Source organism: Barbus barbus (assembly GCF_936440315.1).
Source record: "Barbus barbus genome assembly, chromosome: 32".
Classification (NCBI taxonomy): Eukaryota; Metazoa; Chordata; class Actinopteri; order Cypriniformes; family Cyprinidae; genus Barbus; species Barbus barbus.
In genome coordinates, this window is record NC_136760.1 from 21,962,982 (window position 1) to 22,107,160 (window position 144,179).

A 144,179-nucleotide genomic window follows, 5' to 3' on the forward strand; every position below is an offset into this window, starting at 1 on the left:
AGACACCTAAAGGCGTATCGATGTAACCTAGCGTTTTGGGTTTTGTATGTATTTTAATATTATGGCTACATTAGAATAGCACTATACAGATATTGTTAAAAAAGACAAATGAAAAATACATGAAATTACATAATAAATTCCCTCATTATATAATGAATGCCTCCAGTCATTCTATCAGATCAGTTTTACAATATGTATTGTGTAATCTAAACATGCTAAAAAATATGGTAAATAATAAGATATCATCACTGAAATTTAGCAACAAAGGTCAACAAAGGCTTTCCTTCGATTTGCAAAAAGATTCTTTATAATATGCAGCACACTCACTTCTCTAGAACAGAGGAGCCTAATAAAGCTGCACTGTTGATGGAGAAGATAGAGATTAGGGGTCATAGTCCATAAAAAGGGGGGTAGGGGGTTATATGGTTATTTGATGGAGGGATAGAAAGACTGAAAAACGGGCGAGGAAAGGGGGGTATTCCTGTACCCCATCTGTTCCTCTCAGTCACTACTAAGAAGATACGTGGCCAGGGATGGGGTCAATCAGAGGGCAGGGGCTGGGTAGCTCACTTGCTGCATGTGAAGCCATGAAAGTCATCTAAAAGAGATTCATTAGCAATGTTTGGGGAGCACTGGCTGTACCCCACTAATTCCTCAGCAGCTGTGAGCCACACATCTGGTCTGAGCAATGGGCCTGATTGGCCATGTTTCAGTGAGTGGGGCCGAAGTGGGAAGAGCCACTAAAATTATCTGTGATCTATGCTTTTCTCTTTTAAGGCACTGAGCTGCCACGGTCTCCTCTCTTTTTACCGTGAGGGTTATAATTAGTGAGAAATGCCCAATGCAAATTTCTCAAAGAATTATTGAGAGGCCCGAAAGCAGCACAGAAAGATTTCCAGAAGCATGCGGTGGCCATAGCTTGTGTAAACTGAGGCCAAATCAAAGCATTTATGGCATAATATATCATATTTAGAATAAACTTTCATCAAGCAAACCCTAAATGATCCGTTAGTTTTACAGAAACCCAATCACTCCCCTCTGCCACACAGGAATGAGATGCCGTCTTTCTCCCTGCGGACCCCCCTACCAAGACTGTATATCAAAAAATCAGTCAAGTGTCGGCGTTCGCACATAACCATGTCTCAAAAAAGGATTTTAATTGGAGGAACTCGGTGGGAGCCGACACAGGAGCCCTTTCTGTGCGGGTCGCATGTAACAGGCCCCGCTATTGACCGGACCCTCCGGCCCCCGTGGCTGATATATGGCGAGCTTGTATGAGGATGGCTGTGTGTAATTTTGAGAGGAGAGGCTACATAGATCAGCCCATCAGCACAACTCTTGTCACCCTCCTTTTTTTTAATGAGTCTGAAGTTTTTTTTTCCTGTGTAAAGATTTATGCCGTTTTTTTCTCTCTGCTATTTCATGGCTGTTTGAGTGGGGTTAGTTAAGCCCAATTCAACATGAAGACCTGATTGAGATGTACTAACAGACGCTACTGTAGTTGGCAGTCACGGGGGGAGGGATAGGTCGGGTACAGCAAAAGATGTTAGGAGAGGCAGAGGAATGTTTCAGGCCAGTAAAATAGCCGCCTGTCAAGCCGAGACGCTTGCCATGTTTGGGTGGAGAGCAGCTTTTAATTTGGAAAGACAATTTGGCGCTCTTTCTGAAAGACTGACTTTCACAGGCAACCAGCGTCTGTACACATGTGGTTGGACAACTGATAAATGGACAGGACAACTAATCTGAAAGGAAAACATTCTCACTTTAATTACCCCCTATCTTTAAACTGTGTGAAAACTGAAATTATAGCTGTCAGGCCAAGTAAATACTGAATGCACAGCTTTTCCCTTCACAATTGGCATCTTGTGTGTTTGAGTGTGTGTGTGAAAGAGAGATTCATCGAAAGCCGTAATAGCAGTATCTGTGACATAGAGAGATTTAGTCGTTCTAATGGTGTAAATGTCATTCTGACACTTTTACTGTCCACATGCACATGCCAAGGAGCTGCGCTATGCCTGTGCATGTGTTACTGCGGGAAAAATTCCCAACAACGTTGCTGACCCCCATGCAGTGACGTGTCGATGTGTCTGAGGCCGTGTTCTGCTTATTTAACTAGAAATGTCCATGAAACAATGAACACTGTTTTCAAGCACCAGTTAATATTCTGTGTCATCTCCCAAATGTTCTCCCTAAAGCGAGGCTATAACCACCACACTGGGAGAGACATGTTTTCCCTGATATTAGAGTGTACGATTAATTTAGTGTACAAGTTTTTAAATGATGAATTCTTCAACTTTAACCCTAAATCTTAAAAGTTTGGCATTTGGTTAAAAAAAAATACATTACATATATATTGTACGGTGTTACTGCTTTTTGTCAATTATAATTAATTAAATTATTTTGTCAGCAGGGTTATGCAAATTTCAGAACTGAATAATCCATCCATCCATCCATCCATCCATCCATCCATCTATCTATCTATCTATGCCTATAAGCAAATTAATTTGAAAACATTCTTAATTAAATTCTCAGTCACACATAAACTTGCATATGCAGAATACAGTCTAAAGGGTTTTCTTCTAAAAAAAACTTATCAAAACTTGGTTTTTCTTATCTTTATCACTGAGCCTGCTGTATTTAAAACACACCACCATGAATTAGAAATAGATTTGAAACTCATGATCATTCAAATTAAGAAATGATTTGATTTAGTAAATCACATTATAACAGGTGGCACTGGAAAGAACAAACACCAACAGGACTGTTTAGAGCACTTAAGTAATCGATTAGTGACTAAGCGTTGACAGATTATTGGCACAGGATAAGGTATTCGTTTCTTTTATTGAATTCGGCCCTTACTTTCAACCAGGCTCCCATTATAAATAGGTCCGACCTTTGGTTGAACGGTTGATTGAGGCATTGCACAAAAAACATCTTTTGTTCCTTTTATTCACAATTATCAACATAATGGCCGTTATCTGCAGCCTTTAGTGATGCCGATGGTTAATAGAGAGGGCTTTAATAGATTTTAGGAGGACAAAGGTAGGCAATGTTTAGCTGCACATGTCAGTCTTTTTGTGTGTAGGGAGAGTCTGCATTAAAAACCTCATTCACAAGGCTGGTTGATGTGTAATTAAATGTGATTACTGCTGCAGTCTGTGTGTGTCCTTTCTGAGGTCACTCGCACACACACACACACAAGCGCTGCAACACTCCATCGCCAGGTTTCATCCCCCTTCCTTGGCTTCCTGAGGAGCCTGTGACTTTGGTGGCTGATGGGAAATTTTGTGCATGCTTGAGCTCACAAAGGCGCTCTTTCAGCCGCATGCATGCTTGACCTCTCGCAGTTCATCGCCCTGCTTTGTGCTCCCGTGACCTCGCGCTGACCAGGGGTTTCCCCTGGAGGTCAGCGGTTCAATCGGGTGCCTGTGTCTAATTTCTTCCTGGCTACAGAATCTCTCCCCCCTGCCACCAAATCTGCCCAGCAATCTGCCCACTGTCTCCCCTTCTGCTGCTCGGGCCTAATTCCAATCTTCAGGGATTAGGTGTGGAGTGACAAGACCCTCCGGCCAATGGGCTGACTTGTCAGTTAGGTTCGAAGGCCAGTGGTGCACAATAGCCAGACTTTTCCTGTCTCCTACCTAAAACCAGCCCCCCTAAAACAACACACTAAAATCCCCTCCCAGGAGAGCGCATGCCTGACTGGGGCACGCTGGTCCCAACCTCTCTCCTCCAAACACACCAGTAACAGAACAGAAGCCTCTGTTGCCCGGATTCCGCGGGGCTCCTGTTGCAGATCAACATCCCTTGTTCCTGCTCCCCTTTCCTGCTCCAATCTCTGTCCAAATGAAACAACACCGAGTTTTGTCTGTGTAGGTGCTGCTGACAGACCAAGCCACTGATATGATCTCTGCTTGCATAAATTCTACACCGTGTGTCAAAGTAAAGCTTCACGGGACTCAGAAGATATTACAGGTGTCAGTTACTTTGAAAACAAAACGAACAAACCGTCAACTTCCAATTTGAGCTATATTTGTCAAACGAAAGTGAACCTGACTAACCGTGCAGCGTGCAGTTCCACTCCTGGCCACTAGAGGCAGCAGGGCGCACTAGTGTCTTTGGTAACGCCACACTGGTAGCGCTGCGCATACTTCCTGGTTACAGACTGAGGAAACAAGGATATTTTTGCATAATTCGGGAAATTTCTTTCTAAATATTTGTTGAATCTTCTGTAACTGTATATAGACGGCACGAATATAGCAGGAAGTTTATTTGCAATCGTTTGAACACAGTCATGAACCGATGGTCACTTAGAAATGAATGACTGATGGGAAAAAGTGTGGACGTGGTATGTAAACAAACTTTTTTATAACCTCCTCAGTCTTGATATGAGAAACTTTATAGACAGACAATGTTTACTTATGAGAAATGTTAATTGTTGTATCGAATAGCATGTTAAATTAGCTCAATTAAAAGCAGTATACAATAATTAATATTTCTGGGGTGTATAGAAATATTATACACATTATACATTATATATTACATGTGTAATATTCATCTATGCTGTCACATGCACATTGATATTACTCTGATAAATTAAATGTTTGTTTTCAAGAGCTTTTGAAAAATAAAAACACAGCACATTTTCTGTGCATGCAAACACATGCTGCCGTTTCTGATTTTATTTTAAACTGAGCCCCTCAAAAATCCTCTTCCCACAGTTTACCAATCAATTTGATCTATGAGTTGTGTAAAAGTACTCAAAAGTGCTCCTGACAACACAACTGTTGCCATATGACAGAAAAACCTAAAACACATTTGACAACTAATCAGTGCAGCAATTACAGATACGTCGTTTTTAATGTTTTAAGTGAATCAGGTTAGTTGAATATGTCTGTAAACTAACAATAGATAAATTGTTCAATTGGTTCAGATGTCATTCTGTAATGATCTAGTTTCTTTAGCATGAAAGGAAATCTTCTAGGCCTATATCTATCTAAATCTAGCATATTTTGTGTATTCCATAGTTTGTTTGGTATAGAGTTTACTAGAATAATATGTGTATTATGTAGATTTTATATGCTTTGATTTTCATTGATTATTGTTTTCCAGAAGCTGTTTGCATGTTGTAAAACATACAAAATGAATAAATAAGCTATTTAATTGTTTATTAATGGTTTATACATTGCTGTTTTGTATTAAGTTCATGCATAAAGCATAACACTAGCAAATTAGTACATTTAAAAAAACAAAATCTCTCATTCAGTAGGGTTGAATATGATGCTGGTGTATTTGTTTTCTTCTGCATCTCCACAGAGCGTCATAGTAGCCAGTTGAAGGACAGCTGTATCAAGCCACTTATCTCAATTAAACCTTAGGCCATTGCGGAAGCACCACACACACCCGTCTGGACATTAGAGATCTCAGCTGTCTGAGAGCCAAAATGACTGCATCAAACTGGGGTCTGATCATGAACGTTGTAAACAGCATCGTGGGTGTGAGTGTCTTGACGATGCCCTTCTGCTTCAAACAGGTAAACACATGCTTAGAGCTTATGGGAACATGTGCTGTGTTGTTTTGTATTCTTATAGGAGGATTCCATATGTTGAAATCCACCATACGGACTTGGAGTTGTTTATACATGACCTTTCTGGTTAATAATGTGTTAACCGAGTGAACAAAGTGAATCAGAAATTGATAAGCTGCCATTTTAGTCTGTCCACTTTATTTTGTATAAGAATAAGTAAAAGCCTGTAACATTTACTGGGGCTGGAATTGAAATATATAGGACATTTGTGTTTGTCTCTTAATTTTCATAGCCATTTTTTCATTCTTTTTGCAGTGTGGAATTGTGTTGGGCACATTGTTGTTGTTCTTCTGTTCGTGGATGACCCACCAGTCCTGCATGTTTCTAGTCCACTCGGCCAGTAACACAAAACGCAGGACTTACGCTGGACTAGGTGAGAGTGACTGAAAGCAACAGACACACACAGAGGTTTCATCAATTTCCATCATTATAATAATGTTTAAAGCATCCTCAGTTTGGATTACAGTGGAATAATTTATTATAACTCACCGCTAATGCAGACTAAAAGTAGTATTTGTGATATTAGTGTTATTTTCAAAAATTGTAGTCAAGAGGAAAATTTACAACCCTTTTTGTGAAAGCGGTGAAAAAAGACAATTTCACAAGAAGCCTTTTTAATTTCTCTCTCCCTTCCCAGCTTTTCATGCTTATGGAAAACCAGGCAAGGCACTTGTGGAATTAAGGTAAGATGACTATGGAGATTCATCTTTAGCCTCATGAATTAAATAAGCTCTTTTTACTTGTACTATCTACTTATATTCTCTCTCTGTTTTCAGCATGATTGGCCTCATGTTGGGAACGTGTATTGCTTTCTATGTCGTCATCGCAGATCTGGGTTCCAACTTCTTTGCTCAGCTTCTTGGGCTGGAGGTAAGAAATAAGATTTTATTTTGTCACATGACTAAAATTATGTTAACTCCTGTTGTTACTTCAACACATTTCTTCCAAATCAATTAATGATAAGCATTTCCCAGAACTGATCATTGTCCTTGTTCATTAACCTCCTGAAATGATAAAAATCAAAGGCCGCTATCTTTAAAAAAAATGCTGAGCTGTGTGTCATGTAAACATAAAAAACACTTCATAGACTTTTTATGGCTTTAGTGTAGATGAGATCACAGTTTCTGTGTGAAAATGAATTTTTTATCACACCTGTCAATGACAGGTGATTTGAGAAATTTTACTGGCTGTAAATATTTCTTACTGGCCACAAATCTGTATTTTCATTGTTACATGCAGCATCTTATGCAAGATCTTATCTTACGCCATCTTTTTGAGAAACAGGACCGATCAAAAAAACGTGACAAGTCATAGTAGGGATTTTGTTTCTTGTATTCTTGTTTTGGTTGCATAATCATTTCTGAATATTTGACATGTTTTCTGGAGAAAAAAAAAACTTTAAGCATCTTAGATGAAATGCTGATGGTTAAATAAATAAAAAAATGTCTTGAATAAATAAACAGTTGGGCAATTTTTTACTGTACATTAAATAACCAATGTTTTCTGTTTCGTATAGCTATGTGTTATGTTGCTAGTTATGTGTGTGTGTGTGTGTGTGTGTTACATACATACACACACACAGTTTTGTTGCTCTGAATTGGCCAATAACTGCTTTTCCTTTTGCTCCCTCAGGTGACGCGTAGCTTCCGTATCGTGTTACTGATTGCTGTGTCGCTGTTCATTGTGCTGCCGCTCAGCTTGCAAAGAAACATGATGTCATCAATCCAGTCATTTTCAGCCATGGCGCTTATCTTCTACACACTCTTCATGTTCACGGTGAGTCGTTCCCCTTTCCACAGATCCAAACTCCAACCCTGAAAAATATATTATTAGATTCCATCAGTACACCCTCATTCAGGTGTAGGCAGTTGTAGGAATATATGTGTATGTGTAGACATATTCACTATGCTTGTCATTTGTATGAGAAAGTAATTTGATTTTTTAGCATTTTGAGTATATTAAATGATATAAAAATGTTTTGTGAAGCATAAGAGTGCACTTCAACATGACTTTCAAACACTTCAGATTGCAGTTGTTCGTTATGGTTGCTTAAGGTCATGTTTTTCACTTTCAATGAATTAAGTATGTGTGGAATTCATTTATAGCATAAAAAAAAAATGAAAAGAAATTTGCCAATTTTTTGTCCCTTTTGAAGAGTGTAATGTGACGATTGTCTGTTTTTTTTGTGATTACAATGTGAATATGCATCATCATGGCAGCAGATTTTCAATGTTTCCTGCTCCAAATCTGTAAAAAGCGTAAGAGTAAAGAGCAAGTTCTGAAAGAACTGAAGAGAACCATTACAAAACATTCCGAAACCTTATACTGAGTTAGTGTTGTATGCAGAGCTTTTAAATCAAGTTCGTACTTAAATTCAAGACTCAAGGTTGTTGTTTTTGTCCAGGTTATAAACAATGCATTCAAAATGCTGAGATCATATTGAAAATCTTTTTTTTTTTATTCAATCGTAAAAAAAATTATAATTTTGAAAAATATAAAACGAAGGATGAAGACACATTTTAGGTTCTGCCCTATTTCTAGATCACTTATCATACAGCCAGTCAAGTGTTCCACTGCAGCAAAAGACTACTTAGTGCACAACCTATACAGTTTTCCCAACCCATTTCTTAGTTTAGCATTTTACCATCTAATTATGTTTTCCCTCTGCCCCCATCTGAACCGCTGCCCCACCCCCATTCCTGATGCTGACTTCCGACCGACCATCGCTCTGACTTGGCGGCCTATAGATAGTGTTGTCCTCTCTGCGTTACGGAATAATCAGTGGCTCCTGGGTGGAGCAAGTACATCTGTGGCGCTTCAAGGGTGTCATACAGTGTCTGCCAATTATCGCCACCACCTTCTGCTGCCACCCGTAAGTAATCCTCCCCAGAGAACGGACCACACCACTACCATGGATTCAACTACATTACCCAAAATCCCCTTCCTCCTCTGTCCACCTTCATTCAACCTAAAGCTTTGTTTGTCGGTGCTATCTGGTTCAGGGTTTTTTGTGTGTGAGTGTGTGAGGTTAGTGCCATGGTGGCAGAATTTATATGTGTTGTGTGTCATCAGAGTTGTCTTGACTCTTTGGTAATACCCAGTGTCCTCTGATATACTCCCGCTGGACTTAAACCCTACGACTGGGTAAGCAGATCTGATAGGGTTGGGATTGGTGGTAATTCTGATGGTTACACTTGATTTTGAAGGGAAAGTGGCAAGCTACTGCAAATGTTTTCTGCAAACGTGTGCAGCAATCTGATTTTACCGTTCAAGTTTTTTTTTTGCATGCAACAGGAAAGTTTTGCTGTCCTGTAGAGATGAACTGGCGTTGAATTATGTGTGGAAGCTGATCAGTATGATTTGTTTTTCCTCCATTAGTTGAATAAATTATTTCCTTTCTTTATCCCTTTGAAGGAGTAGTTCACCCAAAAATGAAAATTCTATCATAATTTACTCACTGTAACGTTGTTCTAAACCCATATGGCTTTCAAATCAGGCAGTAATTAAATGTCAGTATGTTTTACTCTAAGTTATCATATATAGTACCAATCAAAAGTCTGGGGTAAGGAAGGTTTTTTTTATTAATACTTTTATTCAGCAAGAATGCATTAAATTGATCAAAAGTGACAGTATCTTCAAATAGAGTAGCTCTGTTTAAAATGCTTTTTATAAACTTTCTATTCATCAAATAATCCTGAAAAATGACAATTAATATAAGGAACTGTTTTCAACATTGATAATAAGAAATATTAACTTGAGAACCAAATCGACATATTTGAATTATTTCTGAAGAATTATGTGAGACTGAAGTGAATGGCTGCTGAAAATTCAGCTTTGTCATCACAGGAATAAATTACATTTCAAAATATTTTAAAATAGAAAAGAATCTTTTTAATTGTCATAATTTTTTTTTCTAATATTATCGTTTTCATTGTATTTTTGATCAAATAAATGCAGCCTGGGTGAACGTTTTTTATAGGAATATCTTGCCGACCCCAAACTTTGGAATGGAAGTATGGGTCACTTTTATTATACTTTAATATCTTTGTCTTTTTATCTGAGCATTTGAAAATAGAGACCAGCACATTGTCCATAATGTGTTCCATGCCACTTTTGGAATGACATGAAGGTGAGGAAAAGGTAAAAGATGACAGAATTTTAATTTTAGGATGAACTATCCCTATAAAAAGATTACAGGATCTCCATGCACTCTTCATTGTCAGTCTAAGGGTCTTATCACAGCATCATCACTGCCCCTCTCGTCATCCTCTTCCTCCCTCCGTCCTGTCTTTATGGGACGATCTGTAACCCTCCTGCTCTCCCCTCCACCACAGATGGTGCTCTCCTCCTTCAAACATGGCCTCATCACTGGCCAGTGGCTGAACAAGGCCATTTACGTTCGGTGGGACGGCGTCTTTCGCTGCATCCCTATCTGTGGCATGGCATTTGCCTGTCAGTCGTAAGTACTCCACAATCATTGCACCGCCTCTCTCCTCCTTTCTGTCGCCTGAATGAGGCCAGTTAGGCTTAATGTAGGGCTCCATTTTCATGGTGCAAAAGGACATCATGGCATTCCTCAAGAGCCAATGCATCTAATACAAGTGCGTTTGCTCTGAGAAAATGGATCCTTGTTGGTAGACTCATATATTCTGAAGGTGCTCAGCTTATGTCATAACTATATTCTTTATCCAGTTGAGTGTGGCACTAACCTGCGTGTAATGTCTAACTTTTTGCCTTCCGTGTGTACTGTTTTTTTTCCTATTCTTAACACTAACTCTGTTTCTTAAAGGCATAGTTGACACAAAAATAAAAAATCTGGGATCATTTAATCACAGTCATGTTATTCGAAACCTGTATGACATTCATTATTTTATGGAGGAAAAGATCGACTTTAAGTTTTTATCAGGCTTTCCTGTAGCTCAAATAGTAGAGCATGGCGCTAGCAACGTCAAGGTCATGGGTTCGTTTCCCAGGGAAAGCAAGAGCTGATAAAATGTAAAAACTGTAACTTGAATGCAATGTAAGTCAATTTGGATAAAAGCGTCTGCTGAATGCATAAATGTAAATGTAAATGTCTTCTGTTGTAGCTTTAAAATCTCTATTGCATATGTGCATATTGAAAACTTGCCATGTCAAAACATGTAGGAAGAAATCCATACAGGTTTGGAATGACAGGTGAGTGAATAATGACAAAATGAGTTTATTTTATAAGGGAACTATTCCTAACCATGAAAGGCCGCTTTCCCTTTTTAACGTGTTTGAATAGCTTGGTTTTTTTTTTTTTTTTGCAATAATAGACTGACCCACAAGGTCGTCTTGATTTATTTCGTCAGTTGGCAGCTTGTCAGATCTGCATACAGTTGAAATATTAGTGCATTCTCACACAAGCATTAATGATTCGTAAACAAGGAATGATGAGTTTTTGCAGTTTATCATAGTTCATAAAGAGCTCACCGTGACCAGAGCTTCCCCTGATGAATTCAACCAATGTACACTGACAGTCTTTATTTGTATTATGTTGAAACTCTGATATGTTGTGGGAGTACCATAGACTAATGTTGAGCTCATAGTTAACATTGTTACAGGTCTTTGATACTGCTGGGAGACATTTGTCCAGTGTTTATCCACTTTGATTAGAATTCACATTCTTTTTCTCCATCTTGACCTAATTTTCTGTTTCTTTTCTTTCCTTTTCGCTAGCTCAAATATACTAACCATGCAAGGGGTTGGTAATCTCAGTGTTTACCTGGTTATGTAATCTCAAATTTTGGCATGGAGAGTCATTGACTCGTTTCTTTCTGTTTCATATCTTTCACAACATTAAAGCCATTTACCAATGTCCATTGATCTTCCACTCCTAGTTCCTTCAGCTGTTCTTTTCCCTTGAAGTTTAATTTCTTATTGTGCAAATCATTTCCACTGTAGTTTTACTATATCCATATATCACATAAAATCTCTACAATACACAAGATTCAAGATTTTTCAAGATTTTTTTATTTGTCACATACACAATTATACAGGGTATAACCAGCAGTGAAATGTAGGGTTATGATATAACATATGGTTATCATAGATTTACTTAGCTGGCATGTCTAATATTATAATTCAAAATCTTGTTTTTGTAAACATTTAAAATAAATATATCCAGATATATTCATATAATCATATAAACACATTCACATATTCCTAGCCTGTCCAGTGAGGCAGCAGAGCGCGCGATCGTCTCCAAAACAAAAATAAAAGTCTTTTGCTATGCCTTTAAATTCGCACAGGCGAGTATTTGTAAAGCGAATTACTTGATCTGAGGTGTCTACAGCGATCTATCACGTCACATTAAAGAGCACCAAAACGGTATTTGTTGCTTGAATTTCCTAATAAAATGGACAGAATTTGAAATCTGAGACTGTATTTCATATCAAAAGTAACAACGCACAAAGCTTAGCCTATTGCCTACTGTGCATTCATCAAATGAAAACAGCATCGATTGGGAGTTAAACGATATTGGTTCATAAAAATAAGAATCTATTAAAACAGAGAAATCGTTTTTTTTTTTTAACCAGCGCTAGGATATTTTGTTGTTTTTAGTGTCGAACTGAACATGAAAAGTGACGCAGTCTGTGTTCATCTGTTGTCTTCATAAATAAATGCCTATATGCTCGTCCTTTAGGTTCGTTATTAAAAAAATTAAAACGTGATCAAAAATAAAAGCAATTAATTGGGTTATTATAATTAAAATATGAAAATTAAAATGATGGGTAATAATGGATTATGACAGAATTTTTATGACCCTGTCCATCAAAATGACGGACAAAATTAAAGTCTAACGCAATATATATATATATTGAGTTTTCAACGGCAACAACATAAACAAAAGTTACTGCGCATGCGCGCTTTTGTGGCCCTAACTTAACTTCTGGTAGACATCCAAATAGAATCATAACAACAGCTATAGTTTATAAGTCCCTCTAGAGTAGATTATTTTTTGAAGCTTGCTGAGCTTACAAACGCTGCTTTATCAGGCATTAATATTACATGCAAGATGCAATGAAAATGACATCGAATATTTTCTAAAGCCATGCAGTCTTCTTTCAGAAATACAGTGATAAAACACCCGCGTTTTGATTTTTAAACGTGCATTACGTGCTCATGTTTATTCAACGAAGCCTTTTGGAAAATCGGTCAGTTTTGATATCGTGGTGGGTCACCACAAATAAATAAATGAATGGGAAACACATCCCACAGCACAAAAGTAAAAAGTAAAGTAAAGTCGTGACGTATTGTCAAGTATGGTGACCCATACTCGAAATTGGTGCTCTGCATTTAACCCATCCAAGTGCACACACACAGCAGTGAGTAGTGAACAAATCCACACACACACACACACACACACACACACACACACACACACACACACACACATCGTGAACACACACCCGGAGCAGTGGGCAGCCAATGCTGCGGCGCCCGGGGAGCAGTTGTGGGTTCGGTGCCTTGCTCAAGGGCACCTCAGTCGTGGTATTGAGGGTGGAGAGAGCGCTGGACATTCACTCCCCCCACCTACAATTCCTGCCGGCCGGAGACTCGAACCCGCAACCTTTCGATTACGAGTCCGACTCTCTAAACATTAGGCCACGACTTCCCACAACAACCTGAGCCCAACTTCATTGCTCTTCGGGGCAGGCGCATACGCCCGATGAAACTGTGTACACACGTGTGTGTTTGTATCTTTGTCAAAGCTACATTTATTTGTTAAAAAAATACAGTGAAAACATTAATATTGTGAATTATTTTCATTTTAGTTAATATTTTTATGTCATTTATTCATGTGATAACAAAGCTAAATTTTCAGCAGCCATGACTCCAGTCTTCCAGTTTTGCATGATCCTTTAGCCATTTAAACATGCTGATTTGAGGTTCAAGGAACATTTCTAATTATTATAAATGTTCATAAAATATTCTCAGACAAAAACATCAATTTGTGACAAAACTGATAACTTGTATCCATGCAATTCTCTCAGATAAATATACATTGAAGGTTCCTTCTATTATTCTTAACATGGTGTCTGTCTGGATATTAATGAGTTTGGAAGTGAATAGAATTGAGGTGTCTGAGTGTGCAGATGTGTGTGTGTGTGTGTGTGTTTGAGAGTGAGGGTGTTGGGGTGGAGGAGGTGTCAGTGTTGGATTCTGGTGTGGATGAGGTAATGCGGCTCTTGAAGCTTACTGTAACTCCCTCTTTTCTCACACACACACACTCACTATCTCTCTCTTTCTCTGAAGGGTGATGAGTGATATTTGGCTGTGGCTTCTTGGCTGGCATTGACATACAATGCCACTTACACCCGATCATTAGAAGAGCGAGACGGCGCAACATGACCTCTGATCCGACCACAAACAGTTTCTGTCAGCGCCTACGTTTACCAATCCATTTACATTTATTACTTTAGTACATTTAGTACGAGCTCTATTTGATGCCAAATTGAATCTTTAAAGAAAAGTTGACCTGCTTGCTCTTTTGACTAATAGAACAGATACTGTTCATTGAAGAGCAGCAATCTGGGTCCATTGGCGCCCTCATACTGCTCCCGCTTAATGTGAAAATTCCACTGTAATGTGTAAACACCATAATGGTGTTATTCCTATCGTAAAATTGTCATGTCAGCTTACACAGCATAAAGTCACAGGTTCACAGCTTTAGGTGTTATGACGGGATCATTTTAGCAGTATTACAAAATAATTATTGTGTCAACACTTGGTAGAGTAGTTGTAGCATCACTGATCTTCCCCCTCCACACACACTGTAATTTCATCAGGAATAGGTTTTTGGGGTCTTTTCTTTCAGTCTTATGACACTGAATTCTATGTAATTATAGTTCTTTGTCGGAATTCTATTTTGTATCCATGTCATGGCTGTAAAAGCTTTTGATTGGCTTTGTGACTTCCATCCACCACCTCTTATTTCTCTCTCTCAGATTCAGATGCCAAAAAGCTTTTGGAAGGACTTGAAAGACTAAAACCTAAACCGATGGCAATTATAAATTCAGATTTGTAGTTTGTGAGGGAATTACTAAGGCTTGCAAGGCAAGTAAAATCAGATTTTAGACTTTGGTTCCGGGTAAATGGTGCCTCAACAAATGACTTGTTTTTGTTAATTGTGTACGAGAATCAACCATTGGGTGGCAAATGGTGTCAGTAAATAAGTGTTTACTTGAACATTTTATTTGATCTGAATCCTACATTATGCCACATTCAGATCATAGACATTTTTGGCATCCTGTAGACAATTGTAGAGACTTGTGCAATACCGTATACAAATAAATGTTAGAATGCCAGCTTCCACTATATTTTGAATGGCAGACATTCTATCAATATGTGCTACTGTTCAAAAGTCAGTAAGATTCTTTAAATGTTTTTGAATCAAAAATATTTGTTCAAAATACAGTAAAAATATGAATATTATAAAATATTATTACAATTTAAAGTATTTTCTAATTTGTTATATTTTAAATATACTTTATTAATTTGATGGAAAAGCTGAATTTTCAGAAGCCATTTTTCCAGTATTTGGTGTCAAATGATCCTTCAGAAATAATTTTAATATGCTGATTTGGTGCTCAAGAAACATTTCTTATTATTATCATTGTTGAAAACAGTTATACCGCTACAAATTTTTGGAAACCGTGATACAGTTTTTTGTAGTTAAGAAAAAAATGGCATTTAAATATTTTCTAATGTTATAAACGTCTGTTACTTTTAAACAATTTAATGCATCCTTGCTGAATAAAAGTATTAATTCTTCAATTTTTTTTACTGACCGTGAACTTTGTAATGCAAGTCAGTGGGAGATGTTCAAACCTCAAACTAAGTTTGAATGGAAAATGAATGCTTGAGCAATATCAAAACTGTGCTGTGTTGCTGTATTTTAATGAATAAGTGAAAAAATAAATACACATAAAATGTAGAAGTCTACATGGACGTCTCTCTCTCTCTCTCTCTCTCTCTCTCTCTCTCTCTCTCTCTCTCTCTCTCTCTCTCTCTGTCTCTGTCTCTCTGTCTCTCTGTCTCTCTGTCTCTCTGTCTCTCTGTCTCTCTCTCTCTCTCTCTCTCTCTCTCTCTCTCTCTCTCTCTCTCTCTCTCTCTCTCTCCACTGCTCTGGTTTTTATTGCGAGTGAGTTCCAGCTACGAGACAGACTGGCCTTTGGTGTGAGATCAGGCGTTGGCTTAAAAAGCCCAGAACGTGGTACTGTATATCCTAATAAAAGCAGGAATGGGCTCCGACTGTGTCTACGAGAGCTATGAGTGGGCTGAGAGCAAGAGAGCCCGAACAATAGCCCATACTGCCAGGAAATTTTATAACATGCTAAAGTCTGACTAGCACTTGTCGCTAATATATAGCCGTTGTAAATTCCCCATTTAATGTTTTGCTGGCGTCTGGTTTTATTGGTTGTCCTGATGACAGACATAGATTTTTTTCTGCTCTTTTTGTAGCTGTTTTTTGTTTCTCAGTGATACTGAACCCTTTATCAGTGCTCGTTTCATCCAATTCGACTCTCCCTCCTTCCCACTCTCCCTCCATTTTGTCTTTTGTGTGTCTGAAATGAGTGATGGCCTTTCTATATTAAATTCCTGCTTCTCTTGCTCTCTTGCATGCTTATGTCTCTTAGAGCTCAAATGCACAGTTCAGTATGTCCCTATGCTAAATAATGATTATACTGTGACTGGTCAGTTTCAGGTAACCCATAAATAAGCATTAATGTGAATTCACATAATGTTATATTTGTTATATTTTGTGATAACGTTACTATAAATCTGACATTGCACAAATTGTGCATATATTATAATAATGTGTCCTTTAGTATTTTGATACTTTAAAGGAATGCTTTAGGTTTAATGCAAGTCTGTAGACTTTATCTGTGACATGCTGTCGATTGTAATATGTTGTCTCTTAGTTGGTAAAAACAGAGAAAAATCATGTTTACTTTAAACATATTGGATCAGTCCATGTAAAATGGTTAGACCTGGTAACATTCACAAGAAATGAACTGTTTACAAAACCAAATGTTCATCCACCTAGAACTGTAGCCCCTCTGTTAAACAATGATTTAGACTTATTTACAGCTCAAATAACAAACATTTTTTAAAGAACTAATATAAATATTTAATCAAAAATATGAGCTGCACAAATATAACTGAACACTACATTTATAGCTGTAGTAATCAAAAGTATGTCATAGTTTTAAGTTGTATTGACCTACTTTAATGTATGAATCTTGAGCCTAATGTATATAAAAAGCTTTGTCTTCCATAGGCAAGTATTGCCCACTTACGACAGCCTGGATGAGCCATCAGTGAAGAGAATGAGCACAATATTCACCTCCTCGCTCAACGTGGTCACAACCTTCTACATCACAGTAAGTGTATGAGACCGTTCATCAACTGCTAACTGATTATCAGCAGCTTGTTAAGGCTGAAACAATAACCATTCCATTTATTTTTGTGTTGTAACCTTTTCAACCGGAGTGACTAGTTAAATAGCTAATTATTTATTTAAAGCTTCCAATCTGACCAGTGCAATCTGACCACCTATATCTGCTGCTTTTTAAAATGCTGACAAAGGAGAAGTGATCTTTCATAATTATTATAATCATATTTTTATAGAGATGTGTAAAAATGTCTTGCACTTCTGGTAGTCATGTCATATGACGATAAAATTGTCTAAATTAGTATATGTATTACCATTAAAATGTTTGGGGTCAGTCTGATTCTTTTATTTATTTTTAATAAATTCATGTTTTATTCAGCAAGGATGCATTAAATTGATCAACAGTAACACTTAAGACAGTTATAATTTAAATGTATAATATAAAGATTACTATTTTAAATAAATGCTGCTCTTTTAAACTTTTATCAAAGAATACTGAAAAATATTTATAACGATTTGCACAAAAATATTATGCTGTTTTCATTGTTTTTTTACATTGATAACAATAATAATAATGGTTCGTGAGGACCAAATCAACATATTTGAATGATTTGTGTGAGCATCATTGTGTCATGATAGGAATACATTTTAATAATATTTGATTAATGCTTGTACATTAATGGTTTACTGAATTTTTGATCAAATAAATGCAGCTTTGGTGAGAATAATTTAAACTTTTAAAATTTGACCCCAAACATTTTATCCAAAGTGATTTTTTTTTTTATAGAAACTGTGAAACTTTTAACACTTGTAGCTGCTCTGTCGTTATTGGCTCCTGGGAGCATGTGCCTCAGACACGGTAAAGAAATGAGGATTCAAGGATGGTAGAGCTGCTGTCTGCTCACGTTCTTACTCTTAGATCCATATCCAGCCCCACAGGTGATCGCCCTTCCCCTGTTGTGGGTGGTGAGCGCACACTGATACCCTGGAATGTCCTCCCGATTCCTTTTCGAAGGAACAGAGAGAACTCAGGCGGTGGGGTCAGACTGACTGGCACGTTTTTCTGTGACCCACGTGCACTGACACGCTCCATCAACATCAAATGCCGTGTCTCTTTTATTCCTTCATAAATATTTTCAGGGCCACTTTGTGTGGAATGTGTTTTAAGACATCGTCAGAATGTTTCTGGTCCCCATTCTCTTCTCTGAAAGCGGGAGTATAAACGTTACCTTGGGAGATAATATTGCTCGTGATTTTTTTCGCAGTGTTCTTTGTATTTTACTTTTATATTTCATCATCTTTTTGCTTTTTTGTTTCTCTTTGAACAAAAGCTGAATTGAATCAGGGGAGGGATTGTAGAATAGAATAGAGAGGGAGTTTTGTGGTGGGCTCAAGGACTTCTGCCTGGTGTTGCTACTGAAGGGAACCTTTTCCTCTGCGGATAGATCAAGGCCAGCAAGGTCGGAGAGGGAAGGCACTGCTTTGTTTCTCTGTAGAGAGGGCCTTCGGGGGGCTGACAGGCTTTAAAGACCTTTGAAAAGCAGCTTGCTATTTTTCATCACATAAAAACAATATCATTGCACAGTCAGGAGGTGTTGTGAGGTCATCAAAGAGACAAGGATCTCTGTTGGGCTGCTTCTGTACAACGCCATAAGAAGTATTAGTCCTGATCATTTCAAGCAGGATCAAGTGACCCTGTATGAAATTATGTGTTTGCTCAGACATACCACATACTGAAGTGGAAAGTCAATGTAACACATTCTTTTTACTATGTTTGCATCCAAACAAACATTACTTTAGAACTTGAGAGTTGTGATCCGACTTTTTGAATTGAAAAACCGCAGTGAATATATTTAAACAAGGACTGTGCCGAAAATGCAAAATATGTTTTGATGATTTTTAAGTGAACATAAAAACTTCTTAAAACAACGTTTGTACTCAGAAAAGAATAAAGCAATACTATAACAACTTTTCATGATCCAATGGATAAAATGAAGTCTTGCCTTACATTTATCTACTATTTAGATTTTGGAAATGAATCCCATTACAAAAGTTATGAATGCTGTTTTATATTGTATTGAGTGTTATGCAGATTTGTCCTTCATAAGACTCAAACGCTTAACTGTACTTTGTACTGTATTCCTCCAGGTGGGGTTCTTCGGTTATGTGAGCTTCACAGATAACATTGCTGGGAACGTACTGATGAACTTTCCATCTAACCTGGTAACGGAAATGATCCGTGTGGGCTTCATGATGTCTGTGGCTGTGGGCTTTCCCATGATGATCTTGCCCTGCAGACAGGCTATCAACACCATGCTATTCGAGCAGCAGGTAACAGTTTTACAAAGACAGGTTTTCAAACTTTTTGGTGCCATGGACCCCCAAATATAATGTTTCCCTTGCGACCGACCCCTTTCCTAAAATATATAGATAGCAATATATTTTCATGTATAAAAATACTGTAATATAATATGAATACAGTATTTCAAATATTATATTGTATTATTATTATTACTATTATTATTTTATTTATTTTTAAATGTTTCTACATGATTTATCTCACTAAACTTAAACTAAACCTCCTTGTTGGCTCCCTTTGGGTTCCTTGACTTCAATATGATGACTGCTTTTCTAACCCCAGCACTTCTGTTTTTATTGCATTCACCATTTACTTTTGAGAACCTAAATAGTGTAGCGTTGGATTGACCTATTTTAAAGTAGAATTGAGACAGGACTGTCAGAAGTCCCTGTGATGTGTATTGTGACTAGTTGGAACTGGTTGTGCATATCAATAACAACATCCTATTTCGTCCACCAAATTAATACCCATTTTTAAACATAGCAAATTTCTTGGCCTATTTTTAAAATCATTTACTTGGCACCATCTGGACATTGTCTGGACAAACTCGGGTGTCTCCTCCTTCCTGATGCACATAAACTGCACCAGCTGCAGAAGTATTTTGCTAAATTTAATGGACTCAATAAAGACTTCATTGAGCCTAACAGATTTACACAGGGCTGATGTCAGACCCCAAGTCTGGTCTCAGTCAGCATGCATTTGCCTGCTCTGTGCCTCGGTATGGATCCCTTGAGATCCAAAGTTTCCTTGCACCTCTCAGACACACTGATCCAGCCTCCACAGACAGCAGACTACTGGGGCACGGAGAGATTCAGGAGGAAATAAAAGGGGCTGGATTGATGAGAACAGGTCCAGATCTCCTCCATAAACCAGCCAAGACATTGGCTCGCTGTCTCACTGCCGCTGCCACGCTGAATCAGCTCAAATCACGGCTGGATTCGCGGTCGGCAGAGGGGTTTTATGCTGTCGTTAAATCTGGCATTTTGACAACAGAGCGGAGGGGGGTTTATGAAGCTTGCATGCCAAACCCAATATCCGTACATGCATTTCACTTGTTCAGCCATAACAGAGGCTTGGAGAACTACATGTGTGCTTGGAATCTAGTAACAGGTTAGTAAAAGTGCTCTGTTTGTCTCTGTTTTTCAGCAAAAGGATGGCACCTTCGCCGCAGGTGGGTATATGCCACCACTTCGGTTCAAGAGCATCACTCTTTGCATCGTTTTTGGCACCATGTTGGGCGGCATCCTCATTCCTAACGGTAAGTCTGTTTGTGTGTGCGACTAAGTTTTTACTCTCCCTAATACCCCCATGATGTCACACCCCACTTCATCTCCCCTTTTAAAATATCTCTCTGTCAATCACTCCTTATCTGTCCTCTCTATACCGTCCATTCATTCTCAGCGGAACAGGATGATAAAGATGTGTGTTTTAGGCAATGGTGGGGCGGGCCATGTTTTATTCATTCTTCATGGAGATTGGCTGTCGCTGGCTTGGGCTCCATTTGGCTCAGTGGGCTCAATTAGACTAATAGAGAAGGGAAGGTGAGACTCGCAGAGATGATTGAATGGGGGAAAGGCATAGCTCTGTCCTCCATGACGGCTCCGCTGGCCACCGGTGGGTGTGTCCTCACGGCCACATATCCAACCATAGGGAAGCAGACACTGCAGGGCATAAATTTGAGTAAAACAATATGGCTGCTCTCAGGATGAAAAACACCCCCTGGGCCCACTGCCCAGCCTTGCAACACAAGGGCAGCGTAGAGGAAGGATGGTAGGAGGCAGATAGAAGGATGAGGGGGGAGCGTGTGATGGAGCGGTCTGGGGAGAAAGACTGATGGCGGATGGTTGTGGTGATTCAGGAGATGAGATGGTGTAGATTGCCTGTGCCATTTTTTTCTGGTTTAAACTGCCTCCTCATGCTGGGTCTATATATAGTGCAGGTTGGAATAGATTTGTGCACTTATTTATTTTGGTTTATACCTTAAGAGCAATTAGCCTAGGTGAGCATAAAATACTTTTTTCAAAAACATTTAAAAATCTGAAACATTTTGAAAAAAATTTAGTTTTTATGAAAAATAGTTTTCAAAAGTTATTTATTTTTGCTTAATAATTACACCACCAGACATTTTACAAGGCATTTGGAAACTTTCAAATTATGACCGATGAACAATGAGTGTAATTAGAAATCTGATAGCATTAATGGACAATGAATAAATACAGTTCTTAACTGCAAAATACTTACACAAATCTATTCTTCCAAGTAATATAGTCCATCAGCCTCACATTTGTTTTGGTTTTGTAATGTAGCAACTTAATTCAGTAATATATTATTCAACTGTGTATGGGCTATTTTATAGCTTCAATCATATTTTATACCTGGATCTATTGGTTGCATACTATGAATTTGTTAGATGCTTAATTAGTGGTGTATGCTAAGGTGAGTCTCACTGCTACTATTGCTTATAATTAGGGATAGGGATTTGTTAAGTGAAGTACATTTGAAATCTGTAAACTTTGACCTATAACTAATATTACCTCAAATTTTTATTCATCATATTTAGAGACCAGGATACCACTTCAATCATTTAGCAATGCCCTAGCAACCACTAATCAACAGCCTCAAGACCTTAATTTCTAATCTTTGGTTACAGAACAGTTGTATAAAATAAATGTACGTTTGTGTGTATGCCATAGTGGAGACCATCCTGGGTCTGACTGGAGCCACCATGGGCAGTCTGATCTGCTTCATCTGCCCAGCTCTCATCTACAAGAAGATCATGAAGAACGCCTGGACTGCACAGGTACAGCACATCCGACAGTCATTGTTTTACTCAACTGACGTATCTATATAAATAAAACTTAAATTGTGGTAATATTTAACATTATTAAGTTTTACTGTTTTTAATTTAAATGCCGCCTTGGTTAACATAAAAAGATGACCCCAAAGTTTTGAATGGAAATGTAGCTCATTAACGCAAAAGGGCAAAGAATCTAAAGAGAGCGCATAAATTTTGTCTGTTTGATATCTGATGTGATCTGAAAGAAGAAGAATGCACTGGAATTGTGTGTTAGGGAGAAAAGGCAGCTGCTCCTCTCTCTTTGTAATGGAGTTTGTCATTAATTTTGATATCCTGCGAGTGCACTGACTTGCTGTGTGGAGTCATTGCCACAGTGTGTGTGCTGGCACTGTGCCTCGGGCTGTGCCCCCTCCGTCTCCTGCCCAAATTACAGATGCCTTTACTCTTACACAATAGAGTGAAAGCAACTGAGGTCTCATCTTAGATGATGTGTAACCACAATGCTGATGTCTTCCTCACCTTTTTTACATTGTGTATGTTCACTGTTCTTTAGTGCCAACCATGCCACACTTCCATGCCCATGAGTCTCTGCCCACAGGGCTACTTCCCAAACACTGGAGTCCTCCCAAATGGGTGGCGGTCCTGATATTGGGGCAAGGACCATTCCAAAAGAGCTTCTTGTCATAATGAGCGCAGCAGATGTTTGTGTTGGCATGAGTGGATGATGCCACTCTGCCTTGTCTCATGCCAAGCAGCCTGACATATCCAGGTCCACCGCTGCACAAAGAATACCCACAGATCAGGGCAGTGAAACCGGGAGTGACCTGCTTTAATAGATTTCATCAGCGTTTGGTGCACCATTAATGTGATTGTAGGACATTATTGTAGATTGGATGCCAGCAACACCCTTGCCAGCTTTATTAATATAAAAAGGTCAAATTATCAGTTTATGTAATATTTAACAGATAGTTATATATTTAACTTGTTGACACTGTGATATAATTTCCAGCTTTTTTTTTCATATAGCAACATGTGCATGAGACATTTGTTGTTCATTATATAATCGAGTTGCATCACTTTTATGTATTTGTTATGTTCCACAAAAATATCAAAATTAATTTTAATGCAGAAATTGATCAAATATTCTTCATAGATGTGGTGCATTTAAGTCTTTGTCTGGATAAATTGTATTTTTTATTATGTTTATGCATGTAGTTAATATAGCCACACCTGCATCACACCATTGATATTTAACTGAAATATGTTAAAGGACCATATACGCTTTTTCTCTTTTAATTTCTCTCTTCATCTCTTTTTTTTAAAGCTGGTTCTGTGGGTCGGTCTCGGCATCCTGCTCATCAGTACCTTCACCACGCTGTCCATTTCCTCCAACGAGCCACAGAAAGTAAACCCCCCTCCAGACGTCCCTGCAAAAACTGAGGACAAGCCTCCCATCCTTGTCGTGCCTGAGTTGCCTAAAGGACCAGGTACATTTATGCTTTATATTGATGAAGTTATCAGTTGATAAATGACACAAAATAGAAAAGGAAGTTCTGAAAGGACAAGTTATAATGAGAAAAAGAACAGTGAAGGAGCACAAATGATGAGCTCCAGTAGCAGGCCTCGCTTTGAATCAGTGACCTGAATGACGCCCTTCAAACCTGAGCGCTCGCTGTCCCAGAGCAGCAGTGACACGGCCGGTGGCGATTTCCCGTTATGGCTCCAGTCAGGGGAGGGAGATGGGAGGGCGTCCAAATCTAGGAGAGGGCAGAAACAACAGTGTTTCCTCCAACACGGGCCGATGCAGGACAGAGGCTCATAATAAGGCAAATACCAGGAGCGTCCCAACAACTTCATCCACCATTACCTCTCCTTTTCTGTTCTGCCACTCCTCCTTCCTCTCCCTCTCACTCCCTCCTGCTGACTGACACTGGCATTTATCATTGAGCGGACACCCACTTCCACACCTGTTTCCTGTTTACGGCGTGTAGGTGAGGGCAGCTGTGTGAAAACGCGGGGCTCAGTGAGTGAGTGAGAGGAACATGGGGCCCGCGGGCATGTAGAAGTGTGCATTTGCAGCTGTATGCACACGCACGCTTTGCTTTTCAGAATTGTAGGGAAGTGCACCCCACCCCCTTTACTGTACGCTTTTTTTTTTCCTTTTCAACTCCCATAGATAATGAAAACTGCTTTCCTTTCTCATTTGCAATGTGTAACTCCTTTCTGCGTATGCATATACGCTGTCGTGCAGTAGATTATCTGTTATGGTAGTACACTACAGGCCCAGGTTAAAGGAAGGTGTGGACATTGTAAATATTCAAAGGCTGTTTTGCACAGGACGAGTGGCAAGGTTATATGGAAAGCACTGAGCATCTATCTCGTACCCTTATTAGAAATCTCCTCTACTGTTCAGCTCATGTCTTGCTGGTCTTTCATGCTCTGCTGCCCTCTATTGGTGTTTGTGTGACACTCTCAGTAGGATTTTTAGGACTGCTGCAGCAGAAAAGACAAGATATTTTTTTGCTTCATTGCAATTTGTTGAAAAGTATTAACTTTTTCTCTGAATCAACTTTACTTTCGATTGATGTCACCAAACCCTTTATTATTTAATTTGTCAACTCTAACCACCTGTCATATACAGTAGCATTCAGAAATTTAGGGTCAAGGAGATGTTGTAATGTTTTTTAAAGAAGTCTCCTTTGTCAACTTTTCTGTTATATTTTATATTTTAAAATGGGATTTATTCATGTGATTGCAAAGCTGAATTTTCAATATTCATTACTCCAAGATGCTGATTTGATTCTCAAGAAACATTTCTTATAAATATTAATGTTGAAAACAATTGTGATGCTTAATATTTTTGTGGAAACAGTGATACTTTTTTTCAGTATTCTTTGATAAATAGGAACAGTATTTATTTAAAATAGAAATATTTTGTTATATTATAAAAGTCTTTACTGTCACTTTTGATTAATATAATATATCCCTGCTGAATAAAATTATTAATTTATTTAAAAATACATCTTACCGACCTCAAACTTTTGAATGATAGTATATACTGTCAAAGCTTTGGACACAGTTGACTGAATTTGTATTTCTTATCTCAAAAACCTTTAATTTTAAGACTTTATTTATTTATTTAAAATTGACAAGTTGGACTGTATAGCAAAAAAAAAAAAAAAACTTAAACTTAAAAAAGAAAAACAAAAAAGTCAGATTATAAAACAAAAATAGCTTGTGTATGCGGTTTCATGTTGACCTTACATTTTATCTTTACACTGAAGACCTATGCAGTGTTGTTAACATAATTTAGCTTGATCCTGGTTTGTCTGTACCCAAAGTAGGGTCTTCATCAAAGTAACTTGACACTGCAAATTACATCTGACAGACCTCAGGCAAAAACTAATTAAAGAACAAAAAAAAGAAATTTTGAGACTGCCATTAAAGAGCCACATGAAGCCTGAGAGCCATGGGTGTGGGATAAATTTGACATGTCTTTCACCCCACACAGAAACTTGACGTTATTTTTTTGTACATTGTGACACGTCTAATCTGTGTGTTTGTAGTGCAAGAGAATAGACTGGAACCTGATCCAGGAGAGAAGCCACCAATTGAGGTTGAACAGCCAGTAGAGAAGGCAGCAGAAGATCCCCCTCAAATTAAAGTACCTGTGGAAGTGGCTGATCGAAAGGATGAGGAAAAGGTTCAGCTGGACCGCCCTGAAGCAGGTAATACATTAATTTAGCTGTGTAATTTAGATGGTTTTGTGACATATGAGAACCTGTGAGCAGTTACACTGAACTGGCTTTTCTTCTACAGGTGTTGCAGTCCGAGAAGGGGAAGCCCATCGCCATGAGCCGCCCATCCCTCATGACAGAGTTCAGGTAGATGAGATCAAAAACCAGGAGGAACTGGAGGACGAAAAGAAACAACCTATAGTTGTGGAGGAAGAAAAGAAACTACCTGCCGGAGAAGAGGAGGAGCTTCTTGCTGAGCAGGGGGCGGGGCAAGCACAAGAGGTGGAAGCTGTGAAAGAGGAGGAGTCAAAAGTAAAAGATGCGGTGAAAAGGGATGTCGATCAGGACCAGCATGCAGGTAATGAAGTGTTGGACAAGGCAAAAAATCCAGAGGATCTGAAGAAGGTCGAGCCCTTGGTGGTCCATAAAGAACCAGACAACCTGCCTGAAGTGAAAGAACAGCATGACGAGAATGAAGCACCCCGAGAGAAGAAGCCAGAGGAGATGGACAACGCCCCTGAACCCCAGGGTGAGAAATGTGAGTGAACACATTAGCATCTGCTTAGGAACTCTGGCAACCACTCAGATCTTCAGAAAATGTAAACATCTAGCTTCTGTTTAGCGTACATGACTGATAGGCTCTAAGTGACTTGTAAACAACGTCTTTGACCTTTTTGTTTTTATTCATATTTTGTTGATATGACATGGCACATCATAAGGTCCAAGCATATGACCTTTTCCACTGTAATGATTTGTTCACTAATCAACTGCTTCCTGCAGCGAAGGAGAAGTTTCTGGTACAGGAGCACAAGGAACAGAAGGGTCCAGATGGAAAGGATGTAGGGGCAGACAAGGATGGAGATGGGGACAAGATGGAAGGTGAGTGCTTTATCCATCAGAACATTGACAGAATATTGTCCAGAATCTATAGGAAATGTGGTTTGAAATATTATAAATTTTCTGTTCAGTCATTCAGTCAGATGTTTGAGCTCACAGGTGCGATCTTTGCTTCTCTTTGCATGCTTCTGTTCTTCATTCCTGGATGGTTTTGAACTGGCTTTATTTTTCAGTTTTTCATTTTGATTTTAGTTTAAGTTAAACCTTTCTGTTTTATTTTTGTTACAGTTTTATTTCATCTTAAACTTTAGTTAATTGCCAAGGCAACATTCCTAATTTTCATTACTTTTTTTTTTTTTTCTTTTAAGTAATATATTTAATTTGATTGCAGCTTTATTTCAATTGCTGATTATTTATTTATTTAATACTTTAATAGTTTTAGTTAACCATAACAACACTGGTAATCAATCAATGCAATGCAATTCTTACACTTGAAAATAATATTTACCAATTCACATTAGAGCTGTTTTGTAATGATACATATTCTACACTTTTTTAAAAACTCAAAAGTGTCTTTTGCACTGTACAACTTGCCATTTTTCTTTTCCAAATGCTTGTTTTACTTTCTCTCAGCAAACTGGCCAACATCTGAAATGTCACATTGCATTGCTGCACTCAGATATACTGCAAAGATGCACCAAATCTTAAATCTGTCTCTTTCACATGGCTTGTTTTTTATTAAGGCACTTTGCCCTCTTTCTGCTGTCTTTTTCTCTTTTGTTTCTCAATTTCTTATCTTCCTCCGCCATTCTGTTGTGCCACGGACTCCTGCCTCCTACAGTGATTAAAAAGATTGTTGCAGGTACGAAATGATGTCAGTCTTATGTCTGCTGTTCTCACTCAACTCAGTCTGTCTTCTTTGCTGTTATTTTTGACAGTCATCCACTCACGCTTCAACCCGTATAGTTGTTAATAACCAATAGTCTGTTGCCTATGTTGATACATTGACCATTATTGTAGTTTACAGATGTGTGTACTGTACTATAGCTCTGGAAACATAACTGAACAGTCAACTGACATTAATTGGGATCCCTAGTCTTTCTCTTGTTTGATGATGAAAGTGACTTCTTTGGTAGAATTCCATATTGATGTTGTTAGGGTTCCATATTGACTAGTAACTACATAGCAATGCCCTACAAAGTGCATAGAAACACTGTAGAAACCACTCTAGAAACGGAGAAATTCACTACAGATTACACAGAACAGCATAGCAATCTCCTAGTAGTAGTAGATGTGTAGCAATGCTTTACTAACCATGTAGAAACTTTCTACAAACCACCTAAAAAAATTAACAGTGCTCTGGAAACTTGCATAACATAGCTTAACAAATTGTGGGAAAGTTATCAGGCCAAATACAACATAATGGTTGTATGGACATGCACCACTAACGTTTTCTTCAGAAAAACTAAGAATATATATATATTTTTTTTGGTCATTTTAAATTATGCTCCTTAATTTCATAAACAGTCAGATTGACAAGTATGTTTGAGCACAGTTAATTACACTTTCATAAGCATACTACAATATATTCATTCTAACTTTTTACCTTTCTGCTTGGCTGATCCTCAGAGGGTCAGTTGGATCACGCTGTGCTGCTCCAGGTAATTAAAGAGCAGCAGGAACAGCAGAAAAGGCTTCTGGACCAACAGGAAAAACTCCTGGCTGTTATTGAGGAGCAACACAAGGAGATCCACCAAATTAAGGAGGGAGAAGAAGAACCAAAGGTAGTAGCAGGTGGGTCTGAAAGTCAGCGAACTTGTCTAGACGTAAAAAGTGAAAGTTTTTCTGCCACTGGTGAACAAAAGAGAATAATTCTGTTAACCATTAGAGTTACCAGTGTTGTGCTTCCTGCTGAAGTGTTCTTGCATGCAGTGTAATAATGAAACACATCATGTTTTTTAGGAGAGGGTGTAGGTGAGTTGGGGAACATTGTGCAGAAGGAGTTCGAAGGGATGGAAGGGGTGATGAAGCCTAAAGATGCCGCTGTTGCTCCAGACCAATTCCAGCAGCCCCAGGGAGAGCCGAAGCATGTAGCTGCAGCTGTCGCAGGGCCTGAAGACCCAGAAGCAAAAGTTGCTCAAGTCGTAGTCGATCTTCCCAACAATGCCCTTGAAGCGGTGCAAGATGGAGGTGTTAAAGTTCCCAAGGAGGAGGAGCTGGAGCTAAACAACCAAGCAGGGCAAGACGGAGCACTACCTCCAGAGGTCGGTGCCAGAGGTGTTCCTCTGCGTCCTCGAGAACCAGAAGCAGCCAAAATCAATCCTGACACTCTTGCAGAAGAGGAGGAGAGAGTGAGGCAGAAATTGGCCCAACTGGAGGCAGAGAAGGAGAGAATAGAAAAAGAAAAGTTGGAGAAGGAAAGGATTGAGAAGGAGGTGCAGGCACGTGTCGAGAAGGAGCGGAAGGAACGAGAAAGAAGAGAGGAACTGGCACGTGAGCAGGAGCTAGAACGTGTGCGGCAGCAAAAGGAACAGCTAGAGAAGGAAAGGCTTGAAGCGGAGAGGTTGAAACTTGAAAGAGAGAAGATGGATAAAGAGATCATGGAGCGTGCCGAGAAAGAGGAAAGATTGTTGGAGCAGAAGGAGCGGCTAAACCAGCTGCAGCAGGTCATCGATGCACGACAGGGTAAGGGAAGTCTTGAAGATGAGAATTTGAAACGGGAACGAGAGAAGACTGATAAAGAGATCATGGAGCGTGCCGAGAAAGAGAAAGGAATACTCGAGCAGAAAGAACAACTAGACAAACTACAGCAGGTCATTGACGCAAAGGATGGTGATGCCGCCAAAGCAGGAGAAGACCTGCCAATGCCTAAGCAAAAAGGAGGCAGGGACTTGAAGGAGAATATAGTTCCACCAGAAGAGGAGAAGAAAGAGGAAAAGAGGAGCAGAGAGGATGGAGGGCTGGACCTTAAGAGGAGACGCAGAGCTCTGGACCCTGAGGGCGGAGGAGGCGCTGACCTGCGGGACGTAGGAGGTTTAGACTTGCAAGCTGACCTAAACGGGCAGCTCCTGGCGGGATCTCTGATTCACATGCGCCAGCTTAAACAGACGTTTCACAGGCAGGAGAATGAAGACCTAGAGTAGGTTGTTCCAGAATGACAACCCCATGAACCTCTCAGTGGACCTCTCAAAAACGTACAGTGATCTGGCAGTGAGAAGAATCTCTTTCCTCCTCATTTTAAAAGTAGATGCCTTTATCTAAGACACAACATTCCTTTTGGGTTCATGATGGCAGTGGGCACTTTGATTTGATCCTTTAGTTGTCCGCCGGGAACACTGGATCCATAGTCTCTTATGAGCTTCCATTATCGTTTTGTTTGAGATTTTGCTGAATCTGGTGCAATAAACGGAGAGGGCATCACATTAAAAACGGGCCTTGATGGGCACACAGGGCTTTTCAGAATATTGTGTTTTGGACCATCGCATAGGAAAACGGCACAAGTGTACCCCCTTGTGGCTGCTATAGTAAATTGTACAGCTAGTAACTTCACTATTGCATTCTTCCTTATTGAAGTTTATCTTCTGTGAATGAAAATAGAAGCCAAATTAATATAAGATGCGGTTTTTTAAAAAATTCAGCTTTTGGAGAAGCTTTATTTTCTTCTCTAGGAACTATTGAACCATTTACTCAATCTGCAATTCTGTATAATGAAAATGGAGTGATAATATTACTTTGGCCAACAGGTTCAGAGGTCCATCTGTTTGCTAGAATAGTGTGACATGTTATTATCTGAAACTACGGTCACTCTACGTTAAGACATCTTTGTTTTTCCAGTGTACTGGTAAATTACTAAGTGGTTTTTAAAAGTCTTGTAAGTCCAGGCTGAGACTTCCTTAATGGTTTTCAGCAAAAACCTGTTGAATTTCTTTTGTATTTGTCCAAAGTCCTTTATGAAACTTTTTTTTTTTTTTATTTCTTTTTAATTGCAGTTAAATTTGTCTATGGAAGGAGTGCTTTTTTTCTGTGCGTGTCTTCAGGATCAGATTTTCCTTCCAAATGGTTAACTTATAACTAACAGTTTATTTAAAAGTTAACTATATAGTTATCGGTTATAACTAATAGTTAATCAGACCAGTTATAAGTGAATGAAATATTTGAATCATTTTGCTAGCTGAGTTTTCTCTTCTTCTTCTGGTTGTTTCAATGTGTTTCAGTTGTCTGTGACTCTTTGTGAAAGTACTCAACTCTCATCTTTTGAGGTTGATCTGAAATCGAATCATGTATATATTCCAGATTTAGTGTTGAACATAACATTACTGTTTCCCACAGTCAATTCCTTGGTTTCATTGTGCAGCAGGTTTCCTTTCAGGGTTGGATTGCTTTTCTCTTGAACATTCCATATTTTTGCCTATAAAGATTTGATTCTGGTCATTGCCTTACGGGGTTTCTGCAGTGATGTGTATTTGAAGTCTGTTACACCCACACTGTGTGTGGATTGCAACTTATTGTCCCCTATCTGCATTTTCTATACCTTGCTGGTTAAACTAGTCAGGGTAATAGACTGTATTCTCTTGATGAATTTCCTGGGGATCTTTTTCCTATTTCAAAAGAACGTAAATATATAGAGAGATGATTTGAAGTCAGATGAGATTCATTGAAAGCTGTCTGCATTAGTGGTCAGTAACACTGCTCACGTATCCATATACAGTTACCAGATGATGTGTAGATCGAAAAATAACTCAATTTACATGTTAGCAGATTTCAGAGGTTGATGACTGTTCGATGCCCAAACTATTTTATTTTGTTCTTTAATTGGGATAAATTAATAAACTTATTTATGTAACAGCAGCTCTTTGTGAAATTATTGTTGTGTTGCTTGCATCATTCTCCAATTCAACTCCATTTATTTTTAGTTTAAAAATTGCTTGTACATTTTTCTTCCTCTTCTTTGAAGTTCAGGGTTTTTATGTGATGTATGGTGGTTTATGTTTTAGATTGTAATATTTTTTTCATCTGAACTGTGACTAATTTTTGAAAGTACAAATATCCTATTTAGTCTCTCAATTAATATTAAGTCATAAATACAACATGTATGATAACCGTACAGGAATTATAGATGTTTAAAACTTTCAAAAATCACTGGTTGACATGCCATGCATTTGGATAATAAATACATTGAGGCACGGTTTGCCAATGTAATGCTCATTGTGCACAGAACTGATCGTCTGCATAACCCTTTTTAATGTCAAGACAAGTTCCCCTAAACCGTTAGATTTTATAGCCAATTTGGACCAAACACAACCGTTTCCACAAGACCATTCTTTTTCAATTAACACCTTGTAGTGCACTGAAAAAGTGCGAATGAAGCCCATATGAAGGAAGGCCACAAACAATGATTGTGACTAAGCTGAAGCATAAACTGTTGCATGTCTTTTCTTAAAGAAATACAGGTTATTGCTTTGCTGGAAATTTTTATACTGCTATTCGTCGTTCCTCTAATTGGCTGGTTGAATTGTTTGGTGATCCCCACTCATTAGTGGCTGACTTTATGGCCCTTCTTTCAATTAACATGTGGCTAATGAGGGTGCAGGTTATGCAGGAAGGGTGTATTTAACAGTGGCACGGCTTTACATTCCATACGAGATGACTAAGAGCCCATAATCTTTTGTGGTGCCAGTGACTTACACCCCACGGATACACTTTAATCAGCTGGCCTTTCATGTTTCAGCCCGCTTTTGTTTGGTTGGAAATAAAACCCCTAAAACCGTCATCCTAGATTTTGGGAGCGAGTCCAAATTTGGAGTTTAACTCTAGTGCTGATCTGCAATCGGCGGTCAAGGGCGTGATAATGACCACCCATCACGTAACACCTCAGATCTCATTTTACCGCTCCTTCATTAATTACATGCTCCAAACAACACAGAATGTCTGGTTATCATTAGTCTGTCTCTTTTATCCCAATTCTGATATACTGAAATGTGGAAACAGCAAAGTAATGATGCAGATGGTGGCATAATTCAGTCCAAACTGCCTCTATATATTATATTGTAATGTTACATATGAACAAAGGAAGAGAATTATGATTTCACTTTTTTTTTTAAATAGACACTTCATTGTGGTTTTCTGCACAATACAATTATCCATCTGAAACGCATTATTTTATATTTATGTATATTTCCAAAGAGAGAGAAATGACAAAAGCTACTATTAAAAAAGGACATAGATATTCATCCCCAGAAAAGTTGAACTGTGTAATTATAATTTTCTCCATCAAAGTCCACATGATGTTCTTCACTTAGCTCCCTTTTTTGCCTACAAACATAAAACAATTCATTTGAAAAGCCAGCAGAACATAAGTTACAAAATTCTTTGCAAATGATATATATAAACATTAAATGTGTAATTAAAAAAAATATTTATATATATTTTTTTACTCTAATGTAGGTTTGCATAAATTAGGAAATACTCGTCTATGTACTGCATAATCACAAAAAACACTCACAGCTGATTGAAAGCAGGTTTTCAGTGCTTCAAATTCTTTGACACACATGTTTTTGGTCAGCTCCTGTTTGCCAGTGGTTGTGGAGGCCACACATTTACCATAAGCGGCTGCCTGATCATATAATAAGAAAAACAGACCAATGTACAAACAACAACAAAAAGATAAATTCATAATATAATGCATCATATATATATATATATAACAGACTGAATGAAGCTGTACCTCTCCTGAACACTGAGACAACAGCTCTGGGAAGAGCCTCATTCTCCTTCTGCTGCGAGTCCAAACATTTGAACTAGACATAGTTCAGAAACTACAAGATATCCTTTTATTTATCAGCAAAATAATAATTTGGTCGGTCGAACTCTGTTAGTAATCCTAAATTCATTTAAAAATGATGCGGTGTGTATATTCAACACGGACAGCGCCATGCTTGTGACCTCTGAGAGTAACTGGCCAATCAAAGCGTTAGTCTGGAACCAGAAACATATGCACTGCTTTGCGATTGGTTGGTTTTTCTGTTGTAGTTTCCTGTCATTTCCAATAGTAACACGGAGTTGTTTTCAAAAACATTCAAGATTTCGAGAAATGCACTCCAGATTAACTTCCGCATTTGATCACGTGGTCTTTAGAACCTCGTTCTATTGGCTACGACATCTTTCATTCGTTTCCGCGAATCGATTCATTTGAACCGATCACCAAAGAGGTAATTCGCGAAAGAATGGGTTCAAACAGTTCCCTGAAAAGATTCGACTCACAAAGCGGAGTGGGCGAGCTAAACAGAGGTCCGTGTGGTTTGTGAAGACATTCTTGGGCAGGCAGGACCTGCACTGTCACCCGCCCCGTGAGCAATGGTACATAGACAGGCGAAAAAACACAGATTTCTTCACCATGGCTTCATTATTGGAACGCTTGGTTTTCCTACAAAAAGTACGTATCCGTGGAACTGGGAAAATAATATCATTTCAGCTGTCTTTTGACGCCAAACCTGGTTTTCTACGTTGTTTATTGGATACCTGGCGTTAGCAGTGGTTAAATGGATAAACAGGCAGTTTATCTCTACATGTGATTGATATTTCTGTTTACAGAGAGTAGAAAAAGACAACCATAATTACCATGGTACTTCTTTGGAGTTTTGTAAATATACCATGGTATTATCATGGTGTTTTTGACGTGACCATAACATGAGTACCTATGGTCTATACTAGTAGTACCATATAAATACCATTACATTCAGTGCCATAATATGTAAACGTACTATGGTATTACTATAATTGTGCCATGGTGCTGACTTTGTGAGTGGATTCAGATGGCAACACCACTATAGTATGGTACTATACATAATGATTCTTTTTTGTGTGTGTGTCTCAGGTGCCAACACTTATGAGAGCAACATCAGATGACGAATCGCCCTGTCCCGGCTATCTATTTGAGGAAATCGGCAGTATCCTTTTTTGCCATTATGTAATAGAATAGGGCAGAATACTGAATGCTTTGCCATCAGTGGACCTTAACTGTCATGATATTTGAGAAATTTCCCATGAGTCATTTGGCTGCTGCCAGTGTCTTCTTGAGTACCTCTTGGAGAGACTACAGGTGCAATCCTGCCATGTCAAGCTTAAGGTGAGTTTGGGTGGGTTGCCTCGATTGGAAACCAAAAGGTTGTAGGTTCAAACCCTGTGAAGTGTAATTAACTTCCTTTACTCAGTGTTTTTAAATGTTTTTGAAATTTTGGCTTTAGTTGTGTTTATTGTGCTTTTTAACCCTGTCCAAGGTCCTGAAGATTCTCCTGCATTTATGTGGCCATGGACCACCTCACTTGCTCACAGAGCTACGGCGGAATGCTACATTTATACAAGAAGTAATTGGTAAGCATATCTTAACAGTTCAAGATTAACACTGTGGCACTTTTAAAAGGAAGTCGTTTTAACTGATTCTAAGGATTTGGTGTACACACATAAAACCAACCATTATGTCTAATCAATAAAACCAGAGCATCAGTAACTCTTGAACTCTTTCAGTCAAGATGCTGTGATGTCAGCAACCCATTTTACTCTGTGAAACAGCATATTCAGTAAGATGCAAATATAGGGTGGAACTTGGTTTATGCCACTGATTGGGTTGTTGATCGGATTGAACTGTGGTCTCTGCATGACATAAAATATGGGATGGATTGGTGACGCCAGCCAAACTGGCAAGTCATTTAAAGGCAAAGCAATAAATTATATAGTGACGGAAGTTTGCAAAGATGTATGTTTCTTGAGCACCAAATCAGCATATTAGAATATTTTCTGAAGGATCGTGTGACACTGATGATGCAAAAAATGTAGCTTTGCCATTCCAGGAATAAATTAAATAAACATATTAAAGCAGAAAATAGTTATTTTAAATGATAAGATTTCACAGCACTACTGTTTTTACTTTATTTTTCATCAAAGAAATGTTGCTGTTGTAACATAAGAGACTCCTTTAAACAAAAACAATAAAAAATGTCTTTCTTAGTGTACAGTGGCCCCCCGGACCCCATCCATGGAAATGCTCTCTTTCAGAAAGTCAGAAGCTCTGCTCAGGTAAAACTGTCTCTACACAGACAAATCAGTCACATTGATCAATTAAACTGCAGTACAATCATTCCTATGATCAATAACGTTTTTTCTTCTGTTAAGATTCAATTCATAAAGAACATGCAACAAATAATTAATACAGGAACAATCACTTTTATGTGTATTTTCTGTGTATTGCTTGTTATTTATTAATAACTAAATTGAGTCAGTGTTTGTTTCTATACAGGAGTTGGCTACCCTACTCTTTAATGAGACCATGTCCCCAGATTCTGGATGGTCTCCACACAAAACAGTGACACAATCTGTGGGTGAGTGAACCAGGATTTTACATTTACATTTTACATTTATGCATTTAGCAAACGCTTTTATCCAAAGTTACAGTTCAAGTTACAGTTTTTACATTTTATCAGCTCTTGCTTTCCCTGGGATTTGTGTTTTTGAATGTCTCTATTTAGCTTGTTTAATATAATTTAAAAGTATTAAACGTATATAGTATGTATATATGATATATACCAAATTTTTGTTTGCAGGAATGGGCTCAGAGTTGCTCAGGTCTGGCATGCAGGGGTTCGGATACAGCCCAGGAAGGAAAGAATCCAGTAAGGCACAGGCATTTAATATCATTCATTCTACTTAACTAATATTTACAACTGAAAGGCGTGCTGGTGTGTGTCCTGTCTTATTTCATGCAATGTTTGTCTCACTCGTTCAGGTGGAGGGACTCTGTTGGACAAGATTCAGAAAGCTGCCGAAGTGGTTGCCAGTGCTGTCCTTCCTCCAACAGAGCATCCTGGCATCCGTCTCCATGACAACCACTACCATGCTGTGGTGGCACCCTCTGCTACTGTGGAGATGGCAGTGCCAGCATGTGCCTACAACGTCCAATCCCACGGCCACAGAGGTGAGCCATGCACAGATTTTAAAAGCAGGTCAAGTGCATGTTAAGAATATCAAATAATTGACCATTTCTCCTCCTCGCAGCATCTCACAGGTGCCCAGGGCAGGCTGGTGGAGGCTGGGAGGAAACAGACAGTGGGCACAGCTCCTCCCACAACTCATCCCAGGAGACTGCAGAGGCCTCACTAGGAGGAAGCAGTAAGTCAGGCGGCTCGGGCAGCCACTCCGGGGCAAGTCGGGAGAGCGGTGACCTTTCAGAGCGGTAAGGGACAGACGGCTACAGGGCTTTTGTCCTTGATGGAGGTCAGCACACATTGCTTTCTCAAGTGTTTGAGGTCATTAAAGCCAGGTCATTGCATAGCTAAGGGGAAATTTAATGCTTATTTCTAGTATTAAAACAGCAGCATCCAATGTCATTTGTCATCATTTGCAACAAAATCACAAGAACTATATATATATATATATATATATAAGAAATAATATTGTATTTTGCATTATATTATATTTTAAAGGACCATTAAATTGTTTTTTTCTCAGTGACCCTCAGATTATCAATACTGTAAAGCAGTTATTTATAACTATATTATAATAAAAATATTATTTATACATTTAAAATCACCATACATTATGAGCAGTATACAGCAAATATTGTTATAGTTATATGTGTAAGTACTTGGGCATTTTTTATGTTTTTGAAAGAAGTCTATTATGCCTGCCAAGGCTGCATTTATTTGATCAAAAAATAACTGTTTTTCAGCAGTCATTACTTCAGTCTTCAGCATCACATGGTCCTTCATTCTGATAGGATGCTCATATGATGCTTATTATTATTATCAATGTTGAAAATGGTTGTACTGTTTAATATATGAAACAGATTTTTTTTAGTATTCAAAAGAACAGTATTTATTTGAAATATAATGTTTACTAAAATGCCTTTACTGTCACTTTTGATCAATTTATTGCAATATTAATTTATTTTAATAACCACAATTAAAAACTGCAATTATTTTGTAACAAGAATGAGATGATATAATAGGCTTAATTTTCACAAAACAATATATAATTATTATTGTTTTTTCAAATTTGATTCTTTCGAGTTTGTGTGAGATTCACATTGTTATTTTGTGATATTTGTGTTGATTTGAATCAGTGTGGAGGCCATTCAGTTGGGGGACTGTGGTCAGGAGACGGCACTTATCAACCGACTGACCAGCGGTTCCAAAGTCTTCCTGTCCAGAGAGGAGAGCCAGCACTTTATCAAAGAGTAAATGATTCATTATGAGACATGTGCATGATTTTGGCATCGATGTAGCCAAATACCGATCTACAGTATTCTCTTGGGTTGTAAGATCAGTGCATGCTTTGTCAAAGCGAAAATTGTGTACGTCTTGATCCTCTGTTTTCTTTCAGATGTTCCACTCTCAACTGTGAGGTGGTTGTTGAACTTCTGTCTCGCAAACTCCAGGACCACGCACAAATCATCCAGATGGTAAAGTCTCCTATTCTGTTACACTACTCTTTTATTTGAAATAAATATAATTTGTAATAAACATTTTTTTTTTTAACTTGAATGAGCAATTTATATTGATACCATACAGCATAACCAATTTGTATTTCCTTCCTGCAGAGGGCGTTGTGTGCTCTGGCCTGCCTGATGTCTTCAGATTTCCTCTGTTTAGACCATATTTTCAATATCACAAACAAACGGCTTGCCCATCTTAGCGAAGGAACCTCAGGCCCTGTCGCCAACAAGGCAACCAAGGTAACAATTGTCCTACACAATGGCCAAAGTTTTTCAAAATAAAATGATTGAAATCTATCAAATTATATATTATTAGAGTATGTTTTACAAGAAAATACTTTGTCTTTTTACTTTTAAAATTTCACCTTTAATTCAGTTCCATTTTGTGACTAATTGTGAATTTACTAGCTATTTCTGATCAAACATTGCTAGCAAAATAATAATGTAGGACTAACAGATTATTTTTGTTTCATTAGCTCTTAAGGCAGTTTGAGGCCTTGCTTGGTTGTGTCACAAATTCCAAATGTGACCGCGCTGGACGTCCAACCTCTGCCAGCTCTTCGCTTTCAGATCAGCCTCCTGAATCTATAATCATCCCCTTTGTTCCGGGACAACTAGGAGAAAACACAACCTCTGTTATCCCATCAGAGGAGACCCCATCTACACAACACCTACAGGGTAACAGCACTGCACCTGGGTCTCATATGAAAAGAGAACAAGAAGAGGGAGAGTACAGGAACACAGAAACCTCTAAGATCTCAGAGCCACCCAGACTGTCACTCTTCAGTGGAATGGAGTTAGTCAACAGAAGCAAACCTGTGTGTTTGGTTGAGCCTGTTCCTGTCGAGTCAGACTCCCAGATAAGTGTAGAAGCTACTACAGGCACAGACTGTGCAATTGAGAAAAGCTGTGAGAGAACTGTAGGCTCACACACATCTAGTGAGCAAGTGTCTGCCTTCTCCTTCCTCCATTTCTGATGCCACCATTCATTTACGGTTATGTGCTGATTTGGGGGAAAATAACTTAATTCTAATCTAATAATGATATAATAATTGCTGCAAGTGACCACGTTTACATGCACACGAAAGCTTTAGTCTGCGGTAACCTGATTTCCATGACCTGATTAAAGCAATATTCTGACTTATGCTTGTATTAATCATAATTTTGAATCATGGAAACAACATAGATCAACTGTTTTTTTTATATATATATATAGGTGCATGTCTAAATGTATGTAGTTATGAGTGAACAATGTTGGAGCAAATAGGAGTCTGGCTTTTTTTTAGACAAACATTAAAATGTTATGACCTACACTACCGTTCAGAAATTTGGGATGAGTTAGATTTATTTTTTTTGCTAAAAAGAAAGAACAATTAAGAATTTTATTCAGCAAGGATGCATTAAATTGATCAAAAGTAACAGTAAATGCGGTTATTTTGAAACTTATATTCATCCAAGAATCTTTAAAAAAAAATGTATCACAGTTTACACAAAAATATTAAGCAGCACAACTGTTTTCAACACTGATAAAAATAAGAAATGATTTCTGAAGGATCATGTGACACAGAGTACTGGAGTAATGGCTGCCGAAAATTCAGCTTTGCCATCACAGGAGTAAATCACATTTTTAAATATATTAAAATAGAAAAGTTATTTTACATTGAATGAATATTTCACCATATTATTGTTTTTGCTGTATTTTTCTTTAAATGAATGAAGCCTTGATGAGCATAGGAGTTGTTCAAAAACAAAAAAATCTTACCAACCCCAAATTTTTGAAAGGTATTATACATATGTACGGTATACATTTTGCATGTCCTTGTGCGGAGTTGTTGTCATTACTATTCAGAATTTCTCAAATCCGCAGTATTCCCACCAGGGAATAGCAGAAAAAAACATGCATGTCTTAGTTTGTATGCTGATTACATGTATACAGCAACATTCCAGTTGTTTTTGGATCAGAAATGATTTAGCATGTAAATGTGGTCACAGTTTTAACCAGTACTTATGAAGGTAACATCCACCTGCGATTGCAAACATACTATTTACTGTCTAAATGCTGCTAGTGGTTCACATTAAGAGTTCAAGCTGGGAATAATTTGAGTCTCAACGACCAATAACGGTACTCTTCAGCTCCTTCTGAATTCATCAAGATACGAGAATTTGAGAAAACTCAGGATGCTTTTCTGTTGTGGTGTTAAACACGAGTGTTACTGCAATGGTTGCTACTATTTGCACTAGTCTTTCTTCTTACTAAAAGCACTTATGTCTTCCTGTGTGTATTATAAAACAAGAACAAACATTAACACCCACATTGAGTTTAATCAGAATACATCCTGCCAAAACAATGTCTACCTTATGTGTAAATATATAAAGAACTGTCTTGTGTGAAAGTGTATTTAAAGGTATAAAACTAAAGCCAAGCATTATAAAAGGCAGGTTTGAAAAAGAAAACGGCCTCATGTCCATGCAGAGCCTGAAACAAATAAAAAATGAATACATATATTTAAAAAAAAACTTTATTTTTATTTACACCAGCAGAACATTTCATAAAGTAACAATGATTTCAAATATTGTATATATGCTAGCTATATATTATGTAAAATCCTACATACAAAACAATGGTGACCGCAGGGACAATTTTCATCATTAAAAGCTAATAGTCTTTCACACAAAGCACAATGCCTGGGTTGTACAGTATTGTGCACTGAGTAGTTTAAAGTACATGATTAGATCACTTGCTTGAAATGATGTAACTGTCCTCATACAATCTGTTTGGATTAAGCTTCAAAATTTTGTTAAGGATGTATGTCTAAAATGCACTTAACTATACTAAATTCAGGAGTACTACAATTCCTGTTTGGTGTAACATTGTGAAAAGAATTAAGCCATCATGTATATTTGACAAACACAGGCATAAGTGGATTATATGGATATTCTATGGTAAAATAGTTAGGATTTTGCTGTGATGTGATACTGTAGAGTGCTTAGTTAGGTGCAAGCTAATTTTAGGTCATTCCTGGTCTGCCCATAGAAGACGAGTCCTCGTATTACACCGAGCGCAGTGACTGATCTAAACTAGTGTATTTCAAGCTCTGATTATTGTAAAATGAAACCAGGAAATTCTTGTGTGAATATCAGACATGGCTTTCAATTTGCAGTGACTGGATTTGCACAACAATTCATTGGTTTACACCTTTTAAATTCATAGAGAAAGAGTGCATCATTATGTACATTAACAGACCTGAGTCCAGCATGCATTTTCAGAATAGTCTCTCTACAGTGTGATGTGCTAATATCCATTTTTTTCTAAGGTAAAGGTAAAGAAGAAGACTATACTATATAAAAATTTTAAGGATCTGGCACCAAGTTCCTCATTTAAAGTCTGAACCTTCATGGCACGCAGAGAGAAACCCTCTAGACCTGAGTTTTGGATATGTATGCAATCATCAAGCCCCAAAAACTTCCTTAAAGAATCTAAATTCCAGTCAGAACCAAACCGAAATCTTCTGTAAACACGTCAACAGTATTATTAATGACTCCGAATTCTAATCACGTGGTTTCTACACTTCAACTCTTAAATACAGGAAATTCTTTGATTTCTTTTCCTTTTCCAGACTGGTCAAAGACTGTCAAAATTGGCCAAATGCATGTGTCCGAATAAAACGTGACCCAGAACAGCAGTAGCACCATGTGTGACTGTCTAGTAAAGGGCAAAAGCTTACATAATCTTGCAAGAACTTGACAATTTTCAAGATATTCTTTTATATAGCACCTATGTGAAGTTCATGGTCAATACATCAAGTAGAGCCCCACATAAACCCTATGAACATGAAAAAGTGCTATAAGAAAGAAGACTAATGCATTTAGAGGGCCTATATTTGTGCTAGGCCTTCAAGTGGCCCATAATGTCCCTCTAAAAGGTCCCCTGTACATTGTTCCTTAATGCCAGTGGGTGCTGGAAGAGTCAATGTGGATCATGTTGGCCCTTGCTGACCACGAGTTTGCAGGCTACTGAAGTGTGCCTCCCTTAAGATACGATTGATGTGATCGTATGAGAGGTTGTGGCTCAAGGAGATGGCCGGATCTTCTGCTGAGATGGTGGGGGCAATAGGGCTGCAGGGAGCCTGGGATACATGGAGTCCTCTTTGGTCAGTCTTCTGGATGAAGGAAGTGGCTCCTGCCATCTGCTCCGGACTGCTGATCCCACTGCTGTCACTGCTGGAAGACTGTTGGGTGACAAGGAATTGAGAATGAATAAGAAAAGAGGGGTGGCAGTGGTTTCTGTGCTTTACCACTTCTGGTTAAAATTTTCTCTGTTTACTAGTTAATATACCACCCTTCAGAAGTTTGGGGTCAGTAATTTTTTTTCCCCCAAGTAAAATATGGCTTGTTTCTGCCACCGAATAAAAAATACAGGCAACTGCGATTTTCCATGAATTATTTATATCATTTTTCTCACAATTGTGAATTTACATCTAATAATTCTGGCTTTTTTCTCATAATTTAGAGTTTACATCTCGCAATTTTAATTTTCTCTCTGAATTCTGAGATTACAACAGGCTGCTGAAAATTCAGCTTTACCATCACAGGAATAAATAACTTTTTAAAATATATTACATTAGAAAACAGTTATTTTAAATTGTAATATTTCACAATATTACTGTTTTTACTATATTTTTCATCAAATAAATGCAGCTTAGGTAAACATAATAGATTTTAAAAAGTACTAGTGTCCTACTTACTAAATTTTGAGAAGTATAAACTGACTAACATTTTTAAAACTAGTATGCGAAACAAAAATGATGCAATCTTACATTCATGTCACATGAGCTCATCATACCATGCGATCTTGGACATTAAGATAACTATTATACAATATAAATTATTTTATGTAATATATTGGCCAAAAATGTCTTACAATTTGGTAATCAGAAAAAAAAAAATAGCGTCTGAAATTTCAGTTCATTCATGAAAGGTCAAGTTGCTGATTTGGTCTACGGGATACAGTATTGAAAACAGCCTTAACTGTGGGAAGTCATGGCCTAATGGTTAGAGAGTCGGACTCGTAATCCAAAGGTTACGGGTTCGAGTCTCGGGCCGGCAGTGAATGTCCAGCGCTCTCTCCACCCTCAATACCACGACTGAGGTGCCCTTGAGCAAGGCACCGAACCCCAACTGCTCCCCGGGCGCCGCAGCATAAATGGCTGCCCACTGCTCCGGGTGTGTGTTCACTGTGTGTGTGTGTTCACTGCTGTGTGTGTGTTCACTGCTGTGTGTGTGCACGTTGGATGGGATAAATGCAGAGCACGAATTCCGAGTATGGGTCACCATACTTGGCAGTATGTCACTTCACTTCACGCTATACTTCAGCACTTTCTCTAGTCTGTACCTTAATGAAATACATTCAAGAAATGAACATCAACGTCTCAGTTGACCGTTCTTGAACGAAAGAAGGTTCCTGGTCAACTGTTGTGACTTCTTACCTCAGAGTCCCAGACATCATGGCCAACCTCTGGGAGAAAGGAATAACCTCCAGACCTCTTTGCCTGGGGCAAGACCTGAAGCTCCTCAGCATCACGTCTGCGTTTCCTGTTGACGGAGATCATCGTCTTTGACTACTATGTTCAACATGCATAGAATAATTTGTGACAGTCTTATTAAATAACCGGGTCTTTTCGAGCTGATTCAGAACATGCTAGAAGCAAACCTTTCTTAGTAGTAAGCATCACCATTTCTTAAGCAATGGGGCACTGCAGACTTGATTGCAACCATTAGTCATCAATATGTCCACTGCAGGATTATGACTCAGATTTAAGAATAAAATGTCATTAACACAAGAGCAGTCAAAACAGCACCGACTCATTTAACCGATATAGTTACTAGTCAAGAGGATCAGCCTTAAGAACATCTAAAAATAACCAGCATACATGAAGTACTACAATAAATCTGCATGCACTGTCAACAGCAGCAACATGGATGTCTGCAGGACATGTGTGTTACATAAATGCATCATGAAACATGCATGCAAACACAATTATAAGCAAATGATGTTACCTGCTTTCTGTCAACATGTCGTATCTGTGCATTTGACAGCCAAATAAGGGCACACAGCACCACTCAGTCTCAGAGACCACCGGCTTCCCTTTCAGCGAAATGAAGGGGTCTGTCAAGATTTTCCTCTAATGATGAGCGAAATGACAAATGTAATTCACAGTGAGGAGCTGCAGACACGGTTACATTGGGTTACATAGCACTGCAGGTGTACAGAAGCCATATTATTAATATAATAATTCAGGCCTGCCAATATTATATTATATGTATATTATCAGCTTATATACGCATTAAGATCCACTCGTAAGATCCACTGAGCTATTATATTCATACTAGAAAAATGATCTGCATAGGATTGACAAAGAACGGAAGGGAAACACCTTATCTATTTAACTTAAATATAAACGTCTGATGTTAATTAGCATTAGCATCAGTCAAAAAGGCTCATTTTCATAAGTGCATTGATGCAAATCGGTAATAATGATACAAAAATAGTGCGGTAATAATGTCAAGCAGAGAGAGAAAGAGAGATAGCACAATGCTATGTGTTTTCACTTTACTTCCTCCTAGCGATGAACTGTTCTTACTACAGAGCAAACGAAGGGATTTGAACGGAATAAATAGATTGTGAAGAGACGAAAGAGTTGTGATGTACTCTACCTCTGTCTGTTCACTGATGGAGCTTGAGTTCAGTCATTTTCTGAAGTTATAACGTATCCATCTCGCCGGGTCTCTCTCTCTCTCTCTCTCTCTCTCAGTCTTCCATCTGTTGCTGTCATAATGACGTAACATGCGTGCCTTTGAGCGAGGGGTGACGTACGATTCGTAACGTTTTATTTTGAATTGAATTATTATTATTACATTGAATAAAACATTCACGGTGATTTGGATTTGTCAAATAATAGTTTAGATTTTTATCCCCTTTAATATTTTATTCAGTAATGACGTCAATTTGTAGTCCAGCCCGCTGAGAATTTATCCTCAAACCTTTTTTGAAAAGCCAAAAAACTGACATTTTGAAAACAGACCCTTTTAATATTACGTTCATAATATTTTTTTTTACTATTCATTTATATATATATATATATATATATATATATATATATATATATATATATATATATATATACGAAATTGAAACACTACAATGAATTATACTATAATTCTAGAAATAATTTTATGAAAAATTACATGTAGGCTAATTTTAACCCATATACTTTTTTTGTTTATTGTTTTTTTGCTTGTAAATGATTTTTAGAATAACAAAATGGGAAAGTCATAAAAAACTCAAATTCTAAAAACAAACCTCTACAAACTGAAAAGTTTTGTTTGTTTGTTTTTTGTTTTCGTAATAACTAAATTAATTTGTGATGTGCCTTGGAACATATCTGGAAACACTATCTGTGAACTCTATAACTATATTTATAAATGCTTCATTTAAAAAAAAACATTTTTTTTGAATGTATAGCAAGTCATGTCTGATGTTCGAAAAAGATTGAAAAAAATAAACTTCTTTCGCGGGAAAGACGTGATCAACGGTGTTATGCACACTTGTAGTACTTCCACACAGGCACCGATAAAGACGGCTAACGGGGTCTTTCGTAATAATCCAGCATGCCCTTCTAGCGGTCTGTCACTTTCTGCAGGGTCCGTTATTGTGCTTCATTTGTCCGCAAACGAGCTACATAAAAATGCCGCAGAGTTTCTTGTAACTTGTTTATGTGTGGCTGCGTGAGAAACGATCACAATACAGAGATTAATAATGTCTTTAAAAGACACAGAGAAGATCTTTCCCTCTTTCATAGAAAGATGGCAGTGAAATATGAGTGTAGGTAAGTATCAAATCTAAATATCTGATGGATGATTTGTCAATTTTAGTATCTCGTGCCTTTTTTTTTTTTAAGATTATGTGAAATCAAAATTGGACGTTTAAAGTCATCTAGATGCCAATTAACTTCTAGCTGTTATACAGATATTTAAAATGTACACCTGTTTAACAGATAAAGCAATTACACCACACTGAAAACAGCTCATAAAACAGTTTCATCTGGTCTTTAAGATGTTTCTTCTGAGAGATATGCGGGAAAATATTCAAGTGCTTACTTTCTCCGAGCAATGCAGTGAACTCGATCCAGTCCTGTAATATCTGACAATTCTTTTATTTTTATTTTTTTTGTTCCCATTTAGAAGAATGTCCATATTGTGGAAAGCCCTTCAAGAGGCTGAAAACCCACCTCCCTCACTGTAAAATAGCACCAGTTGCACAACCCAAGAAAAGCACTCAAGCACCCAAAGAAGCGAGTTCAAGCACTACCAGACAGAAGATCCATAAAAAAACAGCAGCAACAGAAATAAATAATGTCATATTTGATCAAACGCTAACCTCCAAAGCAAGAAGGAAAGAAGATAATCACAATGCAGACAGTCTTCTCACTACTACTGAGGTCAAAGTCCCATCAGCTGAAACTCTGAACACGGAGAGACCTAAAAGCAAATGGATTGCTAAAAGACAGAAGGAACTTGAGCGATTACAGCTGTTAGTGCCAGTCTCAAAGAAGCCAAGCAACCCTACCCCATTATCCGACAATGAAAGAGATCAAAGCTTTTGTGAGATCTCCAAAAGACCAAATCAGGGAACATCTCAAGGTAATGGAAAAAGTACTAAAGACAAAAAGAAACCAAAGATGGCGCCATTATCAGAGCAATTGTCCATCACCAAGAGTAAAATCAATACCCCTGGATTTGTTCCAGCCATTCTGAAAAACTCTAGCCTCCCATCTGAGTGCACGGCACAACATGAAAATCCAAATTTTAAAATAAAAGTTAACTTCTTGGAGGAGCTTGAAAGACTGAACAGTCAGAACAAGAATTTTGATCTAGAATCAAGAGCAAAAGAGCATAAAGCGCATACTTTCTTTTCATCCAAGACTTCAGTGTGGGACCACATCAATGACAGTTTGTATCAGAAGAGGTCTTATAATCTGTTTGTGCCTTATCCTATTATGGGAACATCTAAAGATTCTTCTATAGAGACCGAAGAGATTTCAGATGTGCAACAATCAAACAAACCTGAAACAGCAGTTGCCAAGGTTGCCATTCCACCTTCACTCACTTTATTTGGAAAAGTCATTCATCAACCAGCAGAAGACATCCTAAATTCAAGAATTCAAGGTGTCGGAAGTCTATCATGGATTCCAGAGATAGTGACTGCTTACAACAGAATACAGTGCTCCACAGAACCTTTAGGCAGCTATGCTAATGAAAGTATTTTGATGAAAGCTCAATCTGCTGGACCAGCGAACCAAAGTGAAGGTAATGGATGAATTGTGATGTTTCGTTCTTTATGTAATTGTTTTTATGCAAATTTGAAAAAAAGAGTAAGCACTTTAATACTTGTATCTAATATCTTTTGCAGCTTTGACTTATGGGGCTAGTTAAAAAAGTTGTTCACTGCTTCTGAAAGGTTTTTTTTTTTTTTTTTTTCAAGCTTGTCAAGCTAGGTTTCATTCTACCATTATGAGAACATCAAAGACTGTCTGTTTAGGACTATCACTGTATCAAAACATTTTGGTGAGATTATTAGACAGCTAATTGTATGTAAACAACAGCTATTGTAAACATTTAATTATCTTAGGTTTACACTTGGGTACCATAGAATGATTATGCACAGTCTAGGATATCAGGCTGATAGTGAATGAGCTACACTTTCATCAGATTGGCTGGAAAGGGCTGTTGGTCCATTGAAGGTATTGAAAATATTATATGTGAAATACTTCCTCTTCTTATTCCTCCTATTGCAATTTAATTTCTTAAGTTCCACATCCTCATTGTGCTTCCACACCAGTTTTCATGACATGTGCAAGTTTCTCATCAGTCCAAAACAAAAAGAGATTAGAAAATATGCTTTGTTCATTGTAGCGCCTGTAGTGCAGCGGAAATTTGGAGATGTCAGACTGAATGAGCTTGGTGTCTGGCTTGGTGCTCGAACTCCTGTGTCACCTAGAGAGATTGTGACCATGTTGAAGCAAGGTTTGTTCCTTAACAATCACAATACAGCATAACATCGCATTTGGTCTAGAGTTTTTGATTTTCTTGGTTGTATGTGATCAGGATGGCAGTGGTACTACAGGAAGTATATTGATGTTCGGAGAGGAGGAATCGCTGGGATATCCATGCTGTTGACTGGATACTGTGTCCTGTGTTACACGTGGAACTACCCACATCTCAGTGAGTCTGAATTAATGCCATCTACACACATCCCATAATCATTGACACAAATAAAATATCTTGTTTTATACTGTTTCACAGAGAAAGAACGCTGGAGGAAGTACCATTAGGGACGTTTGGTGGGCTTCGTAATTGTAGCACGCTTTGTGTTCAGGGCATAATAAGCTTTATAATTAATAGGGCAAGATTATAACACCAGCAACTAGTAGTTCACTACAATATTAGGTTTTCTTGTGCTTTTGATAGAATTATTATGAATTATCTTGGAGCATGGATAATGGAGTTATTTATCTGAAATATGAAAAATATTTATCTACAAAGAGAATGGTTTAAGCTAAACTTATGTTTATATAATTTGAAAAATTGTACTAACAATTTTTTATTTTGGTATTGTTTAACCAAGCAGTGGATTTAAGGAAGATCTAATAAATTACACAATATTGGTCTACACAATTTCTTTTTGGTAAGACCTGTCATATATTTCATTGGTTTGTTGTTTAAATGACCATCCTTTAATTTGCTAACTTGTATGTGATATTATTCATCAAAAATGAAGACATTACAAAATATTGTCTGTATTCAAAATGAATTTAATATTTATCTTTGCTGTTGTAATGAACACTCACAAAAACAACATGAACTGACCACATACAGTATGACGTGAACACATACCTAACATAATAAAAATAACTTTTTGTTTTACATTCTTTTTCTTTACAAAAAGTATAAATATTTTGAGTTTCATGTTTTTATTTTTTGTAATACAAACATTACAAATCAAGTTTTGGGTGGTGCAGAAAATAATACGATAAAAGCAACTTTTACCATGGGGTATTACGATAACCGAAGGCCACACTCGCACAACAAAAAGCAGTAAAAAATGATAGACTATTTAAACTTGTTTTCACTCGCTCTCTCCTAAGGCAAAGAAGCCCTTCGAAGTGAAGGTCTGTCAGAATGCTCTCTAACACCGACCGCAAGAGCTCAGATCAGAGAGAAGAATATTTCACTTTTTTTCTGTCTGTCTGTCATTTTTGGTTGAATTGCTGGGAAAGACAGTGGAGTTTAGTGTTAATGATGCAAAAACAATGGGATGACGTGTATAGATGGAAACGAGCAACCTTCCCTTCGGCTCTGGAATGGATGCTAATGGAAACGCAGACTTGTGAAAATGTCCGCACACTGCAGTTTCTCTGCTCTGGTCAGTTTTTGAAATTGTCTTGGTCTTATTCCCATTGTTAAAGCTCACAAGCCTTGTAATGGGTCAGTTAATATATATATATATATATATATATACAATTGAATGCTAACAGTCTCCTCTTCAGAAATGATTTCTCAAAACTGGTTGTTGAAATGTGGGCATGTCCTCCTCCAACCAAACTACATTATTTCAGTTAACAGCCATCTCCTAACGCAACTAATTAGATACTCATAGTGAATGAAAACCTGATATGCTGTAACGGCACTACTGCTGCTTTCACCACTTTATAACTCACAGGAGAGAAGTGATCTGCTAAGGGGCTGTAAGAGTTGTGAGCATGGCTATCTGTGATGTACAAGGTCATTTCCACATTGTGCAAATAGAAGCTACCACTAAAGGCAAAAACTGCAAACCGACCGCCAAGACTACAGCCTGACCAGCAGGGGACTCAACGCACAGGGGAAAATGAAAAGTTTCAAACGACATCTAGGTGGGTGAATCTCACAGAAATCGCAAATCAAAGGAAAGATATAAGACATTATATTTGCTCAGAAAATTGTGGACCACTGACATTATTTCATGACTATTAAGCACGTTTATAACATATTTTCATTATAATTAAAGGAGCGATATATGTTAATGTGAGAAAAAACTACATTTCAGTTATAATGTACTAATACATATTGCTGCAAAGTCTTTAAATCATGCTTATTAAAACTAAATATAAGCTACACTTTATTAAAAAAGTTTTTTTTTTTTTTTTTTAAATATGTAATACAAATTTGATGTAAATGCAGAAATCAAAATTTGTGGTAAAATGTGCTTGATTGTCGTGAAACAATATCACAATGCAAATATATATATATATATATATATTAGTCATCCTAAAATATTACTTATTTTTATTTCCTTTCATTTTGGGTCAAAATGTGACTGACATGTTTTTATGGGATTCACCCATGCGAGTTATTGAGACACTAACTTAAGGTACAAAACGGCACATATTTTCTTCAGGCAGGGAGCAGCACAGATTTTACAAAAAAAAAAAAAATTATAATGCATCATTTAAAAAAAAATGAATTAAAACAAACAAAAGACAGATAAACAATGTAACATTGTACCCTCAATCTGAGGTCTTAACTTTCCCCTGCACAAAACCACACAAGTGAGTTTTGTCTCTGTAGAGGGGTCACATACCTGTAAGGTACAAACAAAAGTAAACCAAAAAAAAAGAGCATAACCAATGCTCAAAAACGATTAAACGCGCAGGTGTGTTCGTGTGTGTCACTTGGTCAATGTCTACTGCAACGATACAACATAAGTGTTGAGACAACCATACAACCTTAAGTGCAGACCGACTATTACTCTGTGTCTGATATCGACCGATAAGCTACAAATATCAATGTCTACTCGTGACATTTCAAAAATCACACCTACTGCCTGATTGTGTGTGTATGTGTGCATATATTGACGTGTGGGGTTGCAAGTGTATCCTGTGAAGCATTGTCAAAAAGGCTTTCTTATGTAAACTTCTCTAGAACAACAGGCACAGTATTAGAGTATCACCATCACCAGATTCACCTTCCTGTTCCTCGACATCGTCAGAGCCACTGTGTGCATTTTAACCCGCGATAATGCCAATATACGTCCGTTCAGCTTGCACACAAATGACATGAAATGAGATTAACATGGAACAACTAACAAACATAAATATGGCACTGTCTAACATTCTAAGATGCTATTCACAGCAGCCTCAAGCACAGAGTCCGTGTCAGCCAATGGGGCGTGACTATGATCTGAGGGAAGTTGATGTTCATGACCCTGCCCCAGGTTCGAAGGGTAGCCTTGGGCGGAGCTATGCTGTGATTGGCTGGGAGATGTAGGGTAGTGAGCATGTTGACTGTTGCTGCTGATTAGGTTGTTGAATTTCTTTTTTTTTAGGTCTAGGATGCACTTGATGGGAGTTCTTCTGTGTTCCTCCATTCCTTGTTGTTGAGGTTCTGTCCTATAAGCAGGTTCTGTGTGGCTGTTCATAACCTGCCCATCGCTTCCGGTGTGACTTATAGAATGCCTTGGGGATGTCTCCATTACGCTGGGATTGCCCTCAGGGATGGCAGGCGTCAAAACCTCTGTACTTCGGATCTTCAGTTTAGGGCCACAGCAGAAGTCTTCCAGGAAGCCATCTGAGAGAGCGATGTAGCGAAACATCACAAACCATACAGCCAATCAAGCACAAAACATTTTTTCAAAATTGCATTTTAATTGCATTGAGGTTTAAATACAGTACAATATCTTAAAAACATTCCAGAAATTACACCATTGTTTTAAAGTAACCAAAACATTTATACTGTATATCTAACTGTGCAAAAAAATTCCAGTACCGTCTTCACACTCTGCTTTTTTTAATTAATGAAATGTCATTTTTACATTTTATAATATTTTTTAAATGTTATTTACTGTATGTTCTCTAAGGCTTTGGCAATTGTATATAATTATGCATGTGCTACTTTGCATAACAAAACTGATATGCACATTTTTCAAAAATTGAACAAATTGATCACAAAAGAGTATGAGTACCAAACTCCAAAAATACATTTTATTTACAAATACTACTTGTATTTAACCAAAATAAAAGTAATTGGAAATGCTGTGAAATTACTTTACGGTAAGGTTTTTAACACAACAACTGTAAAATGTTTAACTTAGGTTTTAAAGGGGTCATATGATGCGATTTCATGTTTTTCTTTGTCTTTGTTACAAGCCGATTGTGCATATATAAGATCTGTAAAGTTGCAAAGATTAAAGTCTCAAACCCAAAGAGATATTCTTTATAAAAGTTAAGACTTTGCCATGCCTTCCTAAAACGGCTCATTCAAACATGCCCCCACGTCTACGTTACAGTGTGGGAAGATTTGCAAAACACCGCCCAAACGTATATGCAATGAAAGAAGGCGTAACTTTTATTCTCGCTGTAGTATTGTTGTTGCCGTCGCCATGTTGTGGAGACGCTGTGTGTTTCGTTGCGAAAGCACTTTGTTTGGCCTTCCAAATGAGTACACAACTAGAAATCAGTGGTTAAGTTATATTTACAACACTGTTCCAGAATAGTACAATGCAAATATTCTGTGTGCAGCGCATTTTAAGGAGGACTGTTACCTGAACCTGGGAGAGTAGCCTACAATGCCGGCTGTAAACACTATAAAGTGGGGCAATTCCAATGTCGCAAGGACATTCTGGTGTTTCTGGCTCACAGCCTGTAAGTATGTTTCGATATTTAAAGAATTTGCTACTGACTATTTAAACGCGAGTTTTGAGTAGAGAGTAGTGCTTGTTTCCGTTTTTACGATCACAAATGCAGACATGGTGTTATGTTTGGGGAAGTCGTGGCCTAATGGTTAGAGAGTCGGACTAGTAATCGAAAGGTTGCGAGTTCGAGCCCCCGGCCGGCAGGAATTGTAGGTGGGGGGAGTGAGTGTCCAGCGCTCTCTCCACCCTCAATACCACGACTGAGGTGCCCTTGAGCAAGGCACCGAACCCCCAATTGCTCCCCGGGCGCTGCAGCATGGCTGCCCACTGCTCCGGGTGTGTGTTCACGGTGTGTGTGTGTGTGTGTGGATTTGTTCACTACTCACTGCTGTGTGTGTGCACTTGGATGGGTTAAACGCAGAGCACCAATTTCGAGTATGGGTCACCATACTTGACAATACGTCACGACTTAAAAAAAAAAAAAAAAATGTTTACGCGGCATAACACAACACATAAAAAGACCATATGAGTCATTACAATCAGTAATTATGTCCTCACTGAATGCAACAAATGCCTCGTTTATAGTGGGTTTTATTGTTTTAGTCTCATCGTGCCGGGACGTGCACGGCATCACAACATGGTAAGGGGCGTAACATTTCCGTCTCACGCTTGAGGTATTCGGCCAATCACAACACACCGGATAGCTGGCCAATCAGAGCACACCTCGCTTTTCAGAACGATGAGCTTTGTAAAAATCAATGTGTTTCAGAAAGGCGGGGCAGATAGGAGCAACAATAATGTACAGTGTGGAAAATAATGTTTTTTTTTTTTTTTACCTCAAACCACGTAAACGCATTGCATTACACCAAATACACAAAATAATGTTCTTTTTAGCAACATCATATGACCCCTTTAATAACAATGACAGACAATGAAATGGATAAATTCAACGAGGCTACCGTCTCTTACCTGGATCCACTAGTACCATTCGTTTGTCTTGGGTCAAGTTGCCACGTTCCTCTTGATTAAAAGTCCTGTCAATCATCACCATTTCTGATGAAGGGCTGGACCTCTGAAAGAACATGAAGCAGTGTTTGGTTTTGCATTAACGGGAATAATTTTAGAGTAATTACCTACAAATAATGCTAAGAGGTTTTTGTACATTATTTAAAGGGCTGTGTTTTAAACATACCTCTGCCTCCACCACAAGTAAGCGCCTATATTTGTTCACCATGCCCTGTGTTCTGTTTAACACTTGTATGGCAACTGTCTCAAACTCCTCATCAACTGTAAAGTCAAAAACAGCTATCAGAACCTAGGTCATATTCAGTCAATACTTATCTGTGGTTAAATATTATATATGTTGAGGAAATGTTGAAAATGCACCTTTGGTGAAATCTTCATCTTGCGGTGGTGAGCCTTGGAAAACATGATAGGGCAGTAATCTGTCAATGACATCATTAAATGAAGCAAAGGGCGTCCGCTCTGAAGACATGACTCTACTGTGATCTCGTCTTAACTGCTGGAGGACCCTGTAAAATAATCCCCAGTTATTTTTACTTTTTGTTGACACTAGTGGTGCAGAAAACACCAACTGTAAAAGATGTAGAGTAAAATTTGGGCACTCACATTTCTCCTCTAGTAAGTTGTTGAGTTGCAGGTCGCTTCGGTGTGAGAGGCAGTTCCTGACAGGCAGGAGTGAACGTTTTCACAGCTAAGAAATAATAAAATAAAGAAAAAACACAAAAAATATTAAGCAGCACAAAGGTTTTCAACGTTGATAATAATAATAAGAAATGTTTCTCAAACACCAAATCAGCATATTAGAATTATTTCTAAGGATCATATTACACTGAAAACTGGAGTAATGGCTGCTGAAAGTTCAGCTTTGCCGTCACAGGAATAAATTACATTTTAAAATATAATGAAATAGAGAGCAGTTTTTTAAAATTGTAATAGTATTTCATAATAGTACTGTTTTACTGTAATATTTACTTGGTGAGCATGCTTCAGAAACATACAAGAAAAATCTTACTGAACCCACAGTTTTGAACGGCAGTTTATATGCGTGTGTGTGTATATATATATATATATATATATATATATATATATTTTTTTTTTTTTTATGTATGTATGTGTATGTATATATACAGTGCCCTCCAACTGTCCTACTGTTCCCCGTATTGGAACAGTAAAGACAAAATTGCTCTGTTGATTGTGGAGTTAAGACATTTACAAACATGATTAAAAGATGAATATGAGACAAAACTACAGAATGTCACATTTTATTATTGGGTGATTCAACACATACATGTTTTACCAGCTAAGAAGTTCAGCACTTTTAGAGTTTCATCCCTCTATCTGATGTGAGCATAAGTATTGTAACAGTTGCCTCACAGGTCTTTCTAAGTGATCAGCTGTGTCCTGTTGCATTAATTCTTCAGATATTAAAAGCAGGGAATGTGTCGTATCAGTTATATCCATTACTTCTGTATTCTGAATCTTGCATTCGATGATGACACACACAAATGCTGCTTGAAAGTTTGTGAACCCCTTGCAGAATCTGTGAAAATGTGAGTAATTTTAACCAAATAAGAGAGACACGATGCATTAAGGGCCAGGGGTGAAAACTTTTTGAATTTGAAGATCAAGGTAAATTGTACTTAATTTGTCTTCCGGAAACATGCAAGTATCTTCTATTGCTTCCGAAGAGCAGTACTAATTGGAAAAGAATTATATTTCTACAAAATAAAAAAAAATGTGGACATCTTCATCATGTTCAAAAGTTTTTTTGTGTTTCCTTCTGGAGCATCAGAGAGTGTTTGAATTTTTTTTAATAGTTGTGTTTGAGTCCCTCAATTGTCCTCAGTGTGAAAAGACGGATCTCAAAATCATACAGTCACTGCTGGAAAGGGTTCAAATATGCAAAAGATGCTGGAAAACTGAAGATTCTGCAGGACATGGATGATTTTTCTGAAGAACAGAGCTCAGTTTAACTGTTCAGAACAAACAAGGGACTCATGAACAACCACCACAAAACAAAAAACAGTCGTGGATCATCCAGGTAACCACACACAGTATTAACAACCAAGGGTTCCCAAACTTTTGAATGTTTTTTTTTATTATTATTTCAGCTATTTTTTTTTCGTCTTGTGGACTAAATTTAAACATCTTATGTAAAATATCTTACTAGGGACAGTACTAAATAAAAAATAACATGCATTTTGTATGATCTCTGTTATTTTGTTAAAATTTGTTCACAAAATTTCAAGCAGCACTGTATGTACGTAATATGTATTGAAGAATGAATAAATTAGATTTCATTAAAACTAGTCACTGATGGAAACACAAATGTTTCAAAGGAGTCTTACCTTTGGTACCAAGAAGATTAACTAATTGTGTTTGCCCTCTTTGTATTGCTGCTGTGGTGTCCTATGAAATTGAAGAAACATTCAAATGTGGTGAAATGATAACACTTTTAACAGGCAAACAAGGTTGCAATAAAAAAGAATAGGTGGATATTAATTCAAATATGTTTCACCTGGTTTAAAGAAACTTGATACTCCTGAATGCCAGAAGTAGCTGGAACGATCTGAGTCACAGGCATAAGGAGGTGCTGTCCTGGGGTCACAGACAACTGTTGACAAACTTGTGGGCCTTGGACACCAGAACTGACCATGGTGAGGTGACCCGAAGCCTGTGACGTCTGTACAGGGGTTGGGCTAGGTGATGCGCTGGCAGTCCAAACTTTGGCTGTGGCACCAGGCCTTTGGGACACCTGCACAACAGGTGTTGGTGAAGCTTGGCCTATTTGACGTCCAGCAACCAAACCTTGATTGACTATCAGCTGCCCTCCAGTTGAAAAGTTCTGCCCAGCAATAAGCTGTACTGTTGTGTTTTGATTGGTGAGGATGGAGTAAGTGGTAGTGCTCATTGACGACGGGTCGCCTACTTGAGTGTTTGTTTGTAACACCTGCCCATTCACAGCCTGGAAGCCATGAACTGTCGTACCAGGGGTGAGGGAAATAGAAGTGGGTAGCAAAAACTGCCCTTGAGACAGATTGGACTGGGACTGTGGTTGCGCTTGTTGCCCCAGAGGTGAATGCATTACAATGCTGCTGGCTGGATTGACCACTTTCACCTGTTGAGCAGACTGAGGAGAGCCACTGCCTGTGTAGGGGCTACTGACTAAATTCGCAGTAGTTGTGGTGCTGGGTTGAAGCCCGATGTTGCTGATATTGTATACAGTTTGTCCCCCTGTCTGTAAGGGTTTAGGCTGAATGGGTCTGATCAATGTCTGTTGCATAGGGCCTCTCTGGATGATAATATTCTGAACTGGTATCGTCCCTTTATTGAAGGACATTGACACCTGACCAGCTGCGGAAGGGGTGAACATGGTACCTTGTCCGCTGTTGTTTGTCACTACATTTCCGCTCTGCCTCAAAAGGATCTGAGACTGTTCCAAACTGTTTATAGTCATCATGGAGGAGGCACTGCCATTGAAGGATCCCACTACCTGGATGTGTCCAGCAGGGCCGTTTGGCAAGGGTAGTTGTGGAACCTGCTGGATAAAAGCCTGAGGTTGTGCCAATGGTGCCACCACACCAGGACCTGCGATACCTCCAAACCCTCCAGAGACCAGCTGCTGAGGGAAAGCGGAAGCTGTGGGAATGAGAGATGGCTGGGAGTCCAAAAGGGCTTCTTGAGCCAATGTCTGCTCTGTAATATCTGCTTCCAGCAATGACTTCTGAAGGATGTCGAAGGGTTGGTCCTCGCCCCCAAGATCGACTCCATCTTGTGAGGTTCCACTGTCGAGGTCATCCTCGATGAACGGAAGACTGCTTGAGAGCTGAAGCTCAGCTCCACCAGCCTCCCCAAATTCTCCCAAATGATTGTGGTCGTCTTTGAGTCCTTCGTTGGAGCCACCCTGAGAAGAAAACCAAATTATTTGTCGTTTAGATGCTCTTTCTAAAACCCATTCTAGATATCCCATTTTGCATGCAAACTATACTTATACAACATTTATGGGAATGATGAAGTATTTTATTTAACTGTGTTTGAAAATAAGTTTTTGAGATTTTAGTATTTTCCCATTCCAGCAGATATGAGCTTGTCTTTCCTTGATAGGAACCTTGTCTATACTCACTGTGTCACTAGTGAAGAACGAACTGGCCGACCCAAACGCTGCATTAGTCACATCGTCTTCTCCAATCTGTTTGAATGTTAAATAAAGTTGTTAATAACCCTTTAATATAAAACACAAATGTCATATAGTCTAAGCATACTTACAGATTTACTATTTGAACCATGAAGATACTCATTCAATGCTTGCACATCTCTATTGGGAAAAAAAAAACAGTTCATGAAAACACTTCTGTTACGTTTGATGGGTAAAATCTCTTTTTAAAGTGGGCCTGTAGCTCTTTAAACTATAATCATCAAATTGTAATGCTGCTTACCCTATAAAATCCAGAAGACGGCGGTCGTCTTCATCATCCATTACACCTGTGACAGTAATTACAGATTTTCCGATTTTTCAATGGACTCCGCAAAGTACAGGTTCCTTAAATTTTAACTCAGCTCTGACTTTGGCCCCACTAAGATATAATTTGTATATGAATTTGTTCCTGAATACACCTGAAGGATCCAATAAATGTAGCGTGTATAATGTTCTAAACAAAATCAAAACTATGTAATCTGTCAGGAACCCCAGTTTGTCAATGAACATTCTCAGGTATACTACGTCATTTCAAGCATAGGTTGTGAATTAATGTATAATATTAAATTCAGGTACAATAATATATTAGATATATTAATAGGCCAAACTATATGGGCAATGTCAGGCTTTTGAAATAACTCTATGATAACAATGTAAACACACAAAGGTGTGACAAACACAAGTGAATTCATAATTTAAAATGTTTAAGTAGTTAATTATATGGCATCATTATATTTTCAAAGAAGAATGAATATAAAACAAAAAAATAGCACATTACTGATTACTACCGTGTACTAAACAGTAATAAACTGTTTTGACATTCCACCAAACACATAAACAGTAATGTTTGAACAGTATAACTGTCTAATATACATGCTACTTTTATTGAAATACAAATATGATTTATATCTTTAAAAATACATAAGTCAGAAAGAATGGCTGTACTCTTTGCTGCAGCCTATAGAGACTTCAAAATGGCGGCTGGTGATTGAAACTGCGCCACTGCTCGATACCAGCCGACAGACAAAAGACATTGTGACACAGAGTACCTGTGCAGTGGTGCAATGCTACTCGACTTTAATTTCAGATCATATTTCTTTGTAAATTTGTCGTAGGAACTTGAAAATGCATGTGTGGAAATGTGACAAAGGAAGCGACGTGGGGGATGGGAGAAACATGTTTGGCCAGTTTGACTGTTCACTTCACAAGCTTCTGTTAATGTTTTATAACACACTTTATGGTTAAAAGGCTAGTGAGGGAATGACATTCGTTGTCTGTGTTTTTCCAAAGTGATTACATGTTTGAACAGCATTCGATGAGTATGTATTTTCTCTTTTGTTTCAAAGCAAACAACGACGTGTTGTTAAAAACAGCAGAAATCCAAAATTGCGCGTGTTAGCCGCTATTATTATTATTAACAGCATACACACAAGAACAGAAAAATAAACTAAATGATCGAACAGTCTATAAACGGATTCGAACCAATAATAACTGCTCGATATTAAGATTAACATGCTATTTATATTTAAAACGTTTAACATTTTCTGAGTAGCAAGACTAAGCTAGCAATATCCGTGTAGCGCAATGTGGACAAATTATGACAGATTAATCCGGCCCTCGATAAACAACTAAAATATTGTTTAAAACATCGTTATTATACATGCAAATACGGGTTTTATAAACTAAACGACGTACTAAATGTGAGATATATATTAAACACTTTAGGCTGTGGTGAAGTTAGCAAGCCAAATGAGGGAGGAGATGAATTAGTTTTTTTCTTCCTCTCTTTCTATCTTTGTCTGTTAAGTCAAAGGGGCGGAAAAGAGACACGTAGAAAACCAGCAACCCCTCAAAATACAAAGTAAAACCCTGTTGAAGCAAAGCGACGCGTTTTACTGATTCACTTGTCAAACGGTGGCAGGGAGGACTAAAAAGGCTCTCCAAAACCCGCCTTAATCTCGCTGAAAGTAACAGCTAGAAACACAGAGGGACTTTGTCCATAAATAGACCGAGGCTGGAGAGGCTCGTTTAGTCGCAAATGCTCTCCTGAACGCGTATTTGTGCATCTGTGACGGGCGGCACGAGGAAAGGCGTATTCGGCGTCGGACGGCTCGTTTAACCCCGGCGCGGGTGTAGTAGGTTTTAAGCGGATCATCGGAGTTGTTGTTGATGGCCTTCTTGACGCCCCACACCTAACGTTATTAAGAAACGGCTGAATTCGTCGAGCAAAAACCGAATCGTTGGCGAAGCATAAATATTTATTTGAATTTGCATCACATAAAGACGACTTGAATACGAGGCAAACCCTTACTCCTGTCTCACTCCTCTTGAAACCCAATATCTCCATTTGGCAACTTTTAATTTGCTCCCCCTCCTCCTCCTCCTCCTCCTTCTTCTTCTTCTTTCTCTCTCCCACTCATATATTTTCCCTCACTGTCCTTGCTGCTCAGTCTGATAGATTTTGCTCTCTCCACGCTTGCTCTTCCCTCCCCGAAGGAAGGGGAGGAAGGAGGTTGTGTGTGTTTTTTCCTTGAAATTTTTATCACAAAATTATAATACACTCAAAGGGGAAACTCACCGTCATGAAAAAGCAGTGCCGTGTCCGCGGGGTTTCCTCGCCATCTCTGCACGGGCCGGTGGAGCGGCGCGGCTCCAGCAGAAGGCAGCATCACTACATAGTGCACTACACTCCATAGGGCTCTTTACTTCAAAGAACAGGGGTCTCTTAAACTCATTGTTTACTATTGAGAAGGTGTCTTCTGCCTCTTCTGCAACCATACAAGTTAAAGCTGTTGTTTTGATTAATCACTCCAAATGCCTGACATGAATAAATGAATAAAAATAGTGTTTGTATCAAGAGACAGGGGGCGGGGAATCCTCCGCGTCAACCCTAAGAAAATATTATAAACAATACCTTTATCTGAGTCTGTAAAATATAGGAGATTGTTGCCACAGCGACGCTTTAAATGTTATCAATAACGAAAACTAAAATAAAAATGAATTCAAATTTATTGACATTTTCATCACTTCAAAACGTGTTTTTAGTCATTTTAAAACTAATTTACTAACACTAACTACACAAATAACTAATCTAAAAAAAAACACTGATAAAATTAAACTAACAGCAATAGAGTGAACTTAATTAAAACTAAATAAAATATTAATTAAAATGCAAACTATTATAATAACCCTGCTGTTTTGATTACAATGCATACACTGACCATGAACAAAATTCAACAGAAAATCAATTTAAACTGTAAGGGATACAATAACAACAACAATACAGGCAATTCATCTAGCAATTCTAAGTACATTTCACATCAATTAAAAATCAATAACTAATTAAATATGAATATGACAGGAGAAGTCTAAACAAAGTAATACATAACTTTACTCCATCATTTAAATTATGTAAGTTTATTATGAACGGGAACATTTAATGCGCCAATAGAACGCCGCGTTACTAACGCTACTGATTCTAGTCCAATCATTGATAAGCACACTTTGACGAGTCGTCACGTGATCAACGTGCCTGCTGTAAGAAACAACATGGCGGCACTGGGAGTGCAAGTTAATGCGGGGAATGATGATGGAGAAACAAATACAGCTGTCAGAGTTCCCGAACGCGTGTTACGAAGGGATCAAGCGAGGCTGGAGGAGGCAGAGCGCCGGAGAAATGTCAAGGAGAGCCAGACCGTGTCGGAGGAAAAATGCGATTTCTTCACGTCCACCTTTAATGCTGAGAAGACAGCAGTCGAGAAGATGCTCTCCAGCTGTAACGATAATGACTGCGACAAAGCCGCAAAAACACTGGAAGAGATCACTTTGAAAATTCAACTGCTCCACAAGTTTCTCAATGACAGCATAATGTTTCTAACCCAGTATGAAATAAGACAGGCGCAAGCATCCCTGCAGAAGCTCCAGAGCTCTCTTGCTGAGAAAAGAGATGAGGTGTTGCCTAAAAAGAAATTCGCCTTTAGATCCAGGAACACCGGAGCAAGTAAGCAGCCTGCACCGATTCAGCAAACAACAGATAAGCCTGCATCTGATGTAGCTGGTACTGTAGTGGTGGATGCTGCGGTCTCTGCAGCCCAGTGTGGATTCTCAAATGCTGACAATCAAGTCTTAATCAAGCAAGCCGAGGAGATCCAGCAAGGAGATGTTCTGTTATCTCATCTGACAAACTGTAAAGTCAGGCTTTATGGCTGTCCGAGCACTGTGCACATCAAGAACGTCCACGGCTGTGAGATCCTCTGCGGGCCGGTGTCCAGCTCTGTTTTTGTGGACCAGTGCACTGACAGCACTTTAGTGGTCCCCTGTCAGCAGCTGCGCACCCATAACACCACTGCCACTCAGATATATCTGCATGTGACCAGCCGGGCAATTATAGAGGACTGTCATGGGGTCCGGTTTGCCCCATTCACGTGGACTTATCCAGGGATGCATGATCATTTCAAGGTGGCTGGACTTGATCCAAACAGGAATAACTGGACAGAGGTGGATGATTTCAATTGGCTTGCTGCTGGCACACATTCCCCCAACTGGACTGTCATTCCTGAGACTGAGAGAATATGTAGTTGGGATGTTGTGGAACATGCATCTTAACAATAACGATCTGATTGCATGATTGTGTGCACAGTCAATATGACTGAGATCCCATAAACATTAAATGCTCTAGAATTTCTCACTTCCAAATGAACTAATATAATTAATACAATTAATTGAATGCTGTATAAGAAAAATAAAGTCTGATTTGATCACATTTGTGTTTATTTGTGATTCACTTGCCAAGTTTATGTATTTAATAACCATAATCTTTAAATAAAATCATTTTTAAAGGGATTGTTCACCCAAAAATTTTTACTCGCCCTAATGTCATTCCAAACCTGCAGAAATCAATATAATATAATGCATATTAGCCTATACAATATAATAAAAATATTTGGCTACCAGCATTTTTCAAAATATCAGAATTTAAATTTCAAAATATGAAAAGTTTCATTTTTGGGTGAAAAAATTTCACTGTTACTCTTGTTATTCATAGATTGTCGTTAACCCGAAGAACTTTATAGTTTGTTAATAAATTTTGGAGTTCAGATCTTTCAACCTAAAAGCATTTTGGAAATAATGCTATACAGAAACACATCTTAATGCTGGTGCTTCTTTTGTGCATCATGTGCAAAATAATATACATGTGTACAGATGTGGGTTTTCATTTAATATTTTAAAGTGGTAACAGCTAATACTTATATAATTGCAGGAAGTGGCCTATTATATTCAGGTACTGTATTATAGTACATAGTGCAACCTTTAGCTGTGTTATTTGATGCGAGTACAATCATTATCTGAATATGAATTTCTGTAGGCTAGTCATTTTTTTGACTATTATTGTTTTGGGGGTCAAATTTAACAATAAGGATTCATTTGACTAAATTAGTTAACATGCGTACATTGGTAAACAATATTATAATTTATCAATCTCAATTAATGTTAATTTCAACCTCTAATAAATTCTTAAAATCAAGTCATATCGATTAATGTTTTGCACTACGAACTAACATTAACAAAGATTAATAATGCTGTAGAATTATATCCCCCATTCTTTGTTCATGTTAGCTAATGCATTAACTAATGTTAACATATTATTAAGTGTTAGGGTTTTGACTATCATCAGTTCCATGAATATTTCAACTTTGAGAAATGTAGAGGTCCTGTCAAACATTGGCGTGTTTGTCATGAACTCAAAGACCCTGGAAGTGTAGTGGTCTTAAGTCTTAGCCTCCTGGTTTTTGGTGTCTCTGTGGTTATGCCAGTCATATCATGTGACCCATCAAGCCAATCACACGCCACGGCAGCAGCTTACAGATAGGCTCATCTACTGGCCAGGGATTTCTGTAAATGGGATGAGGGTGATTAACTGGGTTTAGGATGACGTACGGTAACTTTGTGTTTAATCATTTGGATCCTTGGCTTTTGTCCTCCCTTTGCAGATAGAGGGACACCACTATTTGCGTCAGTACCTGAGGACACTGCTGTTTTAATTATTGAGATGAAAATCCATGTTTAAGTTTGTGAAGATAATGTATTACGTTGGTGTTTACCTTTAGAAGAACCTGAGTTGGACTTAGTCTATTATGGGTGCGAAGATCATCATGAAAGTAGCTAACAAGTTCTCGCTTTACTGGAATGGATTACACATTGCGCCTTGAAAGTACTTTCAAAGTTCAACTTCTGTCTTTGGAGATCACCAAACTCTGAAAAGACTTTTTTGGACTTTTATTTTGGACTTTAACTAGTTGTCCATCATGGCTCTAATGAAGGTAAAGTTTGACCTGAAGAAACGGGTGAAGCTGGCCCAGATGCTATGGCTCATGTACTGGTTTTCCATTATGGCCGGAGTGCTGGTCTTCAGCATGGGCCTTTTCTTTAAAATTGAACTGCGCAAGAGAAGCGAACTTATGGACAACAATGAGAGTCATTTTGTACCCAACATTCTAATTGGTGTGGGTTTTTTGGCATGTTTTCTCAATGCCTGTGGGGGCAAAATCTGTTATGACTCGCTCGACTCCACCAAGTTTGTGAAATGGAAGTCCATTTTGAAGCCCTTTCTAATTTGCTGTTTGTTCTTCAACTTCTGCCTCATTGTCACAGCAGCTATGTGTTTTGCCATGCGCATTCCTCTAGAGTTCACACTTGCTGAGGGCCTGAAAAATGGAATGAAGTACTACAAGGACACCGATACTCCTGGACGCTGCTACATGAAGAGAACTCTGGATCTCATGCAGATGGAGTTCCGCTGCTGTGGCAATAACAACTACAAAGATTGGTTCGAGATCCAGTGGGTGAGCAACCGTTACCTGGACTTCAGCTCCAAGGAAGTCAAAGAGTGAGTGTTTTTTGTTTCTTAATGGTTGGATGAAAACATTGTTTCCTTTCAGTTCGGTTCAATTCATTTTGCTCAGACATATTTTAGACATTTAGATAACGGGTTGAGAGAAATTTAATTTAAGACACTTAAAACTTTTAAATAGTTTGTTTTGGAAGTTGTTATAATGATTTTTAGCAAGTTTACAGTAAGGGGAGGGAATGGGTGATTCGCAGGGCTCAATTTGCAGTGTAAGTGGTATCAGGCATGTTAGCCAGTTTAGATTTAGTCTCTAATCTTCTTGGATCACATTTTCTTGCCCTCAGAGCTTACTGTCCCTTTCAATCAGTTGAATACCAGCTAGACTGGCTTGGAATAGACATTGAAATGACTAGCCGAATGCTTGTGCATTAATATCAATGAGTTTTTTAATGGCTTTTGATGTTTAACACCTAAAGGTTTTCTAAAGTGACTTGTTTATTAATTTTTATTTATATAAATTGTATTTAATTGATAATAAATGACAATGAAGTTATAATGTAGAATTTCTTGTAAATTGCTTATTTTTTGTGAGCATTCACTGTTTTCAAACTAAAAAAGAATGTTGCCATTTTTTTTTTATTAAAAATCTGACACCTAATTGATTTTATTTTTAAATTATAATTAATGTCAAATGAAACATTCATAGTGCTTTTGATAATCTTGTAAAAAGTAGTTTTTAATTTACTGCACATTTGAGTCGTACTTCTGTCATATGCATTCTGGAATCTAACACGAGTAATATGGAAGTGATAAACTAATACATATTTGCAAACTTTTTATCTTTAGCCGAATCAGCAGCAATGTGGATGGAAGATACCTAATGGATGGAGTTCCCTTCAGCTGCTGCAACCCTAGCTCTCCACGGCCCTGCATCCAACAGCAAATAACCAACAACTCGGCTCACTACAGCTATGACCACTACACCGAAGAGCTAAACATCTGGAAACGTGGCTGCCGAGACGCCCTTGTGTCCTACTATGGTGGAATGATGAACACTATTGGGATACTTGTGCTGATGGTCACCCTTTTGCAAGTAAGATGTTTAGCTTTAAAATATCGTAATGTGCTGATCTAGGATCAGACTTTAACCACATACATTCATTCCTCTTATCTTAATGGATTGTGCTATGACGGTCAAACTCTGATCAGTACTTAAGGTACGTTTTGTTCAGTTCAGATACTTAATCCTGTAAACTGTTCAAATCTTGCCATTACAAGGTGTTTTGTTGTCTGTCCCTAATAAGGTAAATAATGACTAGAAATAGTTTTGGCTACAGATTTGGGGGGATGATTTAAACCCTGTCCTTCTTATCAGACCATCCCAAAAGGGTGCAAAAGTGAAGGCTGGTTAGAGGTGTAATTATTTGTATGTCATCATACCATGTTTACTGTCAGGAGCCTTGTTTCCTTAATCAATCACCTAACATGGCACTTCCTTGGAAAACATCTACATTGCTTCAAATATAATAGTGTTCAACTACCTTGTAATAATACTGAAAAATTGATTGACATTCTAGGATAAATTAAACTACATGATTCAGGAATCAGTGGTTATTACCTTAAGAGACTCTTTTTACCTGATCTAACTTTTAAAAAGATTGGTAAATAATATTTTAAATATATTTTACCTAATATATATATATTTTTTAATAATTAGAAAATATTTCAATTAAAATAGTTGATTTGGATTATACATGAAGCACATTTTTTTTAACTAAGGTACCCATAGTTTGCATATAAATTTGAGACTTGATGGAAATAATCTAAAAACATTGATTTGAACAAATTCTGACAGATTTACAACATGCAGTAGCAACAACAAGACCTTGAACAAGGTGTGGTGGAGATTAGGAGTGTGAGATGGTGTGTTGACACTGAAGATCCACAGGGATCAAAGGTTCTAATCTGTGGGGTGGAGATAAATCTTGCTTTCTTGGAAAAGGTGATTTCAAATCACCAAATGGAAATGGAGAACATTTTATACATTTGATTAAAAAAAAACACATTTCTTTTATGTTTTGCTTTAGACTGCTGTAATGATTGGACTTCAGTACGTAAACACTTCTCTGTCCACGCTGGCCAACCCAGAAGACCCTGAGAGTGAGAGTGAGGGCTGGATCCTGGAGAAAACTGTCAAAGAGACCTTCACTGATATCATGGCTACGATGAAGGCCATGGGCAAAGGCAATCAAGTGGATGAGGGGGCAAATGAAGAGGCTGTTGCCACTGTGAGCTGAGTGAGCCCCACCCACCAAACTTTGGCCACACCTACCTGAGGTAGAGAGCTGTGGGACACAGCCTAAAACTGTAACTATATCACTCACACTACACAAAGTGTAGACAAAGCCAATTAATGAGAAACTGGTGAAGAAAAAAAACAACTAAATACAAACTTTTGTCAGTCAGACATTTTCCTGTAATTAAATTAGTATATTAGAATTCCATATTATGGTGAAATTACCAACAAACAAAACAAATCACATATTAATACACAAATGATTGGCTTGTAAAGAGTGCTTTTAAATATAAAAAAAAACAAAATGTAATTTGCTTCTCCCTTTGACTTTGTACTTTGCTACACAAACTCTAAACAATTTTATAGTCATATTTTATTTCATATTTGAGTTGATATTCAACTTAAGAATGGCTAGTCAGGGATTTGGAATAGTGTGAAAGATATAAATATGGGAACTATAGCCTCAGTACAGTGAGTCATTCTATTTATAAGGAGTAAACAACACCATCTGTCATATGACAGGTATGACAAATGAAAAGAAAACACATTTTAAATCACCTTTTAAAGAAGATAGACAGGTGTTTTTTCACCCTTGTGGATTTAGGTATGAAATGTGTGGAAGTGAGAGTGCACATACTTTTGATAGATGGATGAAGAGACAACAAGTTAGATGTTTTGTTTTATTTTAAAGTAATGCTTTATATAAAAAAATAAAATGTATATTTTTGAGGTACCGGGGTTGTGATTTGGGAAAGGTTATAAAAAAAAATGTAAATATATTTTTGTGACCTGTCTGATGATGAGTAAACTGCTATGTTCAGCATCAGATAACACATGATTTCATGAGCGCTAAAAGAAGAGGCTGATTTTGCAGGTTTAGAAGAATAGCAAGCAATTGAATAGCAATTGAGGCCCCAATATGTGCTATGGTATAGAGGGAGAACCAGGTACAGGGTGAGGGGATGCTTGAGAAGGCCCCTGGAGTTGAGGAGACAGCTTAAGACTGGCAGCTAAACCCTGACCTGTGACTTCTGCATTCCCACTGCTGGGAGCTCCTGTGCATTTACATCTGCACAAACAATTACTCCATGAAATGTCCCAGGCCAGAGACTGAAACTCTATGCTCAAACCTGTAATTTTTTGTAATTATTTGATTTAAATTCTAATTATGTGTCTATGTAAATAGTGTAGAATTATTTAATAATATATTTTTCTTTTTGTAAAAATACTCGTGAAATTACTTGTAAGAAAATTTGACATTATTAGAATGGTGTTTGGTGCGTAGTGTTTGTTATTGTGAATAAAACTTGTTTAATTGTAAAAACATGCAGATTTCTATTGCCCAGTCATTTGATTTCTATTGTCCAGTCATTTGATTTCTATTGTCCAGTCATTTGCTGAGATCAAAGAGCAGGGCATTCTGGGAGCTCTATGGGAGGTTTGCCTTATCCAATAAGATCAGCAGAGAATTATGTGATTATTTCTTTCACATGGTGTTTGTCGTGCATGGCACATAGCAGTGATCTGAATAGTAAGCTCCACCATATGGACAATTTTTGGTTTGTATTTAAAAAGTGATGTACATGAAATATCTCATTAACAAATCAAGAAGGTCTTTTCATATAAGGCACATAACTGTCGGTTTAATTGTTGCCTACATGAAACATTATAATCTTATGCTTTTAGGAACGAAACAGCATATAAGGCTGAAATACTATGGAAAATGGGAAGGCTGTAAAGAGGACGACTTTCTTTGGGTATTTTGGTTTGCCGACAAGCACATAAACACAGATGATCTGATAAAGACAGTAAGCTGCTTTTGAGTATGCTCAGCTTAACTTCTTGGCAGGTGACCTGGGCTGCTGCTGCATATCCGGTGAAGAGTATCAAGCAGTGTAGGATACAGAATGTCCTTGAGCAGGTACAGTATGTGTCAAACCAAACTGTGCACTTCTCTTTTCCACCATATTTTCCTTTTAGGTCACAGGATTTTTGGAAATGGGGGACACCATGCAAGTGCCAATTCACAATTAGCTTTATATTAACAAAGAACGTGATCTTATAGCTGTAATGTCAAACTTAGGTCACATGACATTATCACGTGGGATTATGACTAAGGTTTTGCAATTATTTTAAAACAATTTTCAGTTGAGGCAGATCACTATTTTCAAAGTTTGTTGTGAACCGAATCTAAGTTAAAATTGGTTCTGGTCACATTTGGATTTTTCTCAACATAGAGGATCAGACCACACATGGGGACTTAATTATTATAATTAACAGTTTCAACAAATAGAGCGGAGGAGTCATGTATAGAATGCAGTGCAGACACAATAGTGACAAAAAGTCTTTGTGGTTTAGCTGGCAGAACGGTGTGCAATGTAAAACATGGATAAAAATGAGGAGAAGGTGCATCTGTGCATGTCAGGTGAATCTATATAACAAATCTTCAGTACATAATTGGGAATTGACTTGTAGCTTTTAGTTGAGGGGAAGCAATATCACATTATACATTTTTCCCCCATAGTAGATTATATACAGCAAATAATTATGTTAATTCTTATAACTGTTGCTTTATCAGATTTATAAAAAATGTAACTGGCTTGACTCATTTACTTGCTGATTTTGATTATTCATATAAGGTGAAATGTGTCATTTTTTTTAGATGTTAAAATATTCTCTCCTATCCGTCTCCTATAAATGCGTATTTATTTATCTGCATCTCAATAATGATTCATTTGACATAACTTTTTGCACTTTCATATCAAATACTTACTTGTCATAAAACTCCAGTAGAGCAGAAATCCCACACTTCACATTTAAAGAGTATAAACTGAAAGGATTTGTACACTGACCTGTTTTTAAATCCTATTTCTGAGTCGAACAGTAGGGGTCAATGATAGAACTAATCCTTCAGATAAACACTGCCATATGTTGGTGTGTTCTTTGATGTATGGTGTTCAATAATCATTATTATCAAGCTATCGATGTAGGTCTCTATAAGTTTCATTTATTTCTCAGACTGAATTAAGTCTCTGCAAACGCTACAAAACCTGTTTCACTGTGTTGTGATGGATTGTCTGTTCTCTCTCTGGGGATTTGGGCTCCTCTCTCTGTTCCTCTCAGCTGGAAAATTGCCTCATCTCTCGATCCATCTTTTGCAACATCTTCAGGCAAAGCTGAGCTCCTCCTACACAGAATCATATACAGACACCCACCCTCACACTCAGTGGCCTTTATACTGCCGATGTTCACCCACTTCAACTGCTTCAACTTCTCTGCATGGTTTGCATTATGATCTGCTTTACAGCAGGCCTTTTCTGTTTTGCCATTAGCGATGAGGAGTTTGATTCATGCCAGTGACTTTTGAATCAGTTCACCAAAAAGATTTCTTCAGTGACCCTTTCTTCATATTGCATATTTATCCCAGTTGGTGGCGACAAATGTAGCATATTTTATGTTATTAATGAGGCATTGAATTGCTTAGTTAAAACAAGTCTTATTGTTTCATTAAACGTTTTCCTATTTACGAGCCTACTATCTAACGTATTCAGTCTTCTAAAATGTATTTTGTAAACATGGATTTTAGGTCCCATTTGTATCTCGACAGGCTCCATTAACTGCCTAACAAAAGCTGTATGGACAAACTTTTCTTTTAAGACAACTCTCCTGGCAGTTGTTTTCTTTCTTATGCCCATGTTCATAAAATAGCTTGCACTAACTGACAGTTAATAAGACAGAGGACTCACATGGTGCTCTGTGTCTTTAGCCTTTTACAGCCTCATCAGTAATGTCTGACTCTGAGAGTCTGATGGCTGAAGACAGCCCACACATTCAGCTAAATGGGATCATGATCTCTGTCTGTTTGAATGATGCAGGGATCTGTGTGAGTGAGTGTAAGTGTTTTCGTGTACATCTACTGTACTGCTTTTCAGAGAGTATTCTTTTATGCACAGACTAATAATGGCATGGCCACAAAGCCTTCTTCATTTCAATTCAGAACATCACAATAGTGAAAAATTGCAGCTATAGTTTAATTGTTAAAAGAATCAGCATTCTGATTCATTTTTTCGGGAATCAGACTACTCAGTCGGCCTGAATGTTTTTTTTGATTCACTAAAAAGAATCGGCTCAAGAGTTATTGTTCGTGAATCGGCAGCAGTGTTGGGCTAGTTGCTCAAAAAATTAATATTTGACTCATTACTAGTTACTCCTTTCAAAAGTAATATTATTACTTATTTTCTGGCAACAGTAATTAGTTACACTACTAGTTACACTACTTTTCTTTCACGTCCCACATAAGTTGTGTATCTTCCCCATAAAATTCTTCTAAAATGTTACTAACAATATATTTCTGCCTCATCATTTGACCATAATCCACATTGGATCACAGTCAGAAGTTATTGCAAACACTCAGTGGTGATTAATAGTAACATTTAAGTGTTGTAAAACATAAAAGTGTTGTATTAAACTTATTAATTGTCATGTGTAGTTTGAAGCTAATTGTAGCTATAATTTACGGTGGCCGAGAGAGCTCAATGTGCTGCAACTTCAGAAAACACATGCAAATAGAAAAAGCACCAGCAAATCAAGAAAACATCTTTATCAATTTGACAGCAGGTGCTGCAAATGCTCACAACACAACCAAATAAAGAATTTTTAAATTAAAATTTTATTTTTCAAATAAAGCAGCGCTTTCTTTGTTTGGTTGTGTTGTGAGCATTTGCAGCACCTGCTGTCAAATTGATAAAGATGTTTTCTTGATTTGCTGGTGCTTTTTCTATTTGCAGCGCGTTGAGCTCTCTCGGCCACCGCAATAATTTCTCTGTTATACACATATACAATTATATTCCATGATTTATTTTATTAAAATAAATCATGTAAGTTCATAAGAAAATGTTTAATTCTCTAAAAATATTTTATACAATTTATATCGGGATCAGAGGGATGTGGGTGGGCAAACCATGTAATTCCAGAGTAAAGTAATGCCACAACTTCCATAATGCCATAACTTACACATCAGTGTTCAGATAATCTTTTCTCCTGACAAAGTCAATGTCATGCCAATATTTCCATCCGCTTGATGTAAACTTTTTCATTTTCCTGCTGCACTGGTGACTTCATGTGCCTGTGCAAGTTGTGAAAATTATGAAAATAAATCTAGAAATTATTGGATTGTTGGACTTTAAATCAGTAGGGGTTGAAGCATCGAAAGTAGCTAGTAACTAGCTGTTTTATGGATACCAAGTGTAATATGATTACTTAAGTCTTATTAGTAATTAGCAGTACACTACTTGTTACTGCAAAAGTAATATTATTACTGTAACTAGTTACTAGTTAGGCTACTGCCCAACACTGGTCGGCAGCATGGTGAGAAGAACAACAATGTCATTTAACGTTGAAAGTTGTTGAACAAACAAGTCACACCTCAAGATAATTCGGTTACTTTTGCAATTCTAATAAAGATTTAGCAGCCGGTACGTCGTTGTTGAAAAATTGTACAGGAACTACTTATCCAAATCTTTCTCCACTTGTCACCAGTAGATAGCAGTGCTTTGTTAAGACTACGTTAGCTTACTGTATTTGAGCAAATGAAGACAGGTATACCGTATACACAGAGTAGACATTTCATGGTTGGTGTGACATAAGTGTCACGAGTCCGGGCTCGGCAGTTCTTCCCTGTCGCCACCAGAGGTCACCATCTCCCGGACTCATCTACGTAATCACATACACCTGCCACATCACATACACCTGCTTAACCACACACACCTGTACACTTAACACTCCCAGCTGTTCTCCGTTTGCCACAGACTATATAGTCTCCCCTTTCCCACCACTCTGCCTGGTTCGTTGATTGTTATTTCATGTATATGCTTGTTTTGTTTCGAGTGTTTGCTCTGGGCTGGGATACACGCACCTCGTTGCCGTTTTTGTGTCCCAGTCCTTTTATGTTTAGTTTTTTGTGCCGTGTTGGCCTTTTTGTTGCTTATTAAAAGCACCCTCCCCTGCACTTGGACCCTGACCTCATCTTTCCACGGTGCTTTTCACGGTGTCCCGTGACAATAAGTGTCAAATCATTGTAACAGCTTTCTTTTATATTCTGGTTTAAAGTAAAATACTGCATAGTATAGCAGCCTCAAAAGACTGAAATATTAGTAATCACGGTGTTCTTTGGTTTGCTTTCACAAACAAGCGAGTTGGGGCTGGTTGACTCAGGTAACTGGATATGTCTCAATAACTTGAGACAGATGTCCAAATACACAATTGGTGTGGTTCCTCTAGCAGTGATTTTTTATAATGTTTATTAAAAACTAGTAGTTCAAAAGTTTGTTCAATTTAATTTTATACCAATATCATCATATTGCTGTGTTTGCTATACTGAGTAGCAAGTGAGCATGATAAAAATCACACTAGGATATACTCAGGCAAGTGTGAACTAGCCAAATGGTTGAAGGGTGTCCTCAGACAAGCAGTATTTCTCATAAATGTCAGGTTGAAGCAGGATGTCAAAGTTGTTTTATATGTTGTAGTTTTAAACAGTTGATTAATTGCAATATGTTTTGGTCTTTAGGTTATGCAAAAATGGGCTCTCAGAAATAGAGACCTACCCTGAGAAATATTCAGTGTATATATATACGCATACACAGTCAGCCACAATTTATTTGTTTCACAAGCAAAAACATAAACAAATATAAACAGGAATGTTATCAAGATAAATAAAGTATTGACTGGTCATGTGATCTCAAAATGTTTTTCCCAGTGAGGTGATTGGCTATATGTATTATAATAAATTTGCTTTTATTAGGCTTTTATATGAATAGAGTATTCATATTCATATAGTGTGAGTGTACATGATTTCAACATATTTTTACTGAAGTGAAGCACTATTTTGTACCTTTAGACATTAATATAATCATCCTCATGGGGGCAGCATTTACTGACATGACACATATTTACAGAGACTATTCTGTCAGATTACACCCATGTGATCTTTGGGTGCAATCCCAATAACTTCTCAACAAAAATATAGATTACATATAATTCCGTTTTAACAATATACCTATGGATAAAAAGCCGAATAATCTAATTTTGATCAAATACTTACACAGTTGTGACCCCAGACATTTCTCTCAGTGCTCTGTGCTTGGCCTGAGTCCAGGGTTGCTCTCATTCTACGTGACCCGGAGACAAATGCTTGCAAGGAGACCGCGAATGACAAAAACAAGCTGGGGAATGAGGAAGGGAGGGATAGATGGACGCACTGAAGTGAAGAACGAGAGGTTCTTTGTAGGTGTAGCTTCATTGTTGCAGGGTAGGTTAACTGTGGCTAGAGGAGAGAGTATTTTGTCTTTTATTATAATGCTGGCTGTTGCCCCTCTGAGATCAGGATTAAACAGCAAAGATGGTGAAAGTCTGTAGGGAAAGACTTCATTATGTGATTTACAACATGGCCGCCAGCTTAGCTCTGATGACTGGGGGTCTGGCAGGAGGCCATGGTAGCCTTTATAGTTTAAAACACAGGTGACTCTACCCACTTCTTCTTCTTTTTTTTTTTTTCCATTTACTTTCCTGGCAAGTTTTTTATATATATTTTCTGTCTGACCGCCCTCCAGTGAAGGTGAAAGGCTCTTATGGGCTTGGGTTGTCTTTATTCAGCCTTGGGGCCATTAGTGTGTCAAGTTATGCTGAAGTAAGGCTTCATTGTGAGTAGATGTTGGGTCTTTTTGTTCTCTGCACTGCTTTGCAGGGGCAGTTGGCAGCAGAGCTTAAAGGTATAATTAGGTTTTGATCGTGGTAATCTTTATTCAAGGTAAGTTGACAGAGACTTTCACTTTTGCATCCAAAAGCCCATCTCATCACGTCTCTCCTGTTCTGATTCAAAGTATTTCCTTAAAGGAATATTTCAGGTTCAAATGAAGGTTATTATCTGTAACTAGACAATAATTTTCACTCATCTTTCATTTTACAAAGCAACTATTCATTCATTCATTCGTTCTTTATTGATTTATTTTTACAATTAAACTTACAATGAAACTTAATTATTATTTTACTAAAACAAATATTGTTCAGTCTGTCATCAGTCTATCCAGATATATATTTAAACTAAAACAAACATAAAGAATATTTATTTCACAATTTGTATTTGTATTTGTAATCAAGGAACTTTGCTGCTGTACCATGGGTGCAGCAGGCGCAATGATAGAACGCTAGTTACCTAGCTGGTAATAGTCCCCAGCTAGGTAACTAGTTATGATATAGCTGGGGACTATTTTCAGGTGCTGCGTAATATCATTGCGCCTGCTGCACCCATGGGACAGCAGCAAAGTTCCTTGATTGAGAGTATAGTTCCTAGTCATATCGGCCTAGAAAATCGCAACTTTTCATTTTCTGTCAGTCTTAGTCAAGTTTTAAATAGGAAAAATATCTAAACTCTTTGGTCATTTTTGAGGGAGATACTAACGGTCTAATCAGATTCAATGATCTATGTTAAGCTACACTAAAAGTGCTACCGCCAGACCCAGAGATCGGATGAATGGATTCAAAAACGGCAAAACTCAACTGTTTAACTCTTCGGGAGTTAGAGCCTATTTTCTAAAAAAGTGGAGTGTTCCTTTAAGAGCCTAATTGAACCCTTTCTTGTGAATCTGTGTTTTTCATTAGGACCTGAGAGAAAGAGTTGACACACAGAGAAAAACAAATATTGTTTCAGTCTGTCATCAATCTATCCAGATAGAGAGAGAAAGAAACATTAGAGGGTTATTCGCCTTCAACCCCCAAATCCAATGTTAGTGCCAACACCAGATTACCTGAGTGAAAGCTTGACAAGACACTCATTCTTTTAGCATGGTTTTGGGATTTGTAATCTGTTTTTGGATGAAGAGTTTAATGTACTTCCCCTAATCTCTTAAACACACAGCAGCTATTGACTCATTCTAATAGCTCCATCAATCAATCATTCACAATGACAAGCTTTATGTCAGACTCCTCCACACATATCACATATTAGATTGCCAAGAAAACTATTTCTATCTGTGTAAAATGGATTAAGGTGAGAAGGAAAAGTGTTAGACAACAGCTTTCTTTGGGGAGACAAAACAGCAAAAAAGGAAGACTGTTTATATCAAAATGCTTTTATTATCGGCAATACACTCTTAAAAATAAAGGTGCTTCACGATGCCATAGAACAATGTTTTTGTCGAAATGGTTCTATAATGAACCTTTAACATCTGAAGAACCTTTCTCTTTCACAAAAGGTTCCTTGTGGTGAAAGAAGGTTCTTCAGATTATAAAAAGGTACAAAAAAATGGTTCTTTATAGAACCTTTGACTGAACAGTTCTTTGTGGAACCTAAAATGGTTCTTCCATGGCGTCGCTGTGAAGAACCTTTTAAGCACCTTTAGTTTTAAGAGTGTAGGTATTAAAACATTTCTAGAGACTATATCATTTTAGATTATTAAGAATTAATAATATTTTACTAACTTATTTAGTTAGATGCAGGGCCAAGTTGTAAAGTGTTGTTTAGTCATCCAACAATTAGTAGAAAATTGAATAAACATTAGTTTATTTAATTTTATTTCATAATAAACATTTATTTGTGTTGTTAGTTAAAAGTTATTGATTATTTGGCTGATCAGCCTTATTAAATTAAGCAACAGGCCTATTGGTAAATTTATTTATTAATTTAGGACAGTTTGTGGTAACATAATGGTAAGCTTTATTTGTTTAATTTATGCTTTATTTATTGAATGTTAAATGGGCAAGGACAAATAACTTGAGAATTTATTTGAAGAGTTCCAATCTTCACATTGACAATTCTGACATTTTTTTCAAGTGGTAATTTAATGCATTCTAATGATGCTCAAAACATGCCGTTAGATTAAAAAAAAAAAATTGAACAAACAAGGAGCAAAAAAAAAGAAAAGAAGCCTGGAAACTTTATAGAAAAGTACCGTTTTTTAAGACATTGTGATGTGAAATATGTCAGTAACAGGCAAATGTAACTGTCAATAAAATATAGGGGAACATACTCTCCATTATTGTAAAATATCTCTTTGGTAAAGGCTGTTTTAGAAGTAAGTGTGTGTGTATATATGTTTGTGTTTGTGTGTGTGTTACTGTACAGAGCTCAATGACAGGCTCCATCGCACTCGCCTCTGAAGGACAATCTCAAACAGTAATAACACAGCATTATCTGAAAATCTATTTTCTCAAGTTTCTGTTTGATCATCTGAGAGTTTTGAGAGCTGATGTAGAAGGGGAATAAAAGTATGCGAGTTTTGACAATAAAAATAAAAGGCCTTGAGCTGGAGAAAATATTGATCCAAACTGGCCCGGTTAGTATGAAGCACATGTTGTCTGGCAAGGACTGTCTGTATGTAATGCTTTAAAAAGTCTTACACTTTCTGTTTTCTTGTATTTCATAACAGTATGTTTCCAACTCCCCAAGAGTTAAACAGTTGAGTTTTACCGTTTTCGAATCCATTCCAGGTCTGGCAGTAGCACTTTTAGCGTAGCTTAGCATAGATCATTGACACTGATTAGACCGTTAGCATCTCGCTCAAAAAGGACCAAAGAGTTTCGATATTTTTCCTATTTAAAACTTGACTCCTCTGTAGTTACATCGTGTAGGCTACTAAGACTGATGGAAAACTATGGCTAGGAACTATACTCTCATTCCGGCGTAATAATTCATGGGTGCAGCAGGCGCAATGATATTACGCAGCCCCTGAAAATAGTCCCTAGCTATATCATAATTAGTTACCTAGCTGGGGACTACTATCAGGCACTGCGTCCTATCATTGTGCCTGCTGCACCCATGGTACGGCAGCAAAGTTCCTTTATTATTACACCAAAATGAGAGTATAGTTCCTAGCCATAGAAAATCGCAACTTTTCATTTTCCGTCAGTCTTAGTTCACGATGTAACTACAGAAGCGTCAAGTTTTAAATAGGAAAAATATCGAAACTCTGGTCATTTTTGAGTGAGATGCTAACGGTCTAATCAGATTCAATGATCTATGTTAAGCTACGCTAAAAGTGCTAGCGCCAGACCCGGAGATCGGCTGAATGGATTCGAAAACGGTAAAACTCAACTGTTTAACTCTTGGGGAGTTGGAAAATGAGCCTATTTTCAAAAAAAGTGGAGTACTCCTTTAAACCTTCAATAAAATATATCTAAAAATATATAATAAGATAAAATTCCAAAAAATAACTAACAACAGATGATAACAGCAAACTGCATATTCTTGTATCACTCATTGCAATCAGGGGGGCGCGTTGTCCCTCAAAGACAGTGTGGCCCTCTGAAACGTGCAATTGTTCTGGTGGTGCAAGAACAATGGGTCGTCTTCGCCCTCACATGCCCACCATACCAGCTGGCGATGACAAACCATGTCACCACACTAACCCGCCTTGTACGTCCAAACGCCCATCGAGCACATAAGACCACTGTTGTCCTTGGCTGGTCAATGGACACTTGATTGTTTGTGAACCAGTGCTATGTGCTGGGTTGCCTGGACTGGGGGTGGAGGAGTATTCACGATGCTACATATTTGTCTTGGAGGCCACAATAGAAGTATACATTTGGACTCAATGAGACACATTGAGTTAGACTGGACAAAGGCAGGGCAGTGCATGGACACACTCATGTAAAAACATGGGCACATATATGTTAGCGCAGCATTAGCATGTCAATACCAAAGAATTCTAAACTGCTTCGGCATGCATTGGATTACCATAAAAAGAAAGCTGGGATTAAAAATGAACCGGTTTATTAAATCAAGCCCCATTTAACCTTTTTCCAGTGTCTTTTCATGTTCTAGCACAGAGGTTGCTTACAAAGTTGGGCACATTCCATCTGAACACAGTGTGATTGAAAGGAATGCCTCTGAAAATGACCAAACTATTAAAAATCATGCAAAAGTTGTTGGCATGTAACAGTTCGTTTTCAAGGCAGATCACAATTTACGGGAACTTCACAATAAGGAAGCCTGCTTGTGTGAACTGTGTGAGCGTTTGCAGTATCCAGTAACAAGCTCTGGAACGAGAGGTTCTCTGTATAACGGATTGACAGAACACTGTGTAGCAGTAATGAGCCAAGTCTGAATTACTGTGGGCTTTGACATTTGCTCTTTGGAAGATTCTGAGTTCTATGACTCATGTCTTTCTGAAGGTTGGACATTACATCTGAGTCTCTGACAACTAACCCCTCATGATCAAATGAAAATGCAATTCTTTGTTTAACTTCGCTGCAGGGTTCGGTTGTTTTTGACCAGTAAAACGCTTGTCTAACACACAATGTGTTTGATAACTTGTTTTCAAAGAATAATACCGATTATGTCTCTGATCAGGCCAGCCATAATTATCCAAGTATGTGGCACAACAGCAAAAGTTTATATCAGATTTTTTAAAATCTATTTATTTATTTTTTAAATGGATTTGTCTGGTTGCCAGCTTGTCAGTGTAACAATACTAAGCTAAAACCTTTTATTGTAGACCTTCTTGGAAAAGACTTGTTTAAGCTGTGTTAAACTCTGACACATAACAATTATATGACATTATATTATATTATATTATATTATATTATATTATATTATATTATATTATAGTAAATTATATTATATTATATTATATTATATTATAGTATAGTAAATTATATTAGTTACCCAGTAACTGTTGGCTGTCGACAATTTGAGCTTGGAAAGTTTTTTTAAACATGTTTTTGAAAGTCTCTTATACTCACCAAGGCAGCATTTTTATGATCGAACATACAGTAAAAACAGTAATATTGTGAAATGTTATTACAATTTACAAATAACATTTTCAAATGTTTTAAAATATTTAAAAAGTTGATTTGGTACATTTCTTATTATTATCAATGATGAAAACATTTTTTTTCCTCAATAGTTGAGGTGTTTTGCTTGGTATTTTTACTCACCCCAAACTTATGAATGGTAGTGTATAGCAAACAAAGTTTAAGAATAACCGTAAATCTGTTACAAATACTCTTCTCTATTGTCTGTTTATTTGTTGCGGTTTCCGTATAAGGAGTAGTGCACTTCACGAACTCCTGACCCCGGTCTTCAAAACAAATGCCGACAACCCTGTGGATAATAATTCCTAAAAAAGCACACTTATGGCTCTTCAAGAACACTTTTAGTCACAGCAGATCAGACATTAATGACCTCGGGGATGCGTGTCACTGAGGCGAAGAGCGGTCTTAAATCTTTCAATAAAACTTGCTCTCAGAAGTAAAGCAAATTCAGATGGACCATCAGTCTTTCAAATCCCACGAGTTCCATCATGTCTTATTCATTATCTACACACAGTTCCCAGTCCTTCCATTTCCTCCCACTTGTGTGAGCGCTTCCTCTTTAAGTGTCTGGTCCAAATGTAATCCCAGTATATCAGATGTCTGCGCTTATATATCTCTAGACAGTATTTACGAGTCGCTATTTATAATGTACTATTTACGATTGATTTGATTACTGAACTTCTTTTTATTGTCTGTCTACTCTTGTTTCTCTTGATTTTGCAGAGATGTAAAGTACACTGTACCATGTGTTTTTCATTAGAAAGTACGGTTGAAGCAATCATAAGCATATATTGTACTTTCCCACCCAGCATTTTATGATGTGGTGAAACTGATATTGTTATGCCTTGGGCTGTGCTGCAATTTTCATACTCTGTTGTTTTGTTCGCTGACATTATATGTAAACTCAGTGAGATCAGAACGGAGAGAATCTGACTTCAGCAGATGGCCATGACGTAGTGGAACCAGAGATATTTCCTTCAACATGTGTGTGTAATGTGCAACACCCCATTCCTGAGAGAGAGAAAAGAGCATTTGCCAAGAATGCATTGAGCACAGGCTCTTGATCCAGTTTCTTTTGTTCCTAAACTGGACAACTTTGAAGACAATTCCAGGTGTGTAAAGATAAACACAGCGCATTTCCTTCTATAGAGTGAAAGCAATGTGATCCTTATCTTATTAGATGACACATTTACTTTTATTTGGCTTTAGAGAAGATAGATTTGACCACACACTGTACTAATACTCACTTAGACAGTATGAGTTTTGTAACTGCTGACAAAAAAACAAAACAAAAAACTATGGTTTCTAAGAAGCAAAATTGTTGTTTTTACTTTACAATCCTGACTCACACGATTCCCTAAAGAGTTATGTGGCAAAAAATAAACAGTTATTTTTTGTTTGTTTTTTAGAGTAAATGCTGTTTACTGTGCAGGCCAACAAAGATGACAACTGTTTCAAATGAAGCTATAAAATCTGGCTTTTAATTTTTTCTATGTTTGCTTTTAATGTAGGTCGCTGGAGGAAACAGTCTGAACTGGATCCGTTTCAAACCCTCCAAATCTGTTTTATAACTCTTGAGAGTCAGTTGCTTCACGCTGAGAAATTTCACTCTAGTCGCTCAAAACCTCTCTGAACAAATGCACGTGCGTCTCGTTTAGCTCATGTGCTGTTACAGAACTAACTTTTGACACAATCTTATCATTCTCTGTGTGCAAAATGATTTTTTTTTCACAGTTACAGCTGGTGGGGTTTTAGATTTTAGCAAGCTTTTCTTTATCAACATCACAGACTGCTAGAAGATCTGGACATATGAAATGTACAATCATTAGCAGGATAGATACGTGTTTGGAAAAACATGACGATAAATAAATGATGACAGATGTTTTTTTGTTTTTTTTGAGTGATCCCTTTAAGAACTGCTTTTAGATCTTGTATTCTAAATCATAAGTCTTTCAAAATAGTATTTTCTGATGCAGTCATATGATTTTCAGATGTTGTTCGTCTGGTACAGTGTGATGGGCGATTTGAACTGACAGATCAATCCGTAGGGAGCTGTGCTGATGTCATCACATAGGCTGCTAGCCCAATTTATGAAGTCACTCCTCTGTTTAGCTTCTAAAAACAATGAACCACAGACGTTCTGTCTTTCAAACCCTCACTGATTGGCATTATGGAACTGAACCAAGCTCTGGAATAGATATCTGACCTAATCACATACGTTGATCATGTATCTGTCATCAGTGTGAAAGAGATAGATACCACAGATGTGCTCTCTGGACTTTCTCCGTCCAAAGAGAGGCTATGGATGACTGTATCTCTCCTTGAATCTGTGTTATATCTGCTTGGATCAACCAGTGGAAAAACAAGCCTATATATTCCTGTAATCATGCCTGCCTCTGACACATATCTTGGTCGGCAATGGCTGTCACACCCTCCCAGGCCCCCCATTAACAGCCATCTGTCTCTCATTTGGATTTGTGACAAGGGCACCAGGACCTTGGGGCATGTGTGACATGCAGCGGAGGTAAGGTGGTGATGTGAAGGGCTTTACAAAGACCTATCTATAGAACTCAACCGCCCCCCGGCCCAGTGCCCAAGGTGTCAACTAGAACATATTGATCTCCCTCTGTTGCCCATAAATCAACCATAATTGTTATGATGCTGGCAACACTTTAGTGGATGTCCCCTCTTGTAAAGTTTGCCTGACAGCATCTAAACGACATTTTCATGTTTCGCATTTCCTTTCATTCTCACTAAAACCTAGAAGCTTTGAACCTAGAACCTTAAACTTTGTGCCTGATCAAACAGAGATTAGTCATAGTGAGTAAAATATATCAAATGGACCAGACAGAGAGTTTGTTAAATAACAATAAAAAGGGGATACTTTACAGTTAGCCGATCACTATATATTGCTAAATAAAAACTGGATCCCAACATGGAACACTTAATAAACAGCGACTAACTTAAGCATTGACTAAAAATAATTCCTTACAATGGAAATGCAAAAATATTTAGAAATGAAATCATATTTTCATGTACAATGTACAAGAACTGGTACTTTATGCTTTATTGAGGGAAAGAACTGCAGTTCCATGAAATGTTGCTTCATGGCAGTGGATGTTTGCGCAGAGATCTTTTGGTGTGATATTGCTCACCTAAATACTGTTTTTTGTTTTTCTGAAGAATCATGGGGAATGTAGTTTTTTCCACTGCGAATACCTCTGGTAAACACTATTCTTTGAAAATAGGTTGAAATAATGCAAAATGATAAAAAAAAATGTAATTGATTAACAACCTTGAAACTCACATTATATCTATATTTAAGCGTTTACATGAGTTATCTTTAAAAACCAGTTTCCCTATGGAGAAAATGAATGGAATTTTAACTTCTGAAACCCGACTGTTGCACTATTAGAAAATATCTGACCACAGAATGCTGCGATTGACCATCCAGAATTGATTATAGTCCAGAAAGCCGGAAATATGAGTTGTTTAACCTTAGAACATCCATATTTTGTTAAATGTTTGAGGCTTTTAAATCCATGTTAAGCTTAGGTTGTGTTTTTTCTTATCTACAATGATACTATATATCATGCTTTCATCATCTTAGTATTATATATGTGCTGCTTAATTATATTTAACTGAGCTGTTATATATGCTTTTTATCTGCTGTATTTTTGGGGCTGTTTCATTTCATTTTCTGATTAATAACATAAAGCAAAGGAACTGCCGAGATGGAAATTAGCCATTCGTCTATAACTCATTTATTTGAATGTTGATCAATGTACACTGTCTCTTTTTAAATAAATAATAAAAAAGAAAGACACACAAATGCAATGATTGTGAGATTTTTTTTAGCTGAATCGCATCATCCCCACAGCCTCACACCAATACGTCATTTCCATATTGTGTGGCATCTTTCCTTGTCTATTAGAATTTTGTGGCTACATGTGGTTATGTGTGGCATCTCTTTGCCTTGAGCAAACTTTCCTTTTTATTGAGAGGAAAAGAAGAAGAAATGAAGTGGCAGCAAGTGTGGTTGGAGGCCAGGACTGCCCATCTACTTGCAGGGTGGCATGTTGTGATGCCTGTGGCTTCCTCTGCTCTCCAGTTTTCCAGCCTAATGTTTGATGCACTTAAAGCCTCTTTCTCCTCCCGCTGTGAGCCAGCACATCAGATATGTTACATTACCCGCTATGCATAATGGATTAGCAATAAATCTATTTCTGTAACGGGGCTATGTCTCCTGCATTATGTCTCTGAGGTCTTTATTAGTGAATACCAATCATTTTGTGCAGAAAGAACCCAACCAGAGAGAGAATGAAAAGGGGCGATGAGGGGGAGGAATGGAGCTAAAATAGTTGTTATGGAGGGTGCTATATAACCAAGGGAGAGAAACGAGTTTGGTGGCACTGTATTATTCAGTGTTGTTAAAACACTGATGCATTCTTGGCATCAGAAGATAATAGTTTCGTAATTCGTGCATCAGAAAAAAAGGGTTATGTGATGTAGAAAATTCTTCTTTATGTGATGTCAGAAAATTACATGTAATTTCTGAAGCAAATCTTTCAACCAATGAGCATGATTAGGCCCATATGGAATCTGTGCCACAGAAAGCTTTTAAGTTTTTCATAGAACATAGTTTAATTTTTAATCTTTAATTTTTTTGCACACACACACACACCGCTCTTAAAAAATGTAAATAGTAAGGATGCATTAACTTGATCAAATTAAGACATTTCCATTGTTACAAAAAATCAGGCAATCAATGCTTTTCTTTTTAAATTTCTATTCACCTGATATTTCTCCAAATATTACATTCACCAAAATTATATCCCCACTCATTGCAAATCAATTCTAAACTAAATTTTATGGCAGATCGAGGCTATTTACACTAAGTGCAAATAGAAATTAGATGCTATTTACACTAAGTGAGAATATTTTCTTAGCAATAGATGCGATTTACCCTAAAGGCCCGGCCGGGTATACTTCACTTTCCGCGTTCCGTTCCGTCTCGCGCACAGCCGCGTCCGCGCAGCTTTCAAAGTATACTCGCCGCGGATGAGTGCGGACGGACGAGCCCGACACATTAAAAGAATTAAAAGAATTCATCAAACTAAGGGAGCCACAGGTGTGAACCCCAGTCTAGAGGTCACTGCCATCATTTTTTAAAGGTATTTTTTTTAATGGTGTTTATCTCAAGCCGACTAAAATTCTAAAATATTCTTCAAATGGAGCAACAAATTTGGCACACCATGTTCTCCCAATAGTTAGAACCTCCAGCTGTTTTTTTTTAGTGACAGGTGATGGGCAGCTGAATCCACAGCTAAGGTGGGGTGCCTCACTGGAGGTGGTCTTAAGAATATCTGCTGAAATGCCACATATGAATTGCAGTGATGCAGAAAGGATTTTGATGATATGAAAAGTCTTATAGAGAAAACATGAAATAGGGAATCATGACTCAAAAAACACATTTAGGAGACTGTATGCTTGACACAGTCTTGATCCTTCTGAAATGAGACGCATGGTCTAAACAAGGACAAAGAGATAAAATTTCATTGTTATTTATGTGGGCAGCAGCTCACAGAATTCTTGTCACATACAGTGTAAATTTACACATAATTTTATGCCAATCACTTTCTTGCCAATGTGACTTAATTACAATTACATCGGAGCTTATAGTTTTCATTAATGCACATTTTAAAATTATTTTATATATGCAATTTATATAAATACACTACTATTCTAAATGTTTTATTTTTTATAAATTAATACTTTTCTTCAGATGTTTGCATTTAATTGATCAAAAGTGACAGTGATTGCTCCTGGAAAATCAGCTTTGCCATCACAGGAATATATAACATTTTAAAATATATGATGTTATTTTAAATTGTAATAATATTTCACAATATTACTGTTTTTACTATTTTGGTCAAAAAAAGCCTTGGTAAGCATAAGACTAAGATACAAAACATAAAAAAATCTGATCGACCCCAAACCTTTGAAATGTAATGTGTATATACAGTACATAATTAACAAAATATGTTTGAAAAAATATCTAAAACATAATAAATACAACAATGAATTAACAGTGAATGATAAATAGCCTATCTCTATAGCTTGAGCCATGTGTTCGTGTACCATATTCTTTTGTTTTACATGGACAATTGTGTCAATAGACTATAATGGAATGTCTGAAGACACAGTCATGATGCCTAAGCATGAACTGAACTTTGACCTTTTAACTGACCCAGGCCTCATGCTGAATGTAAAGCTTGTTTGGCTTGTTGACAGAACCACATACATGCACAAGGCAAAAGCAGATACAGTTGTCTGTTTAACTCCTTCTTGGCTTTGGTATGTATGCTATGACGTGGAAGAGACACTTAGTAGTCTCCAGACATTCATCATAACAAATATCATAAAAAAGCATGTTCATTCTCTATTTTCATTCTCTGAAATATACACATTCAATGGATTGCAGAGTACTGACAGACTACAAACCAACCTTTGTTACTACACAAAGACCCAGTGGTAAAACATGCATCATTCACCATGTTATACAATGTACATTCCCAGATATACAGCATTCTTAAAGTGGGTACACACACAAACTGGATGCTTATGTACAATGGCATAATTGTTAGATGAGTACATTCATACCCAAACACACATGCAAACATGCAAATATACTGTATAGAGTTCTTCACAAACACACAACAACAACATTGAACAAACATTGTTTAACATAATCACACAACTGGGACACACACTCTCATCGCCATGTCACAAGTAACTGCCAGCCTGTCTACACATGAAAGCAAAACAGGTGCAGAGGATCCTTGTGTCTGTTTAACAACAATGCCATTTGTCTTTTGACCAAAATAAAGCTTTCAAACGGTTTTCTTGTCAGATTACAGTGCTCTTAAAGGGACAGTTCACTGAAAATAAAAATTTGCTGAAAATTTACTTAGGCCATCTAAGATGTAGATTGTTTCTTCAATAGGACAGATTTGGAGAAATTTAGTATTACATCACTTGATGATGTAATGGATCTTCTGAAGTGAATGGGTGCCGTCAGAATGAAAGTCCAAACAGCTGATTAAAATAATCCACAAGTATTCCACATGACTTCAGTCCATCAGTTAACGTCTTGTGAAGTGAAAAGCTCCAACAACAAAACAAATTCATCATTAAGACATTTTTAGCTAAAATAAATATCCTCTATCCATAACATTGCTTTCTCCAGTGAAAAATCCATTTCATCTGATTCAGGAGAGAAATATGCACAGATCAAGCACCATTTATAAGTAAAAACCCAATCCAGTGCAGTTCTTAACAAATATGTTGGTGGGTTTTGATATGAGAGGACAACAGGGAATTAATACTTTTTTTTTTTTTTTTTTACCAGAGGAAGCATTATTATAGGTTATGGTATTTTGATATTTTGACCAGAAGTGATGGTTTAAAGTTAAAATGTCTCAAATTATGAAAATATGTTAATTGATGGACTGGAGTTAAGTTGTGGAATATTGTAATGTTTGTTTCAGCTGTTTGATCAGACACTTGTTCTGACGGCACCCATTCACTCACTGGTGAGCAAGAAATGTAACTGTTTTTCAAACCTGTTCCGATAAAGAAACAAACTTTTCTACATCTGGGATAACCTGATGGTCAGTAAATTTTCAGCAAATTTTCCTTATTTTATTTTAGTCCCAGAAGCCCTTTCACTAAGTCATAAAAGGGAATAAAAGATTATGTCAACTTCCATTTCATGATAAATTTAAAGGTAAAGTATGCAGACCAATTAATGAATGCTGTCTGTTTGTACAACCAATGGCAGATGAGAGTTAAGCCCTGTTTGAAAAAAAAGTAATTTTTAGCACTTCTGATGAAATTGCACATTTCAGTTATATTTAGTGATCTCGGCCATCATTAAATGAAACAGGCCCTCTGTTCAAAAAGGATACGGGCTAAAAGAAAGCATGTGCACATCAGAATAATACATCTGTCTTGTTTTTTCAACTTTCCACAAAGAAAATGAAATACTTTTTCTTTGTTTTGCTCAAAGCCTATAATAATCCATCTTAATGAGGTGTCAATCAAATGACTATTGTGTGTTTTTCCTCTGAGATTTTCACATATTCTTTTGTCAATATATCTCACTGGCTTTGTCTAGCGAACTGTTTTCTCTCTCGCTATCAGAAGAAGGTGCAGTAATGAAATGGTCTGTTCTCTCACTAGTCTGTTAATTACTTCTCTATTTATTTAGCGGTTGTGCTGTAGTGATGGGAGGCCCTGGGGATTGTCTGACTCCCATGCTAAATAGCCTGCATTCCAATCCCTTGATGCCCAGACTAATACCATCCTCACTTTCATCTCCACGGCCTGACAAATTAGCACCCATCTGATTCCCTATAGTGAAAAATAAGGGGAGAAAGGGCTGCACAGCATCCTGGAGGAATCTTCTGACCACTGAAATATCAGTTTTCTGGCTTGTTTTAAATGAATGATTTTATTTATTATAAATAAAAAATTTATATACATGTATATTCCTGTTTTAAGCATAATAACTAAATTTTGTTAGATTTATGCTTAAAACAAGACAGCAAATAATATTATATAAATGTATTTTGCTATATAGAGAATTTTCTAAGCTTTATGCTTAAAATGATAAAAATTATATAAAATATTTTTAAAAAATATATAACATAATATATACATTATATATACTATGTAATATTTATTATATATTCTATATATATATTTTGTCTCAAGTAAATTCATCTTTACTGAATGTTCTTTTGGATATTTACTGGAAAAAATGTGCTGATCAAAAAAATATGTTTTGCAGTGTGTGCGAGGTTTAGCTTGCTAACCCACACTGTCCCTGTACACTCGCTCAGAGTACAATCACAAAGGCGGAAGGAACACTTAGCTAAGGAGGCAGAACCCAGTATGAATGCAGAGAACTTCAACAAGTCTTTTTCTCCTGTTTTTGGATCTGTTTTCCCCTTGTACTTACCATGGTTGCTTAAAAAATTACATGGCACAAATCTGATCCTAGGTCAGCTTTTTATTATCAAACCGCTCCCTGCAGGAGGGCCTCTCACTCTGGCCTTTAGTTGTTGTGAGAGCAATAGCTAGAGTCTGTGTCTATCTGCATAAGAATGCTGCCCACTTCACAGAGGAAGGAGGAGGGCTGCAAGAATTGATGAAAACTTTTCCTGTTCCTCCAAGCCCTTTCATTCCCCTCTTATGTTTCTCAAAACTTGGCTGAGATGTTTCACACACTCCTGCCTATGCATTTGCACCACTTCCAGAAAGAAAACCTGCTTAAAAGGTGGGTTTGAACATGTATGACTAAATGTAAATGTAAAATGCACACTTATGAAACAAAGACAGTGAAGTAACAGGAAAGCACAGACACTGGCCAAGTCAAACTTGATTATAAGACCAAAACATCCACCATTCTTTCTCTAAGATAATCTTATCTGTAAGACAGTCCATGTTTAAATATTTAGTAATGCAGAAAAATACCCACTTTCTTTTTTTCCTCATATCATTGCTTCAGGGTTATTGAGTTGTTTTACAATAGCTGAAAGTCTGAAAATGTAAATATAGTAAGGTTTAGGGTTAGAAAGTGGCTAGTTGTCACACAAGTTGGCTGTATTTCAGTAGGCTAACTATGAAGTTTTTAATGTTTGCATATTTTCATTTATTTAGAATCTGTACTAATCATATTGACGTTAATATAAGAACAATACGTCTATGGGAGCTCCTCCTTGCACGTGAGAGGGTCTGCATCTGTGAGAGAGGGAGAAAGACAAATTGTGCAGGTTTCTCCTCCCTTTGGCGACTTCGCACGATGGCAATGTTGAGCAGTGTAGGGTTGATCATGATCATGTGACAGACAGCTTTGGGAGAGAACAGCTCTGAACACAGAAACATCAGGCGCAACTAAAGGAGTTTCCACTGCGCGAGAGAGACAGCGCCTACAAGTAAACACTGCCCTGCTTTAAAACCGTTATTCAAGTGCTCTGAACGACGTCGACGGGCTGTGGAAAGTTCTGGGGAGAAGCAGTTTTCAACAGCTTGGATAAAGAAACGTTTGGTGGCGATAAAACATTCTCTGTAGAAGAGGACAGACGCATAAATCTCAGCGGGCATGCGGGAGGTTTTTGGAGTTATTTGACGGCAAACACTCTACAAACAAATAAGAACTTTCGCGCAGATTCCTTTCGTTAATAGCGCTCTCAGTTCTTTTAAAAGCCGATGATCGGAGGTGATACAAAGTTTCAACGTTGCTTTTGAAAAGTAGCAACATCGGGGCAGGAGTTTGGAATAAAACCGGGAAAACCTATCAAACCCCTCCGTTTGCTTTTTTTAGGGGGCTGTCGTGTTTTCCCGAATTTTAACGCCTTTTTGAGTTTTTTTAGAGGGTAATATTTTAAACATGGTTGGGGAAATGGAAACGAAGGAGAAGCCTAAGCCGACTCCTGATTATCTGATGCAGCTCATGAACGACAAGAAACTGATGAGCAGCCTGCCAAACTTCTGTGGCATCTTCAACCATCTCGAGCGACTGTTAGATGAAGGTGAGAGTTCTACATATTTCTTTAAAAACAACGAATACACTTGATTTGGTTTCGTAAGAACTGTGGATGCCTTCAGATTTATCATAAATATGTGGGTATTTTTATTTTTCAGTTTCTTGCTTGTTGTAGCTAAACAAGCTCCGAAGTTTGTAAATAATATCTTTAGATTTCTTTTTCATGCCAGTCTTGCACGCTACACTATTATGCCAGTTGGTGGCGACAAGTGGAAGTCGTTTAGTTTGAGTGAGAGTGGGTCTTTGAATCTTTCACTCACTGATTCGTTGTAAACTTCCAGGCTTTAAGGACTGAAACAAAGCTTATGATCCTTTATTAAAATTTGCGTGTTTATTAATCTAGACTGCAGACTTAAGTGTTTAACCATCATATGTGTTTTAATATAGAAGACAAAATGAAAATATTTAAGTTGGAAGTGACTTTAATACACTATGGCCCGGTTTCACAGACAGGGCTTAGACTAAACCAGGATTAGGCCATAGTTCAATTAGGACATTTAAGTAATTTTTATAAACATGCTTAGAAAAAAACATTACTGGGGCGCATCTTGAGACAAAAGAAAGTCACTGATATATTTTAAGATCAGTCAGTGCAAGTTTATTTCATTTGAAACAGCTAAGATTTACATTTTAGTCTAGGACTAGGCTTAAGCCATGTCTGTGAAACCGGGGGTATATTATAGAGACAAAAAGTCATTTCTGCATATTCATCATTTATCCGTTCTCTATCTCTCTTTCTTGTGAACGAGATTACCTCATTCATTCAGTGAAGAGGGTGTGTTCTTTCAGTTAGCCCAACCGATGAAATACTTTACAACTCTGCTCAAATTCTATTGGCCTGTGGTTTACTCAATATATAGGCTATGAAGCCAGGGAAGCAGTCAAAATGAATTAAATATATTAGTCAGTACATGGAAGGAAATGAGAATGATTTGTTCATGGTGAAAGAACACATTTGCTTAGGCCTAAGTCTGTTCAAACTTTTAAGCTGTAACAGTCTATACATTTTTTAGTTTGCTCAAATGAATCAGTTACATGACCTGGAAACATCTCTGATCAAATCCACACAGACTGATTAAATCTGCACTGATACATTATTACAGGCCATGGCGCAGTTGGATGATACTCAGATTAGAGGAACTACTGGCTGTAATCGAGACTAGCCTACTTGTTGGTTTTGTGAATTTAGTGGTAGGGCTATTTATAACATTACAGTGGCAAGTCATCTGCCTAGGCTCTCCAGACCAGGGGTGCATCACCCAAAACTATTGTTTGCTAAATGGTCGTCAGTTTTCTATTGAACTCTATTGGTAGCGATGGAACTTGCAACCTAGTTGCTTTTGGGAAACGCACCTCCTGTTGGTATTGTAAAGCAAGTTTTGTACTTAAAGCTAGTGTTTACTCAGGGTTGATGCACTTTTATTTGAATGCTGCAGAATGCATGTAACCATCAGTTTTCCTCTGAGAATGCAGGGGAAGCTGAGGACCTGATAACAGAATCACTTCTCTCTTTCTCCTTCACATTCTAATCATACCCATAGCCGTGGTTTATTTCATTCTCAGTTTATTGCTGATAATCCAGTGTAATAATTTAAAGGTTATCACTGCAATATTTTTATGGAGAGAAGGGTGATCTGTTAGATTTATATCCATAGTATTTTGCAATCCGTTTTAGAGTGAATTCAGTCTGTCTGGTTCTTTAGTACACGGAATCTCTCTAGATTCATCATAACTCACCAATAGCTTGTGGCATATTGAAATATGTGTCATGAATAACCTCACTAAGCCTGGGTTTTTCAGTTCCTCTTTTTAGAGCTAATTTAGCCTTGCCCGTTGTCTTTATTCAAGCATACTGTGAACTGGATTGAGCTCTTAAAATGTTGATTAGCTGAAAAATAGGTAGACTTTCTTTGGTCTAGATTTCCTCTCACCATCACAGAGGGGTTCCAAAACACCCACTGCCTTTGGTATAGTTTTATTGTCTCATATATATTCCTTGTTTGAGGATCCCAGTTCTGTCAGGTTATTGTAAAGAGGTTACTATATAATAAGCTTGGCATTTTTCTTGAGCAATTGTAGGCATACTTTTTCTTTTCACACCCAGTGTGTTTTATGATGCCAGTGTCTGCAGTTTCAAATGTGTTCTTTTGGATTTTTTTTTCTTACCTACAGGTCAGCATGCTTACAGTTCCAATTGTTTATACCGATTTTTTTTTTTAAATGTACCGTTTATAGCACTTGCTCTTAGTGTGTATTGTATTTGTAGTGTTTTAAATGAATACAAGCCATTACACATAATATTTGATAACTCATATTTGATATTGTGCCTGTGTTATTGTTTCCAGGTTTTGTAAATCACCAGCATGTGTTTTCCGAGTGCTGCTCTTTTCTTCACACTTCTTTTGTGTTCCCTCTAAGGAACAAATATACTGCTGGTATGCCGCTTATTGAATTATTTGAGTAATTAAGCCATCATGCAAGAAAAATATCTGGGAGAGGATCCAGAAGCAATGTTGAGCCACTCTTTGAAAACACTGGCTTTTCCTTATCTGATTTAGATATAAAACGGGACTACAGAGCCCCAGGGGGACCTACCAGTGAAATTGTTTCAAAATGTGCTTTTTTGTTCTTTTTACTGAAACTAGGATAAATAATATTGGGCGTGTGTTAACAGCATTGCACAAATGTTATTGTTTCATTTCATTTATTTCATTTATTCATTTAGCTGACGCTTTTATCCAAAGCGACTTACAATTGCTATATATGTCAGAGGTCGCATGCCTCTGGAGCCACTAGGGGGTTAAGTGTCTTGCTCAGGGACACATTGGTGTCTCACAGTGGATTCGAACCCGGGTCTCTCACAGCAAAGGCATGTGTCTTATCCACTGCGCCATCACCACTTTGTTGGAGGCACTTTCAATAAATTGGGTGCAAAATTAGGCCAAAACGTTGTCTGCCAAAAGAAGGTGCTCAATTCAGAATATTATCAACCTCAGAAGGTCAAATATTGTATGTTTTTCCCCTCTTCATCTCATAAGTTTTTTTTTCTTATTTCCTCTAATTTCTCTAAATGAAGTTTAAACCCCCTGATTGAAATTAAATAGGCAAAAATTATAAAATAAACTAGAAGCTTCCCATAAATTCAAGAAAATTGTTTCTTTCGTTTATTTTATATCAATAAACATTAAACAAACATTGAAACTAAATATCTATAAAATTAACTATGTGGTTCCCATCATTTAAAATATTTTATTGTATTTTCAATCAATGTTAAATAAAAATTAAATATACAAACTGTATGAAATAAACCACAGAGTTCCCATCAATTAAAGAGCAATATTTGTTTGATTGTGTTTTTGCATACCACTTGGCTTAAAGTTTGCATCTTATGCAATGTGCCTTAAACATTGTGATTTTAGGGGTTATCTGTCTTCATGCGTGTATCAAAGTCTGCCACTTAAATCAGTAATTTAGTAGTTTTCTATGTCTCCATAGCATCATGTATTTCGTAAAGGGGTGAAAGTTGCTCCAGGCAAATGTGTTAGGAAAGTTACAATTCTCAGTGGTGTCTTGACCTCTGATTGTCCTCACATTATTGGCTTCTTGGTTAAAGAGTAAAGCATGGTTCTGTGGTCACCCCTTCCAAACACAGACTTGCACATGAGCAATGAAGGGACGCCACTCTGACCTATATCATATGAGCGTGACAAGGGCACACACAATGATCACATGGTTCTTCATGAATCTGTCACCACTTCATGACTGTTAGACTGTGCTGAATGTTCCACAGACGGAGACCAAGTGTTTGTGTGTGTGAGAGAGTATCAGGTATGAATGAGTGTTCCAGGAAACATTTAGTCACTTAACACACATAATTGTCCATTTATCTATTATTTAACATAATCATTTATACACATGCTGTCATTTATATAAATTTCTTTCAGTATGAGTGAGTCTGAGCGACCTTTTCATCTCAGAATGCATGTGACATCAATGGTCTTTGATTTTGACTGCATTAAGCTGTTACCTCCTTAGCCAGATCCCGTGACACAGACAGAGCGAGATGCAGAAAGGCCCCTGGGACAAGGGCACGGGTCGAGGGCACACCGACTAGACGTCCAATTTCTGCAAAGTTCAGTCAGGACAGATGTCGCAAAATTAATATGCACTAAAATAATTCTTCTTAAACACTTCTCCATAGGGAACAGGTGAATGAAACGGGCTGAACTCACCGTTTAACTCCATGAAAAGTTACATCAGGGAGTCATACTAGTTATACATTATATTTAGCATCAGAAAACCTTTTTATGGAATTAGAAAATGTTTTATTATTAAATTAATATTTTACATTTATTCTTCCATTCAATAGTACCATCAAAAGTGATAGCAAAGACAAAATAATCTTTCAAATAAATACTATTTTTTTTTTACTTTCTATTCATCAAAGGATCCTGAAGGAATGTATCATGGTTTCCACAAAATATATTAAGAATTGTTTTCAACATCGATAATAAATCTTCTTGAGCAAGCATATTAGAATGATTTCTGAGGGATCATGTGACACTGAAGACTGGAGTAATTGTTGAATATTCAGACTTTATATCACAGGAAAAATATATTGTAAATATTTAGAAAATATATTCAAATATTAAACGGTTATTTTATATAATATTGCACAATATTACTGTTATGTATTTCTGATCAAATGATTACAGCCTGGGTGAGCATAAGAGACTTCTTTCAAAAACATTTTTAAAAATTTACCTCGAACTTTGGAATGGTAGTTTATATTCTATTATATTTGTCATCCATAAAAATTTGGTCACTACAGAATTTTACACATTTAGATCTGCGCTGTGACATAAGTAACGATTATTAAAAAACAACAACAACAGTGAAACAGGATATTTAGTGAGAAATCATGTAGGACAGGATATGATTTCATCCATCAGGAATTTATTGGCTTCTGAAAAGTGGTCACTCATACAGTTGGTTTAAAATTAGGAACGCACCAAAAAGAGAAGTTGTTTTTTCTCCACAAAGAGATACAACACATCTGGCTTTGAATCTCAAACAATAAGAGATTGTTTTAATGATGTTTAGATCTTATTCCTCTAACTCCTAAGTTTTTCCCAGTGGCCTTGCTGAATGAAAGTGCTTTGTTTGGCAGTGGCTGACAGATGTGCCTGGAGCTACGAAGTGACAGTTATAATGTTATTTTCAGGTCACATCTCGTGCCTCTGTGTCAATCCTCATGTTTTGTGTGTTTGTGAAGGTGCTTTTTGGTTGTCTCTCTGTGTCAGTTTTCTTTGTCTCTCTTTGACCGTTTTCTTTTATAAGATAAATGTTGATTATCGAGCGCGTCTGTGATCTCATCAGTCTCCTGCTCTTCCCAGACAGCTTTGCTTGCATCTGTAAATACTCAATACTTATCTCACCCTTAACTGTCAGTTTGCCTGCAGTAGTCTTCTTGACACCAACAGACAATCTCTCTCAGCCTAAACGCAATCAGCAATCATCCAATCACCACAGCACGTTAGTGCTGACCATCACAATCACATCTTGATGTTGTAGAGTTCACAATCAGAGTGATAAGCACAAGCTGCACATTCTAATTCTCTGATGCCAGGAGAGTCAGGATGACCTTAAAGGAATAGTTAAAGGACAATTCTATCATTTACTCGCTCAGTGGAGTTCAAAATCCTGCTTTTCTTGTAAAGAATGCTAATTTTGATGAACAGATCAAATGTTTAGTCTTTATTATCTAATAAATCTGCCCTCCACTGTAGCTTTTAAGTGAAATATAATGACTTTTAGGAGAACATGTCAGGTTGGATATCAGTGAGATAATCAAACATTATTGGTTCTTGCGGCACAACACCTGACCAAACATTATTGACGTCAAACTTGGCATCATGTTTGTTTTAATAGTTATGGCAGAAGGCAAATGACTTAAATTTGAGTCTGTTTGTCATGCTATCGTATGGTGTCAAAATAACTGGAATATAGTGCAATTTGATGTTATGATGTTTTTGAGACATATACTGTATGCTGTTGTTCAATCATTTTGGGTCATTAATGAATAGTTTTACTCAGCAAAGATGCATTAAATTGATGAAAAGTGACAGGAAAGATAAAATGTTTATTTTTGTTCTGTTTAAATGCAGCCTTGCTGAGTAGAATTTAATGACCCCAATTTTTTAAAAAGTAGTGTATATGGGAAGAGCTCTCAAAAACTATAACAGCGTATGTATGGGCTCGAAACGTTAGGATTATTAAATAATTAAATTTTTATGCTTAAAAAGGGATGTCATTAGTTAGCGGTTAAAATGACTGTTGCAGTTGAAATAGATTTGCTTTCACCACAGGTATTTGGTCTGAAAAAGTCATTCAGTTTGAAGATATATTGTCAGAGCGAAGGGAAATATTGTTCTTGCATGTACACATTTGTTTTTACACTGTCACTAACAGCCTGACAATTGCAGTAACTGTGGCGTCTGCTCTCTGTGTGCGAAAACGAAGGAGTCGGACAGTTTCCTGGCAGTCGACGAGTATCCAGATGGTTTCACTGTTTGCGGTCTACTCTTTTATCCCTCTTGCAACCTTTTCTATCTTTTATTTTTATTTTTTTTACCTTTCTTTATCACATTCATCTCAGCGTCTCTCATCTCTCCCACACTGCCACAGATGGTCAACTTCACTGTCTCTGTATGGGAGACTGTAATAATCTATTTCTGTTCCAAAGTCTTAAAACTCTCTGTTGCATGATGTACACTTTACTGTGGAGTGCTACATAAAATATTAGTAATTAAATAAAATGATTTTATTTAAGACTCATCAGTGGCAACTTATAACTGCAGGAAAGGAGAATTATATATTTTTGTGATGAACTAGATATAGGCATGAGTAAATGCATTATAAAATATATAAAAATGGATATATGTATTAATATACTAATTGATATATGTATAAATATAATAACTCTATTTTTAATAATAAATATATATGTAGAAATAAAATAATTAATTTCTTTGATTTCTGTTAAGACGTACTCCAATCTTCTGGGTCATGTGGTCATTCAGAAATCATTATAATTGGTTGCTTTGGTGCTTAAGAAACATTTCTTCTTATTATCAATGTTGAAAACAGTTGTGCTGTTCATTTTATTTATTTTTTGGTAGAAACTGGACACATTCTTTCATTTAGAAGTGGGGAGTACTTGGTTGATATTTGAAAAGACCCTCTTTCATAAATGTTTTGTTCATAATGTATAGTTTTTATCATTATCTCCAATTCTGTCTATATATGAATTTGTGTGTCTGTGTATGTGTGCACTCATCTTTTCAAGCCTTATGTAATGGCACATACTGTGAAGCAGTGTTTGGTTGAGTAACCACTTTGTCTTTATGCAGTGTCCAGCATGGTCTGGAGACCGCCAGCTCACGCAGGAAACAACACTTTTGTTCACTAAACGACCAAGGAATGTGTCTGACATCTCACATTAAATCACGCTTTTTTTTCTGCCAGCACATACCTCTGATTTCCAGTTCTTTCTTTTAAACCGTTTCAAAAAGCCTAAAAACTGCATCCAAATTTGCCTGTTTGAAAAGTTGATATACGCACAAACTTCCCATGGCTGACACTAAAAGTGTGAAAAATACTAAAGGTGTCAGGAGAAGTAATTTAAGCCAGACGCATGACAGTGTGTGATTAGTAAATAACAGCAACTGAATAGGTTATCTGTAGCGCTGTGTGTTTAAAGTACAGGAGCGCAGCTAGCATTATGGAGGTGATATTTATGTCTCAGTGATGTAGCCATTGCTCGCCTGCTGCCATACCAGACCAACTGTATCATACTGTAGTATTGGACTCAGATGACAGTAAACAAACACAAACTGTAATCAGAGTCGTCTTGTGCTCTCTCTCTCTCTCTCTCTCTCTCTCTCACTCACTCACTCACTCACTCACTCACTCACACATATACGTGTAAATGACAGTCTACAGCAGCAGCAGGAAGGACTATCTCTCTCACTGTCTGTCTATGTAGTGGTTTTGCAGTGATGACCAGTCTCCTGTAATGTTTGTTTTTAGTGCACTTGAAGGTTGTGCTAATAACAGCTAAACTGGGGTGGAAAATTATATGTCTTATGTCACCTCAGCTGTTCTTCGGGGAAAATACATATGGTTTAAACAGACCGTAGTATTTATTTTATTGTTTATTTTGTTTTAATTTTTAGTCTGTATTTTTTCTGTAATAGTTTTTACTGCGCAATCACCATTTCAACCAAATAGTCATTGTTTCCAAGCAGGTCCAAAATGTTTTCAAATTGATTTTTACTAAATGAACACAAGGAAGATTTTAATGTTAGTATTATTCATTTTATTTTGCACCAATATAACTATGCTAAAATATTTTTATTAATATAGTAATAATTTATGAAAATAGCATGCAGAGACTTCTTTGAACATTTTTGTGTACTGCTATAAACAGTTGAATCGTTGAATTTATTCCCAGAATTGAATCAAACTTATATAAAGTAATTTTTGCTTCTGAATGATTCACCCAAAAATGAAAATTCTGTCATTATTTATTCACCCTCATGAGAACAAGTGAGGTTTGTTCTTGTTCATCAAGCAGGCATGGTGTTTGGATGTTTAGTAAGATTCAAAACAAACAACAACAAAAAAAAACAATTATGAAGGTGAGTAAATGTTGGCAGAATTTATGTTTTTGGAAGAACTATATTTTTAGCTTTAACAGATTAATAAAAACCATTAAAATTGTAATATTCACAGTGTTGCTTGTTTAATATTGCCTGCAGAATCATTGTGAATTTTGTATATATCGCCCAGCCCTTGTGACTCATGGGATAAGTCATGCTCAGTCCAAAGTTTTGAGATCGTTGGATTGTTAAGCCATAGACTCACACAAAACCCAGTATAAACTTCTGACTGACTGTTTAATCTCCTTTCAACCCTCAACGTAAAGTGACCAATTATACCAATTTCAAGTGCCAGGATGTGTAAATTAATCAGCTTTGAGCAGTTTGAGCTGATGTTTGGATTTGTGCTTCATTGTGGGACCTCGTATGACTGATTTCACTCTGAAGTTTTATTTTATCAGCTAAACATTTTTATAAACATTGTAAATCAGAAAATGCTGTTTTAGGAATCGAACACATGGTTAGATGTACTCGTGCCAAGAGCATGTGTTGCATGTAATTGAGTGTAAATGTGCTTACATGCTTGCGTTCACTAATGTAAGGCATATGAGAGACAATGAAAATAATTCTGGTCGTTCTTCGGGACTGAGTGGTGTTGTCGGTGGAATTCAGAGGACCACAGCCTGCTGATTACTGTTGAGTTATTGCTTATGAGATCTTGTTGAGGTTCTCTGATTTGCTCTGGGAGGATCCTATGGGAGCCCAGCAGGCTACGGCTAGCTCAGTTCAGGGTTATATTTAGGTCATTTTAATCTGCGGGCCTGGGCCATGCTTTGATGTTGTCATTTTGAACCGTATTGTACATCAGTGTAAATCCATTCTAATATACTGCTGCTTCTTCCCAATATACTCCAAAGAGCTTTTGTTAAATAATAATTATTGCTTCAGTCTTTTAAGCTGGTCTCTTTGGAATTCCTCTGTTTGGACCGACGAGCATTCAAAAGGCTGGTGTCTGATTCAGTCCTTGTGAATGCACATCATGGTGCGCTAGTTCCTCCATGGCTGGCTGGGCTCTCATGCCCTTTAGGAGTTGTTTTGAATTAAATAGCTGCATGAACTCATCAAAACTTCTGCAAGTCATTTATAACAAAGTACATCTTTTCTTTGTTTTTAAAGATAAATGAAGCAGCTTTTATGGATAAAGCCATGTGGAGAGCTGCATTGTTTGTGTAGACAATACGGTTTTCCAAAGAAAATGAAAAATTTGACATGATCTTGACTTTGATCTCTGTCAAAGTTTCCTCTCTCAGATGTTAAACCATAAATGGATAGTTCACCCAAACATAAAGATTCTGTCATTTACTCAACCTCATGCCGTTCCAAACCTGCAAACATATTTTGTAACCAAAAAAACACATTAACTTCTATTGTATGGTCTAAAATTACAGAGACATTTTTCAAAATATCTTCTTTTAGGATCCACAGATGAAAGTAAGATATAAAGGTTTGGAATGACATGAGGGTGAGTAAATGGTGGCCAAATGTAAATTTTTAGATGTAATCTCTATCCTAGTTTTAATTCAGAGTTCCTTTATATAATTGAGTTTTGAATGTGTCTGTTTGACAGAAATTGGAAGGGTACGGAAGGACATGTACAATGACACTCTGAACGGCAGCACAGATAAAAGGACTTCAGAACTCCCGGATGCTGTGGGGCCCATTGCACAACTCCAAGAGAAACTCTACGTGCCTGTCAAAGAATACCCAGACGTAAGTGTTACCTCAACGCTTTTCCAAAATAGAAAAAATTAGTCTAATCCTTTGTTGGTCAGTTACCGAGACTATTGTATAGATTTTACTTAAGTGTTCCAAAATGTGTCCCAAGTTTTTCTTCAACTCATAGACTGTTGGGCAGTAGTTTACTGTTGAATCTCCATCAGTCTGGGTGTGTTTCTGTGGGTAAAGCAAGTGATTTATTGATAAGAACGAGTTCAGTCATGTATGCACACAACATTAAGGTCAATAAAGCTGTTTTACAGCAGATTAGCATCTTGAAATAATAGTGTACAGTCAGAAACTGCAATTTTCCAGCTGTAATGTGTTTGAGGCATACAATGCACCTTGATTAGTGCATGTAAATGAAGAGAGACATGTATTAGTGTTAACACATGTTTTTTGCAGATTACTCGGATGACAGAAAATTGGAAATTTGTCCATGAAAATGCGCTTATGACATGTGGATCCTCTGGGACTAATATTTAGTTGTTTTGTACTTTGTCTTACCTTAGACGTAGACTCAGGGGAGCATGAGAATCCTGCAGCAGACTGATCCAATTAACTCGTCTCTGCCAGGACGGCAATAATCAAAAGACAATAATTAGCATGGTAAATATTGCTTAATACTGCGAGTCTAGGCATTGTTTGACTCTCAGCCTGTGCTTCTTATTTGAATGCATCGTGACTGTTGAATCCTGTATACAAGGGCAGCTTTCATACTATTCTCAGAAAGTGTAATTTTTGCAGAAACAGTCATCAGGCCTGATAGTGGATTACGAGAGGAGCCCAATCTGAAACGTTTGTATGTGAACTGAACAAAGTGTTGGGATGTACGTTTTCAGTGTCCCGTTTATCTTGACCGTCTTTAGCATTGAGGCTGTGTTTAAGGAGACAATAAGTAGACAGAGAAGTGTTTCTGGCTGACAACTCTCACGTTTCTCCTGTCTTAAAGAGCTGATAAGAGTGATAGTAGGGTCAGGGTTAATCGAGTTTGAATGAGAGGTGCATAACAGGGGCCTCTCTATTATCTCTCGTTTAGTTATAATTAACCTCTGTGCATTGTCTTCTATATCAGGACGAATCCCAACCAACTACAGCACTTGTGCAAATGTGCGAAATTTACTTGTTTGAAAAGTATGTAGAAGAAATGGGAATCTCTAAGATGCAATACATCTCATTCTGGCATTGTTCTTGCATCAAGTAAACACATTTTGAAGGAAGAAAAGCTTTTGAATAGATTAGCCTGATAGCTGACAACACATAGGAACTTCTGATCTGGTGTCTAGTGTATTAAAATGTGATACATTTTGACAACCTGCTCAGAATTTCCCATTGTTGAATGACTTATTGAGGTCACAAACTTCATAAAGCAACAAAGTAATTTGGAACAGCACACCGCCAGCACCAGTAGGTCTTGTTCATATGAAATATTGCTCAATTATTGTGATTGTTCAGTTTAACAGTAAGGATTTTTCTGGCCTATTCAGATCTGTAATTGCCCTGCCAACATTTTCACTGGCCACACTTCCAAAAAAATGGTAGATTTTACTTTTTTTAGATTTTACACTTTTAGTTGGCTACATGACTAATAATACCAAACTATGAAATACAATGAAATGGTGGCATATATTGCAATGTAATACAAATGTCTCATTTTCTACCATTTCTATTGATGCTTTCAGTTACTAATACCTACTTACTGTTATTTTGACATAATTTGCCAACCAGTTTTAATCAATTACATTCAAATTCAATTATCCAGGTCCATTGTGCGAATCTAAAAAAAAAAACAATGTTTATATTTGAAAGTAATGTAAGATTGGAAGATACTGATAGTGTAAAAAATAATAATGTGAGATACTGTTAAATTGCCTCCAGCTTGTTTTGCCTCATTGCACTTTGTGATGGTCATTTTGATAGATCAGTTGGGGGCACAACAAATCCTTATCTTATTTGCAGCCATCAATCATCAGTCTTGTTTTGAGAGTGACTTTGTTCCCCTGTAATAGAAGCAGAATTCCGATAATCCTGCAGGAACCTGTCAGGGTTACCACCATCAGTGCCAAGTGTGGATGAGAGACATGCAGGTCACTGGCACTTTATCCTCTATCGCCCTTTGGAGAGAATGATCTAGAGCATTATCCCTGCTTTCATAGTCTATGTGAAAACAAATGTGGACTTTGAAGAGGAGATGGGCTATGATGATTAGTTTTCCATTCTGCATGCTCTCACTGTCTCTATGTAAAGACCGTTCAGAGTGATTCTGAGGCCGCCGCCTCAGTCTGTCATCCTCTTCCCACTCTTTTCTCTCTAGCTGTCGACTGGTAATGAGTTTTTTCCAGTGCTTCATTGTTGTTCATTGAGAGCCACACACTTTGGATGAAGTTCTTGAACTTGTTAAAAAGCAAAAGAAAAGAGTGTTTACGTCATTTTGTTAGCATTCTGTGACTCTCTTTGTTTTTCAAAAGGAATAGTCCACCCAAAAATGAAAATTCTCTCATCGTTTACTCACCCTTGCGTTATCTCAGACGAATTTTCTAAAAGAAATCTTCATACGTGTTCATCTGTCATGTACATCTTCGACGGCTTGAGGATGAATTATCCTTTATTTTTTTGTTTTTTAAGAAATTAGTGCTTTTATTTAGCAAGGATGCATTGAATTGTTTATAGGTGACAGGAAAATCATGATGTTACAAAATATTTCTATTTCAAATAAATTGTTCTTAATTTAAACTTTCTATTCATCAAAGAACCCTTGAAAAAAATGTTTTCCACAAAAATATTAAGCAGCTCAACTGTTTTCAACATAGTTAATAATAAGACTAGAAGATTAGAGTAATGATGCTGAAAAAAATTCAGCTTTGCCACCACGTGAATAAAGTGCATTTAAAAAAAATATTAAAATAGTAATGAGTAATTTAAATCGTAGTAATACATTTTTTATGTTTTTGATAAAATAAAAGGCAACCCTGGTGAGCATGATAGACTTAAATACTAAAAAACGGTAGTTAAAAAAAAAAAAACAATTAGTAACTAAAAATACAAAAATAGTTATGCCTTTTTCTGACCCTTATTTTTTTTTCATTTTACTTTTATTTTTGGTGTTCTCTCTTTTAAGAAACATCCCATTCTTTTGTAAAATGAGAAATACTCTCTGATCTGCTTGCTGATCAGATCAGATTTTTGTGATTCTGTTTTGTGATTCACAGAAAATGACACGCTTTGCAGCCTTAATCAGCATCACTTGGTAATCAGTGGGAATTTGGTTTGGAAATTATATACTATCAGTTACGTAGACCAACAGTGATTTCAGTGTTACACAGCTTAAGAATCAGAATTACAGGAAGGTAGCCAGAAACATCTAGAGTGACAAAAACAAAGTTCAGCAGTTGCACAAACATTGCCTTCAAACAGTATAAACTACAATAACACAAGGACACAGACAGACATACAGACAGTGCCATCCACATTACACAGTAGTCTGATGAGCTCATCTCTAAATATACAGCACAGAGGGCCAACGACCCCCCCAGCAGCTGTGAGCGGCCTGAGAAGACATGAGCTTTAAAAGGAAGAGAATGCATTGTGACCCTGAGAGAGATTCAGCTGCCTGGCTTATCACTCGACCCTTGTGACAGACGCAGCCACAGGCCCACAAATGCCAAAAAGCACAATGTCCCGGGCTTGTGACTTTTAAAGGGACAATGCAATAAATCACATCACGGGTCGAATCACAGCTCAACCAATCATTCAGTTTGCTTGACTGGGGGTTTCCTTACTCAGATGTCACAATGTCATTTTTAATGTCTAAAGGGTTTGATTGAGAGTGGAAATTGATGATTATATTACAGAGTAAACAAATTAACCATTCAGACATCTCCCTTTTTGGTCACGTCTGAATCGAAAGTGAAGTTGGGGTTGGAAAATATTTTCCAGTAAATGGTTGCTTTGTATGTCTTTTTAAAGCCGAAATCATGTTAATTGGAACATGAATTTGCATTGAACCAAAAGCAATCAAGCACTGTACCATAAGTCACACTGGCTGTTAAATGCAGTAGGTATTTGTGTTTTATATGACTCTTTGACCCCTTTGTTTGGTTAAATTTGTTCCATGTGACTTGTGTCAGGACAAGAACATGGTGGAGTATGGTTAAGGCTTCCCTGTGGCAAATGGTACATTCCAAAACCGCATTTGGTCTCTAGATGTTCCCCTTTCAATAAAAGGGGATTAGACATTCCAAACATTCTGCCAGGGTTTTCAAAGTCCCTTTGATTTGAATTATACAATTATGTTACCGTGCTGCAGTTAACATGAAGCTCTGCCAAAGCTTCCATATGGGAGAACCATTAGCTTAGGGGATGATGATCTGTGCTTTTAACCTTGAGGATGTGATTGTGGCTGCCTCTGCATCTCTATACTGGTCTTTTTCAACTAAGTTGAACAGTGATTAAAAATCTCAGAACTATGCGCATATAAAATGAATGTGTGTGTTCACAGTGATAGAAACACATCGAGAGTGCAACCTAAATGATTTCAGCTCCGTGTCAGATTTTCAGCACTGGGATGCTCATACCAGATGTGTGCAATGCAGATGTTTTCCACTGAAAGAACTCCCTTGTTTTCTCTACCTTTTGATGTTTCTTCACAGTTCAATTTTGTGGGAAGAATCCTGGGGCCCCGGGGCCTGACAGCCAAACAACTGGAGGCAGAGACGGGCTGCAAGATCATGGTTCGAGGCAAAGGTTCCATGAGAGACAAGAAGAAAGTAAGACATTTTTATTTTTATTCTTTTTGGTTTCTTTTTTACTATATTTCCTTTCATTTCCTCCTTATATTATTTAAATTTTCTCTTTTCTATTTAATATTGCTTGTCTTTTCCCTTCTTTTTTGCTTTCCTTTTTTACTGTTTTGTGTCTTTTTGTTACCTTTTGCTTTTTAAAATTTCTTTCATTCATTCATTGTATGTTTGGACTAAATATTGTAGGATCCCTTTGTTTTTCTTTTCCTTCACTTTAAAATTGAAGGGCTTGAGGGCCATGTTTTTATTGCATGTTTTTTGTTTTTTTAAGCGAGGAAGACCAGATACTGCTTTTGCACCAGCACATAACTAATAGATGCCAAATGGAAAGAGACAAAATCCAGGCGATTCCATTTTAATGGAATTCCTGACAGAGTCTGCATGGCCTTCCTGAATGTGGAACTGAGGCAGATGATCTGCCTGCCTCCAAGGCTGCCTGACACAGAGGAAAAATGACTCGCATTAAAATGAAAATGAGTGCTATTAGAGAAAGGAGAATGCTCTGTTTTTCAAGCTCAAAGAATACCGTTTCGCTTCCTTGTCTCATCCTACACCATTTAGTCCAAGTTTTTAGACTGGAAATATCTTGCAAATATCCAATACACTAAACCAACAAAAACAAGAACAGAACAAATGCTACTGAAGACTGATTTGTTTTTATATCATCTATGCCTCGTAACGATATTTGATGTCAGACTATTTGCTTTTAATGTGGTATATAGACATTAGCAACTACGAACTCTCCTTTTTGCATAATAGAAATAAATTGTTTCTTCAGTTTAAGACTTTTGAGGATACGCCATCTGTGTTTATTCCTCACAGCACAACTTCCACTGCCTACACAAGCATGCAAATGAAACATTAAGAGCATACACGGTAAAATATTGGGTTAGAGGCATGATGAGATTCAGATTGATGGGGAATTAATGGAACACAATGAACCAAGATGCCTCAGGCACAGTGCCATTCTCTCACTGTATTGCACAACCTATGTCTATCACACCAGAGATGCTTATAAAGGCTGTTTCGTTGGTCAAGACAGAAAAACAGACTGGTGGCTCAGCATTCTTAACCAGACGAGGTGTTGCACATCTAGGAAGCTCAGAACAGACAATTGAAATCGAAAGTTTAATCCTCTGCTGTTTTCTCAAATTTGACATAATTGTTTTCTGACAGCAGCCACTAGGCTTATGCTTTTCAAAATGCTCTTGTCATAATAGCATGTCAAAATTAAATCTGTGAAAAGTGCTTTTGAACATTGCGTGAAAATGAACGTTAGATTGTGAAACCATCAAGCCCTGTAGTGTTCTGCAAACATAGTTTCTGTAACTGAAACTACAGTGACAACAGCGCAAACTTGCGCATAAATCCTGTGAAAAATTATGCCAATCAAGGAACCGAGAGAAATAAGAAAAGTTACAGCCAGGGGCAAACAAGTCAGGCGTCAAATGGAGATGTCATCTGCATCTGTTCTCTTTGCCTAAATTTACGGTCACATTTCCTGGAATAAACACACAATAGGGTTAGGTTTCTGGTCTGTGAACGGTGTTTGCTATTAGAATTAAAAGGTTAGCTTTTCCATAATATTAAATTTGAGTTTTTGTACTCTCCTTCATGTCATTCCAAACCTGTATGACTTTCTTTTTTTTTTTTTTGTCTGTGGAACACAAAAAGAGAAATTTAGCAGAATGTCCTAGCTGTTCTTTTATGTACAATGAAAGTGGATAGGGACCAAACACTGTCAAGGCTCCAAAGCAAGCAAAAAAGCAACATAAAAGTAATTTAAGTAGTGCATATGACTTGTATGCTGTGTTTCAAGCCATTTGATAACTTGGTGACAAACATGACACTTCTTCAAGTGAAGTTTAATTTATTCACTGGAAATCGCATGGTCACCGTTCACTTTCATTGCATTGAAAAGAACAACTTAGATGTTCTCCTATTAATAACTCCTTTCATATTCCACGGAAGGAAGACATCCTGTTTTCGAAATCCGTGAGGTTGAGTAAATGATGACATTACTGTTTTTCACATTCCTATAGCAAACTGCTGTTTATAATATCACATGACAAAACAGTCTGTTTTTGCTGTACGCTGTAATTCAGATCATGCAAAAGGTTCATGCTTTTTATGGTTGGAAGTGAAGTAGAGATTCTGAGTTTTGAGGACGTTTGTGTACAAATAAGTGCACATATCCTAAGAAAGCTTGCTTATAATAATGCACTTTTTGTAATTTATAGCTTGTGTTGGATTGGCCTTTTACGTTCACTATTGATCTATAGCTGTTATAGTTAAATGCATCATGCAAGCAACTTTTTCACACTTTGCTGTGTTGAGCACAAAATTGCCTGCCCACCAAAGTAGGCCAGAAGAAGACCTCTATGCATTGTGCTGCTGCTTAGTCTGTTTCAGAGTCAAAATCACAGTTATTATTAACATACAACCAGCTGTGCGCAAGACTGCAGCCTTATCGGATGCACATATTTGATCATCTAATTACTCTATTCTGAGGAGGTGGCAGCCACTTGTTAGCAAATACAACGCCACCAACTGTGATCTGAGACTGGCGTCCCCCGGTCAAGGATGTGGCCAGGCCGTCTATGTCTTTGTTTCTCTCATTCAAACTTTACCCTTGAGGCCAAGGCGATGTCTGTGATTGCTTGAAGCGAGCGAGTTCACAGTAATTGATTGTTCTGTAGGGCTGAGCTCTGCGTCGTAAACATAAGCCCCGCTGTGATGAAAAACCCAGCTGGAGACAATGCATTCAATAAGGCTCAATGCTTGGGCCCGAATGCTCCATTTCTATGGCAACCGGCTTGTCAATGCTGTTGGTGGTCTGAACCCTGAGATAAACTGACACTCACTTGTCTCCAGGCTAACTGTTGCTATGTGTCTGTTGGTGTTTTAGGTTTAGGTCCATGTGTAGCTGCAAAGAGTCTAGAAACGTTTCCATGGAAACTGGGGTGCTGTGTAGTCACAGGAAGTGGTCTGAACGCTCAGTCAATCCAAAGTCTTATAAATGTCCTTGGAAAATACTTTTGAGAAATGTCTTGTTGGAAATGTGGCCTGGCAGGTTGTGCACGTGCTTTGACACGTCTTCCAGTGGCGCTTATGCGGGCATCCCAAGTTACAGTCATTTCCCAATCCCACCCACCCCTCACTCTGTCATTTCCTGTCTCCTCTCTGACTGTCCGTCTCTTTATTTTTAGCCTTTTTGTCATTTTAAAATCCTGTATAGACTCAAAAACACCCCTGGGTTTTTATTTATAGTAGAGTAGGGGTTGCACTAACTAGCTGTCAGCTTAACTGTAATGGCCAAATAGACCTGAAATTAGTTTCTGCTAAATTCAGAATTAAAGAATTGTCTCCCTTGCAATTCATGAGTTTGTCTGAATGTCTGAATTTTATAAACTAAATCTATCTGTCTGTCGCTATCTCTGTCTGTCTGTCTGTCTTTCGGTCGCCATCCGTCCGTCCGTCTTTGTCATTCTGTTTTTCTATTTAGTTCTGTCAGTCGTTCGTTCGTTCGTTCGTTCTATCGTTCGTTCGTTCGTTCTATCGATCGTTCTATATCTGTCTGTCGGTCGCCATCCGTCCATCCGTCTTTGTCATTCTGTTTTTCTATTTAGTTCTGTCTATCGTTCATTCTATCGTTCGTTCTATCGATCGTTCTATAGCTGTCTGTCTATCTGTCTATCCTGTCTTTCTATCATTCTAATGATCTACCTGTCTATCTGTCGTTCTATCGTTCTATATCCGTCTATCTATCCATCTATCTATCCTGTCTTTCTATCATTTTATCTATTGTTCTATCGTTCTATCATTCTAGCTATCGTTCTATCGTTCTGTCTATCTATCGTTCTATCCCCCTATCGTTCTATCTATTGGTTTGTCTATCTCTACTATTGGTTTTCTTTAAAAAATGTTCTAAGCATTTATGAATTTCGTTTAATTTTATTTTCTTCAAATTAAACTATTCAAATTGCAATTCTGCATCATCTTTGATGTCTCAATTCAAATTGTGTTGGTGCACAGCCCTGGTTCTCAAACAGCTCTTCTGTTTTCTGTGAACAGGAAGAGCAAAATAGAGGAAAGCCCAACTGGGAACACCTGAACGAAGACCTGCATGTCCTCATCACTGTGGAAGACTCTCAGAACCGTGCTGAGATCAAACTCAAGAGAGCCGTCGAGGAGGTCAAGAAGCTGCTAGTCCCTGCAGTGAGTGATTTGTTTCCCTTTGTTCTCTAGGTGTATTTTTTGAGACTTGAGTTATTTTTATTTTTTTTAAATGTCGAGTGGCAAAACATCAATTCACCTGTACAAACAAGACTCATGGAAATGTTGCTTAGGCACTGATAAATGTATTTACTCTAAGGAAAACACGCTTAATTGAAAGAGCTGCGCACAGCAGGTCTTCTGTTTCCCCGCTAGTCGCTCTGCATCCTCAGACAGATAGATGTGAGCAGGAGGCAGAGAACAGGGTTGCTTTCCTCCATGAGAATAAGCTTGGAGCCATTGAGCTCACATGACTCCAGATGTGCAAAGGTGAGCACCGTGGGCAGTTTTTAATAGGCTTAATTACCTTTGCTTATAAATTAATGAGGAGCACAGGACTGAAGGGTCAAGATTCGAAAGAACCCCACTGGGGACCAACAGAAGTCTCAGCATTGCTCTGGGACACAGAGCTGAATGCCAATTAACCTTTGGGTCTAAAGGAAGTGACAGCAGTTTAGAAGGAAGTGCCATTAGAAGCCTAGTGAGATTTGAGAGAAATGTTCTTTTTCTGTAGTGTTTTCCACAACGTTTTTTTTTTTTTCATTATATTATAGCTATGAAGCTAGACATAGAAATATAGCAATATTCTTACATCAGAGTTATCTAGTCTAAGCAGAAAACATTAAAATGTCAAGAAGAACAATTCACTTTTTTTGTGTTTTTAGGATTTTAAACTAAAATGTAATATTTAAACCTAGAAAAGGATTGATTTTGAAGGATTGATTTTTTTTAATACAGTTTCCTTGTCCTCATTTTGCTTTTCCACCTGACATTACAAAGCCGCCTTTTTCTTTTTTTAAATTTTTAATCCATCATGTAGAGACATAATTCAGTCAATTACTGTTGGATAAAATATAGTCCAGCCCTACATATGTTATTCTTTTCGAGTTCCAGTAAAAAGTGTGTAACCCATTTCACAACAAGAATAAAAAAATGTAGGGCTGGATTATATTTGATATATTATATATTTTCTTATTTATTTTTCCTTTTTGTTCAGAAATATGTGACATGATTACAGATATAAAATGAGTTGTGAATCAGTGTTGTACTGTTAACAAACTAAAACTGCTACTAAAAGAGTAATTAAAATGAAGCTGAAATTAAATATAAATATTGAATGAAAACACTATAACTTCAAAATAGAAATGTTGCCTACTACCGTAAATAAGTTTAAGTACTAAAATTGAAAGAAATGATTGAATATAGAAATATTTAAAAAATACAAATTCTAAAACCATATAAAGTTACTTAAACTAATTAAAATGAAAATATAAAAATACTAGAAATAGTAAAAATAATAGAAATACTGTAAATTATATAAATACAGTATATACTAAAATTACACTGTTGCGAATGCCGTTTTGTGCCTTGTGTGCAATAAAGAAAAAATACTTTCTTGATTTTCTGTTATTTCTTATTGTGAACAACAGCTATTTGCCGTAGAAAGCGTAACCGAGTTAGTAGCGAGTGGAATTCGGGAAATTTGTGTAATTGTGGATTGTAATCCCTTCTCCTCTGTCAAAGAGAGAGGGCTTCTGGACTCCCTGTGGCGCTACCATGGTAACCCTCTTGGGGATGCACTGATCCTTGATTGACAGTTGTGCCCTTTCTCTGCAATGGAATCCTGAATAGGCTCTTTAGAAAGTTTAGCGCTGTTTACTCCAGGAAGCTCTCGTCTTGAAGGTAAACCCACTGCGGTTGTGTTTGTCTTCATCAAACTACCCAGGGGAAGAGCATTCCGCTTTTTTTCTTGTCATTGCCTACTTGTTCAAAACTCTAAAAAATAACTTTTTGTAATAGGTGTCTGAAGAAAATGTTTTATTTTATTTTTATAATTCAAATTTGTTCTAGTCATTGTCATGCACAGATGCCACTGAAGACTTCTTTAACCCTTATTATTTTATCATTATCATTCCCAAAAAAACTTTTTTTCTAAACAATTCATTGTGTAATGCCAGTTTATGAAAAGATCATTTACATAGAGCACATACAGTTTTAAACCGGTTTTCTACTACTTTTCTCCCACCAATTTTCCTTCTAAAAGCAAATGGGAAAGATGTGGAATTCACTAGAATAATTCACATTTTTATGCTGCTGTTGTCAAATTCAACTAATCCATTATTAAAAGTTTAGAATTATTATAAATGTTTAAATATATTTTCCCTAACACATAGTCTGATCTAGTGGCTGATATTCACTAGCTTCAGTCATTTGGCAGAGAGAAGGGTGGTGTACACACACACACATACACACACTGATCCCCGTTTGAAAAGCCCCGCTTTTCTTTCGCTTCTCTGCTTGCTGACATAGTTCATATTATTCTGTGGACTGTCTGCCGTGCCCCTCCCTGACCTGCTCTGAACTGTCTGGGAGCTTGACGAAAATCCAATCTTAGTTGCTGATCTTTTCTCTCTTTTGGACTTACATTTTTATACTTTTGCTGTTAGCCCAGTGCATTTACGGCTGTAGCATCCGCAGATAAATCACTAGGAGCTATACAATGGTTTAGATCCGTGTTTGATTGAACTTTTTGACTCCAAAGCCTCCTGTCGCCTACAATATTCAAAGGCCTCATAATTTACTCGGTTGTTTATGATTTAACTAATAAAATCTCAAAATTACTACCTGATAATTTTTTAAGAGCTTGATTGGCATAACTAGAAAAATGTAAATTAATCTTTTTAATTTATTTTTGCGTATTTATATTTTAAAAATATATAATTTTATATATTTGCTAAGATTTTTACATGGCCTTTCCAGGTCTATAATTTTTTTAAATAAAAATTAGGCTACCTCATATTTCTAGGTTTTTCAAAACTGTGGAATATTCTAATACTATTTCATGCATTCTGACTTATTTACACTGCTAAAGAGTTGGATTCTCATGTTAAACATGACCAAAGTCTCAAAAAACGAGTTGGACATATGAAGAATTATTTCTGTGCCAAAGACACTCCTTCAGGTTCATATAAGTTTCGGAAAGTGTTTTTTATGTATGGCCCTGTATGACATCACAAAGGGTGACATTCCTTGTATGGGCACTTCTCTAGGAAGAGTGCACACACACATCAACCAGAGCAAGAGCACTGCCGTCAACGTGCTTCATTCGGTAATTCGTTAGCCATAGTTAATTTAAGGTAATAAAGTTTTAGTCCCTCCCTGTTTTATTTATGTTGATGTCACAAGTTGCAGACGATCGCTACACAAAAGCTGCGCATACTCGTGACTCTTAAGCTCCACCCACAACATGCCTTTAGGAGCTTGACTGTTTTTGGAGCGAAGCGTAAAGCTTTTGACCGCTTTGAAATTTGCTGAAGACCTCTAATGGGTCCCGGCCCCCTGGTTGAGAACCATGGGTTCATATGGACCATCATAAACTGATTAAACAGTGTCCACTTCAGAGGAAGTGAACTGCATAAGGGGGAAACAGCTTGTAGGATGAGCCGAAGGAAAATAGAGAATGTTGAGAGTAATAAGATCTGTTTCTTTAACCTACTCCTCCTTGGGCCTGGCTTGCTTTAACAGTGGCAGAGTAAATCATCTACTAGCTGTTAGCAAGTGTGAAACATTAGCTTCCTTGCACCACTGTACTGCCTTCTCAAACATTTTAGCAGACAAAAATTTCAATTGAGCTTTTTAAGTAAGCTAATAAGTGTTCAATTATTCCTAACAGCTTTCTTTCTGTGTGTGCAGGCCGAAGGTGAAGACAGCTTGAAAAAGATGCAGCTGATGGAGCTGGCCATTCTCAACGGCACTTACAGAGACGCCAATATCAAGTCATGTAAGAATGACATTATCAAACATCAACCTGTGTTTGTGCAGTTTCTCTTCCCCTCAAATATCTATCTCTTTATATAAAACTCATTTCTTTTCAATGTTTTATCTGGCTTTTAAACACAATTAATCTCTTTTGGGATTTTTAGCTTTGTTGACATTGCAGTGATATATTGATATTCATCAAATATTCTGGTTAGATATTTATTTATTATAAACCAGTCTTGTTAAACCAAATTGGTTATAAACCAGCTTTCTTCAGTTAGGAATAGTTCACCCAAAAATTAAAATTTTGTCATTATTTGCTCACCCTCATGTCATTCCAAACCTGTATGAGTTTTTTTTTTATATTGAACATAAAAGAAGATATTTTGAAGAATGCTGGTAATCTGACAGTTGTTGGTTCTTCAAAATATCTTTTGTGTTCAACATAAGAAAGAAACTTATAAAGTTTTGGAATGACATGAGTAAATGATAACAAATTTTCATTTTTGGGTGAACTATTCCTTTAATTCAACCAAAGCCACTTAACACATCTTGCACTCAGTCTTTTTGTAGATAATTTCAGTTTTAGGAATGCTGTCTATTTTTGGTTTATGTGAGCTTTTTTTTTTTTAAAAGGAAGCTTGAATATAGTATATAATAGACTAAAATAGAAACCTAAACTTTGCCATTGCCATGCAAGCACTGTCCATGTAGATTTGGAGTTAATATGCACATTTCTAATTTATTTTTGTGTGAAAAAATTTGCATAGCTAGTTTACTCTTTGAAATATAAGTCAAGGTAGATTGATTAGCCCCTTGATTTATTTTCCCCTCATATCTTTGTGTATTTGCTCTTGTGCATCTTGTTCCGTTTAGCAGCCTTAGCCTTTTCCCTGGCCGCCACAGCACAAGCTCCCCGCATTATCACCGGCCACTCTCAGATGATGCAACCTACGGCATTGCGTACCCCTGCACCTGCCGCACCCACCCTCATGCCCCTCATTCGGCAGATCCAGACGTCTGCCCTCATGCCCACGGGCACGCCCCACCCCACCGCGACCCTCGTACCCCAGACCCCCGAGTCAGGCATCATCTATGCACCCTACGAGTACCCCTACACCCTCGCCCCTGCAACCTCCATTCTTGAATATCCTATTGACTCAAGTGGTGTTTTAGGTAAGATATTTGATTATTTGTTTGTCTTTTAAAGTTTTTATTTTTATACAGAGTATGCATTTCACACAATTTGGGGTTTGGGCTGGGCGGTATGATATTTCATTTAATTAATAGTATTAAATAATCAAATAATTTAATAATAATAATAATGCATTTTAATTAGCATTAATATATTCCTTTATTTTCATATTATATAAAAATGTAATATTAAAAATTATGTATATTTTTAATATTATAATATATAAATATATTTATTTAAAATTGTATATATATTTTTGAAAATAAATATTTTATAGTATATTGCATGTTTTATTTTATGTTTTCTGTGTGTGTGTGTGTGTATATATATATATATATATATATATATATATATATATATATATATATATATATATATATATATATATATATACACACACACATACATACATACATACATACATACATACATACAGTGGGGCAAATAAGTATTTGATACACTGCCGATTTTTCAAGTTTTCCCACTTACAAAGAATGGAGAGATCTGTAATTTTCATTATAGGTACACCTCAACTGTGAATGACAGAATATAAAAAAAAAATCCAGAAAATCACATTGTATGATTTTTGAATAATTTCCATTTTATTGCATGAAATAAGTATTTGATGCAATATAAAAATAGAACTTAATATTTGGTACAGAAACCTTTGCTTACAATTATAGAGGTCAGACAGGTCTTCTCCAGATCTTTCAGGTTTTGGGGCTGTCGCTGGGCAACACTGAGTTTCAGCTCCCTCCATAGATTTTCTATTGGGTTCAGGTCTGGAGACTGGCTAGGCCACTCCAGGACCTTGAAATGCTTCTTGCGGAGCCATTCCTTAGTTGCCCTTGCTGTGTGTTTGGGGTCATTGTCATTTTGGAAGACCCAGCCACGACCCATCTCCAATGCTCTTACTGAGGGACGGAGGTTGTTGCCCAAAATCTCGTGATACATGGCCCCATCCATCCTCCCCTCAATACAGTGCAGTCGTCCTGTCCTCTTTGCAGAAAAGCACCCCCAAAGCATGATGTTTCCACCCCCATGCTTCACGGTTGGGATGATGTTCTTGGGATTGTACTCATCCTTCTTCCTCCAAACACAGCGAGTGAAGTTTATACCAAAAAGTTCTATTTTGGTCTCATCAGACCACATGACATTCTCCCATGTCTCCTCTGGATCATCCAGATGGCGAACTTCAGACGGGCCTGGACATGTGCTGGCTTGAGCAGGGGGACCTTGCGCGCGCTGCAGGATTTTAATCCATGACGGTGTAGTGTGTTACTAATGGTAACCGTTGAGACTGTAGTCCCAGCTCTCTTCAGGTCATTGACCAGGTCCTCCCGTGTAGTTCTAGGCTGATCCCTCATCTTTCTCAGGATCATTGATACTCCACGAGATCTTGCATGGAGCCCCAGTCCAAGGGAGATTGACAGTCATCTTGAATTTCTTCCATTTTCTAATAATTGCGCCAACAGTTGTTGCCTTCTCACCAAACTGTTTGTCTATTAGCCCATCCCAGCCTTGTGCAGGTCTACAATTTTGTCCCTAGTGTCCTTAGACAGCTCTTTGGTCTTGCCCATAGTGGAGAGGTTGGAGTCTGATTGATTGAGTGTGTGACCAGGTGTCTTTTATACAGGTAACGAGTTCAAATAGGTGCAATTAATACAGGTAATGAGTGGAGGATAGGAGGGCTTCTTAAAGACAAACTAACAGGTGTGTGAGAGCCAGAATTCTTGCTGGTTGGTAGGTGATCAAATACTTATTTTATGCAATAAAATGGAAATGAATTATTAAAAAATCATACAATGTGATTTTCTGGATTTGTTTTTTATATTCTGTCTCTCACAGTTGAGGTGTACCTACGATGAAAATGACAGATCTCTCCATTCTTTGTAAGTGGGAAAACTTGAAAAATCAGCAGTATACATATATGAGTCCTGGCCAGAATTATTGGCACCCTTGGTAAATATGATCAAAGGCGGCTGTGAAAATGAATCTGCATTGTTAATTGTTAAAAATGTTTATATAAAAAAATTCACAAAAATCTAACCTTCTATTGGATAATAAGAATTTAAAATGGGAGGAAATACCGTTATGAAATAAATGTTTTTCTCTAATACACATTGGCCACAATTAACAGCACCCTTTTATTCAATTTTTTAGTTTCATCTGACCATAGAAGCCAGTCCCATTTGAAGTTCCAGTCGTGTCTGATAACTGAATATACTGGAGTTTGTTTTTGGATGAGCTAGGAGAATTTTTCCTGAAACCCTCCCAAACAACATGTGGTGATGTAGGTGCTGTTTGACCATTTTTTTTTAAAGGTTTTCTGACCCCGAGACTCAACTATTTTCTGCAATTCTCCAGCTGTGATCCTTGAAGAGTCTTTAGCCACTCAAACTCTCCTCCTCACCGTGCATTAGGACGATATAGACGCACGTCCTCTTCCAGGCAGTTTCGTAACATTTTCTGTTGATTGGAAATTCTTAATTATTGCCCTGATGGTAGAAATGGGAATTTTCACTGCTCTAGCTCTTTTCCTAAAGCCACTTCACTAATTTGTGAAGCTCAATTATCTTTTGCGGCCCATCAGAAATATATTCTTTGGTTTTTCTCATTGTGATGGATGATTAAGGGAATTTGGGCTTTGTTTTCCCTCCTATTTATATTTCTGTGAAACAGGAAGCCATGGCTGGATAATTTCATGTTCATAATCACCCTGGAGTGCTCAAAATTGGGAATATGAATGGGAATATACTTCAGAGATATTTTATTCATAAGAATTTCTAGGGGTACCAGTAATTGTGTCCAACGTGTATTTGAGAAAAACATTTATTTCATAATGAGATTTTCCCCCATTTTAAATTGTTTTAGTTCAATGAAATGTTAGGTTTTTTTTTTTTTTTTTTTTTTTTTTTTATATATAAAAGATCAAAAGGATTAATAATGCAGGTTTATTTTCAGAGCCTTTTTTGATCATATTTACCAAGGGTGCCAATAATTCTGACCACGACCGTGTGTGTACATGTATATGTGTATATATATAGCAGTCCCCTCTATAAGTGTTGGAACAGTAAAGACAAAATTGCTCTGTTGGCTGTGGAGTCAAGGCATTTGCAAATATGATTAAAAGATGATATGAGACAAAACTACAGAATATCATATTTTATTATTAGTCAATTCAACACATACATGTTTTACCAAATAAAAAGAACAGCACTTTTAGAGTTCATCCCACTCATTGATGTGAGCATAAGTATTGGGACAGTTGAACATAAGGCAGATATAAAAGATTAAAAGCTATTATTTAGTTGCAGATCCCTTGCGCACAATCACAGCAGTGAGTCTGTGACCCATAGACATCACCAGACTCTTGCTCTCATCCTTTGAAATGCTTTTCCCAGCCTTTAATGCAGCCAATTCCACTTGTTGCTTGTTTTGGGGAGTTTCTGCCTTTACTCTCCTCTTCAGCTGGATTTAAATCTGGAGACTGACTTGGGCAATCTAAGACTTTCCATTTCTTTGCCCTTATAAATTCCTTGACTGAACTGGCAGGGTGTTTTGGGTCATTGTCCTGATGCAATATGAAGCACTTCCCAATGAATCTGGTGGCATTTTCTTGAATATTGGTAGGCAAGATGATTTTATACCCTTCCAAATTCATTCTGCTACTGTCATCATACATTAAGTCATCAGTAAAGTTGAGAGGGTCTGTTCCAGAGACAGCCATACATGCCCATGCCATGACAACACCTCCACCATGCTTTACAGATGAGGCTGTATGCTTGGGATTATTTGCAGTTCTCTTTTTTTTTAATCCACATTTTTGCTTTCCCATCACTTAGATAAAGGTTCATCTTTGTCTCATCGGTCCATAAACACAGTTCCAAAACTCTTCTGGCTCAACTTTGTGCTTTTTTGCAAACTCTAATCTTGCCTTTCTATTTTTGGTGCTGGTCAGAGGTTTGCATCTTGCTGTGTAGCATCTGTAATTCTGTGTCGAAGTCTCCTGAGGACAGTAGATTGTCAGAGCATCACCCAGCTTTCTGGAAGTTGTTGGTGATTTTACAGACACGTCTTTTAGGGTTAATTTTCACTGCTTTTATGATTTGTCTGTCATCAGCTACTGTTGTTTTCTCAGCCAATCAGGTCGTTGTTGGTTGCTGGTGTCGCTGGTGGTTTCTTGATTTCTTCATGCCCTTTGTTTTTGCTAGAGCTCTAATTGACGTCCTCTTTTCTTTTAGCATCCAAATTGCTTGCTTTTCTCTCAAAGTCAACTCCCTCATCTTCATCCTGGTTTGTGTGTGTCATCATCGAATACAAGATTCAGAATGCAGAAGTAATGGATATAACTGATACGACACATTCCCTGCTTTTAATATCTGAAGAATTAATGCAACAGGACACAGCTGATCACTTAGAAAGACCTGTGAGGCAACTGTTCCAATACTTATGCTCACATCAGATAGGGGGATGAAACTCTAAAAGTGCTGAACTTCTTAGCTGGTAAAACATCTATGAGTTGAATCACCCAATAATAAAATGTGACATTCTGTAGTTTTGTCTCATATTCATCTTTTAATCATATTTGTAAATATCTTGACTCCACAGCCAACGGAGCAATTTTGTCTTTACCGTTCCAATACTTTTGGAGGGCACTGTATATGTATATGTGTGTGTGTGTGTGTGTGTGTGTGTATATATATATATATATATGTATATGTATGTATATTGTACATATCGTACATCCTTGTTTTAGAATACACTTTTGCTTGGAGATCCAGGAGACTAACTCCAGCATTCTGTCTTGTCTTTGTAGGTATGGCTTTCCCGACAAAAGGCTAGTAATGCTCAGGGGTTTAACACAGTCTTCAGCCTATACGAGTGTTAAAAATGCTTTGCTTTACAGCTGCCTTGTAACAAAAAAAGACAAAAGAGCAAACGAAGAAACTGATTTTTATAAGAAACAAAAGACTAAAGATATTTACTACTCATGTTTACACTGGTCTTAACTGTTTTGTTGACTTATTCATAGATTAAAAATGGATATTTTCAGATAAATACTGATAATTAAGCCTTATTACATTCCTGTTTGAGATGTAATCTATATTTGTTTAGCTTGTAATTTTTGTATTACTTATTTTCCTGCAACTGTAACTTAGATATTTAGAGAGTGATCAGTATTACTGCTAATATAATAGGCTTGTGAAAAACTTTCTCCATGAAATAGCCTTTAGTGGATTCATATTATCTGAAGGATCTTGTGTGTTGAGAAGAATAAAAGGGCTCTATAGTCACTGTATAAATTAGTCAAAAGCGTTAAAAAAAGCACCATTTGTGTTTTTATGGAAATGCGACCGATTTACTGGAAAATTGAGAAAGGGCAACAACATATGATGTGATTTCACTATAATGGGGCCCTGGAGAAAAGGTTACTTGTGCCTTGTAATTTGGTCTTACATGCCTTGTTAGTGAAACAATGTTGTGTGAAATGTAGTTTTAATGTATTTTGATGAATAATCTGTTAATTCTTGTTTTGTTGGCAATGTTGCGCTCTGAGCAGGTGCAGTGACTACTAAAGTACGAAGGCAGGATATGCGCGTCCATCCTTACCAAAGGGTAGTGACCGCAGAACGAGGTTAGTTTAGCTCCAGTGTTCAAACTGTGCACTGTATATATATGTCTGTGTGTGTGTGTGTGCGTGCGTGCGTGCTTCAGTATGCTGATTACACAGTCTTTTTCATTGTATCTCACTCAATACAAACAGAGGAAATGTTTTTAGTCACTTCTAACCTGCCAAACAAAAAGCATCATTTGAGATTTCAGTGTTGCTGTTATCAGGTATAGTACATGCCAGTCATGCTGTGCAGGGTTTGTTTACTCACTAAACCTGCCAACCCAGAAATGCATTGAAACTATAGGTGTTATCAGCATACTTTTATTATATTTAGAGCATGTTCTTGGGGTCACTGAAGCAAAGGTTAAAAAATAGAATACTGTTACAAAAGAAAATTCTAACTGATTTACAAGAGGTTACAACATCCTGTGATGACAACATTCCAAATTCTGAGATTCAAGCTCTGTTCCAAAATCTAGCGAGCTGCCTTCTAAGACAGCATCCTAACTGACATGGAACCTTGTTAATGTACAATTCCATAGCCAACACACAACATAAATGGCATTCCGCACAGGAGACTCGACTTCAAGTTTGAGGTTAGCATGTTGCAAGTGTACTTTTTACATACGCTTGAGATATTTTTTATCAATATTTGTCGGTTAAGACACCACTGAATGCAACACCACAGTGCAATTTGAGAGAGCCTTTTTTGTGAAGGATGCATATATGCTACCTTAGGCTAAAATGAGGTAAAACGAGCCTTCACATTGGAAACGTGCCTAAAAATACTGCCTCTATAGGAAGCTCAGCAGGTTTTGGAACAGACTGTTACTGTTAGTATGATCTGACACCTTCAGCACTTACTTAGTGGACGAATGTAGATGAAAAACAGCTAGTGTGATAGTGTTTGATCCACTTTGGAGCAAAATTGGCTGTCCACTGTGCTCCATTACACTGATGACGTTGTGATGGCCTTCAGGCTCATAGTCAATGAAGGGTAATGGAGCTCACCTGTTTGTTTGCTTCTGTTTATTCTTTCATTTGTCATTCTTTTGATATCCTTTTCTCAGTTTTAGTGTATTTTCAGATCATTTTATGTCGCTTAAATGCATTAGTGTGCCTTTTAAATCTACTTTCCCATTCTGATCCATTGAAACATTGTTTCGGCAGCTTTCATAGACACAGTTTTTAGTTTTTACTATGAATAATGTTACTCTGTTTTACTCTATATATTTTAAAGTCTCATCTGATATAATAAAACAAATAATATTATTTATGGTTCAGCCTGGCCAGACCAGCATACATAAAGTTTAGAAGATGGTGCAATGCTGGTTTTCCCCAATTCATGATACAGATGTATACTTGGTCATATGAATTAAGAAAATTCAATACTGTATATTATTTCAGGCCTGTTATAAGCTGCATCTCATTACAGAAGATACTTTGACTTCTGCAAATTCAGATTTTTTGTTCATAATCTTGAGTGCTTGTACTGTTTGGAATCTTTTCTCATTTTACATATTTTATTTATACCTTTTTACTGCAGTTTTTAAGTTTAGATCAGTTGTCGTTTAGGTTAAAATTAATCATTTTTGGCCAGGGTCGTTGAGCATATTCATGTCAAAAATGCCTTAAATGGAAATAAACTGGATCTAAGGGAATTACAGCACCAGCTTCTAAAGACCGCTGTAATGAAACTGATTTAAACTCATATTACAAACACGTGGATGTGCCAAAACTGTACATATAATAACTATGACTCCTGAAAAAACTGTAAACGTGAGAATCTACTGATCAATATAAGTGAATTTCACACCCATAAGACTTTAACATGTCATAATTTAATAGACCAATACAACTGACCAGTTTAATGCATAACAATTGTGAAATTGCACAAAAAGTCCGATCTATCTTGTCTGGCTTACTGCCCACAGCCTCAGAAAGATCTCTGAGAATTTGTTAAAGATTCCTGAGCAGGGAAAATACCCTTGAATGAAAGGCATTGGATGATATATTCCAAGCACCCGGCTTGGGCAGTGTCACACAAGATAGGCTAGACGGTTATGAAGGTTAGGACTTGTTTGAGAGTATAAGTCATCATATGCACTGCCCTTTAAAATTAGTTTCTTATGCTCGGTGCATAATCAGAGCGTTATAATGGCATTTCAGAGTGCTTATGATCCCTTAAACTCCCCATTCAAGAAATTCCTCATCATAAAAATATGGCACAAGTATTTTGCACTGAAGATTTTAAATCACCAGCTCCTAGTCTGAGATTCTCAGACAGAGCAAAGTGAAACAAGAAAAAAATTAAACGGCAAAACCTCATGAGATGTTAGGATGTTTATCAAAGCAGGACGGTCACACACTGTGGGCCGCCTGTTAGCACAAGAACAACAGATGAACTGAAGAAATATTCCATTTTTGGTTTGTTTGTTTCTCGTTTGTTGTTTTGCAGTAAGCTTCTTTTAAAATTTTTTGTCAAATGTATGGAAAAGAACAGTTATTGTGTGTGATCTTTTTCAGATGAGTTTATGAAAGCAATATGTTTAACTATAAAGCAAGAACATTTATGAAATTCTATTGTATTTGTAAATGAATTTATACTAGTAAACATTAGAGAACAATGCCATGTTATATTTTTTTTCCCATAAGGGGTACATTTTGTTTTTAGGATGTCATACCTATGACAGTCTTGCCACACTGTCTTATAACTTTTAGGTTTGCGAAACAAGTAGATTTGTCTTTCTAATTGTTTTCTTGTGTTGTTGTAGCCCTAAATTTCAGCTGACATGCTTTAGTATCATTCTGTTGGATTAGCGTTCTGTATTTTTTGTAAATAGTCAAATTTTAAAGGCAATAAAAGTTGAGTTAAAAAAAACACCAAACGTTTTGTACTGTCTAGAAATCTTTTGATTAGCCTGTCACTCTCTGATTTTACTTCTCTCGTCACATCTCTGTAACTACTCATGAATCCATATCATTACCACTAGCAGCTTTGTATTGAAGCAGCACTCTAATGCTTAATAGCAGTCAGAGGATCGTTAGCATCTTTTAATCCAGGATTGATGCCCTTTCACATCTTGCTGTCGGATTTTCCAAATACCCAAACTCTATTGACTGCTACTAACTATTAAGTGCTGTTAGTTTAATTCGTAATGACTCTATAATTGATTTGCCTCTTTGCTTCTTTAACCATTTTCACCTGGGAGATGGGTTCTGGAGTGAAATCATGAGGCCTTCATGATTTTGCTGTGTTAACGTAGACGTTGAGCAGTCTTCTCTTACAGTAGCTGTAATTAGTAATGTCATATTGTCATCCAACCGTCACTAGCTGAAACTAATCTCCTTCTCTATCTTTTTTTCTTTTGTGTCCTCTTTATGTCCTTTTATTTTTTTTCGTTACCCCTCTGTCTGTCCATTTTTTTTCTTTTTTCTCTAACAACCCAGCCGCCACCGGCAACTAACCAATGACCCTCTGAACTCTTCACCCAATGATGACCTGACCATTGCCTGCCTGCTGACCAGTTCTCTGGCTCTCGTCCTTCGCTTCTATGTTTTGGCAGCCTGCTGGTGAGCCCAGAAGCAGCTTTAATTCGCTTAACACAGCCGAGAAGCCGTGATGGCCCCACGCCACCACCCGCAGAACAGAATCACTCCCCTTCTCAAACTGAGGACCTCCTCGGTCAGGTGACCTGGGCTTCCCAGCCTGCACTGTAGTGTCATAAAGCAATAACGCTGTCTGGGCGACACCTAAAATCCTACTGTTAGCCTTTCACATGCACACACTAAATAAACACAAATCTTTATTGGTTTCTTAATGATTAAGCATAAGATTGTATATAACTCTCTAAGTTTGTGCACTGCAGTTCTCATACCATCCTGAAGAGTTAGAAAAAAAAAACAGCAGTTTATTTTAAAACTGATTTGTAGGTCCAAATATCCATAAGGGATGTAAAAGCCATGCTTGCCTACCAGCGTTTTCTTCAGAGAGCTGTCAAATAGCATTCACATGAGCAAGTGTACAAACACTGAACATCAATTAATATCCTTTTTGATATGAGGGTGCTGCACAGGAAATGAATATCTATTTTTAAAAAGTGATCCTTTTTGTATTAAAAAATAAAGCAGTATTGTCAAAATGTGACGAACAAACGACAACATTTTAGAGACCAAAACAGTGTCTTTTTTTTAATTGAAAAAAACAAAAAAAACAAACAAGTGCCTTATTTTACACAATATCATCAAATATGAACACGTATGAATGTCCATCAATGTGTTATATGCCAACATATCAGGTATAACTGTTCAATTCCTCTTTATTCATGAAAACAAGAGGTGTACAGAACAATGTCGCAGGCGTTACACTCAAAAACTACATTTTTTTTATGTGCATTTTATCATTTTTATTTACCAATAATGATTGAGTTTTACCTTGTCGCACTACATTAGGTGGTAATTAAGCCCTTATCTGTTTGTAGTTGATAATGTATATGTACAAGCTCTCTAATATGTTTGTAAATCCATCACTACATCTGTTACACAGAATTGAAGCCCACAACTGTTACTGGACGCTATTTCCATATTTTTAGTCTGCTTGTATCTCAAGAAGCATTTATTCCATTCATCGGGATGAATATTATAAAAGTTTGGGGTTAATTAGTACAGAGCTCATTTTATTCCTTTTGAAGGATTGAAGTGTACTAGAGGAGCATGTTTGTATGCAGATGTCACATTTCTTCATACCTTCCTATGCAAATGATTTTCAGTTTTATTAAAATGACTGAATACATTTCCTTCAGTTGGTCTTCCAGTTAAGATGTCAGGCCATTTCAGTGCTGAAGAACAACAAAACTAAAAGAGTATTTACAAATTATAATTGCATTTTCATTATTTGGTTATCATAACTGGATTTTGAGAAGATCTTTTCTAATAATATTGGTTTTATTTATGCAGAGCAAATGCAATACTATTTAGACGTTTGAGGTTGTGATGCAGTTGCATGTAATTTTTTTTTATTAACCTGGAAATTGCTAAAGTAAAGATCCTGTAAATTCATTTAATGGATGGAAATAGTTTTTACAAGGATCTCTTATCCTGTCAGATTGACTAGAAACTGGAGTTGTTTGTTAATGTGTGTTTGGGTTTTTTGGTTTAGTGTTTGCTTTTCATGCAGTATTACTATAGACCGTGTCAATATGTGTGTGAGCATGTGTTTATGGGTGATTGTGTGAGTGACTGTTTATGTATTGTATATGCCAATGAACTGCAACTCTCCATGTAAGTTTTTTTTTTTTTTTTCGCAATCCCAAACAGCTCCCTGCATTGGAAAATATACAGTCCTATTTATAACCATTGTAACATTTTATAATGTATTTTTCTATCATATTTTGTATGTGAGAAATAACATTAAATCACATTTCCAGGTATGAACAGTATGCCTTATTACAAAAAATTGAAATGAGAGATATTTTTCCAATGATAATATAATTCCATAGTTGATGGAAAATGGAAAAACTTATTTGACGAACAATATCATTGCTGACTCTGAGCAAGTTTTAAAGTGGTTATTATTTGCTAGGGTATTAGGTTTGTCATTGTTGCTTTGCCTCTGTGCCTTCTTATGTAAATTGTAAGCTATTAACCATTTCTAGTTATATAATTTGATTAATCGTTTCTTGCCGATTGTGCTAACATTTGATGATTGATTTCCATTCATTAACCCTGTCAATAATTTCTTTTGTCTGCTTTGAATCTTTAGAACAGGATTTGTGTGAAATTAAGCAAAAGAGTGTTTTACTGACTGAAATATGCTGGACTAAACTCTGTACTGAGAAGCAATAGCGAAATATTAAAATCATAGTTTTAAAAAAAGAAACTAACTTGGTCGCTCTTTCTCTTGTGCTTACATGTGCCAGAACACTCTGCCTACTAATCTGATTCAGGTCTGCTGTAGATTATGGAGAAGATCTGGGTCCAAACTTCTCTGTACTGTTTAATTGATCATACTGAACAAAGCTGCATTTAACACCAAAGCGACTAGATGATTATGGAGTGGAAAAAAAAGCTGAAGGAGAAGTCAAATCTATATGGTACGGTTGTTTGAGTTGGACGAACACCCACCTCTATTTCACAGTCTTATTATTCTTTCTTTCTCAACATACTCCATTGTGTGTGCTTGTTTTTGTATCGTAACTTTACAGATTCTCTGAAATGTCCAAGAAAACAAAAGAAGCAAACATTGTCTTTTGTAAAATAACTGGAGGTCAATCCAATAACGCCCACTAACTGGAATATTTTTCAGCTATGCACATCAGCACTGCCTAACTAGAGTAACAAACATCAGGCTTATAAGATGTAAGGTTCAAGTCACTTCTTCATTTGAGCATTGAATATCCTCAGAGAAATCACGGAGGTCAAAATAGCAATTTCTGTTTGTCAGTGGTTCAACGTTGAGAGGAACTGGAGTCGCAAAGGAAACCGATAACTCTGAATAACCTTCTAAAAACTGTTTTCTAACTGTTCGCACATTGTTTTAATGAGTTGCTGTTGTGTGTAATGGTCTGTGTTTAGCTGATAAAGCTAATCAGACTCTTTTAGTTCCCATAAGACCTCATCACTGCACCCAAGAGTCCTAGTTACTTGCTTTTGTTTCCTTTTCAGTTTATAGCAAAGTTGCCAACCATAGCCTGCATTAAACAAATCTGGTCATATCCAAAAGAACAGCAACAGAACTGGATCTGTGACCGTCACAGTCTGTGACAACAAAGATAGTGTTGGAACTGGTATAGTTCATGCAAAATGAACAATATTATGAATTCACACCTAAATTCATATGCTCTTAATGTTGTTCCATTGAAAATGACACTTAAGAAAGTTAATGCTGCTATTTTCCACCCAACTACAGTTCACAGAGGCCATGGCTATTGAACTCCAAAAATGAACAAATAGACTAACATTCATAAAAGTGGTTCACAACTAGTGCAATATATTCCATAGCCTATACCTTTTGAGTGAGGAAAAGCGATCATAGCTAAAGAAGACGATGTACAAAGCACAATATAACAATTTTTTATTTTTGGAGCTTAAAAATGGGCATGGTGGTCACTGTAAAATGTGACCAGAAAAAGAAGCATCGTTTTGGGAGGACATTAAGGTGAGTAGTCCTAATGACAGGATTTTCGTTTAAAGGTGTACTGCTCCTTTTACAGCAGACACACACACACACACACACACACACACACACACACGCATACATACAAAATGAAAAAATGGACAGGCACTGAGAGGGAGAAAGTGAAATGGATGGAAAAGGAGAGAGTGTGATTAATTCGCTCTCACAGAAGGCAAACTGTTCATTAAACACCACGCGTTTTGTGTTAAATGGTTCCTGCCTGTCCCAAATTATTAGCTGCTATGTTAGGTAATCATTCCTTTTTTCCCCCTCATCCTCTCTCTATCTCTAACCTGCAATTATAACCTCAATTTCCTGTCTTGTTCATTTTCTGATGTCCTCGCCTACCTCCTTAACTCCTCTGCTGCTTACCTTATCAAAAACATATGCACATACAGGCACTATCCAAAGTAATGGAGTGTAATGCAGCAGCAAGTTTAATGAGTGGAATGAATAACGGTTTTAGCTGAGGGCCAAAGAGGAAAGATGAACTGGGTAAGTCCCTGTAAAGAGAGAGAGAGAGACACAGTATCCTCCGTTGACTTGCGGTCTGACTTCCCCCTTAGAGGCTGCCATGACCTTTACAACCTTTATACCCACCAACAAACTCAGAACTCTCTGTCCCAGCTTACCAATCGAAAATAGAACCTTTTGCTTCCCTCCTTCCTTCCTTCCTTGTCAATCTACTGATCTTATTGGATGCCAATGGCAAGCTAAACCCAGAAAGTCTGAGGAAGAGGCGACAGACTCCTTGTAGAAAAAATGAATAGAGAAAAAATTGCAATGCTACTCAATATGGCGGCTGTAGGAAAAATGGTGTGATATTAGCCAACATTTTGCTAGCTTCAACCAAAAACCCTCTCTAAAATGCTCCTTTACAGGAAACTCTTAAATAGTCAGACACTACTACATTTTAATAAAAATAAAAAAAGTTTCAGTTTAGTCAATAATTTTAAAGCCTGATTTCAGCTAAGTTTTTAAAAATTGTGTCAGTTTTAGCGGCTATTAGAAATATTAATATTAATTAATCATATTAGTGAAACAAAATTAGTCAGCAGGGGTCGTTGTCATTGACGTTTACACTCATACAATCCCAGGCAGTCAATATTAAAAATAATTCAATTGCCAATAATTCAGACAGCAACAAGAATGATGTTGTAATTAATATTTAATTTTACACCCTTTAAAACACTGCATACTTCTGCATATTTCCAAGGGGACTGCATTACTACCTAAAATGCAACATTAATTAAACATTAATTATTATTATTAGTAGTAAATTAAGTATATGTTTTATATAATATATTAAAATCAAGAACTGAATATACAATAATTTATACAATATAAATTAATACAATAATACAAAAATGTATACCCCCAATACTTGAGTATTTAGTTCTTGAAACTGTAATCACAAAATGTATTGTGAATAATTAATTCATATATTAACCCACACAGTTTCTGTTAGTAATAATAATAATTTATATACAACCCCAAATCAGAAAAAGTTGGGACAATATGAAAAACGGAAATAAAAAAAGAAAGTAGTGATTTCTAAATTTACTTTGACTTGTATTTCATTGCAGACAATATGAACACAAAATATTTCATGTTTTGTCTGGTCAACTTCATTTCATTTGTAAATATACATCCTTTCCTGTCATTCAGACCTGCAACACATTCCAAAAAAGGTTGGGACAGGAACAATTTAGGGCTAGTAATCAGGTAAATTGGTTAAATAATGATGTGATTTGAAACAGGTGATGTCAACAGGTGATTGTAATTATGATTTGGTACAAAAGCAGCATCCAAGAAAGGTCTAGTTCTTTAGGAACAAAGATGGGCAGAGGATCGCCAGTTTGCCAACAAATACATGAGAAAATTATTGAAATGTTTAAAAACAATGTTCCTCAAAGAAAGATAGGAAGAGATTTGGATGTTTCACCTTCAAGTGCATAACATAATTAAAAGATTCAAGGAATCTGGAGGAATTTCAGTGCGTAAAGGACAAGGGCGCAAGCCTAAGCTGAACAACCGTGATCTCCGATCCCTCAAGCGACACTGCATCAAGAATCGTCATTCATCTATAAGCGATATCACTACATGGGCTCAGGATTACTTTGGCAAACCTTTGTCAAGTACCACAATACGTAGTTACATACAAATGCCAGTTAAAACTGTAATGTGCCAAAAGGAAGCCCTATGTTAACCGTGTCCAGAAGCGCCGTCGACTTCTCTGGGCTCGCAGGCATCTGGGATGGACCATCACACAGTGGAAACGTGTACTGTGGTCAGATGAATCAGTATTTCAGTTATTTTTTGGGAGAAATGGATGCCGTGTGATCCGGACCAAAGAAGAAAAGGATCATCCAGACTGTTACCAGCAACAAGTCCAAAAGCCAGGGTCTGTCATGGTATGGGGTTGTGTCAGTGCCCTTGGCAAAGGTAACCTTCACTTCTGTGATGGCACCATTAATGCTGAAAAGTATAGAGATTTTGGAGCACAATATGCTGCCTTCAAGGAGACATTTTTCCAGGGACGCCCATGCCTATTTCAACAAGACAATGCAAAACCACATTCTGCACACATTACAAAGTCCTGGCTGCGGAGTGCGACAAAATGCACTCCGCAGGTGTTTGGGGTGGTGATGGTGCAGTGGATAAGACCCATGCCTTTGGTGTGAAAGACCCGTGTTCGAATCCACTGTGAGACACCAATGTGTCCCTGAGCAAGACACTTAACCCCCTAGTTGCTCCAGAGGCGTGCGACCTCTGACATATACAATTGTAAGTCGCTTTGGATAAAAGCGTCAGCTAAATGAATAAATGTAAAATGCGACAACGAAGACTGTTGCCCACCTTAAGACTTGTTTGCAGGAAGAATGGGACAAAATTACTCCTGAAACACTTCATCACTTGGTGTCTTCAGTCCCTAAACATCTTTTAAGTGTTGTGAAAAGGAATGGCAACATTACAAAGTGGTAAATGCTTTACGGTTCCAACTTTTTTTTTAAATGTTGCAAGAACCAAAACCGGAATACGTGTTTATTTTGAAAAAAAACCAATACAATTCATGAGGAACACATTAAATAATGTGCTGTTGTATTGTTTTCAATGTAATACAGGTCAAAGATAATTTAACAAAGTACTGTTTTCAGTTTGATTTTAATTTAACATACCGTCCCAACTTTTTCTGATTTGGGGTTGTGTGTGTGTATATCTCTATATATCTTAAGATGTTAAATTTTGTATTAAATAAATATATACAAATATTGTAATATTCAGTTTAGTTATTGTTTATCAACATACGATTCACACCCATACTATTTAGCTTTGTATGATTGTGTTTGAACATTTGAAATCAGAGTTCTGTTGAAGCAAAGGGAGTGTCGGCACAAGTGTAGGTCTTCTAGGAAACAAACCACACTTGGATCTTAAACAATGACCACAAAGACCTGTCCAGCATGAGGATATGGAGAGGGTGGGGAATGTCCTCCCAAAGGGCTCGGAGAGAACAAATCTCAAGGAACGCTTCCTTCTGCTCTATTAAAGAACGGTTTCCACAGACACATCCATCAAACTTTATGTAAGAGAGGACGTAATCTCTGTTTACCTAGCTTGTGTAATTGTTTCTATTCATAGCTAAAGATCTGAGAACTATAAGAGGTGGTGATGGTGTGGTGCATGTAAAGGATGGAGCAAATTAAACAGGATGACACAACAGATGTTACACCACCGCAGAGTCGCACAGCAGGGCGCTGTTTCGCTTCGGTTACATCCAATAGGTTTTCCAAGCAAAGATGTACAGGAACCGAGTTTACTTGTACTTCAGACACACACATGGTGCATCTGAACTTGTAGGATGCTTCGGTGTCCCCATTCCTCTTCCTCTCGTTCTGTGGGGTCCCCCCGCCCTTCCTGTCTGCTCTCAGAGGATGGGGCTCGGGGTCTGGCTCAGTCCTGGCCCCCCACTCTGGCTCCACAAGGCTGGATGCTGACCAGACTGGTGGGAGAGGACAGCAGAACTTGGCAGGCCACAGTGGAGAACATTCACAGCCAAGCCAAAGTCCTAAAGCACTGCCAGAGAATAACGGGGAGCTTGAAATGGCAAGAGCTAAGCAAAAGGACAACTATGGCTCTTGGATTTTACTTTGTATCTGGGATATTATAAGGCTTGCGTAAATCTGTTGCGAGTGTCAGCTGGGCTTTAACAAAACAAATCCACATTAAGGGATAGCTGCTGAGTTTGTGTGGACTCCAAGTTTCCAGAGACTTTAAAACAGGTGATTTTGTTTAACTCTTGTTTGTAGCACAGTGAATCTTCCAGGAGTCTGTTAAGTTACAGTTGACCGTAACATGAAAGCATAACAAAGTAGAACACTATTTAGTACTGTTTGTGCCTTAAATAAATTTAGGATTAAGTGCCAAGAACCTCACTTCAAAATGCCACTAGGTCATAAGCCATTGATCCATCCAATAATAGGTGATTTTATTTTTACATCTGTTGTATGAATCTCAAACAGCATCAGTATGTGTCATGCTTGTGATGCTTGAAATGTGATGGCTTTAAAGCAATATTTCACCCAAAAATGAAAATTCTGTCATTTACTCTCCCTCCTGTCATTCCAAACATGTATAAGTTTTTTTCTTATGTTGAACACAAAAGAAGATATTTTGAAGAATGTTGAAGAACCAAACGGTTGCTGGTCCCCATTGACTTCCATATTAGGGAAAGAAATATATGGAAGTCAATGGGGACCAGCAACTATTTGATTACCAGCATTCTTCAAAATATATTATTTTATGTTCAACATAAGAAAGGAACTCATACAGGTTTAGAACGACATGAGGGTGAGTAAATGATGACAATATGTTCATTGCATGAACTATCCCTTTAAAGTCATCTTCTTGAAACTTCTGAAATAAAAAAATAATAAATTGACCTATGTTGACATTCAGTTTCTGTTAATAAAATATCTTTTATAGTTACTATGTATTTCAAAATCAAAAATACAGCAAAAAATAGTAATATTGTGAAATATTATTGCAATTGCAATATATATATATATATATATATATATATATATATATATATATATATATATATATATATATAAATGTAGTTTATTCCTGTGATGGCAAATCTGAATTTTCATCAGCCATTACTCCAGTCTCCATTAGTCCAGTCCTGGACTATTTGGTGCTCAATAAACATTATTATTGATGTTGAAAACAGTTCTTACTACTTAATATTTTTGTCTCCTTGCTGAATACAATTTCTTAATGTCTTTTAAAAAATATTCTATTTCAAATAAATGCATTCATCATTCAGTTTCCTGAAAAATCACGGTTTCCACAAAAACAATATTTCACAATATTACTACTGTACTGTTTTTGATCAAATAAATGCAGCCTTGATGAGCATGTAAGACTACTTTCAAAATCATTAAAAAAACTTTAACTTATGAGTACACACAAATATGTAAGATTTGTATGAATTTCGAACAGCAAGCAACAATATGTGCTGTGCTTGTTGTTTACTCTTTATGAAACAAGCATGATGGCTTTAAAGTCTTCAACATAAAAGGTTTCAGAGGACCCCTTTGAACCCCCCGTCCTCCACTCTCATCTCCCCTAAACTAGTTTAAGGAACAGAGGCTCTGTGCAGCTTTCATATCTCCATGGTAACACACCCCCTTTGGGGTCCTTGTGGAGTTTTTGTGGCTACTCAATGTTGTTGTTTTTGAGTTTTGGCACAAAAACTCTGAATATAAGGCTGACAACAAAGCGTGATGATAAAGCATAAGCGTGATTAAAAAAGGATTCATCTCACAGAATATCTATGACATCACAGCCATTTCCCAGTGCGGCCATGTTCCTCGGGGTGCCTGTCTCTATTCGACTGCCTCTGGCTGTCTGTAGGAGGCCTTCCACTGACTGTGAATGGTCTTTTTGTTGGGGAACAGTGAGCCATTTCTGCTCCCACAGAAAGCCAGGGGTAATTTAGTGTGGATGCCAGGAAGTCTGAGCTCACAGAATGACAACAATGGCAAATGTTATTGCTCCACCTCAAGGGGTGGAAAAGAAAGGGACAGAAAAAAAAATAGCTATGGTGATTGAATTCTGCTTCAGCATCCTCCCACATGGCGATTTCCTCTTAAATCTCATGCGAGCTAGGAGGATCAAAACACAACCTTTATGGTGCTAAACAACCATTTGTGCTTTCAAGCATGCATCACGGGACATGCTTTATTGTGGCACACGATTCGGTGTGAGGTAGATCTTTTCCCCAACACAAACTAACAAATCACTTGAAAAGAAGAAGAAAGAACTGAACCAACTGTTCAAAATAGTCCACCAGAAACTTTTTGAAATTTGTCCTTGTCTGACATCTAGTGGGAAAGTATCATCACTGGTGTCAGGTTCAGATTCAGGGAATTATTTTTACACTTAAAACTATATCAAACATACAGTCTTAATATACTTCAACTGAATCATTTAAGCAATTATGGCTGTTACCTATAGAATTAAAATCACAAAGGCCTACCAAAGCATCTGTAAATAACGAAGAGGAACAACAGAATGTAAATAATTATTTATTATTAATTTACTTGCATTATAATTCGTTTTTATTTCATTTATTATTATTACAAATGATTAAAAAGCCCTCTAATGTGTAACGTCTCTGTAGAGTTTCCTGTAGTTTACAGTTTCATGTTTTTAGTTGTTGATCTTCTGTTTTCAAGGCTTATTTTTTTCTTATAAACTCACTTCATATTAACATTATCATTTATTTTTGATACTGCAAATACAGATAGCTCGACAGCAATGATTTTTTTTTCTCGTTTTACTCTTTTTATTTAGCCTAGCTGTTTTAATTTATTGTGATATTATCATGAACGTTATTTGTATATGAAGAGTTTATTTGCAAAAACAGACAACTCCGTTCTTTAACATTTTCAAAAACCATGTTTGTTTTTATTTATTGTTATCATGTTTTTATTGTGTTAGTTAGCTGTATTTTTAGTCATTTTTTAACCCAGCTGCAGTTTGATTGAGATTTATTGGACTGCACAATGAAGAAAAAAAAACAACAACATTCTTTTTTTAAATAGTTAAAAACGGAGTTATCTGTTTATGCAAATTATGAACTCCCTTTCGCAACAAAACACGGATGTCGCAAAATGTCATGTAATCAACTGTTAGGTCCGTTTAACCCTGTAAAAGCCAAATATAGAAAAACACACAAAAAAATTCTCAACCATTCAGATGTTGTTGTAGGAGGCCTTTGGGGCTGAAAATTGAGTGTTTTCAAAAATTTTATGTTTTAGTAAGTTTTTACAGAAATGTTCTAATATTGCAACATTGGGCTTAATGGGGAGCAGAATATCCTGTATTTTCACTCACTGTCTGAGCAACAATACAGAACTAAGGATTCATTTGCAGGCTTTTGCTTTTCCCAAACCAGTATATAACATGAATAATAATCTCAGTCATGTTGTTATGAAGAGTCATTTATTCCAACAACAAGAACTTTGACATTTATTTACATTATTTACAGTGATAGTCCCAGAAGCAGTTCTTGTCCTCTGAAAAACAGAGGCGGACATCACACTTGCTGCACTGGGTATTAGTATACCCTTTACTGCAATTTCTGCAGCGTCCTCTCTTTGTCTTCAGTGGAAAATGTCCAGTGAGGTCCGTGCGCACATCCAGAGGGGGGTGTGCACATGATTTTTTGGAAGAGGGACCGTTTGGACTCCCATCACCTAAGGATAGTCTCCTTGCAGCATTCAAAGGGCTCCCTGCTGCGACTGGGCTTTCATTGCCTGAAGATGGTCGTCCTCTCTTTGGAGTTTTGAGTGTTGTGTCCACCTGATTAGAAAAAAAAAGAATAAATATATCAATTCATATACATCTCAAACGCACATGAAGATACTAGTCTAATATATCACAAACAAGGCAAATAGCAGAAATAGATAATTACCAGGATGAGAGAGGATGCTAGCTGTGCCTGGAACTTTCTCATGTTCAGTATCTCCTTCTTTGGCATCCTGAGAGCTTGGCAGTGCCGCCTGTAGAGGAGCCAGGCGTTGACGACAGCGATGGTGATGGTGTGCCAGAAGATGTACATGTACCATCGCCGGGATTTCAGGGCATACTTGTATTTTGCTGTAAATGAGTCCAACAAATCCACACCTCCCATGAATTTGTTGTAGGTACCCACAATGTAAGGCCTTTCGACGTCAATGTAGGTTTTGGTGGCTTTGTCCCAGCGTTGAATCTCCTCCACAGGTTCTGGTCCAGCGAAGGATGACACAAGTGTGACTGGCCTGTTGTCGTACCATTTGACAGCACAAATGTTGTGTTTCCCCTCCACTCTGTGGTCAAAGCTTCCTCTGCCCTTCTTCTTCAAGCTTTTCTCATCTTCAAGATTGCAGTTGGGTAGGCGGACCTGCCTGGCTGTTCCCAAATAATGGATTCCTTGCTCAAGGAGCTTCACTACCAGTGGAACAGAGGTGAAGTAGTTGTCTGCGTAGATCTTGTAGTTTTGGCCCTTTGGAAGTGTGGAGGCAAGCTTCATTACAACATCACCTGACAATCCAAGTTCAGATTTGAATCGTACTCCATTGTTGCTCCCTTGGTAAACATCAAAGTCAAGCATCATGCCAGAGATTCCAGCTCTCACCCATACTTTAAACCCCCATGGGTGTGGCTTGCCTCGCATTTTCTGCTTGATGCTGCTGAACTTCCCCTTGAAAGGTATCATCATCTCATCCACAGAGTTGTGTTCTTCTGGTACCACCTGCAGGCAGTTCTCTCTGAGTGAATCAAGCCATGGTCTGAGTTTCCAGAGTTTGTCCCTCTTTTCAGTCTCTGACACTGTCAAATTGTTTACAAAATGTAATGCTGTCAACAGCGACTGGAATCTGTTGCGTGGCATCACATCAGCTACAGGTGGGTGCCGTGTGTCCGTCTCCCAGTACACACGGGTTCCAGGCATTTGTACCAGGCCCATCTTCAGGTACATGCCCAACGCTGTCTGTATTTCTTTTGTATTGGTATTAACCGATCTTCCGTAGTTTTGAATGCTGTACTCATTCGTATTTGTTGCCAGAGCTTGAACCATGTCTTCTGACACAAACTTTTGGAAGTATTGCAGTGGTGTGGAGGGAGGTGACATCATCTGTGAGAGCTGGACCAGAAAAATCAGTATTGGGACTGATAAAATCTTTTTTTTGCCAGCGATATCTGTCACGGGGCATGATGTGTTTGTTTGACTGAAGCTCAGTGTCCACATTGGCTGGGCAATCAGTGGGTTCTTGGGTTTCTTTGTCCACACAGGCATCGCTATCTGGTTCTTCGTCACTTGCATCAGTGTCGTCGAAATCCATGTCCACATCACTTTCTCCGTTTTGGACGATGGCAATTACATCCTGCACACTGTACCGAGGATCTTTCCTTGCTGGTGGCATTCTGAAATGGAAAAAATAAAATTGAAACAAATGTATATACAAATAGCACACATGCTTACTAGATTCTAGATTACCAGCAGGAAAGATGGGGTGGTGGGGACACTGATTTCATTATAAGAGTTCATCATCAAGTGTTTACACATTGCACTGAAGTAGCCCATTCACACATTTCACTGTATGGCTGACCTATTGTTAGGGCTGGGTATCGTTCCAAAAAATTTCGATACCGATACCTTGAGTTCGATACCGGTTCCTGAACGATACTTTTTTCGATACCAGTTTTATGAAATCAGTTTTAAGATTACATTAACTCAAAAAACTATTTATTAATGTTGATATTTATACAGACTCAAAGCCTCATCTCCTGAGCCACTGCACAAAAGGAACAAAATATATCCAACACAATAAATAAATAATTTTAATAAAGTTCAAATTGTTTTCAGTTTACACATCTGTTAGGCTACGTTTACATTAGTGCGTGTTCATTTTAAAACACATCATCATTTCTAGGTTGTTAAAGACTTCAAGAAATGTAAAATCTTCATCCACTTTCATAAGTGGGTGTTTTATTTTCTTTCACCATATGTTTTATTGTTATTAAATTCTGGTGTAGTAGGTCTAATTATTTGAATGCATAAAAACAACTTAGTTTATTTAAATGTATTCTTAAAATAGCCTTATAAAATGTTTTATTTTTCCTCAGAAGTTCTGTATCTGGTTTTCAAATGAAGACATAAAACATTAATTTAATTTCTTTAAATTATTGAAAATCAAAGTTTATTTATTTTGGCAAACAAAGGGGGTTTACTATTAAATTTTTAAAAAAATTAATAACTGTTGTGTGATCATTGCTAAAAAAAAATAATAATAAAGTTAATAATTTTAATAGTAGCAGTATGTACTGTCCGCTGAAAAATATTAATATATTTCTGCCGCAGTGTCTTCCAAGTTAAACCGAACTTTTATTTTGACGGGTTGCCTGGAATACCTTTACAGTTCTGTGTGTATATGATATGATGTAATTTTTACTCGAATCAAACGGTAAAATGCTCATTAATTGACTCTCACAGCAGTTCTGGAGATGTTGTTCATGTGTTTATGTCCTCATTTAGTTAGGCGGCAGACGCTGAAATCACCGAAGCCAGCGTCACTTCTGAGATGGACAACACACACACAGTGCATTAACATACAGACATCTGTCTCCACATCCCACTGAGAGAAAATGCGGGAAAACGCCTCTCTGAAATATGCATCAGTTCCTTTTCATCCCCTCTTCCCCTCACCCACCCTTCCTTTCACTCAACTCACTCAGAATGGTCAATAGTAGAATGTAATGTTTGCATTAATGCAAGTGATATTTACAGTCATGTTTGGTATCATTTGAATTGTCTCAGGGCGACTGGTACAATGGTCTCATTCTTATAAGAAGTAAACTAAAAGGTAATACGGATCCTGAGAGTTCAGAGATATTTTGCATACTGTAGAGGGTGGATCAACACCTAGTGGTTTTCATGCAAATTCCCTTCTGTCCCAAAAGGTGCTAACTCGACTTGATTAAATTGCAAATTACAATTGTTAGTTCCTGTCTCCAGTTTGGGGGATGTTTATTCTGGTCTGAGGTACTTAAGGAAATGTGGCAAAAGGGTCGGGGCGATTCTGTAACCAGAAGCCCGTAGTGTGGGCCTCAATGCTCACACTATGTATTTCTATAAAGTCAGGTATGCATCCTTGCATCCTTTACTCATAGATTTATCTTTGAGAATTCGATGTTTTGTATTGATATGATTTGATCTCTTTGAATTGCTGTGGAATTGACATAATACATACAGTATTTACCTGACTGAGAATAAATTGTTACATTTGACCTTATTCTGTTTTACTCTGTAATTATTGGCTCTAGTAGATTACGTTGCATCCTTGTTAAAGACATGAGCAACCGAATGAACGAGTAAATATAAAGTCAAGAGTTAACTAGAATAATCAAATATCAGAAGAATACAAATTAGAAATAGACAAGCAATCAATTTGTATTTCAAGCTAAATACGAGGTCATAAAAAAATGGAGTCAGATTAAATGATAAAATGGAGTCAGATTAGAGTTTAACTTAAATTGAAGAACTTTGCACATTGGAAAGACCGAACACGCAGGAACCCTTCTGCCGTGCCATTGGCTGCCGTCGTTGGACCAGTGGACGGACCTTACTTGCAGCCTGCGGTGGACATCCAACCCCGCCCACATCCAAGCATGACGTCAGAAGCCACGCCTGTGTCCAAATACGTCACATACCTATTATTTTGCACCAGGAAAAAGCATCGACATGAAGATAAGCCTAATTGTTTGCAAACCGAAGCAAAAGACGTTTGCTGTGTTGGTAAGTAAAAAAAAAAAAAAACATCTTTTGTCTTTAGGAAGACTTAAAACGTTGACAACTTGAATGTTTGTGTGCATATGTAAACAACAGTTCAGCATGCTTATGTGTTTTGAACTGTACACAGCCACGTTATTACTTAGATATCACTAATATATATATATATATATATATATATATATGTATGCGTGTCTGTTTGTTTGTTTGTGTGTGTTTGTGTGTGTGTGTGTGTGTGTGTGTGTGTTATCCAGCAAGAAGTGAAATTATGTGGTTCCTCAACCAAGATACTGTGGAAGGGTACTGTGATCAGTGTCATTAAAATATCATGTGTGTGGGGAGAGATGAATACATATATGAGAGTGATAGAGTGTGTATATGAGTAGGTAAGAGTGTTATTTAGCTATTATAAAAAAAGGGTTATTAAAAAAAATTGCACATTCAGTTTTATGTCACAGTCATTTTATGTCACAAAAAAACTGTGCACTATATATTTATTAGTGCACTGATTCTTACAACATATAATGAATGTTGAGTTAATGTGCAATTTTTTTATAACACTCATCTCACCCACTCACAGATATGTACTTACCACCCTACACACACACACACACACACAAAAACACTCACTCACATACAGATGATATTTTTAATGATATACACTGATCACAGTAACTTGGTTGAGCAACCACATCATTTCACTATGAATTGCAAGATAACTCTGTGTTTGTGACATATTATCTTTGTATTATTCTATATGAATGGAAAGATCACATAATGATTGTCAATCTTTGTCATGTTTTACAGCATTCTACACATTTTTGTTCCTAGCCTGATGCAGAGCAGTTCTGCCGGGATGAGGTGTTCCTGCTGCAGTTTCATCAGTAAAGAAAGGTCTGGAGGAATGGTGGGAGCATTTCTCTAGATACTGTAGTGATTGATTTTTGTGGTTTAAAATCATAAATATTCTTGTATGCAAAATGATGAGGTAAATACTATTTATGACAAATATTTAGTGGACCAACACACATGTATTCTGTATTTTTAACAGGAGTGCCAAGAGGACATAAAGTGGAAGTTTTTAAGAGACATTGGCCCAGTGTTGTGCTGGATACAGAGTCACCGTGAGTTATTCTGTGGGGAGGTGAAAGGGCCTGCTTTACTCCAGATGGACGGTAAAAATCAACAAAATGCCATCAAAGACAACCTGGGGTCGAATCAGATGAAGCAAGAGATGTCTTTTTATTCATCTCTCAGGACCTGCAGTGGGACATTCACATTCACACTCTTCAAGAACTGTACTCATCCAGAGTGAGCAAAAGGGCTGGCAAAATCACTCTGGACCCCTCACATCCAGCACACTCCCTCTTTGAACTGTTACCGTCTGGTCGACGCTACAGAGCTCTGAGCACCAGAACGACCAGACACAGGAACAGTTTCTTCCCTCAGGCCATATCTACCTCACAAACAGTTAAATGTTCTCCCCACTGTGCAATAAAACATGTGCAATACCAAATTATCCATACTTATATTTATTATACATATGTTTTTGATTTAATATATCATACATCTATCCACATTCCCTTGCATAATGTGTATATAGCACATCTGTACAATACAATATTCTGATTGTTTGAGTATCTGGAGGAGCTGGACACATTCATATCAAATTGTGTTGCTGAACAAGGCTTGAAAGTCCATGCCATGTTTCTGTGAATAATCTAACAAGGCAAGGAATCTCTCTGTGTAGTTTATGTATGTATGTATGTGTACTGCATTTCAAGAACTGTTTATCTGATCATTCAGCTGTTCATTTATGATAGTTGAAACATATCTCTTATAGAACATATTTTTTGTAAAAAAATGTATTTAGTTATTTTTGTAAAATAATAAATATAAAAATACCTAATGAATCAAGGGATGTCTGTTTATTCATCTTTAAATATGTGGAGGACCTGGACACACTTCATATGAAGTTTTGTTGATGAACAAGGCCTGAATGTCAATGTCATGTTGAATGAATGAATGAATGAATGAATGATGCATTTATATAGCGCTTTATTGTGTATTGCTGTACACCCAAAGCGCTTTACAATCATGGGGGGGGGGGGGGGGGGGGGGGGGGGTCTCTCCTCAACCACCACCAGTGTGCAGCATCCACTTGGATGATGCGACGGCAGCCACAGGACAACGGCGCCAGTGCGCTCACCACACACCAGCTACAGGTGGAGAGGAGAGAGAGATAGAGCCAATCAAGTGTATGTTACTTGTTATAATCTATCAAAGCAAGCAATCTCTGTTCAGCAAATGTATGTGTCTCCTACTGCATACTGTATGGAGAACTGTCAATCCTTTCATTCAAATGTTAACACTTGATAAGTGGAACAACACAACTTTATAAAATTAAATGACAATTATAAATTATAACAATGTGTTGTGACTTTTACAATAACAAAATCTAATTATCCCTTTTAAATTTTATAAATCTAAAAGGTGTCTTAGGTAGTTTAAAATCGATAGTAATAAATGAGAATTTATCTCATTACAATAAGGTTGAATAAGGTAAGGTGTAGAGGTTTTTTATTACAATTAGCCTCATTTAATCAAATTGAAGTGTTTTACAGGCTCTTGTGATGAGAAATCAGCTCTGTACATTAGACATATTAAATATATTACATTTAAGTTGTGCCATTTTAGCCTAGACATCCTTTAAATAAATAAGAACACGTGTATTAGTAAAACGAAAGGCAACATTATTTTATTTAGATCCCAGAAACTGCTGTAAATTGCTTGGACAAAACGTTACTTCCGGGTTTCCCGGGGAATAACAAGAGGTGACGTATACTATAGGGCGTGGTTTCTGACGTAGCGTTTTGACGTGGGCGTGTCTGTATTGGTATGGGCGTGGCTAGTGACGCCACACTTGGATGTGGGCGGGGTTGGATGTCCACCGCAGGATGCAGCGAGCCGAGGGGTCTGGCTGCAGACCGTGGGCGAGTGGAGCTCCACTCGCTAACAGGAAATACGTCACCTCCACACATAAATAATTCAAAATGGCGTCGCTGTGAGTTCTTCAAACTTTAACTCAGGTAATTTTATCTTATCATTGCTACAATGGTGAACTGACGCTGTCGTAACGTTCAGTGCAAGCAGAACGCACAGGGTTTGGATGAAATTACGCACAAATGGATGAATGAACACGATGGAATTAGACATTTCTAGCGAGCAATGTTGAACTAATGCCTATTAACTGGGAGCAGTTTAGTGTTGGGGATAGGTGAATGGTACTCTCAGATCAAATGCAGTGGCATTAATTAATATTAGCATCAATAAGTCTAAGTGTTTCATTTTCCTTGTAGATGTTGGCCCTTCATACCATTGTGGGCAGCATTGTGCAACACTTACTGCCATCAGCAATCTATATTTTAGTGGGACCTATGTGAGTTCTGTGTAGTACAATGAAGAAAGTAAGTCAGCTGTCTTTCTGTAGGGGAAAAATATCTTTATTATGGACCTCCACATCCCCCCAACATGGCTCCCACCCTTGAATTGTGACCCTTTAGACAGTCTTCCTGTAAGGACCTACCCATTTGTACAGCAATAAATAAACTGATTTGAATTGGCAACATAATATGCTTTCTTTAAGGTCGACTCCACAGAGAAAGATGCACTTATATTCCCACTGTGGACACAAGGGCATTTTTTGCTATGTGTAAGTGATGCATGCATTCTAAGAAAGTTTGTCAAGCTACACCGTTGATGTTAAAAAGAAGCATACGAAGATTCCTTTTTGCAACACTTATTGGAATATTCCACTTGACAAGTTATCTCATTGCCAAGACTATTCTCATAGGTGATGCTGCCACTCAAAAGAGGAATACTGTTCCTCGATTCACTGTATGCACAGCGGGAACAAGGCTTTGGCCACAAGCCCTACCGAGACATCTTGAGGTTACAACAGGATGATCTATTTTGGCAGTCATGTTCCCCTGACTTGCCCACATTAATGCAACTACTTTTGGCAGTCACGTTCCCCTGACTTTTCAATGCTGCTTAGGAAAACTGCACAGATATAGAACCTCCTCACGTTCAGAGGATGTAAGCATTGTTGGCATTTCTTGTTCAACCAAACACTGAATGTTCTGCATTGTTTGTGTTCCCCAGCTGAATCATACTCTGTGTATTTAAATTGTAAATATTCCTCGTAACGCTGTCTTGATTTTTATCAGGGCTGTTACACAACAGCTCATTCCTGGGCCATGGGAAGAACAGTCAGGCTTGGATGTTGAGGTAATATTCATTTACAGTACAATGAAAATGTACAAGAACAACATGTATAAGGTT

The 144,179-nt window shown here is 37.3% G+C and overlaps 9 protein-coding genes and 1 long non-coding RNA gene across 29 annotated transcripts in view; 7 read left to right on the top strand and 3 right to left on the bottom strand.

The window, feature by feature from the left end:
* The first annotated feature begins 4,085 nt into the window (after positions 1 to 4,085).
* Positions 4,086 to 31,582, top strand: LOC306852371 (putative sodium-coupled neutral amino acid transporter 10). 10 transcript variants are annotated; one of them, XM_079389124.1, is made up of 18 exons: positions 4,107 to 4,348; positions 5,317 to 5,533; positions 5,843 to 5,960; positions 6,225 to 6,270; positions 6,364 to 6,457; positions 7,220 to 7,363; positions 8,335 to 8,459; positions 16,896 to 16,998; positions 19,158 to 19,340; positions 20,515 to 20,626; positions 22,062 to 22,168; positions 23,490 to 23,652; positions 25,732 to 25,893; positions 25,985 to 26,440; positions 26,683 to 26,781; positions 27,581 to 27,601; positions 28,369 to 28,533; positions 28,702 to 31,582. In XM_079389124.1, the coding sequence occupies exons 2-18, from the start codon at positions 5,444 to 5,446 to the stop codon at positions 29,880 to 29,882; spliced, it is 3,369 nt and encodes a 1,122-aa protein (XP_079245250.1). In that variant the 5' UTR covers positions 4,107 to 4,348; positions 5,317 to 5,443; the 3' UTR covers positions 29,883 to 31,582. The 10 variants fall into 10 exon arrangements, with proteins under 10 accessions (XP_079245254.1, XP_079245250.1, XP_079245252.1 ...); XM_079389126.1 differs by having other exon boundaries at positions 25,985 to 26,431; XM_079389122.1 differs by lacking the exon at positions 8,335 to 8,459 and adding an exon at positions 9,922 to 10,046.
* Positions 31,583 to 31,959: 377 nt separating this feature from the next.
* LOC306852374 lies at positions 31,960 to 33,864 on the bottom strand. Its single transcript, XR_013782583.1, has 3 exons — positions 33,464 to 33,864; positions 33,242 to 33,352; positions 31,960 to 33,051 (listed from the first exon to the last, which is right to left on the bottom strand). It is a non-coding gene; the product is annotated as an uncharacterized lncRNA (long non-coding RNA).
* LOC306852372 (AP-4 complex accessory subunit Tepsin-like) lies at positions 33,765 to 40,732 on the top strand. Its single transcript, XM_079389132.1, has 13 exons — positions 33,765 to 34,171; positions 34,613 to 34,685; positions 34,773 to 34,864; positions 35,016 to 35,109; positions 35,744 to 35,811; positions 36,032 to 36,113; positions 36,336 to 36,404; positions 36,518 to 36,706; positions 36,787 to 36,964; positions 37,853 to 37,966; positions 38,113 to 38,191; positions 38,330 to 38,464; positions 38,701 to 40,732. The coding sequence occupies exons 1-13, from the start codon at positions 34,133 to 34,135 to the stop codon at positions 39,199 to 39,201; spliced, it is 1,713 nt and encodes a 570-aa protein (XP_079245258.1). The 5' UTR covers positions 33,765 to 34,132; the 3' UTR covers positions 39,202 to 40,732.
* Positions 40,726 to 45,057, bottom strand: LOC306852373 (protein VCF1-like). 2 transcript variants are annotated; one of them, XM_079389133.1, is made up of 4 exons: positions 44,939 to 45,057; positions 44,282 to 44,406; positions 43,711 to 43,816; positions 40,726 to 42,453 (listed from the first exon to the last, which is right to left on the bottom strand). In XM_079389133.1, exons 2-4 carry the CDS (start codon positions 44,311 to 44,313, stop codon positions 42,202 to 42,204), a joined length of 390 nt encoding a protein of 129 aa, XP_079245259.1. In that variant the 5' UTR covers positions 44,314 to 44,406; positions 44,939 to 45,057; the 3' UTR covers positions 40,726 to 42,201. The 2 variants fall into 2 exon arrangements, with proteins under 2 accessions (XP_079245259.1, XP_079245260.1); XM_079389134.1 differs by having other exon boundaries at positions 40,733 to 42,453; positions 44,282 to 44,448; positions 44,939 to 45,052.
* Positions 45,058 to 45,840: 783 nt separating this feature from the next.
* LOC306852478 (uncharacterized protein) lies at positions 45,841 to 49,232 on the top strand. The gene is made up of 5 exons (XM_079389346.1): positions 45,841 to 46,110; positions 46,466 to 47,590; positions 48,197 to 48,307; positions 48,389 to 48,505; positions 48,587 to 49,232. The coding sequence occupies exons 1-5, from the start codon at positions 46,101 to 46,103 to the stop codon at positions 48,613 to 48,615; spliced, it is 1,392 nt and encodes a 463-aa protein (XP_079245472.1). The 5' UTR covers positions 45,841 to 46,100; the 3' UTR covers positions 48,616 to 49,232.
* Positions 49,233 to 50,593: 1,361 nt separating this feature from the next.
* LOC306852034 (BRD4-interacting chromatin-remodeling complex-associated protein-like) lies at positions 50,594 to 60,999 on the bottom strand. 2 transcript variants are annotated; one of them, XM_079388626.1, is made up of 11 exons: positions 60,749 to 60,999; positions 58,412 to 58,457; positions 58,242 to 58,290; positions 58,099 to 58,164; positions 56,494 to 57,879; positions 56,324 to 56,384; positions 54,582 to 54,666; positions 54,339 to 54,484; positions 54,145 to 54,239; positions 53,922 to 54,024; positions 50,594 to 51,889 (listed from the first exon to the last, which is right to left on the bottom strand). In XM_079388626.1, the coding sequence occupies exons 1-11, from the start codon at positions 60,837 to 60,839 to the stop codon at positions 51,429 to 51,431; spliced, it is 2,589 nt and encodes an 862-aa protein (XP_079244752.1). In that variant the 5' UTR covers positions 60,840 to 60,999; the 3' UTR covers positions 50,594 to 51,428. The 2 variants fall into 2 exon arrangements, with proteins under 2 accessions (XP_079244752.1, XP_079244753.1); XM_079388627.1 differs by lacking the exon at positions 60,749 to 60,999 and adding an exon at positions 60,482 to 60,624.
* Positions 61,000 to 61,168: 169 nt separating this feature from the next.
* LOC306852035 (tubulin-specific chaperone C-like) lies at positions 61,169 to 63,005 on the top strand. Its single transcript, XM_079388628.1, has one exon. The coding sequence runs from the start codon at positions 61,720 to 61,722 to the stop codon at positions 62,773 to 62,775; it is 1,056 nt and encodes a 351-aa protein (XP_079244754.1). The 5' UTR covers positions 61,169 to 61,719; the 3' UTR covers positions 62,776 to 63,005.
* A 1,151-nt stretch (positions 63,006 to 64,156) lies between these two features.
* LOC306852228 (peripherin-2-like) lies at positions 64,157 to 68,632 on the top strand. Its single transcript, XM_079388933.1, has 3 exons — positions 64,157 to 65,056; positions 65,864 to 66,110; positions 67,105 to 68,632. Exons 1-3 carry the CDS (start codon positions 64,476 to 64,478, stop codon positions 67,312 to 67,314), a joined length of 1,038 nt encoding a protein of 345 aa, XP_079245059.1. The 5' UTR covers positions 64,157 to 64,475; the 3' UTR covers positions 67,315 to 68,632.
* A 21,284-nt stretch (positions 68,633 to 89,916) lies between these two features.
* qki2 (QKI, KH domain containing, RNA binding 2) lies at positions 89,917 to 126,686 on the top strand. Of its 7 annotated transcripts, XR_013782636.1 has the most exons (9): positions 89,917 to 90,721; positions 101,026 to 101,168; positions 105,824 to 105,940; positions 110,048 to 110,191; positions 113,942 to 114,029; positions 114,884 to 115,183; positions 120,766 to 120,840; positions 124,270 to 126,053; positions 126,160 to 126,686. XR_013782636.1 is itself a non-coding variant. In XM_079389558.1 (8 exons), the coding sequence occupies exons 1-8, from the start codon at positions 90,580 to 90,582 to the stop codon at positions 124,284 to 124,286; spliced, it is 1,026 nt and encodes a 341-aa protein (XP_079245684.1). In that variant the 5' UTR covers positions 89,981 to 90,579; the 3' UTR covers positions 124,287 to 126,686. The 7 variants fall into 7 exon arrangements, 6 of the variants coding, with proteins under 6 accessions (XP_079245684.1, XP_079245685.1, XP_079245688.1 ...); XM_079389558.1 differs by having other exon boundaries at positions 89,981 to 90,721; positions 124,270 to 126,686; XM_079389559.1 differs by having other exon boundaries at positions 89,981 to 90,721; positions 114,887 to 115,183; positions 124,270 to 126,686.
* Positions 126,687 to 142,784: 16,098 nt separating this feature from the next.
* Positions 142,785 to 144,179, top strand: part of LOC306852548 (uncharacterized protein) — a 2,872-nt gene continuing 1,477 nt past the window's right edge. Inside the window, exons 1-2 of one of the 3 annotated variants that reach the window (XM_079389456.1) lie at positions 142,785 to 142,924; positions 144,065 to 144,125. In XM_079389456.1, coding sequence (XP_079245582.1) covers positions 144,118 to 144,125 — 8 coding nt within the window. In that variant the 5' untranslated portion in view covers positions 142,785 to 142,924; positions 144,065 to 144,117. The remainder of the gene's footprint in view (positions 142,925 to 144,064; positions 144,126 to 144,179) is intronic. The other 2 variants (XM_079389457.1, XR_013782628.1) reach the window with 2 other exon arrangements.

Bases quoted from the DNA above. Each gene is read 5' to 3' on its own strand.
- qki2 (XM_079389558.1), top strand. From the start codon at position 90,580: ATGGTTGGGGAAATGGAAACGAAGGAGAAGCCTAAGCCGACTCCTGAT. The intron at 90,722-101,025 runs GTGAGAGTTCTA...TCTGTTTGACAG, and splicing joins CGAGCGACTGTTAGATGAAG to AAATTGGAAGGGTACGGAAG. The intron at 110,192-113,941 runs GTGAGTGATTTG...CTGTGTGTGCAG, and splicing joins AGAAGCTGCTAGTCCCTGCA to GCCGAAGGTGAAGACAGCTT.
- LOC306852372 (XM_079389132.1), top strand. From the start codon at position 34,133: ATGGCTTCATTATTGGAACGCTTGGTTTTCCTACAAAAA. The intron at 34,865-35,015 runs GTGAGTTTGGGT...ACCCTGTCCAAG, and splicing joins CCTGCCATGTCAAGCTTAAG to GTCCTGAAGATTCTCCTGCA. The intron at 36,965-37,852 runs GTAAGGGACAGA...GATTTGAATCAG, and splicing joins AGCGGTGACCTTTCAGAGCG to TGTGGAGGCCATTCAGTTGG.
- LOC306852478 (XM_079389346.1), top strand. The intron at 47,591-48,196 runs GTAATGGATGAA...TGTTCATTGTAG, and splicing joins ACCAGCGAACCAAAGTGAAG to CGCCTGTAGTGCAGCGGAAA. The intron at 48,308-48,388 runs GTTTGTTCCTTA...GTATGTGATCAG, and splicing joins TGTGACCATGTTGAAGCAAG to GATGGCAGTGGTACTACAGG.
- LOC306852373 (XM_079389133.1), bottom strand. From the start codon at position 44,313: ATGCACAGATACGACATGTTGACAGAAAGCAG. The intron at 43,817-44,281 runs GTAACATCATTT...CTCCGTCAACAG, and splicing joins GACATGTTGACAGAAAGCAG to GAAACGCAGACGTGATGCTG. The intron at 42,454-43,710 runs GTAAGAAGTCAC...GTCACCCAACAG, and splicing joins ATGATGTCTGGGACTCTGAG to TCTTCCAGCAGTGACAGCAG.
- LOC306852371 (XM_079389124.1), top strand. From the start codon at position 5,444: ATGACTGCATCAAACTGGGGTCTGATCATGAACGTTGTAAACAGCATC. The intron at 6,458-7,219 runs GTAAGAAATAAG...TTGCTCCCTCAG, and splicing joins CTCAGCTTCTTGGGCTGGAG to GTGACGCGTAGCTTCCGTAT. The intron at 19,341-20,514 runs GTAACAGTTTTA...TCTGTTTTTCAG, and splicing joins CCATGCTATTCGAGCAGCAG to CAAAAGGATGGCACCTTCGC.
- LOC306852034 (XM_079388626.1), bottom strand. From the start codon at position 60,839: ATGCTGCCTTCTGCTGGAGCCGCGCCGCTCCACCGGCCCGTGCAGAGA. The intron at 56,385-56,493 runs GTGAAACATATT...TCAATTTCATAG, and splicing joins ATCAAGTTTCTTTAAACCAG to GACACCACAGCAGCAATACA. The intron at 54,025-54,144 runs GTATGTTTAAAA...ATGTTCTTTCAG, and splicing joins TACTTGTGGTGGAGGCAGAG to AGGTCCAGCCCTTCATCAGA.
- LOC306852228 (XM_079388933.1), top strand. From the start codon at position 64,476: ATGGCTCTAATGAAGGTAAAGTTTGACCTGAAGAAACGGGTGAAGCTG. The intron at 65,057-65,863 runs GTGAGTGTTTTT...TTTTATCTTTAG, and splicing joins AGCTCCAAGGAAGTCAAAGA to CCGAATCAGCAGCAATGTGG. The intron at 66,111-67,104 runs GTAAGATGTTTA...GTTTTGCTTTAG, and splicing joins TGATGGTCACCCTTTTGCAA to ACTGCTGTAATGATTGGACT.
- LOC306852035 (XM_079388628.1), top strand. From the start codon at position 61,720: ATGGCGGCACTGGGAGTGCAAGTTAATGCGGGGAATGATGATGGAGAA.